The 121,896-nt window shown below is 33.8% G+C and overlaps 7 protein-coding genes, 2 long non-coding RNA genes, 1 other non-coding gene and 1 pseudogene across 13 annotated transcripts; 3 read left to right on the top strand and 8 right to left on the bottom strand.

Annotated features, from left to right (window-relative positions):
- Positions 1-4,280: 4,280 nt before the first annotated feature.
- LOC117927664 (DNA-directed RNA polymerase IV subunit 1) lies at positions 4,281-49,557 on the bottom strand. 3 transcript variants are annotated; one of them, XM_034847314.1, is made up of 19 exons: positions 49,317-49,557; positions 45,166-45,295; positions 43,710-43,830; positions 43,487-43,611; positions 42,352-42,405; positions 42,039-42,266; positions 40,951-41,106; positions 40,742-40,837; positions 38,755-40,647; positions 33,961-34,130; positions 33,781-33,847; positions 33,582-33,700; positions 33,331-33,473; positions 30,722-30,978; positions 30,452-30,625; positions 27,199-27,336; positions 26,037-26,302; positions 21,961-22,072; positions 4,281-4,990 (listed from the first exon to the last, which is right to left on the bottom strand). In XM_034847314.1, exons 2-19 carry the CDS (start codon positions 45,250-45,252, stop codon positions 4,820-4,822), a joined length of 4,377 nt encoding a protein of 1,458 aa, XP_034703205.1. In that variant the 5' UTR covers positions 45,253-45,295; positions 49,317-49,557; the 3' UTR covers positions 4,281-4,819. The 3 variants fall into 3 exon arrangements, with proteins under 3 accessions (XP_034703205.1, XP_034703199.1, XP_034703213.1); XM_034847308.1 differs by having other exon boundaries at positions 33,331-33,479; XM_034847322.1 differs by lacking the exons at positions 43,710-43,830; positions 45,166-45,295; positions 49,317-49,557 and having other exon boundaries at positions 33,331-33,479; positions 43,482-43,579.
- LOC117927677 lies at positions 10,817-12,089 on the top strand. Its single transcript, XR_004653393.1, has 2 exons — positions 10,817-11,332; positions 11,432-12,089. It is a non-coding gene; the product is annotated as an uncharacterized LOC117927677 (long non-coding RNA).
- Positions 49,558-59,826: 10,269 nt separating the features above from the next.
- Positions 59,827-64,603, top strand: LOC117905811 (calcium-dependent protein kinase 26-like). Its single transcript, XM_034818677.1, has 5 exons — positions 59,827-59,910; positions 60,416-61,268; positions 61,379-61,675; positions 62,164-62,583; positions 63,954-64,603. The coding sequence occupies exons 2-5, from the start codon at positions 60,680-60,682 to the stop codon at positions 64,217-64,219; spliced, it is 1,572 nt and encodes a 523-aa protein (XP_034674568.1). The 5' UTR covers positions 59,827-59,910; positions 60,416-60,679; the 3' UTR covers positions 64,220-64,603.
- A 168-nt stretch (positions 64,604-64,771) lies between these two features.
- On the bottom strand, positions 64,772-64,843 carry TRNAG-UCC. Its single transcript has one exon. It is a non-coding gene; the product is annotated as a tRNA-Gly (tRNA).
- Positions 64,844-65,074: 231 nt separating this feature from the next.
- LOC117905576 lies at positions 65,075-67,918 on the bottom strand (annotated as a pseudogene).
- On the bottom strand, positions 66,729-67,187 carry LOC117930674 ((+)-neomenthol dehydrogenase-like). Its single transcript, XM_034851311.1, has 2 exons — positions 67,147-67,187; positions 66,729-67,056 (listed from the first exon to the last, which is right to left on the bottom strand). The coding sequence occupies exons 1-2, from the start codon at positions 67,185-67,187 to the stop codon at positions 66,729-66,731; spliced, it is 369 nt and encodes a 122-aa protein (XP_034707202.1).
- Positions 67,919-68,330: 412 nt separating the features above from the next.
- Positions 68,331-88,906, bottom strand: LOC117933753. The gene is made up of 9 exons (XM_034855276.1): positions 88,735-88,906; positions 87,358-87,509; positions 85,942-86,029; positions 84,934-85,159; positions 77,420-77,473; positions 71,875-71,972; positions 70,508-70,633; positions 69,296-69,385; positions 68,331-68,803 (listed from the first exon to the last, which is right to left on the bottom strand). The coding sequence occupies exons 1-9, from the start codon at positions 88,792-88,794 to the stop codon at positions 68,675-68,677; spliced, it is 1,023 nt and encodes a 340-aa protein (XP_034711167.1). The 5' UTR covers positions 88,795-88,906; the 3' UTR covers positions 68,331-68,674.
- Positions 88,907-91,119: 2,213 nt separating this feature from the next.
- LOC117907823 (UDP-galactose/UDP-glucose transporter 4-like) lies at positions 91,120-94,625 on the bottom strand. 2 transcript variants are annotated; one of them, XM_034821483.1, is made up of 8 exons: positions 94,208-94,625; positions 93,658-93,686; positions 93,343-93,544; positions 92,812-93,054; positions 92,583-92,684; positions 91,943-92,050; positions 91,574-91,793; positions 91,120-91,326 (listed from the first exon to the last, which is right to left on the bottom strand). In XM_034821483.1, the coding sequence occupies exons 1-8, from the start codon at positions 94,331-94,333 to the stop codon at positions 91,289-91,291; spliced, it is 1,068 nt and encodes a 355-aa protein (XP_034677374.1). In that variant the 5' UTR covers positions 94,334-94,625; the 3' UTR covers positions 91,120-91,288. The 2 variants fall into 2 exon arrangements, with proteins under 2 accessions (XP_034677374.1, XP_034677381.1); XM_034821490.1 differs by lacking the exon at positions 93,658-93,686.
- A 6,042-nt stretch (positions 94,626-100,667) lies between these two features.
- LOC117927860 lies at positions 100,668-104,474 on the bottom strand. The gene is made up of 3 exons (XM_034847557.1): positions 103,388-104,474; positions 101,921-102,053; positions 100,668-101,437 (listed from the first exon to the last, which is right to left on the bottom strand). The coding sequence occupies exons 1-3, from the start codon at positions 104,135-104,137 to the stop codon at positions 100,890-100,892; spliced, it is 1,431 nt and encodes a 476-aa protein (XP_034703448.1). The 5' UTR covers positions 104,138-104,474; the 3' UTR covers positions 100,668-100,889.
- A 10,822-nt stretch (positions 104,475-115,296) lies between these two features.
- LOC117927691 lies at positions 115,297-118,552 on the top strand. The gene is made up of 3 exons (XR_004653396.1): positions 115,297-115,466; positions 116,786-117,004; positions 117,979-118,552. It is a non-coding gene; the product is annotated as an uncharacterized LOC117927691 (long non-coding RNA).
- A 309-nt stretch (positions 118,553-118,861) lies between these two features.
- LOC117927684 (dehydration-responsive element-binding protein 1E-like) lies at positions 118,862-119,779 on the bottom strand. The gene has a single exon (XM_034847339.1). It carries the CDS (start codon positions 119,713-119,715, stop codon positions 118,981-118,983), a length of 735 nt encoding a protein of 244 aa, XP_034703230.1. The 5' UTR covers positions 119,716-119,779; the 3' UTR covers positions 118,862-118,980.
- Between the last annotated feature and the right edge of the window lie 2,117 nt (positions 119,780-121,896).

Here is a 121,896-nt window from a genome sequence, read left to right on the forward strand (position 1 = left end):
CTTCTTTGATCATAGCTTCAAGATTCATTGATAATTTTGTTTTGTATAACTTCTGGTTATACAAGAGAATTAGAAATTATATGCATAGCTTCTGGCTATGAAACAATTGTAAATAAGAATTGTTTTCTATAATTCCCGTTGTGAAAAATAAATGAGTACAAAATAAAAATTAAAAGCCAATATTTTTCATAACTTTGAATTATGATCATTTTTTCAAAATAAGAAAATATGCAAATTTGTACATAGCTTCATACTATGAACAATTTATGTATAATTTCTAGTTACACAATATAATTAAAAGAAATTAAAGAAATTAAGAGTTAATATATTTCATAGCTTCAAACCATGATTATTTTGTCAGAACAAGAAAATATTTAAATTTGTATATAGCTTCAGGCTATGAACTGTTTTTTTAATATAAATTTGTATATAGCTTCAAATTATGAACTATTCATTTGGTAGATTTGTGTATAGCTTCGAGTTATGAACTTTCATTATGTAGATTTGTACATAACTTCAGACTATGAACATTTATTTATTTATTTATTTTATAGCTTCTGGCTATAATATTGTTTGGTATAACTTCTAGTTATACCGTATAATTAAAAATAAATAATTAAGGATTATATACATAACTTCTGGTCATATATTTGTAATTTTATAATTTTTCTTCATAACTTCTGGTTATGAATTTACCCCATAATTTATAATTTATGATTATAGGGATTGTACATATTTTTCATAACTTCTAGTTATGAGTTTACCCTATAATTTATAATTTATGATTATAGGGATTGTACATATTTTTCATAACTTCTGGTTATGAATGTGCCCTATAATTTATAATTTACCTCATAACTTCTGGTTATAGGGATTATACATATTTATGTATTCAAATAAAATATATGAAAATAGAGATCAAAAGGTAATAAAATAGAAAATCATGATATAAGTTTATCACATACCTTTTTGTGAGAAAGAAGAGAAAAAATCTTTCTATTTTTCGGAAGAACATCTTTCTATTTCTCTAAAGAGAAGAACATCTTTCTATTTCTCTTAATAGAGAAAAATCTTTATATTTCTTTTGTAGAGACTATTCGTGCTGATAACGTGTTGTAAAATTATAAAGTGTAAGGAAAAGAAAATAAGAAAGAGAAATTAGAATGTAGGAAGAGAATAGAATGCATGAAAAAATTTTTATTAAAATTCATTAGGAGTTTCTCCCTTTTATAGGGAGTTATATAAGATATTTATGGATGATCATCCACAAGTTACCATAGTGGTACAAAATCTCATATTTTATAATATTTTATAATTTTTGTAGCAATTTTTAGGAATTAGATATAATATAAATATTAATTTTTATAGTAATTATTATTTAATTTAAAAAAACATGATGGGAACCCTCGTTGCATGGGAGAGAAGAAATGGGTGATTTCCATGGGTGAGCCTCGATGAGTCAAGATGGGCCAATTGTGTGAGGATGACACTTGTCCATTTTTTTTATTTTAAAAAACCGGTGAAAACAACTTTTATTGGTTTAAAAAAATTGTTTTCTATTTTATTTTTAAAAATAATTTTCTATTTTTAAAAAATAAAAAACTATTTTAAAATTATACTGTCAAACTTTTTTTTTTAATCACCTAAAATACTTGAAGGGAGTTTCAATAGAAAAATCATTTAAGGAAAAAATAAAAAATGTTTAAAGATTTTAATTTATGCATGTTGTATAATTACTATTTATTTTTTTCAGTATTTGAATATGAGAGGGTGAGAAAGGCAAATAAAGACGGGCATCATGCTCGTAGGGACAGCACATGGCAAGTTGACTGGTTCTGGACAACCATTCAGCGCAAAAAGAGAGAGGCTGAGAGAAAAATTGAAGAAGATAGAGACAAAATTAGGGGGCCGCCCATGTGACCACTTTTATCGGCCTGCTGCAAGGCGAGCCTTTTTCAGTTTTTTGTATCCATGTCCTCATTATCTTGAAGCATACCCCTACATTTCCATTTATTCCCTTAAAGCTTCACCCGGATAAGGTCCGAGGTAGACTGAGGAAGAAAATTATAGAAAAATTCAAGGGCACTGTTGCTATTTATTTTTATTTTTATTTGTGGTATTTATTTTTTAATTAAATAAAAAAAATCAAAATATTGAATTTTTTTTATTCAATTAAAAATAATTTATTGATGTCAACCAATATAACTAAATTAAGCCTATTGATATCAAATTCATTTTAGTTACATTGATTAATATTAATATATTAATTTTAACATAATAAAAAATTTAATGACTTTTTCTATTCAACTAAAAAATAAATACTATCTTAATCTTATTATTTTTATAGTTCAAATTTTCTTTTATGTAATTTTAATTATAGAAATTGGGAGTTTGATCTATAACGGTGTTTGTTTGAAAATGTATTTTTGAAACAATGTTTTTTTTTTAAAAGAAAATTAAAGAAAATTAAAAATAATTTCTATCTATAACATTTTACTCTTAATTATTCTATATATTTGTATATTAATTTTTTAATTATTTTTCAAAATATGAGTAAGAGTAATAAAAAAAATTAAAATGTATTAAAAATCAAAAACTATTTGAGAACAATTGTTGTCAGGCATACTTGTACATATTTTTTATTTTAAAAAATTAAAAAAATAAAAATAGTTTTCAGACATACCTTAACTTTTGTTTTTTCCACTTTTCTTCTCATTATTTGTCTGGTACCATTTATGAAGTATAAAAGGATGCTGAGAAAGTTGGGAAGGTGATGGTGATACCTCAGTTTTTGTCCTCGTCAAATTCCACCACCCAGTGGTTGTTTAAAATTATGGGCTTATCCAAATGGGGTTTAAAAATATTTTTAAAATATGATAATTAAAAAATTATTTTTAAATTTAAGGAGTCAAATAAATAAATTATTATTAAGTCTTATTATAACTATTCTAATCAAATCATGTAAATATTATCTAATCTAAACTCAAAGGTTGTTAATGACTTTAAAACACACTTGTGATAAGCTATGATATAAAGTAATCTCTTTATTATATAATTTTTTTTTTCTAAAACTTTATAAATATCCCAATTTTGAAATAAATATCTCAGATACTATAGATCTTAAATTATATTTTATGATTAATTTCATTCGTCACGTATTGATTTACAAAAACTTTTTCACATAAAACATGAAAATTTTTAAAATATAAAAATTAATATATTTACATTCTTTAAAAATAATTAATTTTCAAGAAAAAAAAAACACTTGTGGAACCGCGCTATTAAATGCTCTTTTTTTTCATTTTAGAAAATTACAGAAAAAGAAAGGCAAAAAGATTCTTGTTTGATTGAGATTGAAAATACATAATTAAATAAATAAATAAATAAAAATGAAAGTGCATGGAGCCTGCAACTTGAACCGGTTGGTGAAGGTTACCATCAACGCAAACTTAAGCTTAACTTTGAATCAAGAAACCTTACACCTGAAAATCAACCTAATTTGATCTTTAATTTATATTTACTGTCATTTATTTTTTTCATATTAGTCAGATTACAAGGGCCTAGAAGTAGGTTGAATAAAATCCACACTTTAATTTTTTATATTTATATTAAAATTTTAATGTAAAATAAAACTTTCGGATTACTTTCTAAAATCCCCCAAAATCCCGATTTATTATTTTATTGACTAATTTTCTCACCTTAAATCATGAATAATGAAACTACAATTATAAGAACCATTTTTTTTCACAACATAAGAATCTTAACCCTCATTTCTCACGGAGAAGTTTTATCAAACACCAACTCAATCAGTAGCGCTAAAGTAATGTTGAATACTAGTTTGAATAATATACCAAAAAATTCTCATGCAATAACAATTACCTAAAATAATCCTTAGGAGTTGTACATATAAAATTGGAAAAAAATAAATTATCAACAAAAAGCAAAGTTTTCACAAGATCAAAGAATAGTGGAATGCAGAGAAGAATGAAAAGAAAATTACAAAAATAAGTATAAATAAATAAATAAATAAATAGAAGTCAAACCAAGAGGCAGCACAAGCTTGGGGTAGAAACGGCTAGGAAGGCAGGACATTGACATCCAGATAAGCTGAAATGAAAACAAAAATATTTACAAAAACAAAAGGGCTTGGAATTTGGATGTTGTCATTGCCAATAAATTTATGGCATACAGCATCAGGAGGAGGATTCCCTAGTTTATGCTTTGCTCTGCTGCATCTGCTAGGTCTTTTTCTTGCCATAACATCATCAAAGGGATGAAATGTAGATGAAACTTCTGAAGTTCTGTAGCAGTAATGAAGGCTAACTACCAGAAGCAGCAAACCCACCCATAAGAAAGGGACTCCATAGATTAACAAGGAGATAGGCTGACAATCTATATATAAATTTATATTAGAGCATTACATTAAATATGGGAATGTAACGTTTGAATAGAGCCCTAGCCCTCTTCTCTAGGGCACAAAATTCTGCTTCTATAGAGAATATACAGCTTGGAAAGGGTGAAAAGGCTTCAAAAATTATATATAGATATTGCTCAGGTAAAAATGTGCCTCCACTATTGGAGAATTATCAAAATTCTTCCAGGGTAAATCCAACAGCCCCACTTAATGGCATCTGTCAGGATCCAGTTTCCTCTTAACCTTCCAAGAAAAAAACGAGCCTTGTGTGCAAACAATCATGTTAAAGAGAACTCACAACTAGCTCAATAGTAAGTCAGGACGACAGACATATCTAACCTTCATCCCCAGAGAGTCACTGTACAAGCGTGAAATTCCCAATATGTACATGCACGAGGAGTTGGATTACACCTCACTGTATGGCAACCATCTTGACTGATAGCTCCTTGCCCTCCGAGGGTCAATTATTTCCAGAGCACCGTGGACGCACTTGTGATAGGAAAAATCTTCTTCTGTGCCATCCGTTCTTACCAGTGAAAAGCATCGAGTATTGTGATATTTAGAATGATAGCGAACCTGTAGACAGAAGAGCTGAAAAAGATCATGGAACTGTAGCAGGACAATTTTTCATTGAGAATCATTTTATTGGATCAATGGAGAACATTTATGCTGGTAATTAATTAGTGAGCTCCACAATGAATATGCTATCAAACAACCCAATAATGCTCTTATCTGTGTGTCAATGGAAGAAATTTCCTAAAGGAGTTGGCTTCTTAAAGCTAGGAAAAAAAAATTGAGCTTCAAGAAAAAGAAAAAGAAAAAGGAAGCTTCATTATATTAGTCATACCCAGCCATTGATAATCTACTAAGGGGATACCCAATTCTCATTCTGTTACATGCCGGCAATCATCATCATTGTCATATGATGCCACATAGTAACTTGTGATTAATTATTAAGTAGTCCAAGCTTAAGAGCCCCCTTCTCTGCTAACATAAAAAGGTTGCAGTTTCCTGTTTCTTAGGCATGCTTCCTGTGACATTTTGGGATGAAGTAGAAAGAAGGCTAACAAGGCCCCACATGATTCAATTAAGCCAAGCATGATTTCCAATGCAAAAAAGAAGACACACACACACACACACAACCAAAAAAAAAGGCAAAACAAAAACCAAACAAAAATGATCTCCTGAGATAGTTCAGTTCCTATCCACTGTCAAATGATGTTTTTTTAACATATTTATTTATTTTTATCAGAAACAAAAAAATTCTTTCAATAAGAATTTGAAACAAATATGAAGGATGTTCTCATCCTTCACAGATATAAAAACTTTGATCAAAAGAATATATCAATACAATATCTCCCATATATACATACATAACCCCCCAACCCCAAAACCATACAAAGGAAATGTAGTTCCACTTAGTTTAGCGAACAACACATCTTCAAAAAAAGGGAGAATCTTTGCTCCAAGATTTGCTCTCTTAACCCTTTAATTTCACACCAAATTCCAATTGAGCTAAATAATAGCAAGAGGGGTACCCTTGAAAGCTGAAGTTGTCGAAGCCCAAAAAGTGGAATAAAAACAGATTAAGAGGAAATAATAGCAAGAGAGGTATCCTTGCATTTCCTTCTCATCATACTATCCAAATCAATGTTAGTCATGTAGTTTACTAAAGAGTTTTGCCTCTACTTGTTCCCCCCAAACCTCTAGAGGAAATAGTCATCATGACAAAAATGCTTTTAAGAGGGATCCAATCTAGCTTGGCTAGGCTGAATAATCTATGCCAAAGCCCCTAAGTTGTCAGATCGTATAAAATGAAACATCCATCAATTTGCTGCTTCGGAAACTGAGGAAATATCTAATTCCAATCCTGGGTAGGATTCATCATCCACTAAACATACCACATACTACATAAAGCAACCGTCAGAACTAAGAGCTTTGTGAGTTCTTCCCAACTTTAGCATGTCATTGGTATTGACCACTATCCACACAAAAGCCTTGACCTTTGATGGGGCTTTAAATTGTAAAATGAGTTTTGCTAGAAAGGAAGGAACAAGAGTTGACAAAATTGGATAAGGGATAAAGGAACGATTTCATAGTGGTCAAACAATTGCAGAAAAACATGAAAAAGAGAGGGCATGAGTCTTTTTAGGTCCTTTATCTCCACATCAATGAGGTTATGACAAAAGTTAGGGTTCCATGAAAAAAGAAAGGAGCAAAAAATAGATGAAATTAGGCATTTCTAATTGTCATAACTCTTAAAAGATTTGTAAATTGAGAGTAGAGAGGTTGATTACCCCACCATAGGTCTTCCTAAAACAAACCCTTGCCTCATTACCCCATCGCAAACCAAGTATGACATGAGAAATCCTAGAAAACCCATGCAATGGCCTTTTAGGGGCATCGATATTACCACCTAACTACAATGTTAGCATCTTAACCACTGGGATGACTCCCATAAACCCTCTAAGTATAATCTTAATCATACATTGAAGGAATTATATGTTGTATAATTCTAAAGATAGGAAACAATTTGAATCTACTCATCTCCAACCATAGTTGTCCAAACATATTTGAAAAATAAGTGAACTTTGGATCTTCTAGTTTACTTCTCTTTAAAGCCTTTAAGAGATGAAAATACACAAACACAAAGTATTTTTTTAACGTATGTTAGGCAAAGCTAAGAACCCTTGGTATTTATAAGCACTTTATCACTTTCTTCCAAGAAAGTGGTTAAATAGTGGAGAACAAGATATCAACAACTAATTGGATTTTTTAAGCTCCACTATCTAATATTATTATGTTATTTGGTACTTACAACTAAACCCATCATAACAATTTTCCAAAATAAAACATTAAATATAAGCTAAAGACAATTGGTTTCTATTATAAAATTTTGGACAAAATATAAATAAAAAAGTGTAAAGAATAATAAGTAAAAAAATAAAGTTAAATTAAATCTTAATTTTTTTCATTCATCATCGAATTAGATGTCCAAATAATTTAGAAGTTTTTAGAAAGTAAATTTTAAAATATTAAATGATCAACCATTGAAATATTTTTTAAAAAGTATGTAAAATTGTTAAATTAAATCCTAAGATGTAACAATGTTATATTAAATGTTAAGTATTCTATTCATCAAATTACATGTTGAAAATAATTTAGAAGTTTTTAGAAAATAAATCTTAAAATATTTATTAATCAATTGTGGAAACATTTTTTGAAAGTTTTTATTACTATTTTCAAATATTATATATATATATATATATTAAATACATAATCCATTATTATGTTAATATTGGACTTATACCCAAAGGTGGAGAATGATATTAATTCGTTACATTAATTTATATGTGAGTTTTCTCACTTATTTAGTAAATCAATGGCGCCTCCCATTTTCATTTTTCTAACTTCTCTCCACATACATATAATTTGTTTTTTTACTTTTTTATTTTTATTTTTTATAACTGAGGAACTTTTCATGGCCAAGCATTTAGGACTCTCAATGGGGACCCAAACCTCAGGGTGCTAAGTGAACCCGAAATAACCAACATCGAATAAATCAAGGTATCATTAGTGACAAGATTCGAACCTTACCTTTTTTCTATATTAATTAAAAAAAAATCAAATGGTTAATATTGGAATTAAGAAGGTTAATGTCTTGCTTATTGAAAAATAACATTGCCATGACTAGGACTACTGTGCATACTGCATTAAATTTCATAATGGACAATAAATGACAAGTTCTTGTCATAGGAGTGGAACCAAGAGATTAGAAACTTGATTATTTCAACTCTCTTAAACTTAGAAAAATAATTATATTGAGAAAACTTAATTGCTTTTTGTCATAGTAAACTCAATATTACCTTATGCCAAAGAGAATTGCTCTCCCTATGATACCACCAAAGCCATTTTCCTAGGAAACTTCCATTTCTCAAAGAAACTTACCATATTTCTAGACCCCCTTCCAACTTGGGTTTGCACTCCTATACCCAAAATGAGATGGTCTCTCTTCCACTCCCCAACCCTTAACCAGAGAAAATCCTATTACATATTCTCAATTTTTGTCGGCACTATTAATAAAATCCTTTACAAAGGAAGTAACTAGGAATGTGAGACATACAAGATTGAATTAGAGTAACAAACTTTTCCCATTCATCAAGTCTCTAAGAAATTCTATCTATCATTGGATCTCAAAAGACTCAAGCCTTCAAATCCCCCCCAATAAGAAACCCAAATATGTTAAGGGCCACTTAGAAAATTTACATTTGAGCATCGAAGCCAATCTAGCAATTTGATTCTGACTCATGTTGTTATGACCTGAAATGTGCTCAAATACCAAAAATATAATCTTAAGGTTTTGCAAATCCTTCATAGCTACTCTTGGGAAAAAAAAATGGTATTATTTGCAACCTACAAGAGGATCACCTTAGTTTTACTACTTGCTACTAGGAAACTTTTCAAGAGACCACTCTCCTTCACCCTCAACTCATCCTACTTAAGACATTAGCTACTAAGGTGAAAAAGGAAAAGAAAAGAAGGAGGATCTCCTTGCCTAAAACCTCTAGTTGCTTTAATACATCCTTTGGCACTACCTTTCACTAAGACTGCAAAATTTGTTGAGGACAAACAACTTCTCATCCACAGCCTCCATCAAGAGATAAAACCCTTCCTTTCTATAGCTTGATCTAGGAAGTTCCACTCCATATATAGGACTTTTCAAAATTGATCTTAAACACTACTCCCTCCCCCCCCCCCCACTGATCATCTATTCTCCTCCACCATTTCAATGACTATCAATACTACATCAAAGATTTGTCTCCCCTTAATAAAGGCTCCTTGAGACAAAATGAATGGTTTTATTCAATACAACCTGAAGAAAATATTCTTCTTTTTTTTCTGTGTCAAAACTGAATACAAAGTGACCTATATATATACAAGTGGGATTCCTAATCTAAGCCATATAATATGCACAATCACTATCTCTAAGGAAACAATAACTAATTAGGAGAGATTCTCTCATCCATAAATAGAAAGTATCCTAACACAAGGAGAGATTCTCTCATCCATAAAATAGAAAGTATCCTAACACAATCCTTCTAATCTTGGCACTTAATTACAAATCATAATCTCATATTTCCACACTCCCCCTCAAGTTGGGTGGTAGATGTCTAGCATTCCCAACTTGCTTTTCATGTTTTCGTAGGTGGCCTTTGGAAGTGCTTTGTCAGAATGTCTGCTGTTTGACGACTTGAAGGAATATACATAAGTCTGATTGTTCCCCTTCAAGTTTCTCCTTGATGAAGTGACGGTCTATCTCCACGTGCTTGGTTCTGTCGTGTTGAACTGGATTCTTTGCAATACTTATGGTAGCCTTGTTATCACACAAAACTGTCATAGTGGAGTTTGATATAATTCCAAGTTCCTTGAGTATTCTTTGGAGCCACATTCCTTCACATATCCCATGAGCCATTGCCCTGAATTCTGCCTCTGCACTGCTTCTCGCCACTACGGACTGCTTCTTGCTTCTCCAAGTCACCAAGTTTCCCCACACATAGGAACAATACCCAGTAGTTGACCTCCGATCTGTCAAGGATCCTGCCCAATCAGCATCTGTGAATACCTCAACTTCCCTACTTGAGGTTTTCTTGAAGTAGAGTCCTCTACCCGGGCTCTTTTTAAGGTACTGTAAAATTCTGTATACGGCTTTCATGTGTCTTTCAATGGGATTGTTCATGTAGCGGCTTACCATGCTCACAGCGAAACCAATATCGGGCCTTGTGTGAGTTAAGTAGATCAACTTTCCTACTAACCTCTGGTACCTGTCTTTGTCAGTTGGATGACTGTCATTATCTTTATCAATCTTACCAATAGGATCCATAGGCGTGTCCACTGGCTTACAACCTAGCATTCCAGTCTCCTGAAGTAGATCAAGGACATACTTCCTTTGCGTGACCACAATTCCCTCCTTAGTTCTGCCAATTTCCATGCCAAGAAAGTATCTGAGTTGTCCAAGATCTTTGATTTCAAATTCTCTTGCTAGCAGCTTCTTGAGATTCCCTATCCCTTCTTCATCGTCTCCGGTAATTATAATATCATCAACATAGACAATGAACAAAGTCATTTCACCTTCCTTAGAGTGCTTCATAAACAGTGTGTGATCTGCTTGACATTGGATGAACTCATGTTTTTTCACAACTCTAGTCAGTCGATCAAACCAGGCCCTAGGTGACTGTTTTAGACCGTATAGGGACTTTCTCAGTTTACACACTTTTCCTGAATTTTCTGGAGTTTCCATACTAGGTGGAATCTTCATGTAGACTTCCTTTTCTAGTTCTCCGTTGAGAAATGCATTTTTGACATCAAGTTGGTGCAGATTCCAGTCCAAATTTACTGCAACTGACAATAACACTCTGACGGAGTTGAGCTTTGCTACTGGTGCAAATGTCTCTTCATAATCAATGCCATAGGATTGAGTAAATCCTTTAGCTACTAGTCGAGCCTTGAACCTGTTTATACTTCCATCTGGATTGTGCTTCACGGTAAATATCCACTTGCATCCAACAGGCCTCTTACCCTCTGGTAATTCTGAGATTTCCCATGTCCCATTTTTCTCCAATGCTTGTATTTCTTCCTGAACAGCAGTCTTCCATTCAGGTTGTTGAAGTGCTTCTTGGATGTTGGATGGGATACGATCATCTTCAAGAGAAGTGATGAACGCTTGAAAATTCTGTGAAAGCTTTCCATAGGACACATGATTACTGATTGGATGCTGAGTGCAGGATCTTACACCTTTCCTTAAAGCAATGGGTTGATCAAGATCATCAAGGTCATTATTGGAATTTAGATCATAAATTGTGTTACCTGGTTGTGAGTTTGGGTTGCTTGGATCCTGGTCCAATTCTTGGTTCTGCTCAGGTGAAGTGCTGTCCTCGGGCTCCTTTTGAGGAGGTTTCTCAGGCTTTTCCTTTAAATTTTTTCTAGAATAAACTATTACCTCTTTACTGCCTTGTGTAGTTGACTCAGGTATGACAGAAGGGACATCCAAGGAATTGTTTTCGGGGACAGAAAGAGTAGTATCTGTTTGAGGAGGCAGTGATGAACTCAAAGGAGAAGTAGTGCTGATTTCGGTTTCCCAGAATTGGAATTCATCTGTGGACCAGTTCTCCCCCTGAATTGCAATTTTGGGGTAGAAGGGTTGATTTTCGAAGAAAGTGACATCCATGGAAATGTAGAATTTCTTGGTTGTTGGAGAGTAGCACTTGTATCCTTTTTGGTTTGGTGAGTACCCGAGAAAGATGCATTTAGTGGCTGTCGGATCAAGTTTACTACGTAGGGACTTATGGATGTGAACGAAAGCAGTACAACCAAAGACTTTGATTGGGATAGACGAGATTATTCGAGCGGATGGATATGCAGCGAGGAGGATTTGACACGGGGTTTTAAATTGAAGAATCCTAGAAGGCATTCGGTTGATCAAGTAGGTTGCTGTGAGTACAGCTTCACCCCATAATTGTTTAGGCACGTTTGAAGCTATCATGAGGGATCGTGCAACCTCCATCAAATGTCTATTTTTCCTTTCTGCAACTCCATTTTGCTGTGGAGTATCAATGCACGAGCTTTGATGTACGATGCCATTCTCCAGAAGATATGACCCAAGAGTGTTGTGATAGTATTCTCGAGCATTATCTGTCCGAAGGACTTGAATTTTTGCCTGAAACTGCGTCTGAACCATGTTGTTGAAGTTTTCAAATATTTCCCTCACTTCTGATTTCTTCTTCATAAGGAATACCCAAGTCACTCGAGTGTGGTCATCAACAAAGGTGACAAACCATCTAGAACCTGTAATGTTGTTGATTCTAGAGGCCCCCCAAACATCACTGTGAATCAAGGAAAAATGATGAGATGGTTTGTATGGTTGAATGGAATAGGAGTTGCGAGTATGTTTGGACAATTGACATATTTCGCATTGAAAATTTTTGGAATTTTTATTGAATAATGATGGATATAGTTTTTCAAGATAGGAAAAATTTGGGTGACCTAATCGGTAGTGCCATAACATAACAACACTATCCGTCTTGGTACTAGGGTTGGAAACTACACAAGCAGTCTTCATTGGTAGCCTTCGAATTTCCTCAGCTCTCAGAAGGTAAAGTCCAGCACGCACCTCAGCATTGCCAATCCTCTTCCCAGAGTTCAAGGCCTGAAATTCACACATGTGAGGAAGGAATTTAGTAACACAATTAAGATCCTGTGTTAGTCTACTTATAGACAATAGGTTGCAATCCAATTTCGGAACATAGAGCACGGAGTGAAGAATGATATCCTTGGAAATAATAACTGAACCTGTGCCGAATACCCTAGAAAGGGTTCCATCGGCAATTCGAACAGAGGAATTGTTATGGCAAGGAGTATATTCATGAAAAACCATGAGATTCCCAGTCATGTGATCTGAAGCTCCTGAGTCCACTATCCATGTAGTGTGATTTTCCTGTCTAACATTTAGGGCATGGGAAAAAATACCTTTCTGGGCTACAGATGCGGTACCAATAGTTGTTCCAGTTGATTGAAGAGTCTGTTGGAACATTTTCTGTAGTGCCTCCAATTGCTCTTTGCTAAACGGTCCAGGATTTGAGCTAGTGCCAGATGTGTCTTCTTCGGCTGTAGCGGTGTAACCCCGGCCTTCTCTGTTTTGCTGTGGCCGAGAAGGTTTCCAATCAGCAGGTTTACCGTGTAGATGCCAGCAAGTCTCTTTCGTGTGTCCAGGTTTTCTACAATGGTCGCACCATGGACGATTCTTCTTCGTTTGGTGGTTGTTGTTGTTGGATTGGGTTCCTCGTGCAACTAGGGCTGAGTTCTCAAGATTTTTGGAGGAATTTTGGGTTCCCAACATCACTTTTTGTCTGCTTTCCTCTCTGCGAATTTCAGAAAAAACTTCCCTAACACTAGGTAATGGCTTAATACTTAGAACTCTTCCACGTACCTCATCTAAATTCTTATTAAGGCCAAGTAAAAATTTGTAGATGCGTTCTTTTTCAATGACCTTCTTGTATAGGAGTCCATCTTCGGGACACTTCCAAACCAATTCTTCATAAATATCGAGTTGTTGCCAATACCGTGTAAGGATATTAAAATATTCGGTAACAGTTGAATCTCCTTGTCGAAGATCCTGGAGAATACTCTTGATTTCGAAAATCGCCGAGGTATTATCGATGTTGGAGTAGGTCTCTCTAGCTGCATCCCATATCTCCTTTGCTGTGCCATAATACATGAAGTTTTCTCCTATGTCATTGGTCATAGAGTTAATTAACCAAGACATCACCATACTATTTTCCAACTTCCAGGTTCGGTATCCTGGATCATCTTCCTTCGGCTGAACAATGGCTTCCGTAAGGTATTCTTCCTTACCTTTCCCGCAGATGAAGATCCGAACAGATTGAGCCCATTGAATAAAATTCTGCCCATTGAGTTTATGACCTGTTATGGGAAGAATGATGCCGTCTGTGGTGCTGGCACTGCCGGAGTGAACTACTTCAGGTCTGGACGTCACCTCCGAGTTTGATCCTTCCGTTCTGCTCTCCATGGAAAAAGATGATGATGATTTTTTTTTTTTTTTTTATACGTGGTTCAGATCTGAATGCTCTGATACCATGAAGAAAATATTCTTCTTTTTTTTCTGTGTCAAAACTGAATACAAAGTGACCTATATATATACAAGTGGGATTCCTAATCTAAGCCATATAATATGCACAATCACTATCTCTAAGGAAACAATAACTAATTAGGAGAGATTCTCTCATCCATAAAATAGAAAGTATCCTAACACAAGGAGAGATTCTCTCATCCATAAAATAGAAAGTATCCTAACACAATCCTTCTAATCTTGGCACTTAATTACAAATCATAATCTCATATTTCCACACAACCTAATAAGACTTTGGCTATAATCTTGTACAGACTTGTAATCATGGTCATTAGAAACTTAACTTACAGTACAAGATACAATGCAATGATACTATATATTTTTTATAAAAATCGATATGCATCACAATCCGTATTTTATCTTAAAATGTATCTTACGATACATATATGATACGCAACATGATGTGTGATATAAGGATACATACATTTTCAACAATTTTTGATAACTTTGTAAAAGAAATCAAATTCAAAATTTTTTTAAATAATATATTATATTAATTGTTTAAAGTGTACAAAAAAGTTAAAAATTGATCATAAAAAGGAGAACAAAAAAACATAACCCTATATGAAAAGTTACATTCTTATCATCAAAGATCATATTAAAAGTCAAGTAAATTTATTTTTTACAATGAATATTGGAGTATTTTCATTTAAATAGTTTGGATGTTGACATTGAAAATGAAAGTGATTAGTGAACAAGAACTTTACTTAATATATTAGTTTTTTTTTTTTTTTTTAATTTCTTTTTCAATGGGGAAGGAATGATGATGAACATGAAAAGTTGCAACTTCGACAATGACATATATATCAACACCACATATAAAAGCATATGCCTAGTTAGAATATGAAACTAAAAAACATATCTAAAATCTAAGAAGTTCATTTTTATAGATTTTGTGATGAATCTATACATTAATGTCATATTTGTTAAATTAAACATTTCAAAACTCTAATATTAAATGTTTTCATATGATATGATGTAGAACGCTTTAAATTTTATCATCTTTCATAAAATTGGTTATATATTATTCTATACTTCATACTACTAATAAAAATACACATATAGAGATATTTTTTCTATTTATTTTTCAATAGATAAAAAAACTTAGAATACACGATACACAAAAATAAAAAAAAATGCACGATACATTTTATTAGTTAACAATTGTGCTTGTAACCATGCTGATCAATCTAAAGTCTGAAATTCTGTTTGTCTAACTCCTCTTCGACGCTAGAGCTATAAAGATAGCGTTAGTAATTTGGTTTATTATACTGCTATTGTGAAACTCCGAGAACACTTTAGTGAATCTACTTTAACCACATCCTAACACTCATAAAACATAGTTGTGGTGAAACCATCATGCTCTATTGTCTTCTCCTCATTTAGCTGAAAGGCAACTTTGTCCCTCCAAACCCCACCCTTCGCGCACACACACACACACACACAATTTCGGAAAAGTTAAACCAAAAAGATCCATTAGCTCCACTAAACATCCTTTCTTAGAGTATAGTCATTCAGTTCATACACTAAGATAAGCCATAAGTCCCCTTCTTCTAAAATTAGGTTGATTATAATTGAGAAAGAACTTAAAACCAACTTTGAAAATCCATCATTTCCCAAATTATTAAAACCCCCCTCCCAAAGTCCCACAAGCTGGAAGGTTCGCCCATTCCTCATTCTTAATTGTTGACACACTACCCAGAAATCTCCTGTTTTGTTTCTTGAAACATCACAATATTTGTGGCTTCTTGCAAAGAAAATCCTTGATCACCCTTTTTTACTTTCTAGATCCCAAACCTTGAATATTCCCAGCTTATGATCCTTATACTAACACTTAGATGCCCACCAACCAAATATACTGCTGCTACTAAGCACCGGTACCTGAACTTGTGGCTACTGCCCATTGGAGGATCAATCTCACTATATTTGACAAGTTTGACATTCATGGCCACCAAAACATATTGAACTCTCTGATCCGAAAACATATTAAACTCCTGTCACTTTGCAAAGGGCGAGGCCTTCTATATGCAGACTATCTAAAGAAGAAGAACCTAAGTCTAATATCTGATCACCAACCAAGGATAGAGCCTCCATTGGAACCATGGAATGAGAATTAGTAAGAGTACTATGCTTTTAACACTTGGTTTAAAAGAGTGGTAGGATACTCTAGACCAACCAGTTTAAGATTACCAACATTAAATTCAGGCACTCCATCGGGATCTTTGCTTGCAACATTCAATGTTTGATGAGCCAATATAAGATTTTTAGGAGGGTCCAACAGTGGTTGTGCATAGGTGGAAATTATTGAAGGGATTCTGGGACCAGAGGCAAAGAAGTCACAAGAAAAGAACATTGAATTGTCGAATGGAAATTACCTCCCTCCACACATTTTTTAGCAAATCACCAACCTCATCTGAATTCTGGTCTTTTTCTAAGACCTTTGAACCAAAAGGACTAACCTGGACTGGACAACCATAGGGATAACAACCTCCTTTGCCCTCAATTGCCTTATTGTCTCTATACCTCTTTTATGGACTCAGCTCTACGATCTCCAAACCATCATAGGGTCCCTCAGAGCCTTTTGAGGTAATCATTGCTTCTGGTTAGACTGACCTCCTATCGTCCATCTCACTTGTTTTTCCATTCTTCTCCTGAGACACAATTTCAAGATGGGAACTACCTTTGCACTTTGCTGCATCACACACCAAAGAAAGCCCTTCCTTTCTTATGTTGTGACCATGTGGGGCTTTGACTGGCTTCAGGTCTTCGGTAAGGTGAGGCCAACTCCTACCACACAACCACTAGTTACTGTTGAAACAAGGTGGGAGAAAGCAATTTTGATGCAAGAAACTCCTCTGAGAAATATAACATCTATCGAGTACCCTGAGAATAAATGATTGGATCTTAGGCCTTTGAGGAGGTAGGATTAGGATGGTGAGGGCCTCCCTATAAAACCTTATGTTCTCAACCCTTCCATTGATTTGGGCCCTCCCCTGGACCATGGGCTTCTTCCTTTTCTTTTCAAATACCTTATCATCTCTACATTTTGTGGCAACAACCATTTCCATGATTTGAACTTCCACTAGACTACGCTTTTTCAATTAAAGGAGAATTAGGCCTTGCTTTCAACTGATAATGTTTCCTCAATTGAGTGGGCTTTCAAAACAGATGGGCTATCCTTTTCATCTAAGCTTCTCTTACCTCATAATGGGCCTTTTTTTTAATACTACCTCAATCACATTCTCTTGGGTTCATAACACTTGACCTTCCTGAACTTGTAATGGCCCACCTTCCTTTCTTCATGTTGCCTTATAATCCTGCTCCACATTTAAGGCTCCATTTGTCCTTGTGTTTAAATTTGAAAAGAAAGGAAAAAGAAAACAATTGTTTCCAATATTCTCCCTAGGGCTTTCATGTGTCCCCAAAACTTAGTGTTGCCTTGAGACAAAGCCACATCCCACTAAGTGCAACACATGTATGAACCGAGACAGCTCAGCCCTCCCATGGCCTTCTTCTTCTTCCCCTCCAATGATTGACATTAAAATCGAAACTGTGAAAATCCATGCTTCATCATTCACCTCTAATAGCTCTAGTAATACCACATTTGGATTTAACTATACTTTCTTTTTGATCATTTGATATATTGACAAGCTTTAGAGAATGACAATCAATCTCTGTAATGCTTCTCCACTGCTTCATTAGGTAGCGTAAATAATTATACGCCACAAAATGGAACGGAAGGCCTTTTGGCACCACCATTTTTTCTCTTGGTGACCATCACCTTAACGTTATATTATGGCCTCCCTTCATTGATACCCTTCCTTGCTCTAGAAGCCAACATGCCTTTATGGAATCTATAAAGAACAACACTTTTGATGATCAGAAATAGAGTTACAGACACCATACCCCTCACACCCAACATTCATGCAATAGCTCTTCCATCTTCTACCTAATCCCACACTTCATATCACATTTGCAAATCACAGCTCTAGCCCGCTTCCCCACTAGAACATTAAATCCATTTCTAAGGCCCTCCTCTTCAACAACACTTGCAAAGCAATGCTTCACGTTGCAAAGGCCACAACCCGCGGGCTTCTCAGTTATCATTGCCTCTATTTGTCTAATCAAGGAAGCACTAGAAGGGATTTCTGCCATTGAAAAGATCTCCTTCCTTAATATTTCCCATCCTTTGCCTTTAGCACCCTCAGGAATCACCATACTATGGTTCTTCGATTAGCAGCAAATTCTGACAAGCTTGATTAACCTTCCTCTACCATTAATACATACCTCCAGAAGATATGTCCTTGATTTTCCTTTCAACTTCCAAATGAAACCCAAAGACCTCTCCAAATCCAATGCCTTCTTCAACTGCTACAACAGCCAACCAATCTCTTCTCTTTACAAAGCCAAAGAAAAGACAATGCATCAACCTCTTTCAGACACTGAAATCCAGTTCCCCCCTTGGATGCCTTCAAACTTAACCTTAAAAATCCTTTTTTTTTTCCACCTTGAAGATCTTCATTGAAACCTCCATAGATCAGGGCATTTTTCTTCAGCTCAAGTAATCTTTCCGTCACATGATGCATTTTGTGGACAAAGCTTGGGAAGTAGTTAACAATTAAGTTTAATTCAACAAGGACTAACAAACCTAATATAGGGGCTATAAATTTGTATTATTGGGGGCTGTTTGAATCAAAGTGATTGAGTGTGTGTATAAATTAATATTCTTGCTTAGTTTAGTTTCGTTTCATTTAATTGTTTAAAATTCGGTTACTTGTTTTATTAGAACTTTCCAAGTTTGGGTAAAAGGTGGCATTTCATAAATCTTAATACTTAATAACTTAAGATAACTTTATACTTAAGTTGTTGGCTTGAAACTTATGAAAGTATTTTTTTTTAAACTATTAAATTGACATTTGCCCTCATATTAAGTAATAAATCTATTTGTCAAATATTCATATGGGCAATAAGGCAAAAGATAGTTAAGATTTTGTTTTTGTGGAAAGGACCTCTCATCCTTCTCTTGTTTTCTTCTCTTTCTTTTGTATCTCTTCTTTCTCTTGTATCTTTTCTTCTATTAATATAATTTTCTTTGTTTCTGATCAAAAAAAAAAAAAAAGATAGTTAAGATTTAAAAAGAACTATTTATTTTGATTTATTACTTTTAGTTTTTTTAATATTAAGTTATTTTACCAAATATACTTAGTGCATTTGATATTGACCCCAAAAAAGAAACATTAGGTACAGCTAGTCCATGAACGGCTAACTATCACACTGTAAAAATTGATTCATCAATCACCCTCTTAGTGGCAATAAAAGCTCATGGAAAGCCCTTGTTTTATGTAAGTAAAGCCTGAGAATTTTCTTATTTGTTTTGTCTTTCAAATTTAGCACCTTGTTTGGAGATACGAAGTCCTCATTTGATAAAAGTTTCTTATTTAAGAGTGTTTTTTTTTTTTTTTACTTCTTGTTTTTTGCATTTCGAGTGTGTTTTAAATTTTTTAACAAAGTTAAAAGGGATCTAGGGGGGACGTGCTTTACAAGGCTAAGCTTGAGATGATAAGGGGATTGTCTAGGTGGAGTGTCTTTACATTAGAAACCTCTTATGGGTGAGTAGTCATGGAGAGTTTTGTATTGGTTAAATAATGACAAAATTTAACAACCAAATTTAAAGTAAAAAGAAGCCTAAGAAATTTGAGGAAGTTTATCTTTTTAGTTCTAGTGGTTCCAACTTTTTAACTTTATTAGACTTCCTATTCTATTCTACATAGGGATTTTAAGAAAACTATTTTTTTTTTTACCCTAGAGAAACACAACAAAAGATAATTATCATTTATCATTACTCCACCATTGTTCCTAAATTCTCAAAATCTTTGAAAAACAAATCTTGAAAGTCCTTACAGTGGAAATGGATTAAGGTAATCAAGTCAAGTAAAGCTCTATATTTCCTTTCATATTTAGTGGATTTGATATATGGTCAACTAGATCCATGGTTTTAACAACTTTTTTTTATAGGAAACGACAAAGGGATATATTGATAGAAAAAAGAAGTACAAGAGAAGGATGAGGAATCCTCCCACTAAAGAAAAACTAAACTACAAGAATACAAAAACAAGAAAATACTAAGAAAAAACATACAATCTCTCTAGATTGGACCAACCCATTGGAATTACACACTGCTAGCCAATCAAGTTGTAACACATTAAGGTTTTAACAACTTTGAAGCTGCATAGAAAGACTTAACCCTCCTACAACAGCTTATCATCTCTCCCTAGAAGCCCTAGCCCTTTAGGAAGTCTCCTTTAGAGATGAAGAACACTATCCAACTCCCAAACATGAAAATCCCTTAAGAAGCAAGGTTTTTAATGCCATTCTCCACCCTAGACTTCCTAAACATCAACAACCCAAGCCTCCTCATAAGTTTGAATACAATAAAGAGTGGAGAAAGAAATACACAAAGGCAAGTCACCAAACCATACATCTTTACTAGAGGAAATCAAGTTCAATCTTTTCAAGCCTCAAGCACACCAACTTAGGGATGCCAAGCAAGGCTATGGACATCTTAGCCTTATTGGAAGATGCTATAGGGTTTAATATCTTAGTTGATGCTAATATCATTATTGAAGGAATATTAATGATGGTTATCTAAAGAGCCCATGAGGCCCTAGTTCAAGTGGTAAGGGGTTGGAGAGGGCTTTTTGTGTTGTATTTTTCTTTCTTTCTCTATTTTTTTAAAATTTTTGTTATTAAACGTTTTTTGGTGATGTATTTCATTTTCTATTGTTGTCATTTTTATTTTTCCTTTAAAGGATCTGTTATTCTCCTGTTTCTTATAAAAATTTCACTTCCTATTCAGAAATTGCTGAAACATTCTTCTTCCTTTTCCACTTTATTGTTGATGTATCCATAGCTATACAAACAACCATGCCTCCCCCAACCCTAATATTATTCCAACCCTAATGCCAAATCAGTGATTACTGCTTCCAGTAAGATTTTCTTGTCAAATCTAGTCATTGAAGATGGCTTAAACCATAACCACTATTCTGTTCATAAATCATAATTCCACCTTCCCCTAAATAAATCCTAACACAAAGCCCTAGGCAGGCAGCTACCTTAAGGCAATTTTGGTTTATGTTAAATTTGAAAGAAAAAGCTAGGGAAAGACAATAAAGAGGAAAAGTAGAAGGAAAGAAAAAGTAAAGGAAAATAAGAAATAGATTTAAAGTTAACAAATCATTTTTATACATTACTTCAAACTCATTTAACTTATTTTTCCTCTATTATGTAAAGATTAAATAATTTAAAAATGCATAAATTTCTAACTAATTTTAATTCTATTTTTTTTCCTTATTTTCCATGGTGAAACCAAATAAGAAAAAATCATTTTTCTTGGTAACTTTTTTCTTTCCTTAGTAGTTTCTGGAAACTAAACATAGCATAAAGGTTGTTATGCATCACCCCTCCATGAGAACCAAAAAATTGGAAACCACTTCCATCAGGAATTAAAGAAATTTTGTACTAAAATGAACAATAATGGGATATAATATTTGAACTGCCAACGCGAGCCAGCATCCAGTTTAAGAGAGTCACTTACATTGTCCAGCACAACCCTGTCTTTTGTAATGCAATAGCCAACTAAGATGAACATGAGTTCAAAGTTTTTCATGTTTTTTTTTTTAATAAAAATACTATTTTCGATAGCCAAAGAAGAAATTAATGAATGAGCAGCTAAATTTTTTTTTGCTAAAAACGCTTTCCTTGCAAATTAAAATAAAAAGACAAACACGTCTCCTTTCAAACAAAAGTCAGCAGTAAATCAATTTTTTTTCCCTATGTTTGTTACCTTTATGTTCTGAGCTCCAGGACCAATCTTCTCATCTCTTCGAGGGTGAAAATAAAGAGCCATCATCAAGGTAGTCTTGTCAATTTCACTTAACTGATGATTAATAGGATACCTACATTCAAAATAGCAATAGTTTCAGAAGGAACTCACAATTATAGTCTTAAGATAATTAGGGCTTAAATCAATAACACCAAGGCATTCAACACAAATATTAAGTATGCCATTGAATGTGCCAGATGACATGCATACAAGCTTGTAAGAGGATTATGTCTAAAGCAAACTCCATTAAACCTCTACATAGTACAAACAAGGTAATAAACTTTTTTACAGTTCACATACACACAAAAGCATCTGCAGGAACATCAATTTTTGGAACAAAATTAACACAATTAATGTGCAGCAAAGACATTATCAACATCTTTTCTCATAGTGGAAAAAATATCTATACAAAAAGTTGAGAAATAAATACCACTAACTTGCTAAAAGCAATTATGTAAAACAACAGAAAAACAAAGGAAATGGTTGAATAACAAAAGATAACAGAATATGAAGTCATCTCAAATCCAAAAGATAGTTAAACTAAGGGAGGAAAAGAGTGGAGAACATTTTCGATCAAAGTGTTGGAAAGTATCTCAAATTCCTAATTGGTATATATTCCTTTTTGTAAAAAACGTTGTACTAAACATTTCCTATGATAATATGACATTGTAATATTATATTTCCTTATAGAATAAGAAAATTTATTAAGAATATATCTACAAAAATTCTAGTTTCCAAAGAGAAAAAGTTAAGAGATGGAGATGAATTTGTGAAGACTATATGTGGTATATAAAGATGTGAGGAAAAGTGGAAGACAACCTAAGAAGCGAGGACTCATATGTTAGGGTGTAGATACAAGGAAGAGCTTAATTTTTTTTTTTGATAAATAAGCAAAAGAATTGTATTACGAAGAGGTGCTAAAATAGCGACCAAAAGAAGTACATTATAGAGACACTCACCCCCTTACAGCTGAACCCAAAAACAAGGAAACAAAAACCTTCTCCCTCACCACGAACCCACCCAATCTATAAAATCTATTAAGGTCGAAGAACCATCTTTTATCCACAATTTGGTATCCGACCATAGTAAATACACAAAAGAAGCTTTCAACCTTTGGATGGACAACACACTATCTTCAAAGGCAATTTTATTCCTTGCCTTTCAAATGGCCCAAAACAAATATAACGGTCCCACTTGCCACACCACCTTCCTCTTTTTACCCACAAAAGAACCCCTCCACCCTAAGAGGGTTTCCTTTACCAAAAAGGGAAACACCCAAGACACTCCAAACAGAGAAACGAGCAACATCCACACTTCCCTTGTTTTTTCACAATGGAGAAGGAGGTGATCAATCGACCCTCAAACATTTGGCAGAGAAAGCATCTATTAGACAAAGCACAACCCCTCTTTTGCAAACAGTTCAAAGTTAGAACTTTTCCCCACAAAGCCTCCCAAGCAAAGAAACTTAATTTAGGCTGCACACAAGAGTTCCATATAATCTTCGAGGTACATTTAGGGTCTAACTCATTGCCTTTATTTGACTTTATAGATTGGTTGGGTTGTAAGTAAAGCGAGGGTGTTGTTTTTTGTGTATCCCTGCTTTTTTTTGGTCTTGTATGCATCGTGTATACTTTAGGCACTTTTAATACAATTGCTTTACCTATTAAAAAAATAAAAATTATGGCATGCAACAAAACCATAGTGCATGAAAAGAGTCGTGACTCACAAGGAAAGCATGACACACAAGAAAGTCATTGTGTTAGAGTAAGGATTTGGTTCAAACAAGTTTCCAAGTACTACTCATCAAGTGATTTCTTTGATAGTAGTACATCAAAGAAGTCATGCACTAAAAGTGTGTATCATAGAGAAAATATTGACTTGATGAAATTTGATCCAAGGTAGAAATGGTTGGAACGTCTCTAATTCCTAATTGATATACACTCCTTATTGAAAACAATATTATATAAAATATTTCCTATGTTATATTTCCTTTTAATATTATATTTCTTTATAAAATAAGAGAGCTATAAAGAATATCTCTATAAATATTTCTTTTGTAGATTTGTCACTTTATGCATTTTGTATACATCTCATCTACTCTAATGTACAGTTTTCCTTTACGTATATATACATATTTCAATGCTTATCAAAAAATATCTCCAGAAATATTCTACGTTATGAAGGGAAAATGTTATTCGATGGAGATAAGTTTGTTAAGATTATATATGACAAATAGAGATGTGAAGAAGAGTGAGAAACATCCCATGGAGCTAGGGTTTGTGATTTAGAGTGTAGATATAAGGAGCGGGAAAACATAGGATGTTTTGGAGCTCAATAATTGTATTATTTTTTCTATCCTCTATAATATTCTCCCTCATTCGTAGATGTAGGCATAGTTGGTCAAACCACATTATGCCTACACAACACAAAGCACCTTTTTTGGCAAGGAAGATTGTGTTTGAGCTAAGCCATCTTGGGAACCAAGATAAATAGCAATGCATTGCTGTTGAAAGAGAGATAAAATTTCCTAGACTCAACAAGTGTATCTCCATGGATTACTAGAAATTTTGGGTCTGTTTGTTGACAAATTTAAGAACCATCTTCTGTTTTTGAAAACAGAAAGAATGAAAATGACATTAAATAAAAAATAAAAAATAAATAAATAATCATGTTTTTTAGTGCATTTGCAAGGATGGTTTTAAGAAACATGTCCTGAAAACAATGGGTTGGTTTTAGGAAATGTCAAAATATTGTTTTGGCATTTTCTAAAGATACAAGCATTTAGTAACTGAACAAGGTCAGAAACGACAATCTTGTGATTTTAAAAAATCCAATCTCTGAACCTCCCTAGGCAGAAGATAAAGGGTAGCATTTCTTCTCTGTTTGAATAAAAATATCTACAGGCCCAAAGGTCATAATCACTGGTCTCCTGCTATGTTCAGATTCTGCCAACAATACTGAGGTTAATCATTCTTTCAAATTGACTGCAAGCTGGGAAAGCAACACCACATGCACACTTCAAGAGATAGACCAAGAAACACTTTCAGTTCCAGAAAACATAAGAAATAGGGGCATTTGAAATTCCTAGGATGCTGGCAGTGACACCCACAAAGGACATTACTCAGCTCACCTCCGAACCTATTATAGTGCATGTTGCTTTGGATTCTATTGCCTAATCAATTTTCTGCCCTAATGATGAAACATATTTTATATTTTGCATCATTATACTCCCTTGTATGAGGAAAAGGCAAAACAATTTGCATCATTACATGGATCATTACACAGAAGAACATGCAATTCTGGTTCTGATGTCTGATTATTAGGACAGGCTTGATACCCTTGTTGGCAAAATGGTAATCAACATGGATGTGTTCTCACTCCTTCGCATTTAGAGCATGTTTGAAACATTGGAATAGGGGATGAGGATTGGAAATCCAGTCCCATTTCCCATCCATTACCATGTTTAATTTACTTATTAGAAAAGGGACAATGAATAAAAAAATTAATTCCCATGGAAACCAAAACTCACACATATAATGATTCGAATTCCTCTCTCCCATGTGGTATTGTGATTCACCTTTATCCCCATTCCTATTCCCACTTACCAAATGTACCCTTGAAGTGTTACTTTTGAATAAGTTCAACACATCTCATTCAAGATAATTCCTAATGGGAATTTCAAGGACATTAATCTTCAAAATTTATGAAAATCAAGTACAAGAAGACACTCCTGATTAAAAATTTAAGAGTAAACCTATAAAAAGGCTCCTTCTTCATGCCATGACATGAGGTGTTGTGCTTTAGAAAGTCAACGGGTGGAAACAAGATATATGTAGATGATCCCACATAGAAATGAAAAGGCTTGGACAAGAATGTAAATTTCATAAAATGGAAATGATCAAGTGTCAGTCAAAACCACATGCAAAAATTACGTTACTCCTCACAAGATATTTAACCTTAAAAATCCAACTTCAGTAATAGCATATAGCAAAATGGATAAAATAGAAAGAGAAGAAAATTTCACTGGAGTAACTTACTTCTGTAATATAAACTTCAACCTACGAGACAGCTTCTGAATATCATTTAACGATAAGAAACTTCTTAAGACTGATTTTGATATTTTTTCCAAACTCTTGCATCCTTTTGAGGCAGAATCACCATTTGCATATACAAGCTGAGCCCCACATTTAGTGGTTGTCTGGTAGCAAGTGATAGGTACCTTGACCTTTAGATTCTGCTCATGACAACTAGTTTGGCTACCTAACAGCTTATATATATCTTCAGGTCTAGCAAGCTCATGCCCCTGATCAATGATGATGTGATAGAAAGGATTTGAGGATTACGTCATTGAAAGTCAATAAATCATTGCACCACAATTAAACCTTGAAAAAAAGGTAACAAAAGAAACCCAAAAAACAAATAATATAATAATAATAACGAAGAAGAAAGAGAAGATGAAAAAAATCAGTTACTGCTAATATTCAAACAACATAAAAATCTAATGCAAAAATTAATGTATCCAACTATCTTATTTTGTATAACATCAAAGACTACCCAACTTGGGAACTGCTATGACAGAAGAACTGGACTTAACTGATACCAGATACTAGAAGAAGCATGGGATCATCTAGGTATCAAAACAATCATTCTAAAAGAAATGTTGCAGAAGGTAAGAGCAACTTAATATTAATACAAGGAATCCAGTTAGTCACGGTTAAAATTATTATTTCAACTTAGTATGAAATTTTCATGGAATTTAGTTTGATTTGGATGAGGATTTAAAGTGATGCTAAATTCAAAGTATAAGATTGAATTGATGATGGAAAAACTATTGACATAATATGCTGGATCAGTATCTACTAGCAACTTCATCGTTTCTTTTAACCCTCTAAAAAAAAAATCACTTCTTAAGACTTGTTTGGGAGTGATTCTCATAAAAAGTGCTTTTAGCTTGTAATGATTCTATTCATAGCACTTCTATTAGAAACATTTTCATGGAGAATCAATTAAAATTTTTTCAAACGCTTAATTTTTGTAAGACGAGTGTTTTTAAGCATTAAGAAGTGCTTTTAACCATCCAAGAATGACTTCTGATGTTCTTTGTTCAATTTTCTTGTTAAACATTCGTAAAACTTGGTAGGTCAATCAACTTGTCCCCATCAATGAGCCATTTCATTAACAAAAATACTTTACTGCTACCTTTGCAGAATATAAAATATCGAAGTGTCCACCACTTCCTACAGAAGGAATCTTGCCCCATGCTAATGCATCTAGACTCCCATGGAGATTATCAGCAACTGCTCGCTTACCAGCTTTGATGAAGCAAGAACCAGGACTCTGCAACAATTTCCAAAAAGTGGATGTAAGTATTATGGTCACAAACAACCTAACTCGATATGAAAACTCATGAAAAGAAAAAAATAAAATAAAATAAAATGCAAATGATATATCATGAAGACATGAAAATAAAAGGTATTAATGAACAAGTAATAGGAGAAGAAAATGTGTTTTCTCTCTTCCTTTTTTTTTATTAATTTGAAAATAATAAATTGAAGTCGCAAACTTTATATACTGCACCCCTATAATGACTCTAATACTCAAATAACCTTTAACATTCCCTATCAAGCTGAAGCACAGAAATTTCAATGCCTAGCCTTGAACATAAAGAGACAAATGGATTTTTAGCCTTAGTAAATATCTTTACAAGCTGCTCTTGTGATCTAATAAGTAACCACATCTTTCTCATCCCTAATTTTTACCCTTGAGGCCCAGTTCAAGTGGTAAAGAATTAGGGAGGGTTTGCGGGAGGTTTCAAATCCAAGTCCCAATGGGGACAAAATTACCTATCAAAAAATAAATAAATCTCTTATCCATACTTCTTGAATGAACTACTTCTTAGTTTCAACACAAACTTTGCTTCATCTCACTTCTCCTGGTTACCAAATTCTCTTACAAAATTGCAATAGCCACTAGAAGATCATCTATCAAATAGAGATCCAACTCAATTAGAATCTAAATAAATGTCAAGGCCGGTTTGCCTTTATCTGAAGCACCTTGTCTAGTTTGCCCATTTACTTTATGTCCTTGTGCATCCCAAGGCCAATTAGATTGAGATTGGAGGATATCCAAAGGGACTTTCTTTGGAGTGGTGGGGCTCTTCAATGAAAATCACATCTAGTGCAATGGGATACTGTTTGCCTCAACAAAAGGAAAGGGTGTTTGGGCGTGAAGCGTTTCTCCACACTTAATAAGGCTTTTTTGAGCAAATGGAATTGACGCATTGCTATTGAAAAGGCAGCCCTCGGGAATTGTGTTATCAATGGGAAGTATGGGGAAGAAAAAGTGGGGTGGTGTTCTAAGGAGATGAGAGAAGAGTTTGGTGTTAGTTTTTGGAAATCCATAAGGAAGGAGTGGAGCCTTATGAGTAGTAGGATCTCCTTCTTGATGGGTAATGGGCGGAGGGTTAAGTTCTGGAAGGATAAGTAGTGTGGGAAAGCTTCTTTGGGTAGCTCTTTCCCATCCTCATTTGTCTTAACAATTTCTAAGGAAGCATGGTTGAAAGATGTTTGGGATTCTTCTGTTCAAGGGGAGCGGGGTCAGAGCCCTTATTTCTCTAAACTCCTCAATGATTGGGGGGTGGGAAGTGCAGAGAGGTTTCTATCACACTTGCATGGGTTGAGGGTGTATAGGGATGATGAAGATAGGGTGCTTTGGACAGAGACAAAGGACGACAAGTTGACAATGAAGTCACTATATACTACTTTGGAGCTAAGGACATTGATTTTTTTTCCATGGAGCACCATATGGAAGGTGTGGGTGCAACCTAAAGTCAGTTTCTTTGCTTGGGAGGCGACTTGGGGAAAAGTATTAACTTTGGATCTAGTTCAAAAAAGAGGAAGGTCTTTGGTGAATAGATGTTTTTTGTGTCATATCGAGGAAGAATCCATAGACCATCTCTTTGTCCATTGTGTAAAACAAGGGTCTTGTGGGAGTTGCCTTTTGCCCTTTTCAAGGTGTCTTGGGTGCTACCCTCGTCAGTTAGAAAAACACTCTTAGGTTGGCATAGTTCTTTTGTGGGCAACAAACGTAGGAAGCTTTGGAGAGCAGACTCCTTATGCTTATTTTGGACAATTTGGAAGATAAAAAATAGAACCGCCTTCAATGAGCTTTCAATCCAAAGTCTAAAAAGTTCTTTTATTTGTCTTCTTTGGTTGGAAGCGAAGTTGTTTATAAATGATATTCCTTCAACTCTTTTCAGTTTTTTCAATTGATTGGGTTCTTGTTGAGGACGGTATGGCTTTAGTCATTCTTATTTTGTAGCTTTGGCCTTTGGTGATGTTGTTGGTGGATGATGTAAACATTTTGTCTATACTATGGGTCGCTATTTTGGTAGCCCTTATTAATATATTTATTTTCTTATCCATAAATTAAAAAAAATGACAATGTAAAGTTTAGTGCCCTTGTTGTACAAAATACTCATTCTAACTGTTCCTATCAAATATTTGAGAATATGACAAACTGCATCCCAATGTATTTGTTTAGGAATCTCCATATATTGACCAACAACATTAGTCATAGTCAAATATATGAGTTTTACAACAAAACTTCAATACCTTCTTGTATGAGCAAAATCTACCTATCTACTTCCTCTAACCACACATTAGGATCCATAGGCATATTTTTATGATTAGATCGCAGCACACCAATCTCAATTACTAATTGTGCATATGTCTTCTCAAAGACAAAATCACTCCTTTCTTGCAACGACCAACCTTAATCCCCAAGAAATGTCTATGAAACCCAAGGTATGTAGTTTGAAAAAGTACTTTTTAACTTTGTTTTCACCTCTTCAATTCCACACAAATCACTGTCAAACATGTGTATTTTTAGCATAAACAATTAATAAGACCATATCAAACCGTGTATTCTTCACAAAGACTGAGTGTTCTGAATGACATCTAGAAAATCAAAAGAGATCAATACTCTACTGTCTTATCAAACCAAGCCCCAATGATTGTGTCAACCCATTTATTGACTTTCTTCAACCTACGCCCCTTTCCTAATTATGCCCAAGGAACAAGCTCAGGTGATTGATCTATATAGACTTCTTCCTGCAAATCATCATGAAGCTACCAACTTTCTTCAAAGTTTAGATTGTTAGGATATGGTTCGACAATGCATATCAAGCTAACACCCTTCCCCATAAGTGGCCCTATACCCTCACATGGAGCAACAAACCAGTAGCAGCAGTAGATAAATAGATGGAGAAATAAGACAATAGGAGAAACTCGAACTTGATACCTTAAGTTAACAACAACTCTGATAGCATATTAAAGAACAAGGAATAGGAGCAGAGAACACGTTTTCTCTCCTTTTTCCACCCCTATAATAGCCTAAATACTCAAATTATAATAATACCAACACAAATAAGTAAATGGATATGAGAACTAACAGAAAAGCATCCTTGCATAAAGGGTGATGAGATAGCTGTGAGTTCTTTTTGCCGTGCCATTCCTTTTGCATTTAAGCCAACAAATTCTCCAGTAGCAGAAAGACAACTTGCAACAAGAAGGAGATGCTCTGGGAGTACAGTCTTGCCTATATCAGATATAGCAGACTTCAAACTCTGTATTTGAAATTGCAGTTTGATAGTTAAAAATATGCAACAGTTCCCATAAATTATCATATGCAGCCAAAAGAAATTATGGTGAATAGAACTCACATTGAGAAAGTATTTCCACCCAGCATCAATTCCATAGACTACAAAAATATCATGTATATTGTCCGGATGACTGCGCTCCCAATCAATCATATCCATTATCTGGAGGCAAGCATCCATGAGTACACCCCAGAAATTTTTTTTGCCACAATCTCCTGAAACATAAACCCTCAAATAGAGTCTGCCAGAAGAGGACTTCAACACATCTGAATCTGGGTTATCATTCCATAAGATATCAACCTTCTTGACATCCAATAGTCCTAAAGAACAAGTAAAATATAAGTAAAAAATAGAGTAAATGTCAACCAGCATAAGTTCCTAAATTAGAAGAGTTTTGGCTTTCCTAGCAATTGAATATAATAATAGATACTTTCTCATCACGAAAACATTAGCAAATTTACAACAAAAGGCAAGGAAAATAAGGGGCCCTGCATCACCAGACAGATATTAAAGCAAAAGTAAATAAATATTCAAGAAAATAATAAATAAATATTCAATAGAGGAAGTGACTGAATTATGACAGAATGCCTACTTTTTCACAAGCTTTTAGATGTTACTTACTAAGGGTCCTCTGAAGTTTCTTTTTTAAAATTTTTGTCCCCATTGGGACTTGAACCTAGAACCTCCCACAAACACCTTCCCCACAAAAGCTGAAGTTGTACATAACAATTTATACTAAGATAACACCCTTCCTTAGGTCTGATGTAAAGGCAAACCACAATGCATTGATCACTGAAAAATCAAGAAGCTAATAGGTTGGTAAAAAAGAGGAGGCTCTTCTCTAGTTGAATCTGTTGGGGTTCTCATGGCCCCTTGAGTTTTGGTTTTCTTTCTTAGAGATAGAAACTGAAAGGCTTTCTTTTTTGTTTTGCACTTTTACATTTTTACACTCTTTTATATTAAGTTTTTCATATTTTTTTTTTTATATATTTTTTGATAGGTAAAAGCAGTTGTATTAAAAGTGCCTAAAAAAGGGCGCCCAAAAGTATACACAATATATGCACGGCACCTAAGGCCAAAAAAGAAGAGGGATACACAAAAAACAACACCCTCACCTCACTTACAACCCAACCAATCAATGAAATCAAAGAAAGATAACAAGGTAAAACCTACATGCACCTTGACCCAATCCAAGAACATGTACATAAAGGACCCTAAAATAGCTTGGCTCGCTAATTCGGAATCATCACAGGCTCTCTAATTTCTCTCCTTCCATAAGGTCCAAAATAACGATGAAGGAGCTACTCCTCTTCATGTCTTCTTCCTTTTCTTCCCTATAAAAGCACCATGCCAGCTAAGAATGGCATCCTTGATTGAAGATGGAATCACCCACTGAAATCCAAAAAGAGAAAAAATAAGATGCCAAAGCATGGCTGGATGGGGATAGTGAAGGAGCATTTGATTTGTTGATTCCTCCTCTCCTTTGCACAAGTAACACCTGCTCAGTAAACACTAGCCCCTTTTTTCTAGTTGATCCATAGTTAGAATTCTTACCCATATAGCTTCCCTAGCAAAAAAGCTAACCCTCCTCAGGACACAAGGGTTCCACACAATGCCTAAAAGGAACACACTCAAATTGCATTCTTTTATATTAAGTATATTTACTCTATTCTTACAAGGATTTCTCATCCTTCTCACCTTGATACTTGTTTTTGTCTCTGTTGGGACTTGAACTCAGTACCTTCTATATCCCCACCCTAACCCCTTACCACCTGAGCCAAGCCTCAAGGATGATAAGCTAATACTCATATAACTTGTGCTAGAGAAGAGGCCATTAATACAAGTAAAGGACATGCACCTAAATTAAAATTTAGAATAAACACTGAAAGACAAATTTGGGAAATTATGGATAAATCAATCATGTAATACCAAAATAACATAAATTATTTGAGAGAAGATTTAAACAACCGCAAAGATAAGATAACAGATTATATCCCACTTAGCCAAAGAAGTTCAATGACTAGAGAGATCTTTCTTCAAGATTATGTCACACTTAGACAAATACAGAAGTTTCATGGACAAATCATTCAAGTGTAAAAGTCATTCCTTAATTCTCACACCTTTTGACATAGTTATAGTAAACGTTAGAAAAGAATTCTCAACTAAAGCCAAAAAAAAAAGGTTGAGTTCACTTTAAGTAAAAAAGCCCAACGAAGCTGTAAATAAATCAAGAATATAGATGGATGGTTCAAATATCCATTAGAGCAAACCCTTGATATCAAATTTCAAACAGAGCCTCACAGGTTTTTCAATGACCCCAAATGGGTAGTATTGTAGCAGAAGCTTTAGCCTTTAGCTTAAGCACAAGAGCAAATAGAGTAGAAATAAAAATGATTTTAGTTCCTATCTTTGAGACCAAAGAATCCCAACCCTTGCTAAAACGAAATAATAAAGGAGACCATTATTAGTTCCAATAAATGCCTCACAGGGAGAAGACCCAAGAGATTTGACACCCCTATTTCCGCTTCTCACCACATAAAGACACAAGCCAAGCCAATTGAGAACACAACAAGTAACATTTTCAGAGTAGGATAAATAAATCAAACATCAAAAAATGAACTCCATAAAATGAAAAAAGCGAAGCAGGACAGAGGAACTTTTAATGCAACAACCTTTTACCACAGCTCCAAGAAGGAACGGTATCACCAAGTCCCGAACAGTATCCAATTGTATGCAGGACTTTTTTGAATTCACAATGCTGACTGTGATGCAAAAACAATCGCTATCTTCCTTCTCCATGTCAACAAAGCAATCCCTGCCACTACATCAGCTCAATCAAAAAGCAGAATACTAAAGCTCCAGTTAGAGTTATTCCCATATGTAACAGCAACTAAACTCCTTGTCCTATGAAAGGAGTGCTTACTTGCTTGTTATCTGCAAATCAGGAAGATTAATCTTTGATTCTGCTCTAGCGGAATTACATTTCATGTAAAGAGCATCGATAATCGAGTGCGGTTTTAGGCTTCTCTTTTTTGCAATTTCCTGTAGGGACAGAGATTTATACCAGAGAATGGGACTTAAATAGACTCAGTAAATACATATACATTTCCAGATTGTACTACCTCGCATACATGAAAATGGCAAACCCATGGACTGAAATGTGTCTTGCTACCGTTTTGTGGGGAGAAGCTAATACCCACAGAACACATCAATTAGAAAAATCTTATTCATAATAGTCAATACATACATATATGATCGTAGGAATTAGGAAATTGAAGCAAATAAAAAGGAAAAAAACTCACACTATCATGACTGTAGACACGATGTCTGAAAAGAGTAATTTCTCCAAATGGTTCTTAACCTCTAAGGCTCCATACTCAAAGCCATGTTTCCGCTTTTCAAGTTTCTTGGACAAAAATAATGACACGGTTCGGTCAGCAGTACTTTTTCTCAAACCACACTCTAGTACCCGCTGCAAAATCAATTTCAAAATCCATGAAAATTTTTCAGGCACTTTGAGGATAATAGAACAGTAACTGCAATTAATCAACTAAAATTACATCAAGAAGCCATACAATTAACTGACATGTGCAGATGAGATGGTAGGCAGAAAAACAAGTAATCTACATTATGATCTACATTCAGAATTCATTTGCTACACTATAATCTACATTCAGATTTTATTATGTAATGGTTTTCATCATCATCCTTCTCCAGTCTCCATGTCATGGGAATACATAATGTGTTCTGACATCCTTATATTAAAACTAAAATAAAGAAACTAAAATTGCAGAAGCCACCTTCAGAGGAAAAACGTAATGCATGGTACAAAATAAAAAATATGGAAAATGAAGCACACAGAACAACATATTTGGACATGTATTAAACATCTCTTAACAAGTGACAGCTTGAAACAACATAAAGAAAGGGCACATAATTAAAGCATAGTTCCTCAAGACAAGTAGCAACTTCTTGCAATTGTTTTGCTCAAAGTCTAAAGTTTTTATTTTTTTAGTCCAAAACAAAATTCATTGATTAGGGTTTTGAAGTACATGTGAAGAATGAGAAATCCTTCAAAAAATATACAAACTCTGATCAAAAGAATGGATAGATATCATATCTTCTATATACCACCCAAAACCAAACGGAGGAAATATGGTTCTATAATCTTTTAACCCTTTATTTACACACCAAATTCCAATTGAACTGAATAACAATGAGAGAAGTGCCTTTGAAAGCTGAAATTGTTGAGGCCCAAAAGGAGGATAAAAATATATTACGGAGGTGTTTGATTAAAAAGCTAATAACTGAAAAAGTGGAAAAAATGATAGGTCTCACTTTTTATATGTGCTTGATAACACAAATTTTAAACAACTTAATTTATTTAGCAATAAAGACCTAATTAACCACTTCTAACAAAATAAACTCAGTCAAATATAAATTTTTATAATCTTTCTATTCCACTTTTATCCCTTTTATAAAATAAAAAAATTTATTGTTGAATCCTTTTTATAACAAAATTTAACTTCTTTTAGATTAAAACACTTCTTTTATTAAAACCTTCTGTTATTAATTTATGAAATTTACTTCTAATGAATTTATTTCAAAAAATTTATAATTTTTTATTTCATATTTATCCTTTTTATAAAATAAAGATTTTTATTATTAAATAATTTTATCAAAAATGCATCTCCTTTTTTTTTTATAGGAAATGACAAAGAGATATATTGATAGAAATGAGAAGTACAAGAGAAAAATGAGAAATCCTCCCACCAAAGAAAAACTAAACACAAAAATACAAAAACAAGAAGCTACAAAGAAAAAACAATCAAACTCTCTAGGCTAGTCCATCCCGTTGGAGCTACACATTGCTAGTCAATCTAGTTGTAACACATTAAGGGGAATGCCCTTAAAAACCATGGAGCAAAAAGCCCAAAGAGAAGCAAGGAAGTGAATGGAATCCCATAGGTTCTCTGAATTCCTTGTTTTATCCTCAAATATCCTCGCATTTCTTTCCCGCCACACAATCGCAATTAAAGCAATGCACGCGATTTGCCACAAAACGAACCCTCTCTTGGATGATCCAAAACCTTTAAAATTGATGGACATCATGTCGGAGATGTTTCTCGAGGGAATCCAATCCATCTTGGCTAACTGAAATAATCTATGCCACAACCCCATTGTGAGCGAACAATGTAGGAAAAAGTGATCTATTGTTTCTCCATGCTTCATACACAACTTACAAATGTCTAGACTAAGAGCTTTGTAGGGTCTTCTCAATTATAGCAAGTCATTAGCATTTACCTTCTTGTGTGCCACTAACCAGACGAAGGACTTGACTTTAAAAGGGACTCGAGAATTCCAAACAAACTTAGTTGGGAAAACTAAAGATGAATCGGAAAGGTGGGACAAGGCTAGAAAGAAAGACTTGACTGTAAATAGCCCTAAAGAAGATAAAAACCACGGTCTCGCATCTGAAACGGTCTCGCATGAGGCTTTCTAAATCTTCTATCTCAGAATCGGAAAGGTTACGGCGGAAACTAAAGTTTCAAGAGAAGGGGCGAGCAGAATCGAGAATTGAAGATATAGAAATATTTTTATCCGTGACTACTCTAAATAAACTTGGATATTGGAATCCCAAAGGTTGGTCCCCTCACCACAAGTCTTCCCAAAAGCGAATTCTTTCCCCATATCCTACCACAAACCGAATATACCTAGAAAAATCCTAAAAGACCTGTGCAATAGTCTTCCAAGGACAACGATGTGACCATCTGACTACAGTGTTGGTATCCCAACCATAGGAATGTGTCTCATAAATGCTTAAAATGAGCTGATGTCACAGAACTGAACTCTCCCTAGGATACCTCCACAACCATTTCCCTAAAAAAACAAAATTCCTTAGAGAAATCTTCCCAAATCCCAATCCCTCTATTACCTTCAGTTTACACACTACATCCCAACTAACAGATGATCTCTTTTACCTTCCCCAACCCCTGACCATAGGAAATCCCTTTACAATCTCTCAATTTTTGCAGCCACTAAAGCGGGAATTTTAAACAAGGAGAGAAAGTAGCTAGGAATGTGGGAAAGGCATGAATGTATAAGAGTTATCCTACCTCCAAAAGATAAGTAAGCGTTTTGCCACCCATCTAACCTCCGTGAGATTCTCTCAATCACTGGATCCCAAAAGCCACAAGCCTTTGGATTCCCTCCCAAAGGAAAACCCAGGTAGAGTATAGGCCAATCAGAAGCCTTGCAATCAAGCATCAAGGCCAACCTAGAAAGATGATTCTGATCAAGGTTGATGCCAAAAAGATTACTCTTGTCAAGATTGACCTTAAGCCAGAAATTTGCCCAAACACTAACAATAAACTCTTGAGAGTTTGTAGATCTTCCACACAAGTGTTAGAAAGAAAATGATATCATCTGCAAATTGCATACGGGACACCCTTGTTCTATTCCTACCTACCTTGAAACCCTCCAACAATAAAATGCGTCTCCTTTTCAATCAAAATTTTTATCATTAGTTCCTTCATGTAATGAAATTAAAATCCCAAATAAAAAATCATATTTTCATTGATTTGTGGGAATTATGTTAAATAAAAATCCATTTTTAATTGATTTATGTTGACTTATTTTTAGAATAAAATCTTTTATTTTTATTTATTTAATGCAATAAAATTAGAATTCAAAATAAACTCTACTTCATTTATTTATAAGAACTAAATTTTTATTAAATGGTTAATGAAAAACTAAAAATTATGAATATATTTCTTTTTAAAAGATTTTGATAAACAAAATAAAAAAAAATGATGATGAAATTAGGTAAAATATTATTTTCATTTATCATGAACTATTTATGTATACAAGATTTATTGTCTTTCCTATTGCAATCTTTTACTCTATAATTTATTTTATTGCTTTTCTTATTATATATTACTTAATACTATATTTGGGTGTTAAAAGGTTTGAAGAAAAGAAAATGGTAAATAAAACTTCTTCAAGTTGGTTACCAATGAAAAATTTGAGAGAAATAAATTAAATTGCTAACAAATGCACTAAAACAATACACTTTTAAATCCATGAGGTATTATATATAATATTTAAACTTTCATGCCATATGATAAGTATAAGGCTAAATTTATAAAAAGGAATCCTTTCCATTATCAAATGGGCAAATTAAATTCAGCACTTATGACTTAGCAGTAACATTTTTTCTGTATTTAATTTTCAGTTTTATCAAACACCACCTAAGTCCCATATCATAAGTTCTCCACTTATCCCCAAAAATACTTGCATTTCTTTCGCTCCATACTATCCAAATCAATGTGAGGCATGAAATTTGCTCAAAGTCTAATTTTTCTTGTTGTCAAGAAAGAAAGCCATAAAAAGGTTGGATGCAACCTGCTTTAGTGAAAAGTGAAAGCCTACCTTAGGTGCTGCAAACCCCTAAAGGAAGTGCAGAAGGCTGGAGAAGAACTACAGTATCAGAAAGATTAAAAACAAGGCAAATATCAAGAACACCAATGGAAAGAATCTAATAAAAAAAATCAAGGAGAGAAGAAAGGGAACACATTAGACAATTCCAGGTTGATGATGTACATCAGATCGTGTGCTTGGTGGAAGGATTTCTCATTCTTTTTTACCTTTTAATTTCATTCAAATTAGATGTTTGTTTCAGATAAAAAACAACAAAAAATAAAAATTGTGACTGCTAAGATGGCATTTGGACACACTTCCTATTTTTTATTTTTAAAAATAAACACTCCTCTACAAAATATAAGAACTCTTGCACAAAAAGTAGAAATTTACCTTGTGCTCTTAAAAACTCTTTCGAAATTTAGAAAATTTGTGGAAGTGAAAATTTTATACTTAAAATTTAAAAAGTGTTTTCAAGTAAACAAGGCATGAATCTACTTTTCATACAAGAAATTCTACATTTTGTATAAGAATTTCTATTTTTAAAAACAAAAAATAAGAAATGTATCCAAATGAGCACTATTTTTTTATTATCAAATAGTTCCCACAACAATAAACAATGGAATCCCTGAACTCAGAATACTGGAGAGAGAGAAAGAAAGAGATAGAGAGAGCACCTTTAGATTCAGCAGCGGTGATGGTTCAAGCAGACTAATTGGTTGATCTAAAGCACTGTATGCAGCTTCAGAAATTGCACAAGCTGATATTGAACCAACAGGTTGGCCACCCATATCATAGGCACAAGTGTCCTCATTAATGCCATCACTTGGGGTAGATGTGTGCTCAATATTGTAAGAGAACTGAACAAGTTGATTCCCATAAGCATTTCTTACCGTCCCATCGTATGCAATGTATAAATCACGCATGAAAAACATAAGCCTTCGGGTCAAAGTACCAGGAAGATCAGCATTATCACTGAAGGAACTATCTCGACTTGTCACCGAGTGAACAAAACATTCAAGCGGATTCAAGCCCATAAGAAAAGAATTTTCAACGACAGCATACGGAATGTAAGACTCAGCATATTCAGAAGTATCATTCTGGATTAAACCAGGCACCTTCTGTTTATTCCATGCTGCACATGAGAGCTGGTGGGGAATTTTAAAAGATAAAGGAACCAATGAATGTTGCAAACCAAGACACAAACCTTGTTGAACTAATTTCAGCAAATTACCCTTGCTTCCAGCCTTCAACATAGCTAGCAGTGAATTATCCTTATTTGCATATTGGTAGACTAGATTCTGTATATCCCGAAACTTTTGCTTAAAAGCACAAACAGAAGATTGACAAAGTGCAGCTGATCCCTGTCTTTCATACCACAAACTCTGCACATCAGGAACCACCCCATTCTGATTATTTTCACCACTTCCAATGAGAAAATTCTGACTAGAATCAACAAGCAACTGTTTGAAATGACATGTCTGCTCTGCTACTAGTAATCCACAAAAGACTTCATCAATCATATTCTTCCGTGAGCTTGAATCAGATGAGAGGTAAATGTCAGACAATGAAACAGACAAGCCCCTCATTGACAACCACTCACAAAGGACTTCTTGAGCAGCATACAGGAAGTCAAGGGCCTTACCCTGGCAATCTTTGACAAGACTGCTAAAAAGGTTGCCATCAATATCACGTAACCAAGCAGATCCATCAGATAACGATATAAGCTCCCCATCACTGATACGAACACCATTTAATGGAAAAACATAATTAAAACCTGGAGGTAGAAGCATGCTGAATAATTGCTTGCCAGTCCAGACTTGAGTGTCAAGTAATGGTGCTTTGATGATGGCTGGTGATTGCAATTGATGAGGGCAGAACATTTCCAGCTGCTGCATTTGGAATAGGTTCAATAGAACCCCATCCTCCATGACCAAATGAGCAGCGCTTAAACTATCTTGACTTAGTGAAAGCAGATTTCTACCACTTTGCCTATTAATTAACTGCCTGTTCAAAGCAACAAGCTCACTGAGCTCAACTCTGGAGTCAACTGACTGAGGAATATAACCATGAAGACAGTCGCCATCAAAATCCCCGCGAAAAGGTGAACAACAAAGCGGGTTTATAGAAACAACTGAGTTTAAAGGAAGGACCTTGACAGATAAAGCAATAACCGAGTGTTGATGAATTGATGGAGGCCTATTTATCAATACGATATCCCCATCAGTAAGAGGCCTATATATAATATCACCTGCTTGGAAGTCATTCATACGACGTACAGGAGCCAGAGTACCTTTCCTGCGGACATAAGTTTGGCCCTTTTCAAGTAGACGTAAATTACAGCCATTAGTCACTTTTTCCCAGTTCCATGAGTTCAAGTGCTCAGATATTAGCAACTCTTCTGCAATGTGGCATGGTATACCAATTTCGCTTAGTCTAAGTTTTGGATCACCAACTACAATCATCCGGAATGAATGGTTGGTTCGCTTCCCAAGAAGGACTTCTTTGATCCATTTCAAACCAGACATTTTAGAAGCAGAATCTTTACTTGTTGATTTTTCAGAGTGCAGCTGCAGTACTAGAAGTATAACCATAAGCAAGGAGAATAATCTTCCAGAAAGATTAACTCAAAAACCAAAAAGAAAACATGGTTACATTGCTTGCCTTGGAAGTTTTTAAGCAGTCCAGCACACGGCAACTCAATTCATTGGCTGTTCCTCTGAAATCAACCAGCTTTTTGTAGGCCCTGCTGTGCTGATCCTGCAGCCATAGACAGAGCAGCACATAAGAGAGGAAATAGAGTCGTCCAAGATCATTAGATTCATCACACAAATCAACTAAAATAGAAAGAACACAAAAAGAAAAATAATTACAAAAATCAATGTCTGTCCATTGGACAAAGCGTGCGTTATTTCCGTCACACGATGATTATTGGGCGTTACAGGTAAACAGTTAAGGAAAAATGAATCCATCCTTGAAACAAACTCCTTGATAAATCCTGGGTCAATATCTTTCAACAAATAATGAACCTGCATATCAAGAGAAAAAAAGTTCATTAGTAGAAAAATAAATAAATAAAAGTTGATGTTGTTAAGTACAACTAGTTCCAAAAGCTTAAATTGTTAGGAATGGGTCAACAATGCATATCAAGTTAAAATGCTACTTAACATGTGGCCTCAGCCCATAAGTGGAGAGGAGACAATAAATCATGGGAAAACTGGAGAATAAACAAACAGAGGTTTAAAGTTCAGACCATACTAACACTACCAATTATCTGATATGTTTAAGCTGTTAAGGAATGGGCCAACAATTGATATCAAGCTAAGAGATGCAATGTGATAAAAGCATAAGTTGTAAGTGAATGATAGAAGACCAATTTGGAACTGCAAGTAATTCCAAAATTACAGCCATCAGTACCTTCTTTTTATCAATATATTCCTTTGTCGTTTCCTATCAAAAAAAAAAAAAATTACAGCCATCAAAACAAAGAACAGTTAGCCACAATCACTTCATTTGCTTGGGTTTCCCAGAGGAACTATAATAGACAATTGCTTCCTCCATTTTGGTGGCCACCCCAATTAGAGGGAAATTTTGCCACCATAAAAAATTTGCTGTGATATAAAGCTGTTGTAGGAGGTTCGGATTGGGTGAGCTAAGATTGCTTTAGAAGGCATATACAATGAACAACCCCCATCTCCAACACGATCAAATTAGACAAGAAAAAAAAAAGGAACTGAAAATAAAGAAATCTCTCTGTAAAAATAAAGGGCTCCTTAAAAATCAGCAACATATATGCACAACTTCCATAGTCAAGCAGTATAATAAAAAAAAAAATTGTGGATTCCAAAAACAACTTTATAAAGAAAATACTCTGAAGAACATATGAACAGATGCAAACTCATTTTAGTCAAATAAAAAGGAAGTGCAGGTTGAACCATGTAACGACAGAACACTGTGCTACCTGAGCATGTGAAAGAACCCTTCTGTTTGGGTTCAGACAATTCTCTTCTTGTTGTGGATCTTTTGGAATAAAATCCCAATAATCAAGAGGCAATACTGGTCCGAAACTTTTCTTTTGTAACTTCTTTGGGAGCTTTTCATTCATTTCTACTATAATTGCTGTCTTTCTGAACAAGTCTTTGGAGGAAACCTTAAATTTCATTGTTGGATACCAATCATTTGAATTTGCCTGTTTATTGAACAAAACATAATTTCAAAATGACAAAGTCACAAGAAGGAAGAAGATGCATAAAAAAAAAATAACACAAACTTACAGCACAATATTTGCATCCCTTGGAACGAAGACGTCTAGATCCTGAATCGGCACCCTGGTACATGTATAACAAGATGAACAATACCATCACCAACAATCAGACACGTAGCAATATATGAACAAAGTCATTTAAATAATCACCTAACAAGGAAAGGTAAATAATTTTATTCCCAACCAGTAACTACAAAAGAAAATTTACCTACAAATTGACCTAGAAAATGTAAAAGGCACCTCATTTGTTCACTTCAAACATGGAACTCAGTGGGAATAACAAAGAACAAATTGAGCAACATGAATAAACTTCTTTTTCTTTGTTCTTTTTTTTCTGAAGTTTCAAAATGACCATGAAATAGCAGGCAAAAGTAGTAATGTGAAAAATGAATTTTTTTTTTATATATAATCATTCAGGAAAAAAAATGTTAATATTCTGTTCTTTTTCAAGTTTAAGGTCATCTTGAACACCATTATGATGATTCACTTTATTTCTCATCCCCTTCTGTGTTAGGAAAGAGAATAAAAATATTGTGCCTTCTCCCCTCCATTTCAAGTTTCAACATTATAAGGATATTAACAACATGAAGATTCTATAGCATATTATCAATTCATCAAAGAAAACTGAAAAACAGAGTGAAACATGCTAAATACATTCAGGTAAAAACACTTCAAAATGGAGGAGAAGGTGCTTGCTAGTGTATAAAGAAAGCCTCAACAAGCATTCCATTGGGAACCAATGATGACAATTTTTATGTCACAAAATCATCAACATCATCCAGCTGACATAACAGCAAGCACAACGTCAGGAACCTTCCTCTCCCTCTTTCTCTGAAAGAATAATCAAAATTTCAATAGATGGGAAAAGGAGGATGGAGATGACACTTATAGAAAAGTTCAAATCCAGTTTTACATAATGTCCCCAATCCAAAGTGAACTCAAAGCTCATTTATGATAATGAATATGTGCCTAACCTGCACGAAAATCTCTCAATATGAATTAAAATAAAAAAGAACAAGATTTGCTCATGTAATGCTTTAATCACCAAATATAAATACTTCTACTATCAGCAAGAAATTAGAACTATTACTAATCCAAGTTATCCAACAATGTGAAGGTTCAGCACAAGGAGTGAGGTACCTGACCTTGACCCATTGACCTTGCCGAGTGGATTTACATCCTGGGCAAATTTTATTCAAAATCTGGACAACTTCTGTTAAAAAATATGGATGGAGTATTGTGAACGGAAATTTGATAACCCCAAAGTGACCTAAAAAATGAATAATTATAATTTAGCATACTCCAAAAAATACAAATAACAGGAAATCATTAGCAGATATAATTTTTGTATAACTTGTCTAACTGCACCTTCACACTTTTTTGTATCTTTGGCGCCACATGTAGAGCACTGACAAGAAGGATTCGGAACTCCCAACTTAGGATCAGTTATTTCATTGACTGCATCAATTTTCATAACAGATATCTTCTCCTGATACAGTATCACATCGAATTTTCTTTAAAAAATGGCAAACATGTCCATCCCCAAGCATAATACACAAGAATATTAAGAGAATATGAGTTTGTACATGTGTGTGTGTGTGTGCGCACATGTCAGTGCACAGAGAGAGAGGGGGGAGAGAGGGGGGAGAGAGAGGGTCAAGATTAAATTACACCAGGTAAACACATTAATGTTACACCTTGCAATAACTTCTTGGATCAGACAGACCATAAACTTCAATCAACTTAATATTTGGTATAAATGATAAGATTGATAGGGTGGTGACTAATCCCTCAGTCAAATCAGGAAAACATGAACCTCATTTGATATTAAGGAGTAACAATAAGAATTTTAACATCAATCCTTATATATCCATTTAAACAGTTTTGTTAACCTTTAAAGTAGCTAAGCAATGCCCCATTTGTTAACCCTCAAGTCTTCAAAACTTTTAAGTTAATCATTGACAATAGCGTTATAATTTAATATGAACTCCCCCCTATACGACAACGTATTTGCTAAAAATGATAACTGCAGAAAACCAATCAACCAAGAGAGATGCACCTGCTAGAGAAATCCAAAACCACCAATACAATGTCCTAGCAGTGATAGTGGTTAGTAAGGTTGACTATGATGATGAGTTCTATAAACATCAGTGACAAATGTGAGGGTAGGAGTGCCAAATCAACAAGGTAGTAGTAATAGAGCTGGATTGACTGAGACAAGTGAGTTTTGTGCATTACAAAATTTGCTGCATGCACATCATACATGTGTGTGTAAATACATTGTTTATTTAACAGTTCTCTACAGTTCTCCAAAATTCTCCCACTGTTTGATTTTATAACAAAGAAAAAACACCTCAGCAAATTCTAAGAAACAATTTTAGAAAATAATAATTATCATGAATTTCCTTAGATCCACAAAGCATCAAAATCCAATTAAGTATATGATACCAACAATGGAGGGCATTGCTGGCTATGAAAGAGCCAAAAATGTAATTTGAATCAAATTTTAGGAACTCATAGCTTAGTCAGACGAATGAAATAAACAATAATAGATGTGTGAATTAACAGCATGCAGTAGCATGTGAACATGGGATGCACTATGTGGTTTGATGTGATAGCATGAGATGCATTATGTGATTTTATGTGATTTATCAACTGTATACTTTTTTTTCCTCGTTAACAGACAGCTAATGATCTTCCAAGGCTATCAAATGCAGCTTAAGTATTCAAGCAGCTGAAGTGAAAATCAAGAATAACTTCTGTTTTTGTAAGAGCATATAAACATTTGTCATAGCATTCAAATTAAAAAAAAAAAATTACTTACCATATCTTCCTCAGTTGAAACATCAAATTTTATGCCAATTAGGAGGCCAGATGGCACTTGCTGCTCTTCAAGGAAGTCATTGTCCATGGAAGCTAGGCAAACTTATTCTTCTGGCAACAAATCTAGCAACCTAAATAGTATATCCCAAGGATTAAAACAATGAATAGCAAGGGACCACAAATACTCATTGCGTACCAACATAAGATAATAGACTAACAATTAAAAGATAGCTCGGAATCTATTATAGAATGTTATCTAAGGACAAAAAGGGCACAATCTGAAATGATGCATGCTTCTAATGCCTCAACTTGACCAATGAGGAGTTATCATGATATAATATAAACTAGGATGATACATTCTGGAACTTATGAAGGTCTCTGTTGGGTACTTATCAAGAGAGAAATAAGAATCATCATCAAATCTTGGAAAGTGAAATGCATGAGATGTCTGGGGTGAAGTCAAAAGAATGGAAACATGTTCAAACAAGACTTAAGTGAACAGGGACAATGGTTACTATGGTAAACTAACTAATAGGGTGAGGTCACTTTCAAATTTCAAAACCTGACACCAGAGAAGAAAAAATAGCTCTAAAGAGCATAGGATCTTAATCCAGTAGATGGATCCTTGACAGGTGTAAGGGTCAATCCAAGAACGGGGGAGTTGAATCTAGCTCAAGACCTAAGGCTCAATACAAGTAGGAAAGGCCAACATCCAACCATGTCTACCCAAAAAGCTCGCTTGGGCCATGAAAGAGGTGGGCAACATCTGCCTAGTGTGAACCAACCTCCAAGCATCAAAGCCCACAACTCAAACTTGCCTATGTTGGTTAACACAGGAAAATTGAAGCCTAGAACCAACTGTAACCTATCATCCCCCTCTCTGCAGCTGAATTGGCTTCATATCTCAGGAAATGAAGAACCTGATCAGCAGTAGAGCCATTGGAAAATTCCTAATACAATACAAAAACTTAATTTTCATAATTCAATAATGGAAGTGCAATAAGGGCTTCGTTTTCTGCAGGAGGAAGTTCAGGGTTTGCATCCAGAAAGAACACATGTAGGACTAACATAGCCATGAGAAGGAGCTCTTCCAAATATGTAGCCAAGACAATGAAACTTGCTCCTAATGGCTCAGGTTCAAGCTAAAAACTACTTTGGAAGAGAGGGATTTGTAAATTGGTTTTGGGGGCCAGAAAGGAGATGATGGTGCCATATGTAGGCAAAGGGAGAACATTTCTATTGAGTTGCACAGCAGTTCCTTCAAATCTCTCTTTTTTCTTCTTCTTCATTTTTTATTTTTTTTTTTCTGAGTTTGAGCTCTCCCAAAAATCAGTCCTTTACTCAAGTTCCCTCAAATTCAAATTCAAATTCATTTGGAAGTATAAAAAGTAGCCCCAAAGTAAGTTTTTGCATGGTTGGTGGCTAATAAGAAGCTTAACTCAACCCACATTATTGTATATTGTGTTTAAGAAGTGGGAAGGTAACCATCTTTTTGTCCATAGTTTCCACATATTGGAGCTATGGAATAGCTTGTTCTCTTTGGCTAGGACTGTATGGGCCAATCCCAAAAACAATGCTGAAATGTTGTTTGTTTCTATTTGATAGGAAGACTCAGAGGGCCATTATCTAGGGAAGCCATCTATACCAAAATCTTTGAGAAAATAGAAGAAAACATGTGGATGATTTATGGGAGACTATCTATTATCTCATGACTCTTTGGATCTCTTTAACCAAAGAGTCTTATGGTGTACTCTGTGGTATCATCTTGTTGGACAAGCAACCCCTCTGTTGGCCCCATGAAGGGGTGGATGATAAAGTTGAGTGAGTTCCATCGCACAACAGAAGTCTTAAACTCAACTTTGATGAATGCTTATTAGGTAACAAAGTCTGAAAGGATCAGGTGCCCAGTGCCCTAGTAGTCCACAAAGATTAAACAATCAAGGCTTTCTTAAAGCTAGCTGGTTTCAGATTTAGCCATCAAAGAGAAAGTTTTAGCATTTCTCAAATAACTGAAAGAGGCAAAATAACAAAATATCTCAGACCTTTTGGATGAGTGGGACGACTTAACTACAGTGTTTTCCTGGATGATTCATGACAGTGAGGATCACAGAGATATGAAGATTGGTTGCAGAGAATACTGGAGCTGTCTAAAGTTTGGGCTGCTCTTAATCTTGGAAATCTGGGGTGCCAAACCAGGGAAACGATAGGCTAGCAAAGAAATGAGCTTCATCCTCCAATGGCTATTTAGGACTTCATATCACCCATTTAGACCATTTGCCCTTGACCTCACCACTGCCTTTGCCTTTGCCTTTGCTTTTGGGGTATAATGAGGCATTTTCATTGGGGTTCATAACTTAATAAAATAATAAACTCCATTTTTTTCAATAAAGACAAAAAGGAAAACAAAGTTGATGTAGAAGCAGTATATTGTAAACATGATAAGGCAGGAAAGGCCCAAGAAACAGACAGAAGGTAGGATTCAAATCACAGAGTCAAACCCGTTTGAAAAGTTTATCAATCGTTAAACCTGTAAACTTGGGGGAAGATGCCCACTATACGTTAACAAGTAAAATTTGCTGAAGCTTTGTACAAATAGATTAGGGTGCAACTCTCCACCCAAGCTGGAATACCATCTTCACCCACTTAAATATAATAAAAAAAAGAACATGTTTGTTACTTATCAAAAATAAAAGAACATGTTTGTGAATCATCAAAACAAAAGCCCTTAAAGCATCAGATAACTGAAAAGAGGCAACATTTCAAAAAATGCTACCCACAAAATTCCCTCCATATCTATTTGCCTGTCAAAAAAAAAAGGATCCTCCTTCATAAACTTGCTTCTAAAAAATGCCTTTCCCACACCTTGGACTAAGTTTCCAGGTAATCATGTTCACAAAGTTCATGTTACATGGTCCAGGGGAAAAGTACTTCTTGTCGAACACAATATCAATATGTAATCAATATACATTATACATCTGCCTAAGACAACCTACAAACTAACACAAAAACACAGTTATTTCCTTTACACTTTCCTAAATGCCAATGTTTATTGTTCTTCATGTTACCATTAAAGTCCCAAAAAATGTACTTGAAAAGGATATATCCTCATTTTTAGTTCCAGGTTGAGCAATAAAGCCAAAACATTATTTAGTAATCAACATATAGATAAGGATATTATATTAAGTGCCTAAAAGTGTTACGGTACCAAGAACCTGTTTCTCGCATTTTCTTAAAGTTTTCTCCACTTTGACAAAAAAATTAATATGGACTAGAAAATCACAATTTATAAGCCCCATTGGTGCAGTATTGCATAGAGGAACATCTTTTAGTAAGGTCCTTTCTCTCCACTTGTTGGAATCATTCCATGAACCTCCTCATTAGAGAGGTTTGCTCCATAGTCCCTCTATTTTCCCTTGGCTAAAGGTAATTGTCAAATTATCCATTTTCATAGAAGTGAATAAATTAATCCAAGTATCATTCCTAGAAAAGCAATCTCAGAAAGATCAATCCTTTCTCTCCACTTGTTGGAATCATTCCATGAACCTCCTCATTAGAAAGGTTTGCTCCATAGTCTCTCTACTAATTCCTTATCCTGAAAAGGACCTATAAACTCAACCAAAATATCAAAGAACCTCCCAACCACGCGCCAACACCAATAATGATGAAAACAAAGACTACTCCTGGATTGACCGCCTATCGTAAAATCATAATTTCTGTAATGATCAGCTCATGAGTTAGTGCAACAAACCGAAAAACGCCAAACCACAATAAATTACTAATACCATTAATCAAACTTAACAATAAACAAAAAAAATTACCATCCACATTGCCCAAACCATCACTTTAAAACCCTAAAAACCCAAAATCAACATCACATGCAAACTAGTGAACAATAGTCTCACATGCGCATTGCCCGCCCCTTCAATTTCTTCCATCCACAGCCCCAAAACCAAACCATCATAACATCCAAACACAACAATACCGCCACAAAAACCACAGAATCAAAACCCAAACCAAGCAATAAACAACAAGTTCATGATCATCACAACCGACATTCACTATCAACCGACCACCAATCCAAACAACATCCCCTGGCAACAATTCAAAATTTCCAAAACAAAAAATGAACAAAAGAACAAAATTTTCTCTTACTTAAAGCAGAAAAATCGGATTTTTTTCTTCACCGAGCGACTCCGAATACAGCACCGGCTGTGAAGTGAAACGGGAGTTGAAACTGCGAGAAAGCGATTCACGGACCAGGAAGGGCAAAAAGGTCAAAAAGGGGGAGAAAATCAAGAATAGTGAAACGGAGAGTGGAGTAGGGAGAAGGTGAAAGGGTATTTTTATTTTGAACGCCGCCGGTTTGCCTCAACTACCAAAAGCCGCTGAAAGTTCAAGTCTCAAGGCTGAGGACTTGAGGACGAGGACAAAACTGTGGGGTTGTGTCAGAAACTCTTAACCCTTGGTTTTTGTATTAATTACGCTCCTGACCCTACTCTTTCCTTATTCACATACGAAGTGGTGGTGGGGTTTCGGAAATTTACATGAGTGGGGACTTACCAATTCTGGCCTCAATAATTACGCTACAACTGTATTTTTCAATTTCTTTCTATCTTTTCTAATTACTTTTTTTTTTATCTTTTGACAAATACCATCTTGCAAAATAACAATTATTAAATGATTTTTATTTAAAATTAGCAATAGATTAAATGTCAACTATTAAATGATTTTATTTAAAATCAGAAATAGATTAAATGTCAATGATTATGAGTATATTTGTCATGATTTTATAAAACGCTTTTAATCTAAAAAATGTTTTAAAAAATAAAATTTTTAAAATTTTTAAAAATAATTTTAAAAATCAAAAAATTAAAAAAAATCATTTATAGTATTTTTCTTGAAAAATACTCTATAAATTATTATCTTGAATACATTTTCACTAAAAAAAAATTTAGAATAAAAACACTTTATATATTAAAATTGAATTTAATACTATTTTTTACTTTAAAGAGTCTTTTTATAAAATACTATTTTTAAAAGAATTACTCACAAAGTGTTTCTTCAATAACCATTATAAGTAATTTTTATAAATATTTTTTAAATTTTGTTAAATACCGTATTCTTTTTTTTTAATACTTTTTAAACTAAAATTATTTTTAAAAAATTAAAATTATTTATTTCAACTCCCAATTATATTTAAATCTCTAAATATCTCGTGTTTGTATTTTTATTTGTTTTTTTAATAGGTAGCCATTATTTGGAATTTTTGTAAGTGTTGACATATATATAAATTTAAAAATATAAATAAATAAACTTGTAAAACACCGGTAAGGGTAAAAAAAATAGCACACGAAAGTACAAGGCTATATGACAGTTGCTAAAAGTAAAAACTAAAAAGTGTAAAAAAAATATATAATAATTAAAAGAGAGTATTTCCTTTCTTAATCGAATCCATCCATAAAGTCAATAATTATATTGTACCTTCAACTATTTGGAACACCATATAAAGAGAAGGATGTGGTGCGTTCCTTCAACTATATAGAATCCATCCAATCAATAATGTCCAATAAGGATATCGTGCCTTCAACCACATGGAAGGCCATAAAAAGAAACAAAAGATTATTTTTTTCATTGCTTTTAAAATCATAATGAATTGAATAAAGTACCATTGCACTACATGTTTAGGATCATTTTTTTTATTATTTCTTAATGTAATATTATAGCCTATTTAATTATAAAAAAAGCACTCTCTGTATGTCAATTATTTTTAGGAAAATTAAATACATATTTTTATAAAATTATAAATTATAAGTTTTTTCCTAAATAAATCGATTTTGTATCACTATGGAAAAAAAACCGCGATGCAAGGTATTATTTAAATTATTTTTAAGAGTAAGGCATCTCTTGGAGAAAATTTGTGAAAAATCCATAAAATCGATGATTTAGGTGTAAAGTTTGGAGTATTGATTTGGAAGCTTTAACGTAGTGGAATCTTAAATTTTTGATTAAAATAAGAGGAAAGTGGTTGTAGGCCATGATTATATCAAATCACTATAAAATCAAAGTTTGCAATCTATTTTTTTTGTTTTTCTTTACAATTATTGCTTATATCACTGTTCTAATATTACTTGATTTGTCGCTTGCATTCATGTAAGTCAAAATTGAAACAGTGTTTTGAAAAACAGTAACAATTATTGTCTGCATTCATGGAAGGTATTTTTAAAAATAGTTTTTGAAAACAACTTAAAAAAGTGTTTTGAAAAATACCTTATCTTGTGTTAATGAAAACAAAAAACATAAAAAAATTTATAGTTATCAAATATATTTTTCAATTTTTGTGTTTTGTAAAATAGAGAACTGTTATAAAAAATAGTTATCAAATAGACCCCAAGTGTTTGACAATTTTTATTAAATATTTTTAAATATTTGAAAAATCACTTGTATTTTGAAAAATAAAAATGTATTTTACAATGATTTTAAACAAATATTTTTAATACTTAAAATAAGTAAAAAATAATATTATAAATATTAAAAACAATTCAAAATATCACTACCAAACAATCTCTAAAACTTCTCAAAGGTGTCTCCCGTATCTCTCATACAACATCATGATTGATACAATAACTCTCTAAACACTAAATACGAAAATTTAAGTTGATAACTCCACTTAGTGTGTAAATTTAAGCTCATAACTCTTTCAAAGAGTAGATATATGAATTTAATGCTCGAGTAAAGACGAGCATTCAAGAAGTTAGGTGTATACATTTAATGCTCGAGCATAGATTCTTTAAATGAAGAGCATTAAAGAAAGGGAGTATATAAATTTAGTATTCAAGTATATGTGCTTTAAATGGAAACCATTCAAATTTTAAATATATTTATAATATAAAATAAGCAATCCACATGTCACAAAAGCCTCCTCGAGATGGCTTCATGTTTTGTACTTCAGATGTTGCCAGTTGAAATTGATGTTGAAGTTACAATTTTAAAAAAATATTATTTGTATTTTTTTATTTTTTATTGAATATAAAATAGTTTTTTTATATAAATTAAAAATAGAGTTTTTATAATAACTATTATTTTAAAAAAAATCATATTAAATTATTTTTTAAGTCATAAACTATTTAAATAAAATTAACCCAATAGATATAAAAACTCTTATTAAATTTTAAAAAGTATTTTCAACTTCTAAAAAATGGTTTATGATAAAGTCTAGATGTTTGGTAAAACAATTTAATAATTCAAAGTAACTTAATGATTTAATTTAAGTTATTAAGTAAATTAAGCATATTTGATGGGTAAAAATAAATTTAAATAATAAGTAAAAATAATTAATTTATTTTTAAATCCACATCTTCATTTTATTTTTTTACTTTTATTTGTCTTAGTTACATCTACAATCTATTTTACTTCTCCATGACCTTCATTGTCATTCGATATTTTTTGTCTAAATTATGATTTATGATAATAAATATGTTATGAAGTTAATTTTAATAAACAACTTTGATATTTAGAGTAATAAGTTTTAAGTCAATAAAATAAATATAATTTAAATCTAAAGCATTAAGTAGTAAGTATAAAATTTTACTAAACACCTCCAAACTATTCCACTCATTAAATAAACTTAAGGCATTACATTTGTATCATCTAGAGCCAAACTAGTTAAATTATTTAACAACGATGAACCAGCCGGGCCACATCACTAGCCATTGTAGTAATAAATGCAAAATAAATGTCACTGATAATACAAAACAAATTAGTTGGTCCAAGATATGGTCATTCAAACAGGTGATAACTTATTCTTACGACAAAACGAAGTTTTTTTTTTTAATGGTTTTTTGAATCCTAGACAAAAATTTGTCCCTAAAAATAATTGAAAACCATTTTTAAGAATTATTGTCAAAATAGATCCTGAATCGTCGCTGTCAGTTTCAATTATTTTATATTTATCACATATTAATATTATTGCATGTTATTCATATAAAACAAAAGGATTTTGTTTTTTTTTATCATGCATCTAATAACGTAGTACTTACGAAGAGGGTGTGGGTATATTAATTTAATGACTTAATATAATGTAGTAAATTGATTTAAGTTATTAAATAAATTAAATATATTTGACAAAATAATTTAATACAACAACTTAAAGTTTTAAAATAAGGGGTGTTTGATAAAACTTAATTTTTATTATTTAATAATTTAAGTTGACTTAAAGTTAAATTATAGTTAAGTTATTGATTTAATGCTTAATTATAACCTTTAAATATTAAGATTATTTAATAAAATTTATTTATAAATAATTAAATTGACATATTTGCTCTTATAAATTATAATTAAGAAAACTGAGATCAAGTAATAATGGAGATCGTGAAATAGTAAAAGAGATTGTAAAAATAATTAAGTCATACTATTAAGTTAATTTACTTAATAACTTAAATTAAATTATTAAGTCACTTTCAATAATTTATTTATTTATTTATTATGAATAATTTTATAATTTCAAAAAATAATTAATATTTAAAATAAAAATCAAATAACAAATTTTAAGTTAATAAAACAATTTAACTTAAAGTTAATTCATTTATCTAACATCCTTAAATAATTCAAAGATAAAACATAAAGAGTCCAATTTCCCAAATTTTTCTTCTCTTTTTTTCAAGAGGAGCGGGAAAGGAAAAATTAGTGGATTTTTTTTCCATCTAGTCCCTGTATTTATATAGAATTAATCAAACACACTTACCATAAAGAGAATACAATTAGTACACATATTCTAAAGTCTACCAAAATGATTTATAGTCGGACCATCATTAAACAATTGATGCAACTTTACAATATCAGTCCCATCTTTATTCACAAGCTTTGAACCTAAAAGCACTTTATACTTCATACTTCCAGCAAAACAGCAATCCAAAAGCTAAAAGTTGATGGGAATTATTGATTTTTTAAACATTACTGAACTTTGAAAAGTGATTTACTTTTCAAGAAATGTCATTCAATAAATGGATGGCTTCTCAAAAAGTAATGCCACTTGTATCACTTTATTTTGCCATCTTTTTCCGGGATATATGTGTCTACATCTGTTAGAGTTTATTTAATTTACCCCCATGAGATTCACCTTTTTGTTAATTTCATTTATTTATTTTTAGATTTTGACTAAATATCTCTTATTTGGATTTTCATCCAATATTTTCTTTATATTTGTTATAATGAAAATTAACCCGATTTTATTACATAGAAACTAAGCATGTTGGTCGAATCGATTGTTAATGAAAAAAAATCAATTAGTTTAATATTATTTACACCTTTAAATAGAAGGTACTAGGCAGTAAGGGACTCTTTGATAATTATTTTTTAAAATATTTTTTAAAAATTATTATTTGAATTTTATAGAGAAACATAAAATATTTTTAAACCGTTTTTAATATTTTTAAATATGTTTTAAAAATATTTTTTATATATAATATTTCATTGTTAATCATTCTATATTTTATATAACTATTTCTTAAAAAAATAAAAAAATCAATCAATCTAATCTTATTTACACCTTTAAATAAAAAGTGTTAAAAGGCCTATTTGGTAATTATATTTTCAAATGATTTTTGAAAAATAATTTTAAAAAATTGTTATTTAAATTTTATAGAGCAAAAGTATGTTAGAAACATAAAATATTTTTAAATATATTTTAAAAATATTTTTTATATCTAATATTTTATTATTAATCATTCTATATTTTGTATAATTATTTTTTAAACCGTAATTGAAAAATAATATAAAATAATTAAAATATATTATTTAATATATATATATATATATATATATATATATATATATATATATATATATATATATATTAAGAACATAAAATAAAAAATGATTTTTAATTATCAAATGTGTTTTATGTATTTTTTATTTTGAAAAAGGAAAACTATTCTAAAATATGTTACCAAACATCTCCTAATTCTCCACATTAAAAAAAATAATAATAATTACTATTCACACTCCACTTCTTTTTGCCGTTTCCTGTTTCAAAACTATTCCCGCGGTACTCTCTCTCTTCCATTATTGCACACGCGCAAGACTGGGAAAAGCAAAAAGCAAAATTAAAAATCACAAATATTGTGTCCACGTGGCATACATGCTTCGACAGGGATGTGGTCAAACTAAAAACCACGTGTTATCCTACACGAGGATTTGATTTGGTACCAGATGGGTTATAGGCCCAAGGCCGTAGTTTGGGCTAAAAGGAACCCCTTTAACCAAACAAATGTGGATTTTGGCCCTCTTTTGAATCTTTTGTCCAAAATGGATGGAGGTGTGGGTCTTGGTGGGGGCAATCGTGGGCATCGTCAGCAAGGTCGAGGCATGAAGGGCACCGACGGCATGACGTCGGTGGCCGGCAATGAGTAGCAGCAGGAGTTGGGAGGAAAGGAAAAATGGGTATGGTGGGTAGGATGGAGAGAGAGAGAAGAGAAATAGGGAAAGAAGGGAAGGGAGAAAGGGGGTGCCGCCGGCCGAAGAAGGGGGCGACGGAGTGGCCGACGGCGATGGGTGTGCGGGTGGAAGAAGGAAGAAATGCAGTTTCAATTTTTTTTTTTTTTAAATAAATAAAAAAATAGAAGAAGGCTATTTGAACAATGGTTTCAAGTTTCAACACAGACCTAAAGTTGATTTTTTTCTTGGGTCAAAGCAGAGGGTCAAAGTCTGCTTTGACCCGACCCAAAATCCGGATGTGTGGGCCCAAAAAGAAAACACTCTGGTCATGGGTCTTGTTGCATGACTCTGATGCAATTTTCTTTTTCCAAAATATACTATTTCCTAAAAAATAGTTTCCATTGTCATAAATTATATATACACATATATATTTAATAATTATTATTGCATGGTAATCATGATATTAGTTACTAATAATTATAATGTAATGATGATTAATATGGCATTATTATCAATTATTAAACAGAACTAAAGTGATATGATGACAACTTAATCACTTTTTTAAATAAATGATATAAAAATCTATTGCTACTGTGAGTGCCGAAAGCCGCTCCCGGGTTCCACTTTGGAAGAATTTGCTTGCAGTCAATGAATTACTACAATTTCAAAATTTAACTGCTTAGGGTTATCTCATTGTTTCTTTTATTGTAATGATTGCATAATTATTTACAAATGCAAAAATACACGCCCACGATATTATTATACTAATTTGTTTTAAAATAATATGAGTGTAAAATATGTTACGAAGGTTTTTTTTTCCCTTTAAGGAAGTGTGTTGCATTATTAACAAACTAATAAGAGCAACTAAATCCACCTCATCAACATGAGAACTAATAAGGGCAAGTTGGTCATACAAACATTTTAACATGTGTCACTACTAAGAGAGATTTGTCTCTACAAGTGCATGCTGTAAGTTTTCCTTTTAGATGTCGTGTCCAGGATCTGGAGGGATTTACATAAAGTGTAACCAATTTGGACCATGCTTCATGTGATGCCATTATTGAAGCTAGGAGAGGTATCATTGTTTAGATAGTGATGCAAGAATTGTTGATATTAGGTATTTTGATGATGGATTTCTCCCTCTGAGGTGACAGTGAAATCTTCTATTCAGATGCTGAAATTTGGATTTTCTGCTTCCCTACATAAAGATGTTCGAACGGATTATCCGAACACACTCTCCAAAACTCAAGTCAAATATTAAGAATAATGGAAACCCTTAGAGAGATAAAACGATTATAAAACTTACAATGTCATTTTATTATATTTTAGTAGAGTTTTTATAATGTTTAAATGTGGAGTCAAACTCCACAGTGCTGAATTGGCACTTGTACTGATGATTGTGCAGTAGTGACATGACAATCATCACATCTGTAGTCAGTTGGGAGCTGTGTTAGACAGCGCGTCATGACACAGCTTGTCGTCCTTTCAACCTCGTTGACGGTCTGAGATTGAGCATGCCTATATACCGAAGTAGACGTGAGGATCATAGTTCAAAGTCACGGTATCGGTCATTGACTAGGGAGGTCCTGAGGCACATCGGTATCGGTATCTCGGATCGGTATCGGGTGATATGTAAAAAATTCTAATTTAAAAGCTCAAAATAATTTTAAAAAATTATGAAAATTATTAAAAAATTAAATTCAAATAAGTAGAGTGAAAATTAATAAAATAAACTTTTATTATATTAAAATTATTCAAATTATAATAAAAGCATATTTTTGGAATGATTTATAATAATATTAAAAATCTTTAAAAATATTTTAATTTAATCACTTGATAAATATTTCTTATTGAAGATGAAAATAATAAAAAGTAATTTTTTTAATAAAAAATTATTTAAATTAAATATTTTGAATTTTTTTTTAAATATTTTCAATTATTAAAAAAATAAAACCATAATTCATCTTTAAAAAAATAAATATAAATTTTCTTATAAAATATATTTATTAATTTTAATTTTTATTTCCTATTTATTTTATATAAGTCTAATATTTATTATTTATTTTTTATCATTATAATTTTTATCAAATTATTTAATACCCATTTCCCCACCAAATACTCACAATCTAATTAAAAAATAAAAATATATTATTTAAAACCTAAATCCTTTGTGATACCCATAACCCTCCGATCAAACACCTGTATCAAAGATACCCATTTCTCCATCGATGATACCAGCAGTCCGACGACTCTGCTCTTGATGTTGCTCAGTTCCATCTCCGGTGGAAACTTGGGCGATCCGAACAAGCTGGCGTGCTTCTTCGACCTCGCCGACGACTCCAAGATGCAGGGTTCTAACTTTGTATTTTTCAATTTCGTGGGTTTTGATCCTCTCATCTGATCTTCTCCACAATTTCTACTCCAACTCGGGTATCGGTCCAGTACCGGCCATGGTCGAGGCGGATATGACTCGGCCGAGTCGTACCGGTCTCGACTGAGATTTTGAACCCTGGTGAGGATGAGAAGACTCCCGTCAATCAATTTGGTGTTAGTTAGCCATTGTTTCGTATATCAGAGAAGATTTGAGACTATTAAGGAAATGCGAGTCATTCAATAACGCAAATGGTCCGGACAGATGTCTTCGGATGCCTCGAAAGTTGTTCGAGTAATGATGAAAGAAGTGATATGTGGTTTAGTTGGAACGACGCCACATGGATAGACGCGTGAAAGTATTAATGGGTGGACACGTGGGATAAGCTCCCACAAGAATGACATAGAAAATTAGTTTGTCCTATCATGTTCAATGTGCATGAGCATGGAAATGGGTGAGCGGAGGACATTTGACAATGTAATCAAAATATTGGGATATAATTACAAATTTATTTTAAAATATTATATTAAATGTGTAAGTATTTTTAATTTTTTTTTTAAAAATTATATATTTTTAATTCCTTAAATTGATAAAAGAAATATAAAATTAAAAAATATATATATTTTGCCATCATTTTGCCCCTAAGGGGAACGAAAGTCGAAGGTGATGGGTTGACAGCGGACACTCGGAGAGTCCACAGAATCCAAATTTGATTGGCCTCCGCAGTTTGTTTAATTGGAAAGCCAAAAATACAGAACGCGTACAGCTAAGACCATACGACTTCAATCCCCCTCACAGCTGGTGATAGCGGCTTTCCCTCCCAACAACATAAATTCCATCTGAAGGAACAAATTCAATAAATTTTAAAAAACAAAAAATAAAAATTAAAAAACTGAAGTTCATGCGAATAACCACATCCAAGGCCTCCACCATCCAATAGCGCACAGCCACGTTGCAGACGAATAAGTACGGACAACCACAACTTCTGCCACCACTGGGTCCTACCACACCCAATAACACCCCTTTTTATATTTTATAATTTATATATTTGTTCAAAAGTTGCCATATAATCATTTCTATTTATATCAATGTGACATGGATGTGACACTACGCATTTTAAGGGAAAAAAATTCTATATTATTGCTATTTCGAGGAAAAATTAATTAAATTAATACACGAAATAAATAGGAAAACATGTCGTCAAGTGCATCATTAATCTTTTAAAATATTTAATTATTTTCCATGTTATCTGCTTATTCCAATTGCATAGCTGGCACTTTCTTTATATATTTAATTGATTTTATGACATTTTTTTTGTATTTAATAATGACGTGTCAACTTTTTAAAAATTAGCGAATAAGGAGATGACCATTGTAGTAATTTTTTTTTGGGGATTTTCTCGTGTTTTTAAGTCAATTATTTAATTTTTTTGACATATTAGTTAATTAGAAACGATGGAAGCAACAATTAGTTGATACGATTAAATTACATAAAATATTAATTTATTTAATTGTTTAATAATTCATAATTAAAAAAAAGGAATTTATGAAATTCGAAGAAGTTTCCTCAAATTTTTAAAAATTAATATGAATGGTGTTTCCACTTGCGAAAGTGTGAAAGCTCATTATAGTTGCACATGGCATTGTTGGGGGCAATTATGTAACTTAATATGCCGGAGTTTGTGAAAAAATTACCAAACTGCACCTAGTTTGACACGTGTCGGACGATAATGGTGGGTTGTAGCTTCATTTTTTTTTGCGTTATTTTTTAAGCCTAAATTCCTTCAATTATACTACAAAGAAAAAAAAAACGAGGACAGGCTGTTTCGGTTGCCGGTCGTCTAGAATGATGTTTTGAACTCAATGGCTGATGACTGGTTCTGAACTCAGCAGACTTTGTATAACGGACTTCTTCCTCTTCTTCCAAGAGTGGTTCTCCAGACAGGTTTCTCTTTCTTATTCTCTATACCTTGAAATGTTTATAAAATGTGGGTTTTACTGTATTTTGTGAAGACATCTAGGCTATTGGGTGGCTTTTTTTTTCAATGGATTTTGATAGTACTTATGGTGGAGTTGGACATCTTTTTGGGTTCTGAAGTTTAGTTTTTGTTTATTTGTTTTTTGATTTTGATATGAATGGCTATGGGTAGTGGGTGTCTTCTGGAATGATAGGGTTTTGAGTTTGAGTTCTTTTTCTTATGGGTTTCGGTGAGGTTGAAGCCTGTTCTGGGGTGGTTTTGTTGTTTTATGGTGAGTCTGAATTCTGTCGCGGATCTGTAAGGAAAATTGGTGCGATTGGGTATTTTTTTAATTTTTATTTTTGTTTTGACTCTATAATCCAAAAGAAAAAACAACAGTGATCCACCAAGCTGAATAAAATAAAGAAAGCTCAAAACCCTGGGATTTAAGCCAAGTTATCTGAAATTTGAAAACTACGTTTTGGGTTTCAGCACAGGTAGTTGATGCTGCTTGGGCTGTTTTGTGGATGAACATCTAGTTGAAGATAAGAATGTAATCGATTGTTGGAGGATGCTGTTTTCGAGGTTCGGATTGGAGTATAGTTTTTGTTTGTGACTGGCATAAAATCCAGTTTGAGAATCTAGTCCATTTTCTTGGAAAGGTTAAGAACGGAAGATGGTGATTTGATAATGTTGGAATATAGAAGTGAAGTTTTGATTGGTCTCTTCTAATAATCAGAATTGTGATAGTTTGGGATGGACATAGCACAGATTGGAAAACCGAGCGAGCTTTCAACCTGGTCCTGCAACTGTTATAAGACCACGGGCTTGACTGAACCAATTTTGGAGTTGACCCAAGTCTCGAATTTGAAAGACCGATATGTTCTTGGAGAGCAATTGGGGTGCGGGCAGTTTGGTGTCATTAGAGCTTGCTCTGATAAGTTGACTGGTGAGATGTTGGCTTGCAAATCCATCGCCAAGGAGAGATTGACGACAAGTGATGATGTGTGCAGTGTCAAGCTTGAGATTGAAATAATGACGAGGTTATCTGGGCACCCAAATGTTGTAGATCTCAAGGCAGTTTATGAGGAAGAGGATTATGTGCATTTAGTGATGGAGTTATGTGCAGGTGGAGAGCTTTTTCACAGGCTTGAGAAGCAGGGGATGTTCTCTGAGTGTGAGGCTAGGGATATTTTTAGGCATCTGATGCAAGTTGTTATGTATTGTCATGACAAAGGTGTTGTTCACCGAGATTTGAAGCCGGAAAACATCCTCTTGGCCACAAAATGTTCATCCTCACCGATTAAATTGGCAGACTTTGGTCTTGCAACCTATATCAAACCTGGTGCACATTTTTTTTTTTATCATTTTTGGTTCTGTTTAGTTTGCATAAAAAATTTGGAAATTCTTGCACCCATCTTTCTGTGTTGTAAGCACATGAATTTTTCTTGACAGGGCAGAGTTTGCATGGGACTGTAGGGAGTCCATTTTATATAGCTCCTGAGGTACTGGCTGGGGGTTATAATCAGGCTGCTGACGTGTGGAGTACCGGGGTTATCCTGTACATACTCCTTAGCGGCATGCCACCATTTTGGGGGAAAACCAAGTCAAGGATATTTGATGCTGTTAGGGCAGCGGATCTGTGGTTCCCTCCTAATCCGTGGGATCATATATCTGCATCTGCCCAGGACTTAATCACTGGAATGCTGTGTGTAGATCCTTCCAAGAGGCTCACTGCTGCACAGGTTCTCGGTATGATGAGTGCATTAATGTTCGTGTTGTTTAAAGTAAATTTCATTTATGTTGCTGCTACACTCTAATCCCCATAAGAGGCTCACATGTGGATTAACGAGGATGATTAGTTTTAAAATCTGTTCTCTTTGGTAAATTGTGGGGTAGTGGCAGTAGAATAATTTCATATTTGCCTAGTTTTATAGATTTCTGTACACACATAGGCTTGCCAGACACATGGCTAAATTAGCAATCAAGCCAGGCCTATCATAAACATGGAGGTCTGCATGTTAAGAAAACGGTAACCATTATAGATAGCCTTTCCATAAGTCATGATCTGTAAGTCCATTGATTAGTGGTAAAATTTGAAGTTAGACTGCTCAAACTGATTGCCCACAGTTCTGCTAAAGTCAAGGATCATTTGCCTTTTTTTGAACAAAGGCTTCAAAAAGAGACAACAGGCCATTATTCCAAATTTTGTTTATGATAGAGGCTACTGTGCTTTGCAGCTCACTCCTGGATGAAGGATTTTGTGGAGTCAAGTCAAGAACCATACAAGCACAAGGATCCAAGATCTGGGCAACTGGAACTGGGTGGCAGCTCTTTCTCTACTCCTTTGATTGCCAGGAATCAGGACTATAGCTTCAGTTATGAATCACCCATAACTAGTGATGGCCAAATGGGAACTTCACCTGCATTTACATGCAGATCATCATTTTCTACTTTCCTGGTTGACAACAATGCACCTTGCTCAGTATCTGGAGGTTTTTCTTTTAGCAGCTGCTGTGAATCAGCTGCACGAGAATTCCCATCTCCAGTTCCCTCACTGCCAAGCTTTACCTTCTTCAGTCCAAGTTCTGAAATTGATAGAGGAAATCACCTGCCAGCGTATGAATCCAACTTGTCAACCTTGGATACCACAAGTGGAGGTATGTGTTCCTTTGGTTCTAGCTCCATTTGTTTTGATTAATGATACCTGGGCTCTCCAACTCGCCTAGCATTCCTTTATCAATATAACATGACATGAGTGTGGGTGTAGGATCCTTGTCAAATACGCTTACTTTGCTTAGGATTAATTGATTGGTTTTTTTCTTCAACTTCCTTAGAAAATAATAATACTGAAAAAAGAGAGAGAGTGTGCTTGAACCTTTTTATAAAAATATTTAAGGATAAGAAGAAAAGATGAGGATAAAAGAGAGTAGGAGTTACCTATCAAAAAAAGAAAAAGAAAGAAAGAGAGGAGTCCTTGTCACAGATGTAGTGCTACAGAAACCAGCTAAAATCACATGGTGCCCCAAGCGCAACCTGCAATCACAGGAACCACTATTCAGGGGATTCTGGTAATCCTCCTCTGATGCTCAATTCAACAGTGTTATGGCAGGAAATTTCAAAGCGTAGACTAGAAACTTGTTGCTTACATTGTCCTTGTGTGGGATCTGCCCTTTTATACTTTTGGTCACGTGCTTATCAACTACTATGGGTTCTAGCAAATCCATATGGAAGCTCCTGGTTTGATCTTTGCACCTTTCACGCGGTGGCTGTTGGAGGTGGTTATATTTTATCCAAAGAACCTTGTAGCTCTTGGAGGTCACTTAGCCAAGGAATCCGTGTCTTACATGAGAGAATTTGGTTGTGTTTCCACAGGCATGCTTAGATTGATATCCTGTATTTGGGTGCACTCTTTGGCTGACGTGAGTGGTCCCTTAAGAGCCGCATTTGCGGTTTTGGGTTCTCTTGCCTCATTAAAAGGGATCTTTACTTTTGTTTTATTTCTAACTTAGTTTTTATTTTTCCTTTTATGATGTCGTATCCAAGTATACATACCCATTATTGAGATCGTTTTCAGCCAAATCCTCAAATCCTAGAATGTATAGGCGTGAAGGATCCGACACATAGACACATCTCCATACCTAAAACACACACCACCCAGACCCATGCAAAACTAGGTACTTATAGAAAGCAAAATCAGGAAAAACAATGCATTAGTACCTTCAATATTTGTTTGTTATTGTGATGATAATAAGGGCATATTATAATTGTTGAAGTAACACATTATATGAGGTGAAAAAAACATGTACAACCACCTCTTTTTGGAGTATGGAATGCCAGAAAAACTCCAAGAATATATTTCATCCATTTTGGAGACTGCAAGAGCTTGTTTCAAGCAAAAATAAATCAGCTTGCAGGCTCCAAAACTATTTCTCCAGTCACTTCTCTATAATGCCAAAAATAAGCTACCATATTTGAGTGTTTTTATATACTACCTTGATCTGAACTTGTTTCTTGCTGGGTCATGCAGAATCAAGGTTGTCCAAGGCACTTGTGTTTCCAGATTCCCCTCTTCCTGTAAGGCATGTCATAGGAGAAACAGAACATAGGACAGAAATCCGGAGGGGAGGGACAAGTGGGTACAAGGCTTCAGTCATCCACAGCAAAAGGAATCACACTATTGGACTGGGTGAGCAAGATCAGCTTGACCTCATCGTGACCGAATCAGTTATCCGCTGGGCATCATGCACACATATCCAGGGTGCGCCATCTCTTAGGTCCTCACTTGTCTGCTAAAGATCATTTACACAGTGGGTGCTACAATTACAATACACTCATACACAAGGGGAAGGGGAAGGGGAAGATAAATTAAAATCATGGCTACAAAGACAAACAGGAATGAGGGAATGGGACTCTCTTGAGAACTTGATGAAGATATTGATCAATCTGAGGAGCTGAACTCTGGGGCACAGGGCCTATCTATCTGACTTGTAGTTCATGTAGTGAGATAATCAAAAGAGTAATGATGCTTTTTTTGATTTGGAAAGTTACTTGATTGTTCTCAGTGAGTACTTTGGAATTCAGTTTGTTGACTCCATAAATCTTTATGACCTAACCGGAAATATCAAACATTGTTTGCAACAAAAATATTAATTGGGGAAGGAAGAGTTATTCCATTCATGTGCATTTGTTTGGTGTCAAATGATGAGTTTGTCACAAAAATAATCTCCTTTGAGAAGGAAATTCTAAATCTGGACCCATTTCCAAATATTCACCTAACTAATTCTCTTGCCATATATAATGCAGAGAATTTAGGCAAAGATGGAAAATTTTTTACATTGATGAACATGCGTTTGCCGGGAGTCGAACCCGGGTCTATTGCTTGGAAGGCAATTATCCTAACCGTTGGACTACAAACGCCCTGTTGACAGTTATGCCAAATGTTATACATCTTATCTTAAATACTGTGCAGTGGCTTATTACTCACCAGAGCTTGTACATTTCCCAGAACATGACCCAAAAGAACATTGAGTGTGTATGACCCTGTGAGTCTCATGGGTATTTCTATCTGTAAGGAAATATTTGTAATCATATTCTGCTAAAGGGGAAGGAATTGAAAAAAATAAAATAAGCCTTGATGTGAAATGGGAATAAAAAAATTGCTAGACGGTATTTTTGTATTCTATTCCTCAAACCGCATATCCTTCGTAAAGGTCATCTTTTTGTAATTTTTGCAAAGTAGACCATGTTTTGAACTGACATTATCATTCCAGACCGATTCTTGGCAAAAAATGTTGAAAAGAAGAGGAAAAAATAAAATAAAATGCCCAAGAAGCCTGTTTTGGCCTCTTCTTTTCCTTTTTCCATGTTCCATTGAACCAAACGGAGAGCAACTGAACTCCCAAAAATTTTTTTCCCCACTGGAAATTCAAGTCCCCTTTAACTGCATTTTTGGTGAATAAATTTCTCTTCATAAACTAGAACCCTGTGGTTTTGTTAATATAAAAAGGTGGAAACATCCATCTCATGGAAATAGAGGCCTGAAGGACTACCATCAGGCAGCAAAGCCAACTTCACAGGAGCTCTGCCACCCTCCTCAGCAGTCATTTCCCCTGTATTGCATGTAATATCTGTTTTAACCAATCCTGGGTGCACATAGGAATTTCCTTTCTGTGATTCTGGTGTAGGCATTTACAGCAGCTTTGGATACCTTGTATGCAGATGCAATAACAGGCCACCCATTGGCCCCCAGCTTATCCTCCTTGAAATCTCTTAAAAACCTTTGCAAGATCTTGTCTAGTTTTTCTTCTGTTAGTTCCCCAACATTCTCCAGCTCTGCTTTAACTTGATGGTTGTGGATATTCTGAAACAAGAAGATGAAAAATTGAGGGGTTATTGCTTGTCCATTCCTTCTCTAGAAATACTAATCAAGCATGAAGGTAACCCAGTTTGTTTATTCACCTTTAGCTGTCCACGAAGGGAAGAGACATTCACTATTCTTGCTGAAGGGGAGAGTTGCAGGAGAGGAAGAAGTGACTGGGTAACTCTTTGGGTTCCATAGTAGTTTGTTCTAATGCACTCTTCTGCTTTCTCATAAGTCTGCTTCATAATTTCTTTAAGCATGTCGACATTCTCATCATTCACCTGCATGAATCACAAATGACTCACCCATAGAACCAAACTTATGGAAGAGTGAGCCAATGCTATCGGGTAAAACATGAACCATTGTCACTGTAACAACCCACTCCCTTTCGTGTATAATTATCTGTTTTGGGTCCAACGGGCTCTTATGGTTGCAGATAGAGACCCTTTGGGATAGCGGAGCCACTGAGACAAAGTGAGTCCCATATCGGGTCAATGATCAATTTTGATGCCTTTTGTAATGACTCATTCCCTCCCTCGTGGATTATGTCCGCTTTAGGATTAACGTGCACTCATGACTTTAAAACACATTTATATAGTTAAGAGGAGCCCTCTATAGGTACAACAATATCCGGGTCACATGTTACTAACATAGAAGTATTTTCACATAGGAAGATGAATAATGTAGATAGAGTAGCTAATCACAAAACTGGAAAATGTATTTGTTTCATATGTAGTATCAATCTTCTCAGCTCTGTTCACAACACAACAGTTGTGAGGGTTCCCTAGAATTATGTCTTGGATCACTTGTCCCTGAACACAAGCTTGCTATTGCATAGGTCTTACAGAAAGAAAGCTGCAATTTTTGCAGACTTATAATTCCTAGTTTTTTAAGCATTGTAACTATAGGCCCCACATGTTTCGAGCTTGGATATAGCACATTTTAAAGACTCACCACACCCCCTCCAAGTTTGAAGGCACGAAAAGCTTCACAATCTAAGCTAAGTAGAATTGAGATCCTTACATTTTTGACATAATATTCAAATTTCTCTCTCAAATCAAATTTTGCCAATGAAGCAATGCTAGCAGGGTCTTTTACATTAAGGTGATGAAAAACCACACCAGAGAGTCCAGCTGCTTTCAGATTTTTGACAGCTTCAATACCCCTTTTCTCATCTCTAGCAGTTAATATGACCAAAATCCCATTAGACGCTAGCTGACGGCATATCTCCAATCCTATTCCTTTGTTGGCCCCTGTTACAACACCATACCTGAAACAAACACCCAATTGCTAAACAAAGTTCTTGAACTGTAATTCGTATTTCAATGAATTATGAAGTATAAAGCAAGAGATAAAATACCTTTTAGCCGTTGAACCTGAGCCCATGGTGGTTCCCTCCATCGGACCATCGCTGATGACAAACCAATAGCATATTCACCTCTGTTTCAGGAGATTTAGGTGGCTTGTTCTGATTCCCTGAGGATATATTATTTTATTCGCTTTAGTTAGCGTCAGTCTTTACATTTGTCTGTTTAGATTTAAACAATTTTTGCTTGGATTTTGGATTTGGGTAGCTACAAAGTAGAACTTCCCAAGGGGGATACAGAGGATTAGAGCAATTCTCTTGTACTATTTCCCAGGAAATTTTTTCCTGCAAAATCTGAGAAATAACTATGGCTTTGTGTTCTACCTTCCCTTTTAAATACCACCTGTAACCAATATATGTACCTAAGGAAATGTGAGGAAGAGAGTTAATAGGGGTGTAGAGATAAACTACTTGTGATAGCTGTGCACCATTACAGTGCTGAATTGCAGACTGTAAAACAGGATGTTTCACCATGATCATCTCCTAGGGGGCTAATTCAAAAGCTTGAGTTGTTTCTCAGATTCTGGATCTTCTTCCTCACATAACATTGACCTCCGGCAACACCATTGTAGCAGAAAACAGGATGCTTGATACCAGCCAAGTATTGTTTTATTTTAAATTTTATTAAAGCTAGATGAACATGCATGCAGCTTTATGATTTTCCCATCCCTTCTTTTAAACAAATTTTTTTATTACCATTTGGTTACTACAATGAGTACAATCTATTAATTATCCCCATCATGATAATATGATAAAAATAAATTTTATTTCTCAAAAAATCAAGAAAGCATTTGAGGGATGGGAATAGGAATGGAAATTGGAAGAGAATAGAAATGAATTATAATATAATATAAGCACAAATCAAAATCCAAAATTCTAGTAAGAGTCAGATTCAATTTCCATAATAATTAATCTTTTTATTCATACCCTCGTTTTAAAAAACAACCCAAACATATTAATAAATGGAAATGGAATTGATTTTCCATTCCTACAATCTTATTCCAGCGTTCCAAACATACCTAATGAGATGGTGGCATTTTCATTCCATGAAGAAAGGTGAAAGAGATAAGGCACCGGCAGGAAGAAACAATGAAGAAAATTCACAAATTGGAAAGTATGGTCAGTTTATAGGGATGCATACCTTCTTTATCCACACAGAAATACTTACCAGACTAGGATAGTAGAATGCATTTGAATTTCCCCATATTATGGATAAATAGAAAAATCCAAGGCATAATGAAATGAATAGAATGATAATCCAACTTCCACCCTTCCCTGAATTATACAAGTTTGCTAGCCCCTTCAATCTCTTGTACATTTTTTGGAAATTTAATCCACTTATGAATATTGAGCCCAAATTCTAGCTTTCTCAAAGTCTCCCAAAAAGAGGATGGTGCAGTTCCTAAACAGCCATCCTTAGAAAAATTTAGTAACACCGAAAATGCAACTTTGGCAGGACTACAGCTTTACATCTTGTTATATAATAGCTCAAGGTAACAAAATGAAGATCTATGATATATTTTCAAGATGGAGCATATTCTTGAATTGCCGTTGCCAGCTTATTTCGATCCTCCTCTGACTTTGTCCTAATCAAGTAGGTGCGAGCTACAACGCTATCATTATTGCCACCATCATTTCCATTGATTTCACCCTACAAAAGGCAAGCAAAAATCAAACTCTATAGGGCACATAGTTAACAGATCTATAGACAAGTGCTTCAAGAAATTCACTAAAAAGCAGAAACTGCATAACCCATCCAAGATTTTTCCTCCTCACAACCGCCAACACGGTGGCCAAAATGTTGAATTATCTCACTTTCACATGGCACTCAAAACTGAAGTTGCCAATTTTGTTTCATTCAGCATAAACAGTTAAAATCCGAAGAAGATATGGAATCAAGCACCTTCCAATTAACCATTTTGGGCACCTAATTATTTCAGCATGTTTCTTTACCTTTCCTGTAGCTTAACCTAAGTACCAACTGAAGCATTTTTATGCCAATTTTTTTCAGCAGAGAAACAGACAAATGATATTTGATCCACAGATAGAGTTACAGGCACCATATGGTATTTCTAAGTAAGCTACAAGTAAACCACTCAAATATGGTTTTAAAGAAAATATATTTAGATTTAACATCTGTTACCGAAGTATGGAATATTGCAACAAGTGAGTTCTTTTGTGGATTTGTTTTGATGCCTGGATATAGCAAAGCATTGAGCAACACTCTTCCTACCTGCCATCAGTAAAAAAGGGAAAAACAAGAAAATCAAGTGAAGAAAATGTACAGGAGTTTTTATAATTAATTTTAGAATTAAGTCATATGTATTGTGCATTTATTTCCAAAGGAGAATACCATACCTGAAAATTTGAAAAGAAGAAACAGAGACCAATAAAAAACACCACTTGGTTTTCCAATACTACCAGTATAATCTAAATTATTTTTATTTCCTAAAGGAACTTATTTAAGTACCAAGAAGAAACACTGTCAATCAGTAATAGCTTGATGCAGAAACAAAGGGGAAAGAAGAAGGAACAAAAGAATAGGGTATATAAGAGACATTTTCTATCCAAGGGAGAACCAAAGTTACCTTTTGAATACAAAAGTAAGCAGCTGATGTTGAATTGTACCCATAAAAAAAAAAGGGAAGAGGGACAGAAAGTGTACCCACAAAAAAGTGAATTTAAAGAAAATATGAGAGGGAGAGACATGAATTTTAAAAAAATCATGAGACTGAGCAACCAATATTGTATTGTATCAACAACACAAAAAAATAATAATAATAAAATAAAGAGTCCATCTACAAGTTCACAAAATCCCTTCTTCAGCTAGCTCATCAACCTTCAGTAGACAAGGCAAATTCTTGTTCCCAATCAAGACATTAAAGTTGATTGAAACTTTTGTATGATCCTGATCTAGGTTTAAGATATCTTGGTATCAGGCCCTGCCCCCACCAATCCCACCATGGGACCAGGCACAGACCTGTCCCCTGACCCTCATAAACCTTGTCCATAATGACCAGATAAAATATGCCCATAAATGTCTTAACAATTTCAGCTGCCTTATCATGGCCTGGTCAAGCCTAAATCAGCCAGAACCAAGGGAAAACACAATCAACAAATGGATCTAAATGCCACAACTTCCTAGAGTAAAATTGTTTATTTAGGCAGGTCCAGTGCCTAGATATATTTTTCTTGTAACTTTGTTCCAATGCAAATATCCCTCAAGTTATTTGAACATGGCATTTAAGAACTTGAAAAGGATACAATAAAGGAAAATATAAATTTCAAATCGCCATTTTGCTCTGCTAACTTTTAAATTTAATACCCAAAAGATATGTCAGGAAAGGAAACATACATCATTTCGAACAACAATTGTTGGCCTAGATTCTTTTGTACCCTTGTCAATACCCTCTTTGCATTTTATTGAAAGCTGACCAGTGCCCTTATCTTTCCATGCATCTTTATCTGCAGGATCGGTTGACTGGACACATAAAAACGAGGAAACAAACAAACCAATGAGAAGGTGCAACAGATAACATGTTAAAAATCAGTAGATATGTATTATTCTCAACTCATTGAAGTTAAAAGAATGGCACAAATTGAGAGCACAACTAACATAACTGAGGTGCACATAATGACCGCCACTATCCAGAATCAGCATCATCATGACACTCAAATATGTAACATACATGTTGAATGAGATAGATGTGATATTTAGGGAGCAAAACATCCATTTGAGGGTCATGAGACTCACCTATTGCCCCTTATATAGATCCCAATAAAACTTTTAAGAGTGGCAAAAACAAAAAAGGTTAACTCTTAAACCAAGTATAATGGGAGATCACTGCAACACACTAAAGTACGGGCACACCCAGACAGGCACACATCATACATATCTACATATTTGTCTCAGTAGAAGAAGGTAGGATATGCCTGATGCAATGATACAATGAGGCAAATTCGAAGTTGTCAATACGTGTTGTTGACTGATAGTTGAAAGGGGTACATATGGCCCCTCTTTAAGGTTAAGGTAGTCATCTATCACAGAGAGAATCCGACCATTAGAGTTGCATCAGCATTAGTGGCACATGGGACATTAGTGGTTTGATTTCTAGGCTACAGTACTCCTTTGATTCCCTCATGACAAAAATCAACCTTTAGTATCACTTGCATATGAAGCATTTTTCCAACCCAGATCAATGTAGCAGGCAACATAGTAATTACAATGCAGCTACTACACTCCGTGAACAGAAATATCTATAGCAATGGGTTGTGATACTTGAATGAGATTACTTTTGGGATGTGAAAAATATAAAAAAACCAGGCGACAAGTAAATGTCCCAATTAATGACATGGCACTTGTGAGCACCCACATGCAATCTTGCCTATTATGTATATGCACAAATTCATAGCCAAACAACTTCCTACTTTCTAATGTTTACCATTCAAGCTCAGAGATATCTTGTGATAAATCTTGAAAGTAAAATAATTCCATCTTAAATATCATTGGGATTGCCAATGCATAATGACAGATGTGGACCTAGACAGAGGGGAATGAATGCTGAAAAAGGATTTATGTTAACTAGTCTCAAGTAGTTGGACTCAAATATTACGGCTTTGCTAAGTTTTATGCAAATATTTGTGACATGCAGGCATAAAGCAAAATAAGGAATTGACTTGTGCTGCCTCAAGGGAAAGCACAGAATTCACACAAACAAATACCTTAACATAGAGCTTGCATTTGACTTCATGTACTACAATGATTCCCTTCTCTTCAGTCTTTTTCAGAGATGGACTGCCAGGCTCCTTCGCATCATTTTCTGAGAATCCAGAAGTAGAAGTTCAATACTTAATTCCTTAAGAAAGAAAGTACCTAAGCAAACAAACACTCAAAGTCCATAACAGTATCAACATATTTCTCTCAGATTTCCACAATACAATGATTTAACTAGTTATGTCAGACATTTTGTATATGCCGTAGCAAGAATTGATCAAATCAATAAACTGAGCCAAACTTCAGTACTTCACATGCAATGATGTCCTAAAACAGAGATCCTCTAGTTGAAAAAACACAGAAGCAGGCAAGAAAAGAAACAAAATGCAAACATGATTCACTTTGCTATCTTAGCAGTTTAAGAGTTATGAAAGCGTCATGCTCCATTGCTTTATATTTCAGGGGAAAAAAATTAAAGAAAAAGAACATTTCACACTGGTAGTAAAAGAAACAAAATCAAAGCTTGAACTCATCCCACCTGCTTCTAATGGCTTTCCACAGCTCCACACCATGAACCTCCCTGACCTCTTGATTTCCTAACACCTTCCATCTATCCAAACATTTGTTTAATAACCTTCACAATTTGTCCCTCTTGTTATTAAATCTCCATAACCACTAGAAAAGCAGGACTTTATTTAGGCTAGAAAGCCTTCTGATGCCTACACCACCAACCTTTTTATCCAAGCATAACTATTTAATTAAATAGGTGAATATTCTTTCCCTCTATGTGATCATCCCCCAAAATGAAATCTCTTTTGATGTTTTCCAATCTAACTCACTCATGGAGTAAATCAGTAGACTCAAAGAATGTTTAATAAGAATCAATCTTCCTTCTTTTGACAGTATTGTTTCTTCCAATAATCAAATTCCTCTTAAAGTGTTTCTCCACCAAATCTCAAATTGCACCCTTTTTTTTGATAGGCAAACAAGGATACATATTAATGAAGAAAGCATTTGGCAAGACCGCAAACAGTACATACAATGTATAAAATTAACACCAAAAACAAAGAACACAAAAGACAGCCACCCTCTCCTTACATCGAACCCAACCAATCTATAAAGTGTATCATAGGCATAGAATGATTCTCAATGTGCACTCTAACCCAATTCAAAAAGATACACATAAAGGAAGACAGACTTGATTGCTTGATTCGACCATTCAACTCCCTTGAAAGGCCTCCTATTTTGTTCCCTTCATAACATCCAAAACAGATACGAGGGAGCAACCCTATGCTTTCTTCTTCTTCTTCTTCTTCTTGCCCATAAAAGAACCATGACAACTAAGAAAATTGCCTCTAACAGAAGAATGCACCACCCAAGCCACTCCAAACAAAGAGAAAATCAAATGCCATAGGATTATTACTTTGGAGCATTAGAGAAGTGATCAACTAATTCATCATCCCATTTACTCATGAAGCATCTATTCAGAATTCTTCAACCCCTCCCTTCTAAGTTGATCAAGAGTTGAATAGCTTCCCAAGAAAAGAAACCCACCTTCGTTGGCACCAACGGATTTCATACTGTGCTTGTGGTGACTCAGTTCCTTTCTGGTCTAAGGAAGCATAAAAAGATTTGACAGAGAACTTGCTTGCCTTGGTTTCATTCCAACCCAACCTGTCCTGTTCATTCCTTCAAATTAAAATTTTTGCAGCCTTTAGAAAAAGACCTCCACTCCTTCCAATAACCAATGATGGAACTGTCTGTGATAGCGGAGGCTCCATCGGCCCCCTCCCTAACCTGCTCCCACATTTGCTATCCAAGAGTTTTTATCAATGGCTTTTCCAAAGAACTTTCACCACACCTTGTCTTTCAATGTCCAACTTACAAATGATCCTGCTATTGGTGCTATTGAGCATTGAATCTAATGCCTCATTTCAATTACGATTGCATTTAAGATTTGTCTGCCATCCACAAAAGCTTCTTTGTGTACTTCTCCACCACCTTTTTGAGTCAGTTAGCCAAAACTTTAGCCAAGAGCTCATACAACCTCCTATCAAATCTCAAATGTCTTAACATAGTTTTAAAAAGTGCAAGGTGCACCTAAGGTGCAAAACGCTCCTATGGCTTAGGCGTAAGGAGCAATAGAAGGTGAGTGCCTAAGTGAAATGAAATACTACTTATGATCAATATCAAATATGATCTACAATCCAATCCAATCAACGAAAAATTTAAGATTCCAAACATTTAAAAGAGCCATTGAACAAAATAAGTAATTAAATTGTATACATTTCAATATGCTGTTAGAAATTTAGTAGATTAGGAGTGCTTCTCCAACAAGGCACATGTATTAGCAAGCTAGGGAGTGGTCGTGCCTTTCACAATATGAGTCTCAATTGATCTTCACTAGTCTCATAGAAAAGAAAAATATCACATGCCAAGAAGAGAGGAAATTCCATCCTTTTCTCTCCCCTATCCCTAACCTTGAACCCATTGATAAATCCCTTTTGTGAACACCATTGAAATGAAACAACTATGAATCTTCACAACCAAAACAAAAAGGTAATGAAAGAGTGGACCACCTAACCTAATCACTTGGAAGACTAGAAGAAACCTGTAGGTGTTTCATTCACCAAAATTGAAAATCTCATTAGCATAAATGCAAAATTTAATCCATTCCACCCATGTTTTGCTCAAATCCCATTTTTTCCATTATTGAAAGGATAGATTTCTAGCTAACATGATCATAGGCTTTCTTTATCTCCAATTTGCACACTAAGACTACTAAAGAACTTGTTCTAGAGTTAATAGCCTCATTGTCCATCAAAATTGATAATTGTACCATATAAATTTTTATTTATTTTTAATCCATTCTACCCTTTGTTTGCTCAAATCCCATTTTCTCCACTATTAAAAGAAGGAATTTCTAGTTTACATGATCATAGGATTTCATTATGTCAAATTTGCACACTTGGGCCATTTAAGAATTCGTTGTTCCATAGCCAATAGCCTCATTAGCTATCAAAAAAGAATAAAAAAATTTGCCTACCCTCCAAAAAGTATTTTGAGACTCTGATACCATCCTACCTATTATTAGGTTCTTAAGCCTGTTTACTAAAACTTTTGCATAGATCTTGTAAGGCCTTTTCACCAAAGTGATAGACCTAAATCCCTTTCTAGAAAGAAGTGTTAAAAAAAGTAGCATCATGAGTTTTTTCAAAAGAGCCATTCACATGAAATTCCCTAACAAACTCCATTCCTCCTTCCTAATAGTAGCCAAACACTTCGACCACAACATCGTTAAAAACCCATCAAGGCCAGGTGTTGTATCTCCCCCAAAATGTAAAAAAGCAACCAACACCTCCACAATGCCAAAAGGTTTTTCAAGCCCTTCTCTATCCACCCTATTGATGGAATTGAAAAAATATCCCTCAATGTCTGATCTCCTAAACTAAGGATCTTCAAATAAAAATTGAAAGAACAACTTTTTAACTTTTTGTCTTTGCTTAACCACAACTAGTTCACCTTTATTTGGCTAATAAAGTTTCCTCTCCAATGCACATCAGCCATTTGATGAAAGAACTTTGTATTCTTATCTCCTTTCTTAAGCAATAAAGCTCTTGATTTTTGTCTCCAAGAGATTTCTTCCAAAATCACAAGGAGATTATACTCATCCCTAAACACCCTTTGATTCTCCTTCTCCCCCTCAAACAAAGCCCTTTCCCTCTCTTTAATGTCATAAAATGTGATCTCTTCCAATACTGCCTCTTTTCACAAAGACACATTACCAAAAATCTTCTTGTTCCAACATTTTAAGTCTTCTTTCAAAGCTCCCAATTTTTTAGACCAGCACAAGGCTTGGACAACCCTTGACATCACAGTTTTGCCATCAAGAGTTAACCAAATCCCCAAAGCCCTCAATTTTCAACTGGATATTTCAAATGACAGAGATCTTTTGCAAGGATTTTAGAGGAGAAAAAGAAAAAATCTTATAGGTGCACTGAACCCTTACACATGGGAGAAGTACTTGTTAGAATAGGAGAAGATAAAAATTCTGAAGTTCTAAATGCAAGCATATTAATGTGAGGTGCTTGTAGAACTGAAGTTAACTAAAATGAGAAAAATAGACAGTATCTGTATACAGATGCTCCATGAAGACTCCCAAACTTTTCCTAAAGTTCCAGCTGAAATTCAAGTTCAATTTCAGTTTTTAGTTCCTGGTCATAAGAGGATTTCTTCACCAGAAAAGTTTAAAATGTGAGTACAACCCCTTAATACTAGAAGTCAAAACCAAAGCAGAAAGCTCAAAACTCATGTTGTTCATTCATTATCCCACCAAGGCTCTCTCCAATAGTGTTCTAACAAAAGTTGCAAATAAAATAAAATTATTTACTTTAAATGCACTGTAGTTGGCAAGTCAAAGTACAAAATTTGCTTAAATGCTCTTCAACTAGTAGGCCACTCTAATATACTTATCAAGTGGTTGAGGAAGATAACTAGAGGTAGAGACCTCAAAAGCAAGAGAGAGCCATTCAATTATTAGAAAAAACAACACATATGTACATATACAACCACTGACACACTCATTTACCTGATCCTATCTAACAAGAGCACTTTCTTAGATTGTAATTGGCGTGTGCCCCCCCATGCACTTCAATATTGATGAAAATGGTGACAAAAGGAGAATATGCATGCCCTGAATCAAAAGCAAACAAAGGGAAAAGAAAAAGGAATGGTTGAATGCATCTGTAGTATTTGTAACTACCTACCTACCCAATTTAAGCCAATCAATGAAAGCATAGAGCCTCTCACTTCCATACTTCAGAAGATTCAGCATTTTAAAATGATCAACTAACTAGCATGCTGCCCTTGGGGCCTGGTTCAAGCACCAAGGGATTGGGTTTGGGATGTTAAGAGGTTCCAAGTTCAATACCCAGAAGGGGAAAAATTTACTAAAAGAAAACTAAATGGCTTACTCGAAAATGCATTGACCATGTTTGGAATAATTATGCATACAAAAAATTCAACACTATCTATACTACTACAGAAAGTGAAAAGGCATTCCTACTCTTTTGGACAGAAACCATGCCAAGTTTCCAAGCTGCTACTGGAGAAAAAATGTTTCGATTTCTTTGGGCAGCAAGCTTACACATTTGAGACTTACCAAAAAATAAAACCATGATGAACAAGAAGACCTCACACATGACTACCACAGAAGAAGAAACAGTCTTCCTACTTCTTTGGGCAACAAACATACCATATTTACAACTTTCCAACATAACCCTTGATGAAGGATAATATCTCACCTACATGAAAGGCAATGATGTGAAAGTTTCATTAGTTGGTAACACACACCTAAATCTCCTATTAACTCTCCTGCATTTCTAAAATATATGGAAAAAACTTGGTGCATGGGGCATGTCTGGGCTGCTAGTGGAGATGAAATTGAACACTAGTGAAGATGCATGTAAAAATGCAAAAGAAGATTATACTAAACAGTGTAAAAAGATTTTCGTTAATTAAGAATGAAGAATAGTAAAAGTTTTGTTGTCTCACCACCATCAGCATCCTCTGAAGCATCATGACTTATGGGGACTGAACTTTGGCTTCCTACAACAAAATGAAAAGACTGGGTTTCAGAATTCCCATCAATCTCATGACAGCAATATGAGGACATTATCTCAGCTCAACACTCAAATTACATAGTCAATAAAACATAATAAATCCATGTCCAGATAAAGCTATACAAAATTAAGTTTTCAATCAAGTCTTTTGCAACATAATCTGTAAAATATGAACTTTTCATAAGAACAGGATAAAAATGAATTCAATTACCAATAAGAAAATCAACTCATGGAAAGACTAACAACCATATGACTAGGAACCAGGCAAATGTAATATAGACTAATGAGTTGATAAGAAGATCTCAAACTCAATGTAAGTTTGATAGGAACCAAGACTGGTATACACATTTGCTTTCTAGAGCACATAGTTACTCTTGCATTTGATCAGATTTATGTATTGGATTGTGTTATGGGGGTCCTATTTATTTCATGGCCTAAAAAAATGAATTTCTATCAGAATACAAAAAATTCCAAAGCATGTATATAGAGACACATGCAACTCACCCCAAAATTGTGGATGTAGAGGAAGATGAGTGGCAACAATATTTTTTGATAGGCAAGATGAGTGGCAGGTGGCAACAATATAAAACTCACACACACACACACACACACAAAAGAGATGCATTCTTGAGAAGCTATAGGGAGCACCACCTGAACAACAAGATGAGAGATCCTTAAAATTTTTCATATGCAAAGCTGGATAACAACATGACTAGAGAGAACCACGTTTTTTCAATTTGAAGGAGACCAAGCAGAAGCCATCGCTTTAGATAAAATTGAAAGGCAATAGGGGCCCAAGAACACATACATACACAACATGAGGATGTTCATTCTAACACATTATGCACATGTAAGTGCATATATAACACATTATGTACATGTAAGTGTATATTTAACTCTATGTGTGTGTGTGTGTGTGCGCGCGTACATATGTATATTATTTTTTTTTTATTTTTTTTGATCAATAAGTATAAGATTGTATTGCAAAGAGGCGCTAAAGAAGCGACCCACCAAATTACACTATAAAGGGACTTACCCCCTTACAAAAGGGCCCAAACATCAAAGGACAAGGTAGAACAAAAAAACCCCTCCCTTAACGCATACACACCCAATCTATATAATCTATTAAGGTCGAAGGACCATCTTTTATCCACACTTTGGATTCCGACCACAAAAAATACACAAAAGATGCTTTCAGCCTTTGAATGGACAGCTCACTATCCTCAAAAGCAATTGAATTTCTAGCCTTCCAAATAACCCAAAACAAGCATAACGGTCCCAATTGCCATGCCACCTTCCTTTTCTTTCCCACAAAAGACCCCCTCCACCCTAAAAGGGTTTCCTTGACCGACCGGGGGAAAACCCAAGAAACACCAAAAAAGGAAAGGAACACCATCCAAACTTCCCTCGTTTTTTCACAATGTATAAGAAGGTGATCAATTGTCTCCTCACTCTTATGGCAAAGAAAACATCTATTTGCCATAACCCAACCTCTCTTTTGCAAGCAATCCAAGGTTAGAACTCTCCCCCAAGAAGCCTCCCACGCGAAAAAGCTCAATTTGGGCTGCACGCAAGAGTTCCATATAATTTTTGAAGGGAAAAGAGCAAGAGACCCCGGCTGCATAGTTCTATACAAAGATTTCACCGAAAAGTCCCCATTCTTTGATGCCATCCACTTCACCTTATCCTCCTCCTCCCCCCTAACCTTCTTCCCCTCCAAGCAACAAAATAGTCTTTCCACTTCTTCCAACTCCCAATCGTTGAAAGGTCTATTGAAACAAGGGTTCCAACTTTCCCCCCATTCCCCCTCAGCTGTCCACACTTCATTTACTCACGCCTCTTTGTTCGAAGCCAAAGCAAATAACGAAGGAAAAGCCTCGCTCAAAGGGATGGTTTCACACCATTTATCTTTCCAAAACTTCACTTTCTCACCATCACCCACCACAAAGCCAACAAAAGGGGTCACATGATGTCCCATTTTACTTATTGCCTTCCACAACCCACACCCGTAGGCCTCCCTAGACTCACAAGATCTCCACCCTCCTCTTTCCTCCCCGTATTTCCCTCTGATCACTTGGTTCCACAGAGCCTTTCTTTCATTTGCAAAGCGCCACACCCATTTGCCAAGGAGAGCCTTATTGAAGGCCCCAAGATTCTTAACCCCCAACCCTCCACTTCTTTTGTCTAAACAAACAATTGACCACTTAACTAAATGTGGTTTTTGCACTAGAGCCCCGCCACCCCACAAAAAGTCCCTTTGTATCTTCTCCAATCTGATTCTAACCACTCTAGGCATCTGGAAAAGCGACATAAAGTAAACCGGTAAATTTGCCAATGTACTCCGCACTAGAGTAATCCTCCCCCCTTTTGAAATGTATTGACGCTTCCACATAGCCAATTTCTTTCTGAATCTTACTTCTATTCCATCCCACGCTGCAACACTTTTAAACGGGGCACCTAACGGCATTCCCAAATAAGTGGTAGGCAGTTTTCCCACCCTAAAACCAAACTCATCAGCCAACTCATCCACATTCTCAACTCTACCAACCGGAATCAGCTCACTTTTCTCCAGATTTACTCTTAACCCTGACATTGCCTCAAACCACATTAACAACCAGCCCATATACAATAACTGATCCTCCTTTGCTTCACAAAAAATTAGCGTATCATCAGCAAACAACAAATGTGATATCTGGACCCCTTCGCCTCTTCTTCCCCCAATCAAACAAGGCGCCAAAAACCCCCCAGCTACTGCCCTCTTTATCAAAACGCTGAAGGCCTCCATCACCACTACAAAAAGGTACGGCGACAAGGGGTCTCCTTGCCTTAACCCCCTTGAACTTTGGAAAAAACCCGTAGGACTTCCATTCACCATAGCTGAGTACCTAACAGTGGATAGACACCACTTTATCCACCTGCACCATCTTTCCCCAAACCCCATCTTCTCCATCACCGCTAAAAGAAAATCCCAATCCACGTGGTCATAGGCTTTCTCAATGTCTAATTTATAGAGAATCGCCCCTCTATTACTTTTCACAATGGAGTCAATTGCCTCATTAGCAACCAGCACTGCGTCCATAATCTGCCGTCCCTCCACGAAAGCATTTTGGGCCGTTGAGATGACCTTTGCTAAGACACCCTTCATTCTATTAGCCAAGACCTTAGCTAGCCACTTATATAACCCTCCCACCAAGCTAATTGGTCTAAAATCCTTCAAGTCCTCTGCCCCCCCTTTCTTAGGTATCAACACTATATATGTATATTATAAATAGCTATTAAGGTAAGAGAATTAAAAAAAATGATCATTTATAGCTTGAACATCATTCCAGTCTAAATTATAGTCTACTTTAAACGTGATATTCTCCATGATAAATTATTTGAATAATAGTATAATGATACGCATTATTATCATGCACTAAATAATAACATTTAGAAAACAATAATTGAATTGATTAACAAAAGATATTTTACACCAACAATATCATTTTTAAAGCTACAATGTTTTTAAGCATCAAAATAGTAAGTTAACCCTAAAATGGGTCAAAGGAAGGTCACCTAACAAAATTTCTGGATAGTTAACATGGTTTTTTACTTTACCATGTAGGTAAGAATATATTTTTTTTTGATAGGCAACAGCAGATTGTAGGTAAGAATATTTTTGTCTTCTAAACAATTTTTTTTTTTTTTTTACAAGACATTCAAACCTTGATATGCTTAAAACAGTTTTTCTCCTGGAGTAGTCATCGATTCCATTTCAATCAACATTAATTATTCCAGCAGGGGTAGAATATGATGGTATTGGATTAATCAGTGCTTTGTTTCAGGCTACTGCAGAAAAAATGTAAATGATGAAATCTAGGACATTAACTGATGATTATATTTCTCTTCTCAGCCTATAAAAGAAATGAAGGGTAAAAAATGTTTCTTCAGGGAAACAAAGCGATCGAGCACAAAGGTTAAATCTCAAAAAAGGCAAGAGTTAAACATCACATATGCAAAAATTCACAAAAATTGGAAGAACTGAAGGGAATGACTAAATGTGCCAACATTTCACCCAATAGAAAGTGAGGCTTTGTGTTCATTCAGGCCAAGCCCAAAAATGATGGAAATGACAGTGTTTCTTAAGTTCATTTCTATCTTGTAGATTATTATATAAATGATAAATTCTTACTGAAACTCTTTTTAAATAAGAAATGACATTCACAAGGATTCTAGTTATGCCTTTTGAATTCCTACACACACACACACACACATACATATATATATTCTACTTTCCCCACATTGTATTCCCTAGCTTCATCAAACAATGCTTGGGTTGTGGATGTTCAGGAGGTGATGGGTGAGAGGGGTCATTAGAACATTCACTTATTCTGATAATTTCATGAATGGGAGTTGAAAAGGTGTAGAGTCTCTTTTCAAGGCTTCAAGAGGAAGGGGTGTCAATGAATTGTAAGGATAGCTTAGTTTGGAGAGGCTCCAAGGATGGTAAGTTCTTAGTTAAATCTTTTTATTCCTCTTTGGGCTTGAAGATGGTGTTATCTTTCCTATAAAAGAGGTCGGGTTTCGTTGGTACCCATAAAAGTGGGTTTTGTCACGTAGGAAGCATTTTGAAGTAAGAATCTTACTTTAGATCAGCTAAAAAGAAAAGATTGGCCTTTGGTAAACGATGCATCCTTTGCAAAAGTGTATAAGAATTACCTAATCATATTCTTTTACATTGTTAAACAACAAGGAGTCTTTGGCATTTCATTCTCTCTCTTTTGGGTACCGCTTGGGTGAATCCTTCTCAAGTGAGAGATACCTTATCAGTTGGAATGAGTTTTGTGGGCAAAATGTGGAGAAAGGTGTGGAGGTTTGTGCCACTCTATTTGTTTCAGATTATTTGCAGGAGAACAATTGTAGGAGCGAACAATTCAAGTTCTAAAAAACTTCTTTCATATGTGTATTTCTCCTTTAGTATAGAAATTCATTTAATACAAGATATTTGTCTATGTAAGATTTCACTGACTAATGGGACTATTGTTCACACCAAGGGTTGGTTTGTTCTTTTTCTTTTTGCCTTCGAATGCTCTTTGTATACTTCCTAAGTAGGTGGGCTAAGTCCCTTTTTTAAAACTTTAGGCACTTAATAAATTTATCTTTGCCTATCAAAAAGAAGGGAACAAGAAAAGAGGGAGAGTGGATGGATTTCTCTCACCTATTATTAGCAAATAACACTTCACTATATCATGAAGCTACTTTGAGGAACTAGAAGCAGGTGCTAATATGTTTTGAACTAGTGTCAAGTTTGAAAATCAATTTATAGAAGAGTGAATTCGTTCATGTTGGTGAGATAGAGACTAATGGATTAGCATGCATGTTTGGTTATAAGGTTGGTTGTCTTTGTTTTACACACCTTAGTTTGCCTCCACACACTATAGCACTGTCTCGTAGATCTTGTGCTAGATGGGATTTGGTTAAGGAAATATTTAAAAGATATTAACCTCTTGGAAGAAGCAGTATTTGTTGAAAGGAGGAGACTATCCCTAATTTAGAGCAACTTTCAAGCCTCCCAATTTATTTTAAGTTTTTATTTGTAATTCTTAGAAAAATGAAGATAAAATTGGAAAGGTTGTAGAGAGATTTCTAATAGCAAAATCCCTTAAGAGGAAATGCATCTTAGGAAGTAAGTGATGTTTTGCAAGGATAATAGAAATGGAGGGTTGAGAATAGATAGTTGGATATTCTATATAATGCAAAAAAGCAACTCAATATGGAGATATACTCATGAGTAGAGGTGGAGCCACTTGGAACCAAAAGAGGGCACTCATGTAGCCCCATCCACCAGACTCACCCCACCACCTAGAATGATGGATGGTGCATTAAAGACGTGGGAGAGGTTTTATGGAAAGACATTAAAAGGGGATGGGAAGAATTCACCCTCAAAACTTCAATAGTTTTAAGTGCCTAGAAGGTCTTAATGAGACCTCAAGAAATTTCAGAAATGTTAAAAGTGACACATTTGTGGGAGACAAAAGTAGATGGAAACCGTTGGTTCTTTCATTTTTGAAGGCAACATTGTGAAACGAGGAGGTGCATTAGTTTTTTGAACTCATAAATCTTAAGCATCAATCATCTTATGAGGAGAGGGTGGGACACTGATCAGCAGGCATAGCCTTAAGTGAAAAATCAGTTAATCACATCCTAATTCACTACAGTAGAACTAGAAAATTGTAGGATGTGTTGCTTGTAATTTTTTGACTACATAAGGTCTTTCCTATCTAAGTCAAAGACCTTTTATTAGGTTGGGCAATTTGATTGTTAGACAAGTGGTAGAAGAAGGTTTGGCAATTGTCTATCTTTTGTTTGTTTTGGCACATCTAAAAAGAGTATAATGATCAAATATTTTAAATAAAGTGCATTCAGACCAAAAGCTAAACAAGATTTTCATTAGATCCCTTTAGGAATGGTCTAGAGTTCTGTTAAAAATGGAAAACAATACATTGTTAGAGATCATTGATCGTCTAAACTATGGATAGCCAGTTTTGGCTCTGTTGTTCCTTTGTGAGGAGATTGGTTTTCCTGTTCCTAAGTCTCTTGTGGACGCCACGTGTATGTAGGGTGCATCTTCTTTTTGTTAGGAGCCTTCCATTCAAATTTTTGTTCATCAATAAAATAAAAAAGATAAGTCACCATGTACGATAAGCTCAAGTGTGGGATTGACCTTGGGTATTATGAAATTTTGAATGTGGTAGACCTAAGAGCCAATAAAAATTCAAGTCATATTAACCCATGGTGCCGCCTATCTCTACCTCCAAGGTTTTATCATATAATCTTCCTTCAATTCACCCATTTAGACACTAACTATTAGGCTTATCTTATGATATAACTGTAAAGCACCTATTTAGACACCAAAACAATGTTTTGGACTTTGAACAACCAAACCATAGATGAAAGTTACTTCCCGGTGATATCACACTACCCAACCACTAAGTTTGCCAAACATCAATAACTGTAAAGCACCTATTTAGACACCAAAACAATGTTTTTGAACTTTGAACAATCAAACCATAGATGAATATGTTCCCTGTAATATCAAACTACCCAACCACTAAGTCATGCCAAAATTTCCCTGTGATATCTATCTATATATAGATGAAAACTTCATAAAAAGTTCAAAAATAGGATTTTAACGTCATTAGATAAGCAAGATGAAAAGATTAAGAAGCTTTAAATGATAAAACAATTTTTTAACACGTTTCATGAAAAAGTTAAGATTGAACTTGCTGGAGCAGGGGTCCATTTTTTATTTTGCATGTGGTCATAGAATGAAAAGGCAGTAACATCAGTAGGCATAGGTTGATCGTTCTCAAAGGTCATTTTCATAGAAAGTGAAGCAAATAACACGTTATCTTTGATTATACAATACTAAAAACATGAGCTCAAAGTTGCCCAAAAAAGACCTACCAAAAAAGATAGGGGTTTTGCTGCTGGGGAGCGCTCCAGAACTCCAAGAAGTTGTGAAGATTGAAGTAGTATTGGCCGGGGCAAAACTAGTTTTCTCCTGAAATAATTTCCCCCCTATATTATTTGTTTCAGGCACCAGCTTTTTTTCAGCAGTTCCCAATGCAGACAAACTTTCTCCTTTAACAGCATTTGCTTTGATCCAGTTGACAACATCACTAAATTTCTCCTGTGACAGAGGCAGAAGTTGGGGAAAAAAAGTAAATAAAGCATTTTGTCATGCATTTACAGGAATCAGACTCCAACCCCATTCATTTTGTGAAATGAAATATGAGTTGAAAATCCATGATTAATGGCCACTGATTATATGGAAAGTATTTACACCATATAGTGGAAAAGAAATCTCAGTTTCTGAAGCATTCCATTTCATATTCTAAATCACAGGCCCACAACCACTCGTCAACAAACCCTAAAAGAAATTTGATGAGTGGTGTTGTTGAAGACAGGTCTCTGTCCATGTTGCTACAACCAAATTCTGCTTTATGGTGCAAAGACATAGTAAATTAATGCAATATGAAATCTATTCCATCTATTCATTTTCAGGTGCTGGATGGAAGAAGTGGCCAAAGGACATATGACTAGATATTCAATTAACACCTACATGAATGGAAACCATGCCATTTATTGGAAAGAGACTTTACAGCCTATGCAAATAATCATTAATTGCAAAAAGGAAATAACAGAAATTGGAACTGGAGATGTAGACTTCATGCAATTCTCTTAATGAAGATAAATTTATTTATAATTCAAAATAAAAGATAGTTATAAAAGAAACAATACTGGAACTCAGTTGCATATGTGCATATATGTGCATGTACAGAAATCATTAAATACTAATGAAATCAGTTAACTTCTCAACAGGCCAGTGAAACCATTTTTATATTCAAGTAATTATGTTATACTAGAGATAAAAATGATCTTTTAAATTGGTTGAGAGGTGTTGATATTTACCATAATGTTTGAAGCATGAGTTAGGTAATCTTGAACCCCATCTTCCCAAAGTTCATCAGGGTGATTCTGTAATTGTGTTTGCACCCAACTGTTCACAAAAATAAAAATTTTAAAAAATAAATAAAACAAACACATACATTAACATGGAAAACCTAAAGATTATTCTACAAAGGTCCAAAAATATAAGACAATACAGGGCTATATCATAGCTGTCAACTCATATTGTATCATGTATTGTTTTACTATCTTTCTTCGTGAGTTTATACATATTTATATATACATATATTGAGGCCCAGTTCAAGTGGCAATATGATGGGTGAGGATGTGGGAGGTTCTAGGTTCAAGTGTCAACAGGGAGAAAAAGAAAAAGAATTATATAACAACATACATATTACAATAACAAAATATAAGTAACATATAACTAATTTCCTAAAAGATAAAAACGTTAAAAGAGATAATGAACATCTATTAATAGTGGACATATGAAAAAATTCCAAACTAGAGTTTGGACAAAATTAGCTTAACAAAATATAGCATTTCAGCATCTAGATTTTTCATAAATTCTTAAATAAGTTTTTTTAATTTTCAATAATAACTTCCACTTTGAGTTAAAGCCAGTCATACATATTTCTGTGGATTGTTGATATGTATGTGCTTATATGTCATCTTCAAAGTTCTGACTTCTCAAATCATCGTCATTCCCTCCCTCAAAGAAGGAATAACAAGAAATAACTAACATATAAAGCAAAAATTTTATTCAACATATTTTCAAGGTCAACAGTCAAATTATTCCAATAATACCTCGCTCAACATTTATTCTAGCAATAATTACATTTAAGCTTCAAATAATGCCACATATATATCATATTTGGGCAGGATCATTCTATCTTGTCCTTTCCTTTTTGCCATCCATTCCTAAATCTTAGAATACATTTTAAGCAAATAATATAATAGTTTTTTGGAGAAAAACATAACGAAAAAAAAAAAATCTTTTGGAACTAATAAACAGAGTAAAAGGTGGTGTTTACATCATATATAACATGTATAGGAAAATGGCCTTGAGATGAAATGCATGTAGGTGATGCGTATCATTTTTCATAAAAATAAAAAAGGTGTTATACAGTATCATGCATTATGACTTTTGATAGTTGTGCCATACAGATAAGCGGCATGGCCAGAAACTTGTGGCTACAATTCTTATAACCGAGTTTAGAAACACAATAGCAAAGTAGATACCATATTGGAATGTGGTATTGTTTCAAGTCATTGGATATACACACACTAAACATCTTGATAAACTAAACATTGAAGATTGTATCATAACAAATCCTTAGGTTCATAATAGCAAGAAAAAATGTAAAACAATTACATAGTACATGATGAAAGCACCGCTACTATGGTGAATAAAAGAGAGACCTCACGAATTGGGTATTCAGAGCTCTCACATGCTGTCGAGATGATTCAGCCCGGTGCACATCTAATGGGGGTGTTGTCATCACTGGTTGCTGGGAAGGTTCTGCCCTGTGAAAATCAAAAGGGGATCCTGCCATTATTCTTTTACTCTGTAACTGCATCATCATAGGAAAAACAATAAATGAGTCTCCACACCATGACCATCATACAAAGAAACAGAAAAGAAAATCCAAAATCTCTGCAATGCAGTAGCTATCCTTCACTGAAGACAGCCTCCCTTATTTAAAATGATCAGAAATGATGATTCGGTACTTTATTTTCCCTTTCAGAATTTTTTTTATATTAAGGGTTTCTTTCTCCTGGAATCATACATAGGTTAACCACTAGGTAGACTTCTTCTTAGCTATGAGAGGAGCTGCTACTTCAGAATTTTTTCTGGGAGATTTCTCAGTAGGAAGTCGGTAGCTCATTTGATAGTAACGTTATCATTTAATATCAATAAAAAAACAAATAAAAGAAGATTCTCTTAAGAAGAATCAATCATCTCCATGGTATGATAGATTTCTTCCAGCAACCAAAGTTTTCTTTTTCTTTTGCAAATCTTTTGGGTCATATTGAGGATAGCCATCAACATTGTCTTGCGGGTCTGTAGTGACAATAACTAAAGCAGTCAGAAGATTTATTTGATTATACCATTCCGCACAAAATATGTAGTCTGTACCACATAACCTTGAAAACAAATCCAACCACAGCATAATCAACCACTCAAGGCACCCCCAGTACTAAAAAGTAAATAAAGAAATTTAAAAAATAAAAAATAAAAAAATCCCACAAATTTACACTTAAAAATAAATACTTTAACAAATCCAAAAACACGTTCCATTCAAAAATGCTAAACAAAGGGGGCAAAAAGCAATAGGAAAAAAAAAAAAAAAAACAACAACAACAATTGTCACGCTTGACAATGTCATTGTCAAAATCAAATATCAAGAATTCCCAGTTTGGTCTCCAAAAAAGCTGAAGAAAACATTTCTGAAGTATTGATTGGTCACTAAACACTAACACTAAAAATTTAAAAAAAAAAACCCAAATTAACCCTCCCCCAAAATAAATAAATAAATTAAAAAAAAAAAAACAAAGTCATCTCAACTCAACCCAATCAAATTTTCTATTCCTTCGCTTTCAAATTTCCACTGCTTTCTCAGCAACTAAACAGAAAAAAAAAAAAAAAAAAAAAAAAAAAAAAAAAACTTGAGCACACAAAAATTGAACGACACAGGAAAACGAGGGGGGAAACCACAACACTAGGGGTTCGATCATTTAAAAAAACAAAACAAAAAACCAAAAATACAATTAGAAGAAGAAAAAAAAAACACTCACGGCCGAATCGTTGGCGTCGGTGGCCGAATCCGATACGCCGAATCGTATCGCTCCTTTCATGACTCTGTTTGTTTCGGATGGGAGGAGAGAGCGAAACAAAGGGAGAAAGTGTGAGCGCGAGAGAGTAGAAATAGGGTTTGCGCTGCGTTCAGGTGAGCACCGGAGAATATTATCAGTGGAGAATTGAAATGGGCCTATAGGAGCCGTTGGATGAAGTGGGGACTGAGTTTCAATTGGAGCCGTTGGATAGGTTCGGTGCTAGGCCTCTTAGAATGGGCAATAGGCCCATGTGGACCACGTGATGTTAAGTTTGTAACTATAGATCATATAGTATTGTAAGTTGCCCAGTGTGTGGAGGCCCACCACCCACGCATATTTTCTGACAAATAATGGGCAGAGTACATGGGCTGGGCCTCACCCGGGTTTTTTTATAAGTGTACAGTAATTTAAAAAAAAAAAAATTGTACTCATTTTTTTCAATTATGAAAGAGAGTCACCTAATTTAAAGCAAAAATCATCCCTTCAAATGCCTATTTATTTATTAAAAATTATAAGCAAAAATTATTTCTAAAAATATTTTTTTTTAAATTCAGTCAAAATCGTCTTTTTTATTTTTAATTATAGGTAAAAATCATCTCTTGAAACAAATGATTTATTTTTTTTATATATAAAAAAAACTTACACGCAAAAGTTGTCTACTTCAAAAAATTAATTTTAAAAGATAAAATAATTCCTTAAAAAAATGTTTTCTCAAAGAAATGGATGTTTTTTTTTATAATAATATATTTAAATAATATAATTATTATAAATATATGTATAGAAAAAATTAATTAATTTTATGTACTAAATTCAATACATAAAATAATTATAATTATAATTGATACATTATTTATAATTATAATATTTATAAAATTATAAATTATGTTTATCCTCTCATATTAAAAAATATTGTTTTATATTAAATTAGATATTAATTAAAAAATATTTTGATTTTTATCTTCCAAATAATTTATTAATTATTATTAAAAATATAAATTCAGTTAATTTATAATCTTTTTTTTCTTTCTATTACAAATAATAAATATTTTAATTTTTTATTTCTTCCACTTCCACATTACTTCTTAATAATTTTTAAATAATAGATTGTGTTTTATAAAATTACAAGTGTAGACAAATAGAATTAGAACACACTCCAACGTCAAGCCATTCCATACAAAAATATACATTTAAATATTATCTAAAAAAGTTATTATTTTCCTTATCTAAAATTCTTTATTATTATTATTATTATTATTACACTTTATTTTTTCTTTATATATTTTACCAAGTTGTTAAGGAATTTTGGAATTTTAACCTTTTCATTTTTCTTTTTTAAGTATATTCCATTATTTGAGATTTGGTTTTCTTTCTCCAAAGATTATGAGATGAATATAAACTTTCCTTCAAAGGAAAGAAAAAAAATTGACAAACTTTAAAAGTGATTTTTGCATCTTCATTGCGTTTTTAGTTGACCCATCTTCCAAGTGATTCTCCAACTTTTTAGAAATGATTTTCAAATGTTCAATTTGACGCTAGAAGACTCTTTTAAACATTAGAAAATCACTTTCTGATTCTCTCAAATCACTCCTCAACAAATTCTTAACAGGTAAATCGTTTTTTATTTTTTTTTCACTACATAATGCATCCCTAAAAATATTATCTATTTCTGAACAGGTAAAAAATTAGTCATATTTGTGAATCTAACCCTTTCCCCGTAAGTTTTGCAAAAAAAAAAAAAAAAAAAAAAAAAAAGGAAAAAGAAGAAAAGATATTTTTGTCAAAATAAGACCAAAAAGTTATGAAGGTTTAAGGGTATACTTTTGAAAATAGTTTTGAAAAAATAATTTTTAAGACAAAAATCTAATTGAAAACTTAAAATGTTTTTAATATTTTTAAAATAATTTATATATGTAGTGTTTTATGTTTAATTATTCTATATATTTGTATAATTATTTTTTAAAACAACTCTTAAAAAACAAATGAAAATGGTATAAAATAATTAAAAAATGTTTTCCCAAAATAATATGCTTTTTGTTTTTTAAGAATATAAAACAAAAATAGTTTTTAATTATCAAACCTATCAAACCTGTTTTTTTTTTTTTAATCTAAAGAGAAAAAAGAAAAAAATGTTATAAAAAATAGTTATCAAATAGACCCTAAATTTCTAAATTCGGTTTTCAGTAACTCTTTTAATCAAATTAATGCTTTAATCAGATTCCTATGGCATATTGTATTCAAATTATCAGCCTGCCTCAAGGGTAGTCAAGAGGTGGGAAAAAGAATTAATTAGAAACCTTCTAACATGAACCTATTTATGAAAGCTGGCATGGAGAATGGGGATCTCAATGCAGAGATAAGAAGAAGCAATGATTCTTGATTCAAAGGCTCCACCTTGCTCATACTTCACACAAAAGCAAAAGGACTCTCAAAGTATGAAACCATGAAGTGTGGATACCAAGACAATAACCACACCCTTCCAACTTGCACATACACATCTGTGATGAAATTGATTCCATCATTTGATGATCAGACTCCAGAGAAAGTATCCCATCCCTGAACCATTTAACAAATCCTTATCAGTCTATCTGCTACAATAGGAAATGAAACTATACTCTAATTTTGAGGAAAGTTGTTCCTCCATTTTCCCCAGAGAAATTTACATGAAAAACCTAAATATAACAAATGTATTACTCTTTTTCCTATTCTTCAACTAACAAGGAAAAATAATAACAAAATAATGAAAGCAAATGGCAGCCAAGCTACGCTCTGATTTTTCAGACCAAGGGCTGTTTCTCTTCACCTTCTTCATCTCTCATCTTCTCTACAAGGGCCCTCTCTCCTTTGGAAGAAGGCTTTGCATTGCTTGAGGTTGGCCTTTTCGGGGCTTGAGTATCAGGCAACATTTTCAGTATGATTCCCATGGCTATGAGTAGCAGCCCTGTCCCATGCTGTTCCGTTAATGGTTTTGTGAATATCATGTATGACAGCAACAATGTGACAGCCTTCCTTGCAGTTGTTATCTGCCATCAAGTATCAATCAAAATCTTGTAATGGAGACTATCCGACCCTTGATAAAGGAACACCCAATTTGCCTTCCAAGGGATCATCTTTGTTTTATTAAAAGAAATCAATTTTTAAGCAAATACTGCAAGGAAATGAACGTATTTACCATAGCAGTTGTTGCAGCACCAAACATGGCGATGAGGGATAAAACCGACACTTGACCAACAAAGGTTGCCATAGCTTCAAACACCAACACCCCATACACATATGGATGCTGCATTTTTGTTACCAGAAACCATGTAAGTAAATGGAACACAGAGACTGAAAATTAGGCTAAAAAGGGGCAAAGTTGGATCCTTCAAAAGAAGGTTCAAGATAGAAGTAAGTCAGCATATGACACTACAATTGATTGCAATTCATGTATTTCAGATCAGATCATGAAACAAGAGAAATGGGTATTTGGGTTTATGCCAATTGTATCATGTTTCATGATTATCAGTGACTACTCCACCACACTACTCCCCTGGTTGGTATTGGTTGGATTTGCCTTTCTAGGGTATTCAATAAACTGATCATATTTTATTGGAACAAGCAATCCCAATGAGTGACTTTAGGTTACATATAGCCCCACTTGACTAAGTTAACCATACCATTCAATATTCAAAATAAATTAATGGATGGACAGTTCAACAACCAAAGGATTGATTTACCCTAAGAAATTGTTTCAGGTGGGGAGACAGTGGGCACGATCTGAATTACTTGACTTCCAACACATTATTTAAATGAAAAACAAACTGACCCTTCACCTGTAAACAAGAATTCCATGCCTTGAACAGCTCTCCTGTTAGAATCATGGGTACAAGTAAGAAGGGAAACCCCACCACTGTTGAGCAGAACAACATCTCCATCTGTTACAACCAAAAAGAAAGAAAGAAAAAAAGATCAAATTCACTGATAGAAATGGCCAACTGTTTTAGTCACGACTCATTTTCAGATTTATAGACATGATAAGAAATTCCTGATACTGAGGATCACCTGTGTGGTTTCTGGATTCATGGTAAAGATAGCCTCTTGCAAATTACCCAGGAAGGAATCCATGACTAGAGCGCCCGATATCATTAAAACACCAATTGAACTGAAATTAGGAGATGTTTGCGCATCTGCTAAGGTGAAAAGGATCAGTCCCACTATGAGGAGTACTGCTGAGACGTACTCATGAAATGGATATTTCCTTCTCAAGCCAGGAATGAAGGCACCCATAATCATGACTGGTAGTACCTGAATTCTCGTATAAGAAAAAATAGAAACCTTGTAGAATTAAATTTTCTAAATCTCCAAATGGGTTCCTCCATTTTGCATAACAAAATCTACAAATTTGCGATTATACGGCTTCTTCAAAAAGGAGATCATGGATTAACCCAAGTTTTTCAATTGAATAATTTCCCTAGCAAACAATTAATCAAAGCCAAACCTACATCATTGCAAGCATTGATCCAACTTTACTTTTAAGAAAGGTAAATACCAAAAACAGAAAGCCAGCCAGTTGAGTGCTTTCAGGGTGTTTACCTTTGTGGATTTAAACATCAGCTGTGCTGGGTAATTGAGGAAAGCCAAGGATCCCTTGGTCAATCCATGAGATCCCATAAGAACAGCAGAGAGCTTCACATAGGTTTTCCAGGGGTTAGACATTTGTTTGGTGGTGAAGCCTTGAAGGTATATGAGTGCCAGATACACAAATCCTTGTATAAATGTGAAATACCAACCATAGCTGCAAAATCAATAAAGAACAGCCATATTAATAAGGGGAAAAAGAAGCTCAGAAACTCAAACATCAAAATCGAAGCATTACTGAACACAACAGAATGCAACAAGATCATGAACCTGAATTTGAGGCGATTATACACATATTCCTGAAATCGAATCAAAAGATTCTATAATTAATAACCCTTTTCACTCTAAACTCAAAATCAAACAAATTCTTGATTAAAAAAAAAGGCCTAGGAAAAGGATCCTATGCCAATAGAACAGTGAAAACAAATCAAAGTAGAAATGAATTGAAAGCTACAACTCGGACATGGCTCTGAAATATCCCTCTTCACCAATCAGTTAAGAAAAACACCCAATAGAGTAAAATTTTCAAGCCCGCATCCGTTTGGTTGCTGGGAAAATGTGGGAAAGGACAAGAACAGAGAATTGTGCATCTTAAAATTCTCATTAACAAAAGAAACAATTTTCTTTCTTTTCCCACATTTTACCTGCAACCAAACAGGGAATGCTAAGAAACCAAAGAGGTAAAATTACCAGCCAACAGAAATTAACACAAACCCATCAAAACCAAGCTCCAAACAACCACAATTCTCCACGCACACCAATTCAAATATACTAAATGGAAGATAAAACCAGTCTACGGAAGAAAAGACACCAAACAGACCTCGCAAATGCCATTAATAAGATAGCCAAAGAAGAACCCAGAAGAGCAAATGAGAAATTGCTGCCATTTGGGTCGATCCGAGAGAGAAATCCCAAACAGAGACCTCGCCTGCTCATCCCCCTTCATCTCCTCAAATCCTTTCGTGCGATCAACTCCACCACAAACGAATCAACAGTCAACAACGATGTTGACGAAGTCAGACGGCTGGTATATCAAAACTGCTTGTGCTAGCGCTGCATGCAATTCTTGACAGCATAAAGTTATGTAGTTTCAATATCAGAGAAGAAAAGCATCAACAAAACTTCTGCAACACTCTCTGTATCTTCAAAGCCGCTTCAGATACAGAGCCACAGCTCTTCGAGTTCCTCTTGGTGCGGTGGCAGACTTTGGGGTTTAAGAAAAAGAAGGAGAGCTGACGAACTACAATATGCAAGTGGGGTTTTAAAGGAAAGTTCTTATTTTCTCGGGAATATATCTAATCGGGAGTCCTTGTGGTGTATAGCTGTACCTTTTAGTTTTAAGTAAAGCATTCAGCTGTGAGCCTGTGACGTACCAATCGATTCTGTACTTTTCCATTTTTATCAGGTGCCAATTTAGCGGATTAAGCAAAATATCCATCCCATCTATTATTTTTTCTAAATTTTCTAAGTTTAAAACATATAAAAAAATTAATTAAAATTTAATAATATAAATAATTTTATTACTAAAATGTTAAACACATCGATCATATAATAAAATCTAAAAAGCTAAGTTTAGGCATTTCAAATTATTTCATAATCTAAATTAATTAAAAAAATCTGTTAAGACCAATAAATTTTATCAAATTCATTTATTTTTTAATATAAATTTTAATATAGCAGGTAATTAGTAAATCAATTTAATCACTTAAAATAATTTAATTTAAATCATTAATTAAATTAAGTATATTTGATAAAATAATTTAATATTATGACTTAAAGTAAAATAATAATTAAGTAATAAATTTTAAAATTAATTATAGTTTAATTTAAAATTAATTTAAATTATTAAATATAAATATTTATGTAAAATAATGATGAGATATATATTTTTATTATATTTCTACTTATATCTGAATAAAATCTGTAAAATATACAGGTGATTTTCTTTTTTATTTATCGGAATAAAATTATAACAATTTTGCGCTCTTTAATAACCTTCACCTTTGAATTGGTCATGGAAATTGTCGCGTCTCCCGAATCAACATAATGCATCTAACAGCGTCCAACCTTGGACTATTACAAAGCCGGGGCGAGATGATATTTTGGAAGAGATTCTCGTTTCCCGAGTGAAGCAAATCTGAGTATAAAGTATGTACGGAAAAAAATAAAAAATAAAAAAAAAGGGGGAGGGTGGGGGGCGGTGGGGGTGGGGGGAGGGGGATGATTTGGAAGCTAATGCAAAAATCGTGAGTCAGGGAAGTTCATTTGGAAGCTTCCTCATGACCTTTCTCTTTTTTGCCAGGTGTCCGAACCATGCCACGGGTGGGGGACCTGAGCTGGCAAACTGGGATTTGCCAATGTTCCGCACTCCGCATACGGAATGCAACAATTTCCACAGTGCAGACCCTCAAATGGGCTTAATAAAGACCGGGTCCTGTTGGAGACTGCTACTTTCATTCACAACCCAGCAAATTTGAGGATAAGGTATATAAACATGAAAAAGAAAAAGGGAGAGAGGCTGGAGATGGGCCATGTGAAAAAGGGCTTGACATCTGTGGATTGGGCTGGCCCACCTCACTTAAATGCCACGATTTTAGATTATTTTATTTCTCAACTACTGTCGATCCATCATCACTGTCAGTGCATGATTATCATCCTTATATTATTTTCAACAAATTTCATCTATTCTTGTTCAGGCTTAAAAAATAAAAGCATTCTTTACGTTTCTGTTTCTTTAAAACTTTGATCTGATTCTTTGTCTTTTCGTAAAGAAATAAAACCATGATTATTACCATTATAGCATAGCCACCAGTGTTTTTTTTTTAAAAAAAAATTTAATTAGATATAAAAAAAAAGTATCTATTTAATAGAATTTTTTATAAATTATTTTATTTAGGTTTTTCATCATCATTATTATTGTTCCTCGTTATTGATATCTTATTTTAGAAACTCTCAATCCACAAACAATAACGAAAGTAACGATGATGTCATTATCATGTGTAGTATGCAAAATAATTATAATTATGGAATCAACCTGTCAACAAATGTTACATGGTATGCCATGTTCCTAGGTGCCTAGGTGGATGTTCAAGTACAAGAATGTCAATGAAAACATCATTTTGTGTTTGTGGGGGAAATTAACGGCTTTCTCATGCTCAGCTTGTTGGAGGAAGTGTCGTCATGTGTAAATACTAAATAAGAGTATTGTCTTTTATTTTTTTATTTATTTTATAAAAAAAAAAAAAAAACAAAACATTGTTACCTAAATGCGATAATTTTTTGTTATATTAAATATGTTACATTTCATGTAATGCTTAAATATAATTACATATTTCCTTAGGAGAATATTCAAGAGTTTGGTAAAGACTTGCATAATTTTGTACTTTTATCAAAGACTTTTCAAATTGGATAAAGATCACAATTTGATAATTATAATTGAAAGCTAGTTAGAACATGATTTCCTTTTGTTGAATAAAGATGAATTTTTTTAAATATAATCTATTTATAGTCAAAATGGTAAAGGAGAAAATTGTTGAAATTATAAACTATTTATCAAAGAAAGAAATAGAAAAATCAACAAATTAAAGTTGAATTTTCACATAATCAAACCAAATTTCACCTCCTATTACAATCATATTGATTTTTTTTTTTTTTTTTGACAAGAGCAACCTCACTCTCCTAAATTGTCTCCCTATTCTTCCACTTGTAACATGCCTTCAAAGAGGACCTTGTCCAACCTCTCTCCATGATGAAATATAAAAAACATTTAAGTCTTGAATCCTCTTTCAAGTTATGTTTTCAGAATTGTATTAGTTGAATCGAAAAAATTATCTATTCATGATTCAATAGTCAAATTGGTAATTGAATTGTAGTTGAATCGATAATTTCATAAATATATAGTTTATATATGATTAAAATTTAAAATAATAAAAAATAAAATATGTATATAAATAATTTAAAAATCAATAATATTTATTTTTTATTTTTTATATTATCAAATATAAATATAAATATATTAATATTTTAAATTTTATTAAATAAAATATATATAATATTTAAATGCGGTTATATTGATAATGAAAGATAATTAATATATTTTTAATTTTATTAAATGAAATATGGGTAATGTTTATTGTGAATGTATTCAAAATGAAAGAAAATTTGATTATTTAATTTTAACTAATTTTATAATTATAGAAAATATTATATTATTTTTATTTAATATTATAAATCTTTTTAGAAACGCATATGGAAACGCCAAGAAGTGTGCCATATCCTTTTCTCAACTAGAGATCCCACTAAGTGGCGATATGAGTTGGTTTTTGCCTAAAAACTATTAAATGAAAGAATGGGCTTTTACTTGGGCCGTTATGAAAGAAGAGGGGAAGGTTGGGCTTTTACCTAGCAATGTTTGTATGAAAGAAGATATGGGGAATTGAATTGTTCTATTCATGAAGAATCGTTGGGCTTTTACTTAGATTGTTATGAAAGAAAATGAGAAGATTAGGCTTTTACTTGAGCTTGTTTGAATATAAGAAGAAGAGGAATTGAATCGTTTGGTTCATAAAGAATCACTCTAACCAGGTGGTTCACCGGTCCAATCACCAGTTCAAATAGTTCACCGATTTAATCGTTACTTCAAGCGGTTCACCAATCCAACCACTGGTTCAAGTATTATGGTTCGTTTAATCGTCAAACGGTTTAAGATGGAGGATTGAAATAGAAAGCCCACTGGTTGGTGATTGAATTGGTCGAACCAATTGATCTGGTCCAATTTTCAAAACATTGCTTTCAAGTTTTCCAAATCTTCTTTAAATTTTAAATATTTGTGCACTTCTATCGTATAAACACCATTGCTAATCTCTCAATTCTTTTCCTTTCTATTTCATTTCACTTTCCTCTAAAGCCTTGACAACTCATCATCTCATATACTTATGCAATATCCTATATCATCTCATGTAGTTAATTCATTTTAACTATGTTAACACATTTTAAAATCTTGATAGTTTATTGGACAAAAAATAGACAATATCTGTATTGAATAAAGTGGATTGTTTTATAAATGGTATTAAAGCCAAATTTCGATCCTTAAAACGGTGGGTTATGGGCTCGTCATCCATATATGTATTAAGTTTCTCTTAATCATGTAGATTCATTTTAAAACCGTGGGAATTCATTAAGCCTAAAACCACAATTTCTACAAAAAATGAAATAGATTTTTATTGTTGTCACTAAGTGTCCCCTTTTTTTTCTCTTTGTTCTATTTATACTCTTTCCCTTGCATGTGTCTTTATGTCATTCGCTTGTATAATTATGAAGGAATCTTGTGATGGTTTTTGTCTTTAGCGTGGTTCATGATGGAACTAACTTGAGATTTTCGTCTCCTTCATACAAATGAATTAAGTTCATGATGATTGGTGTAAGATTTTCAACCTGAAGACTTTAGTCATTACAAATTATATTAGAGCTAATCATTAACTTTGTTGGAAGTATTTGTCTGTTTAACACTGCAAGATATGTCTGTTTATTTAGCATTGCAATCTTGTGAGACACAAGTCACATAATAAGGATGTTATGTTTGTATGTATATATAGGTTTTGTTAACAATGTAGATGCATTTTAAAGTTGTGAAAACTTATTGGGTTTAAAGTGGACGACATCTATATTGGAAGGAACAAATTGTTACAAATGCTAATAGAATCGATCCTCATGGTCGATGTTGGACTATGTTTATCTAGTCCCTCAAAAGACGTTTGTCTGTTTGAGTGACTTACAATCTAGTGGGATATAAGACATTCTATTTGTATGAGTGGTGAATTTGATATCAAATATCTATTTGGGGAATAAGCTTTTTGCATTATATGTAATGAACTCCTATTAACTACATAAATGTGTTTTAAAGTTGTTTTACATGATGTATATTTACATGAGGAGCAATTATGATATTTCCATGACATCGTATTTGTGTAGAAAGAACTTCTGAAATAACATGTGTAGTGATTCTTCTTAATTATGTAAACTCGTTTTAAAGTACTCAGAGTTCAATAGGTTCATAACGGACAATATCTATATAAGAGAGAGTGTGTTATTACAAATATAAATATTATCTATTTTCAAGTCATAGTTTAAATATAAAGGTGAATACCAATTTATTTGTTGCATAAACAAATTTTGTTGGGATATTTTAAGCTCAATCTAAAATTAAAACAATTATATTTAAATAATTCAAAGCTCTTTTTAATGTATTTTTCTAACTTTTAACATGGGGTATTGTATCATGTGTAACAATCCACTCCCTCTAGTGTGGTGTTTACATCATTAAGAGGGAGCTCACTACATCTATAGTATTGGAAGCAATTTTATTTTATTTTTTCGAGGTGACATGGGATATCTCATTCATCCCTTAAGCAAACACAACATCTACATTGTATTCCATGAGATTACAAGACAACTCAAATAAACAAACACTCCTTATGGGGCTAAACATAGTCTCATAGTGGAGTTGAAAACTTATAAGCGATCGATACTATTCATAATAACTCATTCTCTCATATGTGAATTTGTTGTGAGCACAATGGACCCTCATAATTTTAAAACGTGTTTACATGATTAAAACTAACTCACTATATATATAGTATCAAAAACTATTTTTGTTACTTTATATAGATAACACAAATTTTAAGTTACGAGGATTCATCAAGACCAAAATAGATAGTATTTATATGAAAAAAAGAAAAAGAAAGATCATTAGAACTTTTGTAATCAAAAGTTCTCATTGATACATTGGTTTTAAGAGTTAAATTACTTTTATGTTGAATTAGTCTAACATGATATCATAATCTTATTTAAAGTTCTTATTGATACCTCTACATGTCCAACACTCAAGAATTTTGGGTTTAATTATCCCTTTAGGTTAATAAAAACAATTTGTAGGTTTCCGTTTAACTTACTTTGATTTTTTAAAAATTAATTTGAAATCACATATTGAAATTGCGATTTCTGCAAAAACTAAAGCTTTCAGTTCCAGGATGTGGTTTATGAATTTGTATTAAAAATATAATTTTTAACTGAAGTTTAAAACTAATTTTCAAAAGGAGCCCCAAATATATATATATATATATTTGGGTTCAGAATTCACCCCGGATACGTGCTTGGAGCAGCCTAAGTCTGGTGACAGGCTCACGAGACGGAGCTATCACGTGTCCGTACACCGGGCAGTCCTTGAAGAGGTTGAGTGCATGAGCATGGGAAAAAGCAAAAGATAAAATATTCTCACAACAAATAAAAAATGGACAACCCCGTGTTCTCCAAATATTTCAAAATTTAACCATCTTTTTCCTAGGAAAGGAAAATGGATGGTCCAGCTGCGATGGAAAAAAAAAAAACAAAATCGGCCTAACTACTTAAGTAGCAGCCTTGAGGTGGCTTTAGTCATTCTAGCCAGTGCCCACTGCTTGCTTTTGAATGACGAGAACAACCCCGAGTTTTACCACTTTTATCGCCTAAGTTGTAGAGAGCTCAAAGAACATTTCATTCAACAGATAAGTCAAAACCTCACTCTGCACTTCAGCAGCCACCTCTTCTTTTTCTTCCTCCAATTTTCTCCATTTGCCTCTCTCCTCCATGTCCTTGATATAAGCTTTTCTGTGGTTCTGCACCTCCCATCCCAGCAACAAGTCTCTGTGGTGCCCACTCATCCAGTCTTCTGTTACCCTTAGCAACTCCTGGTTGAATTCATCTGCATTGGGATTCTCATGCCTTTCCATGATTCTCTCTTTAAAGAAATCTAACAGTAGGGTGTCTGCATTGAATTTAGAGCTGTCTGATGGAACTTCTGCCTTGATAAGCTTGAGTAGATTTTGGGCTTGTCTTTCTGTGGTCATTTCGTCTTTATTGCGGTGGTGGATAGACATTGACGGCTGCGCGGGGGACTGATGTAGTGGTTCATCGTCCAACTCCAAAAGTGCAATTCTCTTTTCGAGGTCAACGGGTTCCAGTTCAGCCACACTCTCGAACCGCCGAATCTTCTGCAGAAGCTTCTGTTTGGTTCCTGTCCATCAAACATATATAACAATTTGTCAGATACGTATAGGAGGCTAGCAAGAATGGCCTGGATTTGTGACTACATCTTTAATGATCTTTAAAAAGAAACCAAATTAGATGTCGGAGTAGTTTTTATCCATTAAATGTTACAATTCTTTTCATCTTTGAAAGCTATATATTTGATGGTTGAAAGGAGGAAGAAAAAGAATATTTTTGAGGAGCGTATCTAATGGGGTTGGTGGTAAGTCCACGACACAAAATCAATCATTTGGGAAAGAATGAGACAAACCCATGTTTGAACCTTAAATGGTGGTTCTCCCACCATGCGGAAGTTGGTGGGATCTACTGGAAATAACTCTCATAGTGTGCTGGCCCATTCAGGTGAAGTGTTTGGCGCCTTATGTGATTTGCAAAAAGTCAATCACTCAAGCTTCTTATCAAGCTCAACCACTTGCTCAAAAGAGTTTTTGCAGAAGAGAGTTAGACGTACCTTCCATGTGAGTGACTCTATGTTGGAAAGGGGAGCACATCTCTTCATCTTCATCTTCGTCTTCATCCTCGAATGGACAGTCCAACACAGAAACCGGACTGAATTGTTCCTTCTCCTCCTCGTTTGGCCACTCCTGTCACCATTCATCAAGTCAATTCGAATCCATCTATATCCTAACACATGGGCAATGTTTATAAGGCTGAAATAAGGAAAGAACTTGTTTGGGTATTTTTTACATTGAAAAAAAAAATAATTATTATGAAAATCAAATCTCAATCTTTGTTAAAATTTTGATTTCTCTTTTCTATATGATATTCCTATGTACCAAATTCCCTTATAATTGTATTTAACAATACCATTAAACAAGCTGCTATAAGCTTTTATTCTCCTCTTTAGCATTATCATTTTGGGCCACACCGACAAGGGAATGGGCCTAAAGTTTGGGTTGCCCAGAATTATATACCAGATTCTCCCATGTGCAGAGCAATCACGTGCGTCCCATGGACTAATAAAACAGAGGCAAGAAAGAGAGAAGTAAATCCGAAGACCAAGCGAGGTGGCAAAGTCAACCCTCTCATTGACAAGAATATGAAATCTACCTTTTGCAATCCTGGTTAATATTTAATAACAGACAACATCAATAAATAATAACTTCACTCACTACATACCCGAAACAGCAAATCCAGCCTACCAAAACTTCAGAATAAGCCATAAAAGCCCCTTTGTCCACGACAAAAATGGTAGCACACGGGCTAAATTATTGATATTCCAAAAATACCCATCTCATTTTTAATTAATATACCTACCTTACCAACCTCTTCTCCCTGGCCATCATGGATTGAATGCCTACTTTAAAAGGGAAAAAAAAAAAAAAAAGGACCTTTTGGTAAATTAGAAAAGCGGAAAGGAAGAGGTGGATTGAATGCCTACTTTAAAAGGAAAAAAAAAAAAGAAAAGGACCTTTTGGTAAATTAGAAAAGCGGAAAGGAAGAGGACTGATCTATTATCTTCGTGTACTATGAAAGTTAATACTCTTGCGAGTTTCAAAGCCGTCGATCCCGCAAATGGACAACACATGGCGGGATCGTAGGCATCGGGTCACTCGATGGTATTTAAACTTCATAGCCCCGAGATGTACTGCAAACTTCCCAAGAAATACTCTACACGTGAATATAATGACGCCCCAGCTGTTTCTCCTCCCTTCTCGCTGATTTTCCATTTTTGAAATCCCTATTGTGTCCCTTACTAGTTCCAACTATCACTATTGCTACTTCCACTCAAAATCAAAACCCTTCTGTCTCCACTGTTTACGTAGAGTATTTTGATTGGAATTAGTGATTTGAGATTGTTAAACCTGAACAGTAGAGATCGAATCTTAAGAGCTTGACAAAACAATCAGAGATGCTTACTAACGGCCAAGGAGGTGGAATATTGTACACATGCGAAGCAGCTGATTAAAACTCTTACCTTCTCCTTTTTTTCTGAGCAGGTGGTAGAGGTTGCTTCCATGGAATCCCCACCGACTGCTACGCCTACTCTCTTGCTGACCATCTTCTCCGGTAAATATTTTTTTCTTGAAACGGCATCATTTTCGCCTGAACTCACTGAGTTACAGCTGGAAAATTGTAAATAATCCAAAGTAAATTCCCCGTCAGACCAACTGTTACTGTTACTGGTTGCACTGGTTGAGTCTATGGTGGTGGTGGTGGTGGAATGATGACGAATGTGAGCGGACGATTTCTGTTTTTCCTCTAGAAAGTCATTGAACGATTTCCACCTTTCGATCTCGATTTCCTCCTCGACTGCGGTTCTCTTCCAGAACTTCCGTTTTAGCAGCTTCCGCGAGAAACTCCTCGGCAAAATGCCTTTTCTGGAACGGTTTTTTACGGAAAAGGACGGAGCCTTAACGGAAGAGAACGGTAGGAGCTTAACGGCGTTAATTACGGCCTCGGACGCTCTCTGCAAAGCGGAGATCGTGGTCGATGCCGCAGCTTTTGATCGACTTTTCCTTAAAAGTCGCTTGGCCTTGGTTGAGTCTTTAGCCTTGAAATCCTTCTCGACAAGATATCGGACGGTTGTGCAGCAATGCCTCCGTGGAAACGATTTGAAACCGTTGGACGAGCAGGAACTCATGTCATCCAACAGAAAATCTTTCAACATCAGCGGTTTTGGGAAAGGTTTTCGGAGTTTGGGATCGGAGCGAGCGACGGAAGCCATGGATTCAGAAACTGAATTGAAGAAAGAAGAGCTGGAGAAGAAAAAGAGACGCTAAATAAAGGACAGTGCAGGAATTGCAGAGACAGAGATGCTGAGTGGTTGTGAAAAGCTGTGTGTTGGTATGAGCAGAGTAACAGAGAGCATTTAAAGAAAAATGGTGAATGAATATGAAAAAGCAAGAAAGAAAACTTTCATAAATTCACCATCTGAATGTCCTCAGAAAGTTAGCAGCTTTAAGAGAGATTTAAAGGGGAGGGAATTGAAGTGAAGACGAAAGAGGGAGGCAGCTTCTCAGGTGAAGATCTCAAGGTGAGAGAGGCAGAGGCCATGAAGAAACGCAAATGAATTGCAGAGAGGTAAAAGCTTGGATGCTTCTTCAAATGGTTTTTATTTTTTTGAATCTCAACTTATATTATTTTAATCCTCTGTTTGTTCAGTTACAGTTCATTAACAACAATTCAAATATGTTTCTTCACAAATCTTGGACTTGATACTGACCCCTAGTTGACCTTCCCTCATTGAAAAAATATAAAAGTAGACTCGCTTTCTCTTTTGATGAAAAAAAACAAACCGACCCTACATTTGGCCAACCAAGCCCTAGAAAATCTTATTACATGAATGGTCCTTTGATATAATCTTGTATTTCGAATAACTTATGTTGATGATGGCACAAATAATTTGAGAAGCCTGGGTGGGTCTCTTAATAATTGAATCCAAGTCTGTTTCCGTAATCCGTTGGAGAAAAAACAAAACCGGAGTCTTAGCAGAAACAAATTTGAAAACAGAAAGTAATAATTGAGGAAATAATTTGAAAATGAAGAGGCCTCTGATTTTTGATTCGGGATTTGATTTTGCATGTCGTGGAGGAGCAGCACACGCGTGGAGAGTGAGGAATGATGAGTTCCACTCCGAAAGGTTGAAGCCAAAAATATAAAACAAAGGTACGTGGCAAATATTTGAAATATTTTGCAGTGGAGTATAACCTTTAGACGTGGCGTGTGGGGAGTGGGTCTGGCCTTGGATTAGGTGTCGCACCCAATGCGACACCTTATGATAATGTCCAGCCATACTCGGTCCCCCCACTTTTTTGAAAAAAAAAATAAAATTAAAATAAGAATTATAATGGACTTTTCTTTCCAATTTTCAAATTCGCATGAGTTTATCCGAAATTTTTTAATCCTAATGGATATTTTCAGTTTATTTTTTAAAAATATTTTGAAATATTACGCGCTTGTTTTTCAAATTCTTAGAATGTCCGAATGTCCAATGAGAGTTCACCAGAACATTACTTTTAAAAGAAGAAAATATAAAAATAAAAAAAGTTCCATGCATCCCAGCTGACAGAGTTGGTGGTGATGATCACTTCTATTTCTTCGAAAACATTAAAATCAGGGTGAAAAAAACTCATCGAAACGTCGCTCTCATGTGTTTTCATTATTGGGTGTATTCAATGTAAAACATCGAATCAATTTGAACATTTAGGTGGCCGACAGCTACGTCATAGCTAAATATTTAATTTTCCATTTTGCCTGACTTAAAAGGGTAGTTAAAATTGGGTGGGTTTTGGATATAGGATTAATTTTATACATCATTTTTAAATCATAATGTTTCGCTCCAATTAGATATTACATACAATTGGATTTTATATGTAAGATTTATGTTTAAAAATGAGAGATAGAGATTGAAGATAAAAGTGCCCGGTTACATAAAGTGATATCACTTTGGTCATGTTCATAAGAATACAAACTAAATATAAATATCGTGTTCTAAAAAACATAGTCATATATAATTAAAAGAGAATTATTTTTATTATAAGTTAAAACAAAAATGAGTTTATTTATGTTATAAGAAGTTATTTTCATTCCTATTGGAAATGATAAAAAAAAAAAAAACATTTAAGGGAAAGATAATTGAAAATTAATGTACTTGCTTAGATAATTTTAATTTTTTAATAATAATTAATTGTAAATGTAAATATAGGTGATTTTTTTATAGGCTTCTTTATAAATAATAAAAAGTAAATTTGATTAGATATGATTTATAATATGTTTTTAAATATAAATACTTAAAAACTTTTATTCCATTTGTTAGTAAATTATTTCTTACAATTCTTATTAAATAATTAAAAGGAAATTTATATATATTTTTTACTATATTATCTAACCGTACACGTGCAAACCTAGAATTTTTAAAATTTTGAAATGGTATTTGATACATTTAGGAAAGAACTTGTTGGAGAATGAAAACTTATGCCATTAATATGAATATTAAAATTTTATTTTTATTTTGTAATTTTTATTGATTTCCATTACTTAGGTGGCATTGGATGTATTTTTTTTTAAATAAAAACAAAAACTCTTGCATAAATTGAGTAGGTGGTGTTTGTTTTTTTGGCTTTTTGCTGAAAACAATTTAGTTTTAAAATTTAGGTTGTTTGTTTTTCTACTTTTTCATGACTTATTATAAATTTTTTACTAAATAGAAAAAGCCAAAATATGTAGCTTTTTCTAAATAGAAAAAATAATATATTGTTTTTTTTTTTACTTTTTAGTACTTAATAGAAATAAAATACTACAAAAACAAACAACCTAATATTTAACACTATTAAGTATTAAGGTTCTATTTAAAATTAAGTAAAAAAAACAAACACCACCCTAAAAAAAGTCTTAAAATTTGAAGAAATGGGTTGTGTTCGGCAACAATTAAGGTTAGTTTTTTATTTTTAAGAATAAAAAAAAATGATTATCAATTCTTTTCAAAACAAGTTTTTGATAATTGTTCGAAAAACATGGTGTTTTTTATAGCTATTTTTTAATTATTTTATTTTATTTTCACTTGTTTTTTTTTTTAAGATTATCTTTTCTTAAAAAAAAAAAAAAAATTAACTATGTAAATTTGAAGAATGATCGAAAATAAAGTAATGCATGCAAAAATTATTTTTAAAAAATATTTGAAAAAATATAAAATAGTTTGAGAATATTTCAAATTTCCATATTGGCTTTTATTTAAAAAATAATAAATAAATAAAAAGGTCAATTTGAGGAAATTGTTCACAAGTGATGAATGAAAGAAAGAAAAACAAAAAATGACTACTTTTTTTTTTTGCATCAAATAACAACCATTTATGGCAATTTATAAGCAACTATATATGGTTCTTCATATCATAGATTCAAATCCCTCACTCCCTTCATATATAAATTAATTCAAGTGATTGTGACTGAAACTTGTAAAACTTTAATCAATGTAGGAATGAGATAACTTCAATAGTCTTATGTGGTCAACTCATTTGAATTTTAAATTTATTTTTCATCATGTTAGCCCAAGGATTTTCCTAATCAGGTTTTGATGATAACAAATCATGATTAAGTTACTAATTGATTTGTATTATAAAGAATCTCATGTATTAATTTGGAAATTCATTAAATGACTTAATGGATGCAAGATCAAGACGTTTGAAAGACTTTTAATCATAGGAAACAAATGTAAGATGAATGCATTGGTGCACTTAGGTTTTACATATCATTTCATGCATCTTTCAAAAACTCGGTTTATTATTTAAAGTTAGAGTTTCATAAAAATCCGAGTTTTATCAAATGAACCTTAGGCAAATAACTTTAAAATTGACATATTAATTTACCTAAAGACTTTGCCTAAGTATTAGAAGAGAAAAAACCAGAAAAATATAGGTTTTTAGGGGAAAAATGTTGAACAGGTCGAGGCACTGGCCAATCGGTTCAATCGACTAGGGTACTGGTCAACCGGTTCCCTTTGCTTGGTCAAGGTCCGATCGAGGAGTGCAAAAAACATTCTCTCTCTTCCATTAGTCTTCTCTTCCCAATCGAGGTAATTCCATTCCCGGTTGGCCTCTGGTGGAGGTCCGATCGAAGTTCATTCAAAGCAATGGTAACTTGCCAAAACATTAAATACTCAAACGACTAGTGATTCGGTCGACCCTCAGCTCGATCGGTTGAGGCTACTTTTTGTTTTTCTTGTCTCCCAAGGTTAGAAACCTATAAATAGAGAGTTCCACTTCATTTATGAAAAAAAAAGAGCACTTACATTTATTTGTCTACCCACTTGTTCTTGCCTTAAAAACTCTCATTTCTTTTTTGGTGCATTAAATTTTCACTTGCATATCCTTTAGTGCACCTTTGTGATTCATCATAGCCTTAAATTGTATTTGAGCTATTGTTGAGTTAAGTTGAAAGATTATTTCTTATTAATTGAGTGTTAAAGTCTTCAAGTGAATTGAATCTTGAAGAGATTGTGTAAGAGTTCATTGGAACCGGAATCAAAGTGTAAAGGAGATTAGAAACTTGGTTGAAGCTTCAAGTTAGTGGAACCCTCACTCGGTTGGGAGTTTGAAGAGAGTGGACGTAAGCAATGAAGTGTCGAACTTCTATAAAATCTGAGTTTGATTTCTCTAACCATGTCTCTCTTTATTTGTTTTTTCTTGTACTTGAATTTATTGTGTTTAAAAAGATTTTTTTTTTTTAAACTCAATTCACCCACATCTTAGGTATTTTTCTCATTTAAGATTAGTCTTTATTTTTTCACATTATATTTATAGATTTACTAAATGTTTGATATTGTAATATTGAATATATAACATATATTCATTCGAGATGGAAAGCAAAGGATTCAATGATTGAGTTGCACTCGTTTTGATACACAATTGGTTCCAAATGAGTAAAGCATATATCTATTTTACCAAAATAATTAGCCTAATTACATAATAACCTTGACCCAAAAAAAAAAAACATAATTTTGTCCACAATTCAAGTTTCTCATATGAAAGTGGCGTAAACTTAAGAAAGCTAATTGACAAACAAAGTGATTATTGATTTTTAATTCAATTAATTCAAGTTTGAAGGTCCCACAATTCAACTTTATAAATAGAAATTGGAGAAAATAAGGGTTTCTCGATTATGGCAATCTTAGGGTTCTTTCGGTTTTTGGTTAACAATATCAACCTAAGTTGTAGAGTTACATTCTATATCTAATTTTGTCCTTTCAGTTTGGATTCCTAATTATCACAAGAGATGCAATTCGGGTAAGTTAGAAAGCTAACACATGCCAAACTTACTATTAATATAATAAACCTACACCCAATCCAACTTGAGTCAGGGTGGGAATTACCAACTCATGCCAAGCTGTGGGTAACTCAGGTTCCTAGTGTTACCATGGGTTGTTGCAAGTTATTAAATAAAATAATTTTTTTAAAGTATATGATAAATCATATAAAATAAAAGATTAAATGTTAAATATCTCAAATCTTTAAAATACTTTTGTTAATTATTAATCTAACATAAATGACAACTTATAAACTCAAATTCCAACATTCTAAAATACATTAACAATCGAATAAAAATAATAAACCCATTAGTCTAACATAATAAAAAAGTGGTAAATCTAAGCCTAAAAAATTAAAAAGTGAGGAATGTTATAGTTTATTCCTCATATTTTTTATATTTGTTATATTTTAGATAGAATAATAGATAATATAATTTAAAGTAACAAATAAATAATAATGTTCAAATTCAAATTCTAGCGGGTTGCCTACACCATGTGCCAACTCTAATATTTTTAGGTAGATATTTTCTAAGTCCAACCCTAACCCATTCAAATATTGTCCAAGCTAACTTCAACCTTGGTTTGGGTACGTGTTAGGTAGGCTAGACCCATCCAAATTGTAGGCGTAATTATCACTTCAATTTAGGTTTATCTTAGCTTTTGGAACCTTACTCTTGTAGATTTGTTTCAAGATAAATAACAATAGGAAGAATTCCTAATCCAACTAATATGAAGAACATTTCAATTTCATTAATTTATGTCTTAAATTATTCATCAAATCTATTATTAATCTTGTTTACCCATTGTTTCTTCTAACATGTAAATAGTCCTTAAATTTGAAATCAAGCGTGAATCCAAAATCAATTTGGAATTTATAAGCGACCTTTTACTTTTCAAAAATGCCAAATTTGAAATTAAGACCGGTGAATTTGAAATTGCATGTAAATTTGAATTCACTTGTTACCATTCTTCCTCCTTGCAATCCTCAAGACATGACATGTAATTTTCAAATTTAGGTATTGACTTGAGCCTTCTCGTTTTTCAAGGTCTTTGTGTCATTTATCTCTTCCTTAGCTTGTCTTGACCCTCAAATCTCAAACTTGATTGGATGACTCTTTTATCTCCTCTAAAAGGTGTTTTGTTTCATTCTCTTGCTTGTGACTCGGTTTCATTGCCTTTGCTTTGGTTCTCATCACCCTCATGCGCCTCAACCTCTTGTTTAATGGTGCTAACATAAATCTAAGCAAGGTTGGATGATTTGAGCTTAAGTATCAACTAAGTCACATGCCTTCAAAGCACATATTTAGACTCTAATAAGCTAACATCAAGGCACTTTGATTATCATCCATGTATTATTATATGTATTGGTGTTATTTATTTGTTTGTAATTGAATGATGGTTCATGTATGAGCCGATTATTTTCAACTTGTGAGATAAATTAAAGTACATTTGTTCTAATTCACTATAAAATAATGAAATGTTTTATCTACTTCAAACTTTAATCATTAGTTTTATATTATTATCAATATTTTTCAGAATTAGATCGATTATTAAACTGAAAAAAATTATTAGATCATAGTTTATTGGTCGGATCGGTGGTTCAACTAATATCATTATGACATCATAAATATAAATTTGATATATTATTAAAATTAAAATTAATAATAATTGTTGGCATATCGGAGGGTTGGCCGCGTCCATCAACTCCCCTTGTGTTCGCCGTGGGTGTTTGGGTGAATGCACTATAAGGTTAGGGTATGCACATTTCCTATAAGCAATTGCTTTTAGGAGAGTTGGTAGCGTCTGAGGTCCTACAATAATATATATAATTAAAACTTTAAAAATGTTTTTTCCTTTACTTTAACATTAAAAAAAATTAAATTATGATAGAAATAAAATATAAATATATTTAATATTTTTAATTTTATTAAATAATAAAATATAAAATTTGATTGTGTACTGTGTAAATCAAAATATATTTTATTATTTTATCCCCATTTTAATAGTTATATATTATATCATCAAACTATTTTAAAAATAAAAATGACTAAATACTTGTATTTATTTTAAAACTTCTCTTTATGTAAAGGATTATTATATGTAAAATTCATAAATAATATTTTATTTTATTAATTCATATTATAATATTATAAGTGATGGTATTTTATTAAATACATGCATTATATACATAGATAAAATGTCAATTTGGTCCACTCACATAAGAAACCACAAGGCCTAATTCTTTCGAGCCCCAACATGATGAAAACATATAAATGGGCTATTAATTGAGCCTAATGATGAAAATATCGGTAATTATGGATTTATCACTATTTATATTTTATGGATATATCGGAGATATATCGATAAATATTTTGATACAAAATATCGGTAAATCTAAAATTGATTAAAAATTATAAAAATGTAAGAAAAAACTCTTAAAAATAAAATTAGAAGTATAATAGATATTTTAAAATTATTTTGTTCAAGAAATTGATATATGTATAACATAATTTATCATATTTAATAATAATATTGTATGTGCTAATAACAAAAATATGAATTTCATAAGTATACATTTATTATTAAATTAATCAAATATTATTCGATAATAATATTATGATATTTGATTCTAATATATATAAATTAAAAATATATTTAATATTAAAATTATAATTTATTTAATTTAATTGTATTAAATGATATAAAATTGTGAAACCAAAGTTTGGTTAATCTTGATTTTGATGATAACAAAACAAAGTTTATAACTAATGATTATATTTTAAGTGTGATTAGGCAAGACGATTTCCAAAGTGACAATCACAAAGACAAATCAAGTCAAGGAGAAATCATGAAGAAGAAAACCACATCAAAGAGAAGTGTTTTTCAAGACCCAAGCTTCATAAGATCTCTTTGTAAGGTTGTTGGTGCACTAGGATTTTCATGCATTACATTCTTTACTTATGCACCAAAATCATCAAAGAGATATTTTGTTTTAAATATTTTTAGAATTGAATGATTTCATGTTTTCAACTAAAACTTTGTGTTAAATGTCTTTCAAACTTGTTTTAAAAGGTTTTAAGTTGAAAAAGTTGGTTGTTGAGCCAAAAAACGGCTCAACCGTTTGAACCGGGTGAGGAACAGATCGACCGCAAGCTCAACCGGTCGAGGTCCGGGTCGATCCCCAGCTCAATCGATTGAAGTCCGGGTAGACCCACAACTCAACCGGTCGAGGCCCAGGTAGACCCCCAGCTCAATTGGTCGAAGGTGCAAAAAACTTTCTCTTTCTTCCAGAAAGGTTGTTTAACCGGTCAAGGTTGAACCTCAACCTGTTGAGGTCCGATTGAGGTCCAAGGGTCACTTGCCAAACATTTAATGCTAAAAGCTAGTCATTCGGTTAAACCCCCAAACGGCTAGTTTGGTTTTTCTCTTCTATAAAAAGGCTTCAATCTTCATTGTTTACAAAGTTTAACATTCTCAAACCTTTATTGATTATATTTGAGCCTTGGAAGAGTGTTTTTTACTGCACTATTGTTCTAAAATTTGCATATCTTTAGTGCACATTTCAATCCTAGTTTTCTTGTATCATTTGAGCTTAAAGTTCTTATGATAGGATTTTTGTGAGATCATTTATTTGTAAACCTTTGAAAAGAAGTTTCTCAAGAGTGTGGTGTCTCTTGAGAAGTGTAAAGGGTGCTTGGAGTTAAAAGTTCAAGAGGGTGAATTGGAACCATAATCCAATTGTATTGCTTGAAGGCTTGGTTTGGAAGCCTTGAATTAGTGGAACTTCAAGCTCGAGATTGAAGCTAGAGGAGAGTGGATGTAGGTCGGGTTGCGCCGAACCATTATAAACTCTTTATTTGCATTCTCTCTTTCCTACTCTTTAATTTATATGCAATTGTCTTTATATTGCTTATTATATACTTGCATATAATTGTCTCTTACATTTACATAGTTTAAATTTGCAGAAAAAGACCATCATCCTATTCACCCCCCCTCTAGGGTGAATACCATAGGTTGGATTATCCTAATATTCCTAACAAAAATAATTGATGATATATATATATATATATATATATAATTTTTATTACTTAATTAATATATTAATGATATTAAAAACACTATGAAGAAAATTATTATGGTAATTTTTATATTTTTGGTATTCAAAAATAGATGAATTTTTTTTCATTTAATTATAAAACAATTATAATTAATTTGTTATTTAAAACATTTTTTTTAAATTATGTTTATATGATGAATTTGAGTATATATATATATATATAATTTTTATTACTTAATTAATATATTAATGATATTAAAAACACTATGAAGAAAATTATCATGGTAATTTTTATATTTTTGGTATTCAAAAATAGATGAATTTTTTTTCATTTAATTATAAAACAATTATAATTAATTTGTTCTTTAAAACATTTAAAAAAAAATTATGTTTATATGATGAATTTGAGTATATATATATATATATATATATATATATATATATATATATATATATATATATATATATATATTTGGTGCAACTTATATAATAAGGGGTAAACTTGCCTTATTGGTTAGCTCAACGTAGGTTAAACCTTTTGGTTGGGGTTCGACCCCGTAGCGAAGACGGAAAATTTAATTTTTAAAGTTTTGACTAGACCAAAATATCGAGGTATCGACTCGATACCGATATTTCTCTCCTATATATCGTGTTGAGATCCAGAGATATTCGATATTTTAATTACTGGTTGAGCTAACCCACCTTATATGATGGGGAAAAAAAAAACAAAAAGAAGCCCATTACTAGAGATCCCGATGACTATGCCAAAATCCGCTAAGACTGGTTCAACCATAAAACAATTTGAAAAACTTAATTGAACTGGAAAGGGTATTGATCTACAGTTCAATCGATTAAAATGTAAATATAAATTTCATGGATCTCTTACAAATTTCAATTGAGAAAGGAGAAAAAATGGAGGATCAAACTCCTATACTTGAGATGAGGAGGAGAAAATTTTGAATTTGTCACATATGTTTGTGAATCTAGCATTAATGTTAAATGTTATTTGAAGAAGTTCATAATGACAGTTACAATAGAGGTGGAACAAATTAATTGAGTAGGTAATGCAATCATCAACACAACATCCTTGTGTTTGATGTTGATTCTACAAGTTTGAGTCGAATTAATGATTTTTGTTTATATTGCATTAAGAGGAGAGAAAAATGGTGATAATGATGGCAATAATTGAGGGAAAGTAAACAACACAACAATAGTTAACATTCAGTGAACCCATTCATTAGTGAAGTTTTTATACAAAGTAAAGATTGCAACTCTAAAAAAGTTGGTTCAAGTGTAAGAGTAATGGGAAAGTAAAGTGGGGAGATAAGAAAAGAGGACAACATTTGACAACAGATCTTTTTTGGTAATTTTGAGTACATATAATGAGACTCAACACAGTAATTCTCTACTCCTCTCCTCCTTATGACATGAGTTATGAGGCCAACTTTATTTAAATTATGAGATGAATTTAAGTTCAACTTACCAAATATGATATATTAAATTATCTATTTATATAAACCAGACAAAAAAAAAAAATTAAATAAACACATGAATAAACTTGAAACTTTTCATTTATGGAAAGACATAGAAGAGGGAATCAAGAGACTCATATACAATATATTTTTAATTATAATCAATATTATGCAAACTTCACGTCAGGACATGAATAATGTTTATATTAATATGATTTTTTTATTTGATATTAGAAAGAACCATTAGAATGTATCCTATAGAAATTATTGACATCTAATTAAATCAAATCAAATATTTACTTTATATTAAGTATTGATAGTGTATTTTCAATATTTATATTTTTTATTAATACATGTGATATTGTATATATATATGGTTTTATAAATAAAATAATTTATTATTTTTTTTGACAAGTTTTGATCACTTTTGATCCCGTCATTGAATGTTTGTAGAATTTCTAGTATTTATTATATTCACGTAAAATACAGTCACTAATATTTGGTGAGGGTTGAAAGGTAAGGTTGGAATTGGAAACAAAGAGCCGTGACAGGCCAAACGCTGTCGAGCCTTAAAGAAAGGTCCAACAGTTGCCCAAAACCAATTGGGGGTACAAAATCCAAAACAGCGCATAATCTGACCCCGGAAAAGAGTCGGCGTCCCGAATTAGAACCACAGCTTGAATCGAGGAAAGTCACTACATCTTCCTCAACCTGGCGAAATTGTTTGGTGAAGGTACTCAGTTTTCAAAATCCGTTTTTCTGATTTCGAGTGCCTTTTTTTTTTCTTTTTTTTCTGTTCTATATTGTTTTTGTTTCTGATGCCTTTGGAATTAGAGTGCCTTCTTTTTTATTCTCAATGTTGTCTATTTTGATTCCCAGTTATGTGATCTGTTCATTTCTTCATTGGAACATCTACGGGTGTTTCATTTTTTGAGTTGCATGCCAATTAAGTCAGTCAATTGAACTTTTGCATTTATTTTATCTCCCTTCATTTTCTGAGTTCGCCCTTTGCTCCGTTTGTTTCTGAAAGTGTGGTTGCCTTTTCTGTCAAGGGTATGTTTGGCTCTTGAGAAAGAATAGGGAAAGGAAAGGAAAATGATGAAATTAGATTGAGAAAAGAATCCAAATTTCCTTCATTGCCTGGTTCTGTCTGAGATCCGAACCTAGCCTAAGAGCCCATAGATTTCTAGGGATATTTTGCTCTAAAGTGGATCAAAATTCTCATTCCTATGTATTTTTCAATTGGCTCTTTGGAATTAAAAAGATCTGGTTCACAGACCAGAGGAAATCATCTTCTTTTCTATTGGGTTTTGGTTTATCAAGTCCCACACCATTTTCAGCATGTATACAATGCTTAGAAGGTGAGTCAACTCTGCCACAGATTTCAAGATTTGCTATGCTATATTTTCATAGAAAATACATCCTTTATAGAGAATGCTACACCGTTATAAAGCAGGGCCCTGGTATTAGTCTGATTTGGAACAACAGCACTTGATCTTCTGGTCCTTAATCAAATATTTATCTCAGTAGGGGTAGTTTCTTAGTTGTCATCTTGTCTTTCCCATATAACATCTCAAACAGATGGTCCTCTAAGCTTCTTAGGTCCTCGAATTGTCACCATGAGGACTTAGTGGATGAAATGAAAGGAGACTGAAATGTATCTGAAATTTATTATAGATTGTGGCCTCATCAAGATTGTGCAAATTGTAATTTCAGAATATTGATCACACCCTTATTCAATATTTTGCCTTATATTTGTTGTGATCATATAGATTGAATAGCTTTTCAGGCTTGCATGTGGCCAATGTCAGCATTGAATTCAGGCAAAAACCTTTTGGATGCCACTACATCGGTATTCTAAATATAGTCAAAGTATGCTACTTGGTTTTGAACCACTTGTTGAAATGAAACAACTACAATTATATGGTGGTTGGTAGACGACTGTATACATATATATCATTTTGCTTTTGTCTAAATATCTGCCATTGATGAGAATGGTTTTCTTATTCTATTTTCGATATTTTGATATTATCATATATCATGCAGGTATTATAGGTAGGCAACAGGAGGTTTAGTCTTTTGTAATAGTATCATTTATGGATGATTTGTGTCATCACTATTCGATGCCCAACTTCAAAAGAAAGCTCAACAAAGGGAGCAAATGTCATTTTCAATGGAGATTTGAAGGCAGAAAGGGGAAGACTTCAAGCTCATTTTCAAGTATCAGCATCAACTAAATGAAGAGTAGCTGGAAATGGTGGCAAGGTAAATATCAATCCACTGGTTCTGTATTTCTTCTAGTTTTTATCCTGGTGGAATTTTTTGCACCATTTTGGTCTTTTATGTCTCTAATTTAGTTTGTGCTAATCACGGATTAATTTCCAGTCTTTTATCCTAGTGAATTTCAACATTTTGGTATTTAATTCAGATCTTCCAAAGTTGTCAATATAAATTATATAATCAAAGGGATTTGAATGGTAGGGAGAGAAAAATGAGGGGCATAAGGACACAAGTATAAACATTGAAATTTGATTCAAATCAACCATCTGGATTTAAAAATCCCTTTCATCAAAACTAAGAGCTTGCTGTTTAGCAGTGATTATAAGAAGCATTTTTAGCCTTTCAACCACTTGAAAGCAAATCCTTTGATAAAAATTTTCAAGTGCTAGAAAGGTTATAAGCACTTCATAGAATCACACTACTAAACGGATTCTAAATCTAACTGATATTTCCATTTTAATGATTTTCCCAGAAAGCCTTGTTTTGTCTTATAGGAGTCTTTATGTCACATGTATTATATCATCTCCAGAGCCACTTTGTAAGCTAAAATGTTGTGGGTTTTCATTTGGGAGGTGATCATATGGGTTAGAGCTGCTTGTGCTTGAGACATGGTGAAAAATGGTCTGGTTTCGTTAGTTTCAAAGAATCAAATTTTGTTCTCGTTTGGTTGTCACTGTCTTCAGCCAATCAACACTGACATGTAACAAGTTTATTGTGGGTGGTGTCCATCACAGAAAAAAACAAAAAAAATTCCCTCTCTCTAGTTTCTATTGTTCTTCATATTTTCTTTCAGGATCCTGTTGATTTCTGAGAAAACAGAGGAACAAAATAGATACCGATGTAACCTGTAGTCATTTGATCGGGTTATTTTATCATGTAGAAATTTTAAACAGTTGTTAATTTTCTTACTAGTTACTGGTGTAACTGATTGTCATTTAACGAGATTATTTATTTTGTAGGTCTCTTGATGAGTGGGATATAACCAGAAAGTTGGTCGGTTATTTCTCAACTCCAGGGCTGCCCCATCTCATGGGGATGTGACTTGCCTGCCAATTTGGTTTACGCCAATGTTCCAAGGGTCCCGTATTATGAATACTGAATATAAAAGGACCTTGTTCTAGCTACAGTTCAATAAAGAAATATGCCGAGGAATTTTTGTGGAAAGGGGTATGTGCTTCCCATTCTCATCTGTTCTTTGAATTTAGAAGTTCAAGAAATGCAGCCTGCTAGTGTGAAAAGGAGTCTATAGAAATCTTAACCTTGACTTCAAGCTAAACACCAATAGCTAGAGTTCACATGCGGAAAAGTGTTCAATGAATTTGCAAATACAGAACCCGAAAAATTTAAAACATGACCCTACACCAGGGAGTCTGCAGTGCCTGATGGTCTGTTCTCTACAATCCTATGAACAATAGGTTCAACAATAGATTTAAATTCCCTTTTGTATACTACCCGTTGACTCTTTATACATTAGCATAACATTTTTCTGCTTGCACAATTGCTGTAGTCAATTATAAAGTTCCTGTTCCTTTAGCATGCTGGTTTTTTTTTTCCCCTTCTTTTGGTGAATCTGCTTCAAGCATATATAATAATTATAATACAAAAAAAGTTATTGGCATTATATATGTATAAGTTCCTTTTAATCATTCGGTCACGTTCATGAGAGCTCATCGAGAAGTATCCCTTTCCTTAGAGAGAGCGAGAAGTATCCCTTTCCTTAGAGAGAGCGAGTGTGGGAGGTATGTGTTTCTAGAAAGTGAGACTTTCCGCAAATCAATCTGTGCTTAGTACGAAATATTGGACTGTGGTGCAGTGTTCTACATGTGTATAATAATGTTACGCTGAGTACAAAGAATCTGTTATAGTATCCAATTGAATCAAATTTAACTAGTTTTCTACATATAGGTTTAAAATATAACAAAGAATCAAAAATATGAGTAGCACCCTTTATCATACTCTCATCAAATTGAGTAACTCCATAGTGACATATCAGCGTCAAGTTCAACATCCTCCCACATGAAACCGTCCCCCAAACAAGGAGGTGGAGAATGTAGGGGCTCTTCAGCCATGGTGATAAGCAACCCTGCTGTATCAAAAATCAACTCTTCACGCGTTAACAAGAGGTTCTGGGCCGAGGTCTTGATGCTCTCTGGCCTCCTGTCAGTTCTAGCAACTGATTCAGCAGCCTCCACACTTTCCTTCCTTGCGTCTCCACTTGAATGGTCTTGAAACTCCTGAGGCCGGAACGCCTCTGCTGCTGCAGCTGCTGCCCTCCTAATCTCCATGGAGTCCTTCGAAACTGGCACGGGCAAACTCCACGCAGAGTCAGCAAAATTCAAACAGGCCTTCCGGCCCCTAAACGCTAATGCAGCAACATCATGCGCCCGGGCAGCCATCTCGGCAGTTGGATACGTCCCCAGCCATATTCTCGACTTCTTATTGGGCTCCCGCAGCTCGCACACCCACTTGTTCCCGTTCCTCCTCCTCACTCCCCTGTACACCGGGTGCCGTGTCTCCTTAAACTTCCTCCTACCGGCGCGCTTCTTAGGCCGATCCGACGCCAGCAGAACTTCCTCGTCGGATTGGATGGTCCTCCGGGTCTGCCAGTCCGACGCTGAAGAACTCTCTGGCGTGCTGACAGAATGGGAATCCGACGGAAATGGATACAAATTACAAAATTGATTGAAGAAGTCCATTTGAATTTGCAGTGAGAGAAGGAAGTGTTGGTAGAGCTGGAATTGTTCTGTTATCGTTTAAAAGAAATGGAAGCGAGGGTGGGAAAGAATATATAGGTTGAGTTGTCCCAAAGTAGAAGCGATTAGGACGCGCACACGGGTTCCACTAGATACCAGCTGGATAAGGAGGGCCACGGCTCCTACTAAGTAAGTGGGAACACATTATTTTGACACTTTGACTAGCTGCCTACGTGGCATCATTTCCTACATTTAACAAATGAAAACGTGTTCTTTCTACATGGGTCGCCCGCATATCTCCTAAGGAAAGTGAGGGGTTGTCGGACTTCCGCGAGACCGTGGCCCCTTCGTCATCTAACATCAAGTGGTCTATTGCTTAACAAAGCAGAAAAAGGAAAGTTCTATCATGACCCAGTCCAATTTTTCCTTTCAGCAGGTGACAAGTGATGTGATTCGGTAAACCATTTTTTTTTATAAAAAAAAAAACTCTGCGTCCGCATATATTTTTTTAACACTACTAATAAATTTAAATACATGTAAAAAAAACCACAAAAGAATTAAAAATTGAAAGCACAAATTTTTCTTTCAATACATTTAAATTTAGAATCTCAAATTTTTATCACTTCTTTTTAATTAAAAAAAAAAGTAAGAGGATAGAGAATGACAAGACGGGGAATGAAAATAATAATAAAAATGTAAAAAATCATAAAAGTACGTAAAATCAAACATACTTTCATAAGTTAATAGTAATCATATATTAATAATATTTTAAGTCAATAGAAATTAAAAATTAATAATATTTGATTCCCTTAATCTATGAAACAATACTTCTTTTCCATAATTTTAAGATACTTATTATTGTATTAATTTTAGGGCCATTAATGTTTTTTAAAAACAAAACTTTAATGTTCATCTTGTAATCTCTTAATTAAAGATATATTTCTGTTTTTAAAATACTTTAGTGTCCCATGTTTTTAGTTTTTTTTTTCTCATATAGGTAGAGAGGTTTGCACATCACTCATTTTTTATGGGGAGAGAGAGAGTTGTATATTTATATGACAAAAAATAAAAAGAAGAGATAAAAACAATATTTTATTAGGATTTAGAAATGGAGAGACTTAGGATTTGGAAGTGAAGAAATTAGGATTTGGGTTTCATGAGATTCTTGGTATTTTGGGATTTTTTTTAGAAAAAAAAAAATGAAAAGATTAGGGTTTCATGGAATTTTGGTTCTTGAGAATGAGAGGAAAACCACATCAATACAAAATATATAAAAGACCAAATATTTGTTCAAGTAGTATAATTAATTTTAAATTGGGAAAGATCGATTCTCATTTTCATGTCAAAAAATGAAAACACAACCCTTTTAGAACTTTCAGTATAAAGGAAGCTGATACCATTTTTTAGGGGTATCTATTTTTTTGCTCCTCCAATTTATATGTACATTTTTGTTAAGTTGTATATTTTCAAATAATATTTTAGTAATTTATTTTGTAAATAGTGGTGGAAGAATTTTTCAAAATGATTGATTTAGAAATAAACAATAAACAAAAAAAAATGAAGATAGAGACATAACTTGAATTCAAAATCTAATAAAAGAAAATTTGAATTATCAAATATTTATTTTAAAATTTTTCTTTAATAATTTACTATTATTTGTTTCTAGTTCTTTTTTTCATATATTTTATTTGAATATAAAAAATATTTTAATTTTGCTCTAACTTTGAATCAGACCTTTCCATCTATTTATACCATTATTATTATTTTTAAATGATATTGGTAAAAAATAATCCAGAAAAGAGTTTAACTCATTAAACGAAAATAATAAATAGTTGAGTTATAAAAATCAAAGATATTCCTGAGGGTGACACGCGGCCGCCTCTAAAGCCACAGATGGAAGGGCGGTGTGACTCAGGGATGACGTAATAGATAGTGACGTAGTAAGGTCCAAGGGTAGCGGGTGGCAGTTGACAGTGGTTGTACGAGGTATGAGCCACGGAATCACGTGTAGTTTGGGGAAAACCAGTTTTGTGTGTAGCCAGTATTGGAAAAGAAGTGGATAACACCTGTTATACTTGAGGCTGTTTGATTTGGTCTTTTTGCCATGAGGCCTATATGACTCCGTCGGTCCAATCGCCCCTGACTCGATTTTCGGATTGATATGGATAAGGTTGTTCTGTTTGA

The sequence above is a fragment of the Vitis riparia genome, chromosome 2 (genome assembly GCF_004353265.1).
Source record: "Vitis riparia cultivar Riparia Gloire de Montpellier isolate 1030 chromosome 2, EGFV_Vit.rip_1.0, whole genome shotgun sequence".
Classification (NCBI taxonomy): domain Eukaryota; kingdom Viridiplantae; phylum Streptophyta; class Magnoliopsida; order Vitales; family Vitaceae; genus Vitis; species Vitis riparia.

What these genes read in the sequence shown, in the direction of transcription:
- LOC117933753 (XM_034855276.1), bottom strand. Translation starts at nt 88,794, where the DNA reads ATGAAAGGAGCGATACGATTCGGCGTATCGGATTCGGCCACCGACGCC. An exon ending in CTGAATACCCAATTCGTGAG is followed by an intron (nt 86,030 to 87,357) that starts GTCTCTCTTTTA and finishes TTTTGTGAACAG; the next exon opens with TTGGGTGCAAACACAATTAC. An exon ending in TTGCAATATTCCATACTTCG is followed by an intron (nt 68,804 to 69,295) that starts GTAACAGATGTT and finishes TGCCTTTTGTAG; the next exon opens with GGTGAAATCAATGGAAATGA.
- LOC117927684 (XM_034847339.1), bottom strand. Translation starts at nt 119,715, where the DNA reads ATGGACTTCTTCAATCAATTTTGTAATTTGTATCCATTTCCGTCGGAT.
- LOC117930674 (XM_034851311.1), bottom strand. Translation starts at nt 67,187, where the DNA reads ATGGAGGGAACCACCATGGGCTCAGGTTCAACGGCTAAAAG. An exon ending in TCAGGTTCAACGGCTAAAAG is followed by an intron (nt 67,057 to 67,146) that starts GTATTTTATCTC and finishes TGTTTGTTTCAG; the next exon opens with GTATGGTGTTGTAACAGGGG.
- LOC117927664 (XM_034847308.1), bottom strand. Translation starts at nt 45,252, where the DNA reads ATGGACAATGACTTCCTTGAAGAGCAGCAAGTGCCATCTGGCCTCCTA. An exon ending in AGATACAAAAAAGTGTGAAG is followed by an intron (nt 43,612 to 43,709) that starts GTGCAGTTAGAC and finishes TTCATTTTTTAG; the next exon opens with GTCACTTTGGGGTTATCAAA. An exon ending in ATATTTTATATTCTGCAAAG is followed by an intron (nt 26,303 to 27,198) that starts GTAGCAGTAAAG and finishes ATCATTGATCAG; the next exon opens with GGGCATGAGCTTGCTAGACC.
- LOC117907823 (XM_034821483.1), bottom strand. Translation starts at nt 94,333, where the DNA reads ATGAAGGGGGATGAGCAGGCGAGGTCTCTGTTTGGGATTTCTCTCTCG. An exon ending in TGATGTTTAAATCCACAAAG is followed by an intron (nt 93,055 to 93,342) that starts GTAAACACCCTG and finishes ACGAGAATTCAG; the next exon opens with GTACTACCAGTCATGATTAT. An exon ending in CATGGAATTCTTGTTTACAG is followed by an intron (nt 92,051 to 92,582) that starts GTGAAGGGTCAG and finishes ACAAAAATGCAG; the next exon opens with CATCCATATGTGTATGGGGT.
- LOC117905811 (XM_034818677.1), top strand. Translation starts at nt 60,680, where the DNA reads ATGGACATAGCACAGATTGGAAAACCGAGCGAGCTTTCAACCTGGTCC. An exon ending in CACTGCTGCACAGGTTCTCG is followed by an intron (nt 61,676 to 62,163) that starts GTATGATGAGTG and finishes TGTGCTTTGCAG; the next exon opens with CTCACTCCTGGATGAAGGAT. An exon ending in CTTGGATACCACAAGTGGAG is followed by an intron (nt 62,584 to 63,953) that starts GTATGTGTTCCT and finishes TGGGTCATGCAG; the next exon opens with AATCAAGGTTGTCCAAGGCA.
- LOC117927860 (XM_034847557.1), bottom strand. Translation starts at nt 104,137, where the DNA reads ATGGCTTCCGTCGCTCGCTCCGATCCCAAACTCCGAAAACCTTTCCCA. An exon ending in GCTCAGAAAAAAAGGAGAAG is followed by an intron (nt 102,054 to 103,387) that starts GTAAGAGTTTTA and finishes GAATGGTGACAG; the next exon opens with GAGTGGCCAAACGAGGAGGA. An exon ending in TAGAGTCACTCACATGGAAG is followed by an intron (nt 101,438 to 101,920) that starts GTACGTCTAACT and finishes TTTGATGGACAG; the next exon opens with GAACCAAACAGAAGCTTCTG.